This window comes from Perognathus longimembris, chromosome 13 (assembly GCF_023159225.1).
Source record: "Perognathus longimembris pacificus isolate PPM17 chromosome 13, ASM2315922v1, whole genome shotgun sequence".
Taxonomy (NCBI): Eukaryota; Metazoa; Chordata; class Mammalia; order Rodentia; family Heteromyidae; genus Perognathus; species Perognathus longimembris.
This window is the reverse complement of record NC_063173.1, coordinates 59,010,825-59,132,720: the sequence shown is the minus strand read 5'-3', so window position 1 is coordinate 59,132,720 and position 121,896 is coordinate 59,010,825. Positions and strand designations below refer to the sequence as shown.

The 121,896-nt window shown below is 50.0% G+C and overlaps 8 protein-coding genes and 2 long non-coding RNA genes across 18 annotated transcripts in view; 5 read left to right on the top strand and 5 right to left on the bottom strand.

The window, feature by feature from the left end:
* The first annotated feature begins 11,716 nt into the window (after positions 1 to 11,716).
* Positions 11,717 to 13,577, top strand: LOC125361282. Its single transcript, XR_007212928.1, has 2 exons — positions 11,717 to 13,024; positions 13,257 to 13,577. It is a non-coding gene; the product is annotated as an uncharacterized LOC125361282 (long non-coding RNA).
* A 2,821-nt stretch (positions 13,578 to 16,398) lies between these two features.
* LOC125361281 lies at positions 16,399 to 17,180 on the top strand. The gene is made up of 2 exons (XR_007212927.1): positions 16,399 to 16,942; positions 16,986 to 17,180. It is a non-coding gene; the product is annotated as an uncharacterized LOC125361281 (long non-coding RNA).
* Positions 17,181 to 19,361: 2,181 nt separating this feature from the next.
* Positions 19,362 to 45,692, bottom strand: LOC125361275 (RNA-binding protein 14). Of its 7 annotated transcripts, none has more exons than XM_048359631.1 (4): positions 27,584 to 27,895; positions 26,323 to 26,743; positions 21,540 to 22,230; positions 19,362 to 19,789 (listed from the first exon to the last, which is right to left on the bottom strand). In XM_048359631.1, the coding sequence occupies exons 2-3, from the start codon at positions 26,732 to 26,734 to the stop codon at positions 21,548 to 21,550; spliced, it is 1,095 nt and encodes a 364-aa protein (XP_048215588.1). In that variant the 5' UTR covers positions 26,735 to 26,743; positions 27,584 to 27,895; the 3' UTR covers positions 19,362 to 19,789; positions 21,540 to 21,547. The 7 variants fall into 7 exon arrangements, 6 of the variants coding, with proteins under 6 accessions (XP_048215588.1, XP_048215587.1, XP_048215589.1 ...); XM_048359630.1 differs by having other exon boundaries at positions 27,718 to 27,894; XM_048359632.1 differs by lacking the exon at positions 27,584 to 27,895 and adding an exon at positions 27,182 to 27,568.
* Positions 45,693 to 49,081: 3,389 nt separating this feature from the next.
* Positions 49,082 to 60,754, bottom strand: Ccs (copper chaperone for superoxide dismutase). The gene is made up of 8 exons (XM_048359640.1): positions 60,629 to 60,754; positions 60,207 to 60,279; positions 56,845 to 56,982; positions 56,224 to 56,401; positions 55,225 to 55,285; positions 49,661 to 49,738; positions 49,487 to 49,590; positions 49,082 to 49,393 (listed from the first exon to the last, which is right to left on the bottom strand). Exons 1-8 carry the CDS (start codon positions 60,665 to 60,667, stop codon positions 49,240 to 49,242), a joined length of 825 nt encoding a protein of 274 aa, XP_048215597.1. The 5' UTR covers positions 60,668 to 60,754; the 3' UTR covers positions 49,082 to 49,239.
* A 191-nt stretch (positions 60,755 to 60,945) lies between these two features.
* On the top strand, positions 60,946 to 63,564 carry Ccdc87 (coiled-coil domain containing 87). Its single transcript, XM_048361443.1, has one exon. The coding sequence runs from the start codon at positions 60,946 to 60,948 to the stop codon at positions 63,562 to 63,564; it is 2,619 nt and encodes an 872-aa protein (XP_048217400.1).
* A 4,683-nt stretch (positions 63,565 to 68,247) lies between these two features.
* Positions 68,248 to 73,467, top strand: Ctsf (cathepsin F). Its single transcript, XM_048359830.1, has 14 exons — positions 68,248 to 68,483; positions 68,697 to 68,795; positions 69,035 to 69,119; positions 69,212 to 69,273; positions 69,391 to 69,466; positions 70,246 to 70,359; positions 70,465 to 70,610; positions 70,697 to 70,793; positions 70,873 to 70,953; positions 71,978 to 72,097; positions 72,179 to 72,243; positions 72,356 to 72,446; positions 72,789 to 72,847; positions 72,926 to 73,467. Exons 1-14 carry the CDS (start codon positions 68,286 to 68,288, stop codon positions 72,998 to 73,000), a joined length of 1,368 nt encoding a protein of 455 aa, XP_048215787.1. The 5' UTR covers positions 68,248 to 68,285; the 3' UTR covers positions 73,001 to 73,467.
* A 131-nt stretch (positions 73,468 to 73,598) lies between these two features.
* On the bottom strand, positions 73,599 to 88,721 carry Actn3 (actinin alpha 3). Its single transcript, XM_048359829.1, has 21 exons — positions 88,526 to 88,721; positions 85,236 to 85,350; positions 84,974 to 85,093; positions 83,420 to 83,506; positions 83,252 to 83,339; positions 82,712 to 82,790; positions 82,545 to 82,626; positions 81,824 to 81,909; positions 80,752 to 80,844; positions 79,996 to 80,226; positions 79,718 to 79,865; positions 77,971 to 78,121; positions 77,179 to 77,287; positions 76,958 to 77,098; positions 76,540 to 76,722; positions 76,036 to 76,170; positions 75,774 to 75,953; positions 74,598 to 74,744; positions 74,436 to 74,501; positions 73,959 to 74,117; positions 73,599 to 73,878 (listed from the first exon to the last, which is right to left on the bottom strand). The coding sequence occupies exons 1-21, from the start codon at positions 88,667 to 88,669 to the stop codon at positions 73,720 to 73,722; spliced, it is 2,703 nt and encodes a 900-aa protein (XP_048215786.1). The 5' UTR covers positions 88,670 to 88,721; the 3' UTR covers positions 73,599 to 73,719.
* An 800-nt stretch (positions 88,722 to 89,521) lies between these two features.
* On the top strand, positions 89,522 to 93,807 carry Zdhhc24 (zinc finger DHHC-type containing 24). Its single transcript, XM_048359831.1, has 3 exons — positions 89,522 to 89,838; positions 91,099 to 91,376; positions 93,207 to 93,807. The coding sequence occupies exons 1-3, from the start codon at positions 89,558 to 89,560 to the stop codon at positions 93,500 to 93,502; spliced, it is 855 nt and encodes a 284-aa protein (XP_048215788.1). The 5' UTR covers positions 89,522 to 89,557; the 3' UTR covers positions 93,503 to 93,807.
* Positions 93,808 to 97,326: 3,519 nt separating this feature from the next.
* On the bottom strand, positions 97,327 to 113,315 carry Bbs1 (Bardet-Biedl syndrome 1). Its single transcript, XM_048360750.1, has 17 exons — positions 113,258 to 113,315; positions 112,982 to 113,058; positions 112,842 to 112,876; positions 111,903 to 112,175; positions 111,460 to 111,506; positions 111,305 to 111,343; positions 111,119 to 111,191; positions 109,777 to 109,908; positions 107,871 to 107,977; positions 105,508 to 105,628; positions 105,197 to 105,355; positions 102,811 to 102,880; positions 101,987 to 102,145; positions 100,536 to 100,669; positions 99,808 to 99,942; positions 99,201 to 99,287; positions 97,327 to 98,742 (listed from the first exon to the last, which is right to left on the bottom strand). Exons 1-17 carry the CDS (start codon positions 113,302 to 113,304, stop codon positions 98,656 to 98,658), a joined length of 1,782 nt encoding a protein of 593 aa, XP_048216707.1. The 5' UTR covers positions 113,305 to 113,315; the 3' UTR covers positions 97,327 to 98,655.
* Positions 113,316 to 114,182: 867 nt separating this feature from the next.
* Positions 114,183 to 121,896, bottom strand: part of Dpp3 (dipeptidyl peptidase 3) — a 23,344-nt gene continuing 15,630 nt past the window's right edge. For all 3 annotated transcript variants that reach the window (XM_048360369.1, XM_048360371.1, XM_048360370.1), the window contains exons 10-18: positions 121,390 to 121,584; positions 120,784 to 120,896; positions 120,391 to 120,483; positions 119,834 to 119,896; positions 119,630 to 119,754; positions 119,402 to 119,522; positions 118,044 to 118,223; positions 117,156 to 117,318; positions 114,183 to 114,733 (exon numbers count right to left, since the gene is read on the bottom strand). In XM_048360369.1, coding sequence (XP_048216326.1) covers positions 114,564 to 114,733; positions 117,156 to 117,318; positions 118,044 to 118,223; positions 119,402 to 119,522; positions 119,630 to 119,754; positions 119,834 to 119,896; positions 120,391 to 120,483; positions 120,784 to 120,896; positions 121,390 to 121,584 — 1,223 coding nt within the window. In that variant the 3' untranslated portion in view covers positions 114,183 to 114,563. The remainder of the gene's footprint in view (positions 114,734 to 117,155; positions 117,319 to 118,043; positions 118,224 to 119,401; positions 119,523 to 119,629; positions 119,755 to 119,833; positions 119,897 to 120,390; positions 120,484 to 120,783; positions 120,897 to 121,389; positions 121,585 to 121,896) is intronic.

Genomic DNA, 121,896 nt, shown 5'->3' with positions numbered 1-121,896 from the left:
TTAATTATTTTGTCAGTAGTAAGTCATTGAGCAAAAAAGTGGGCTAAGTACTACAAGATAAACTAAATGACAACGGTAGCCTTTGGGCTTTGCTAAATATTCTAGAAGGGATGCAGATGGAAACGGGAAATCACCAGTGGTTGAAAAGCACTGTTCAGGGAGAACGTAGAAAGGGCCAAGGGAGCACTAGGAATTCTCGCCTTAGCATCTGCCTTAGACTGTGCATGGGAAATTAAAACCCCAAGGGAACAAAGATACTCTGGTTCAATTTTAATTTTTTTGTTTAGTTGTTTGCCTTTCCCCCAGGATGGAACAAAAGGCCTTTTACCTGCTAGATAAGACAAGTGAGCAACATTCCTAACCCATTCTGGTTTTCTAAGACAGTTGGGGCCTAGGAAAATGAAGAGGGGATAGGCATTATGTGAAAACTAGAGTTCTAGCTTATAACACATTTTAAAACAGCTCAACGGCTGCGAATATGGCCTAGTGGTAGAGTGCTTGCCTCGTATACATGAAGCCCTGGGTTTGATTCCTCAGCACCACATAAAAGTGGCAGAGTGCTAGCCTTGAGCAAAAAGAAGCCAGAGGCAGTGCTCAGGCCCTGAGTCCACCCCAGGACTCCCCCCACCCAAAAACAAAAACAAAAAACCAGTTCAACTATTTGTGATTCGCCACATGAAGAGCTCTTCCTTATCCTCGTTTTTCATCTGGTTTTGTCTCTTGATCCCTTCCTCCATATGCTGACTAAGGATCACTGCAAAAACAAACAAAAAAAACTCCTATACTTATCTAGAGAGAATTAGATATTGACCAAGTCTAGGGACAGACTCAAGGATCAAGCAGATGCATAGTTTTTGCAAACTGAGGAGGAAGTCTGGGGCTGGCTGGGCTGGAGATACACCCTTGGGAATCCTCAGAATCTAGCTAATACAGAAAAACAAGGGAATTAGCAGGGCACTGGTGGCTCCTGCCTGTAATCCTAGCTACTGGGGAGGCTGAGATCTGAGGATCATGGTTGGAAGCCAGCCCAGCCCAATTAGCTAGCAAAAAGCCAGAAGTGGAGCTGTGGTGCAAGTGGTAGAACACTAGCCTTGAGTAAAAAAAGCTCAGGGACAGTGCCCAGGCAGAGTTCAAGCCCCAGGACTGGCATACATGTGTACACACACACACACACACACACACACACACACACACACACACAATCATTCTGGTTGCTAGTATGAAGTTATGTGATGTCAGAAGCAGAGAAATAAGTTAGCAAAGCACCTTAGAATCCAGAAGAGTGGCCGTGGCTCAGAATGGGATAGCGACAGTGAAGTTGGAACTCTACTTCACCTTAACAGATTTCCTCGTGGATTTAATTGAAAGTCCAATTTTTTGGCCAGAGTAAGTGAAAAAGATGGAATTGCTACCAGTGTTATGTAAAGACAAAAGAAGGCGATACTGCAAAGGGAAGACCAAAAGCTCAGTTTGTGTTTTCGGTACTGGGGTTTGAACTCAGGACCTAACACTTGCTTTGCAGGCACCCTACTACTTGAACTATGCTTTCAGCCCAGAAATTCAGAAAACAACCCTCAAGAAATGTCTAATGGGGGCTGGGGATATAGCCTAGTGGCAAGAGTGCCTGCCTCGGATACATGAGGCCCTAGGTTCGATTCCCCAGCACCACATATACAGAAAACAGCCAGAACGGCGCTGTGGCTCAAGTGGCAGAGTGCTAGCCTTGAGCGGGAAGAAGCCAGGGACAGTGCTCAGGCCCTGAGTCCAAGGCCCAGGACTGGCCAAAAAACAAAACAACAACAACAAAAAAAAAAAAAGAAAGAAATGTCTAATGGGAAAAAAAAAGAAAAGAAAAAGAAATGTCTAATGGGGCTGGGAATGTGGCCTAGTGGTAGAGTGCTTGCCTCGCAAACATTCTGAAGCCCTGGGTTCAATTCCCCAGCACCACATATATAGAAAAAGCCAGAAGTGGCACTGTGGCTCAAGTGGCAGAGTGCTAGCCCTGAGCAAAAAGAAGCCAGGGGCAGCGCTCAGGCAAGTCCAAGGCCCAGGACTGGCAGAAGAAAAAAGAAATGTCTAATGGCTCCTTTCAATGCTTCCTTCCTGTCATTATGTGAGTTGCTCTGCCACTCTGTCCCTATAACTCTGGGAGCATATGGAAAAGCAGAACTACCCAAAGCAGCAATCGGGGATCACATAATGAATCTGAATATTCTTATGCCTCAGGACATCTTATTGGGGAAACTACACCAGCTCCTTAGTACACCATTGCCTGAATTCCAGCCAGTGAATCACAAATGGCTACCCATTTTAATCCCTACATCACCTGCTCTATCACGCAGGAGAGGGGGATGTTTGGCCCAAAGGTGACAAAAGACCCTCAAAAATCACTTTTTAATTCTTGTTTAAGTACAGTACTGTCTCTAAACGTAGTAAGTATAGAAATGTATTAAGAAAAGTAGTTTCTGAGCCCTATTTTTTTAAGAGCTTTGGAAAATTTATTTGCATTTGTTCTTGCCTCAACCTGTAAATAATTGGATCACATCATACATTGGTATTCATGCTTAGCAAATAGCAAGCAAACACTTTAATATATCTTAAATGAAGCAGGAAGATAAAGCTGTTGAAATATATTTCAAAGTTAGATGTAAGAATTATTTGCACCATCACTCTTATAGAAAACAGAACTGATCACACACAAGGACACTTAGCATACTGAATTATAAATACTTTCTTTTAAGAAGAACAAGGACTATCATTAACATTGAGATCTGGAATCTTACTGAGAATGTTTTATATGACATAGAAAACAAAAATATATTCCTCTTTATAAGAAGAATGATTTCCAAGAATGAGTATTAAGGTTTAACCAAACATTGTGTTGGGTACTATAAATATCTAAACACATTTTATAGCTACTTCCATGTTACAATATGTAAATGTACCCACAGCATTCAACAAACTTTAAACTGCACTCTTTATCACTATTAGACTCAACTATATTGTTTTCCTGTATAATTATGTTTCATTGTAATAAATTTTCATCCACTTCTCAAAGACCATTCAACACATTTATACTATTCAGTAATTACCATGTCTGAGCTCTATTCTTGATAAGTTTTTTTGTGTTAAAAAAAAGTAAGAGGGGCTGGGGATATGGCCTAGTGGCAAGAGTGCTTGCCTCCTATACATGAGGCCCTGGGTTCAATTCCCCAGCACCACATATACAGAAAATGGCCAGAAGTGGCGCTGTGGCTCAAGTTGCAGAGTGCTAGCCTTGAGCAAAAAGAAGCCAGGGACAGTGCTCAGGCCCTGAGTCCAAGGCCCAGGACTGGCCAAAAAAAAAAAAAAAAAGTAAGGGCTGGGGATATAGCCTAGTGGCAAGAGTGCCTGCCTCGGATACACGAGGCCCTAGGTTCGATTCCCCAGCACCACATATACAGAAAATGGCCAGAAGTGGCGCTGTGGCTCAAGTGGCAGATTGCTAGCCTTGAGCAAAAAGAAGCCAGGGACAGTGCTCAGGCCCTGAGTCCAAGGCCCAGGACTGGCCAAAAAAAAAAAAAAAAAAGTAAGATATCACAATTAATGTACACACTGCCCTTTTTGCACAACACCTTGTCAAAAAAAACTTTAATTAAGGGCTGTGGATATGGCCTAGTGGCAAGAGTGCTCGCCTCGTATACAGGAGGTCCTAGGTTCAATTCCCCAGCACCACATATACAGAAAATGGCCAGAAGTGGCGCTGTGGCTCAAGTGGTAGAGTGCTAGCCTTGAGCGGGAAGAAGCCAGGGACAGTGCTCAGGCCCTGAGTCCAAAGCCCAGGACTGGCCAAAAAAAAAAACTTTAATTAATAAATTACAAAAAAAAAAAAAGAATTGACACACAGGGACTTTTTTTCTTCTCCTTTTAGGAGTAATATCAGTAAGGTAAAAGAGCAGGTTTCATCTCAGAACATTCTCATGTTCCTGACTACAATCAAAGAACTACATTAAAAATATTGCTGTGTGGAAAAAAAAAAAAAAGCTGATTCTTAGCTGGACACTGGTGGCTCACACCTGTAATCTTAGGAGACTGAGATCTGAAGATTGTGGTTCAAAGCCACAGGGCGGGGAGGCAGGGAGGGGGGAGCAAGAAAGTCCATGAGACTCTCACCTCCAATAAACTATTCAGAAAAGCTGGAAGTGGCACTGTGGCTCAAGTGGCAGAGCACTAGACTTGAGCACAAAGAGGCTCAGGGACAGAGCTCAGGCCCTGAATTCAAAGGAGGGGGAAGGGGGAGGGAAGGAGGGAGGAAGTAGTTCATTCTTAAGTGCCTTTGTAAAAAAAAATCCCAATAATTCTTAAACATTAGAGCATACCATTATTATACATAGTCTAGGCTGTGGTTATACCAAATGCACAAGAAAACATGTTTTCCACATAAAATGTTTGTGACTGGAAGTGGTGCTGTAGCTCAAAGTGGTAGAGCACTACCCTTGAACAAAAGCACTCAGGGACAGTACCAAGGCCAAAGGTTCAAGCCCCATGACTGACAAGAAAAAAAAAAAGATAAAATGTTTGTGACTTTCTTGGACAACTGAGTTTAGATTCCCAACTATCTGAAATGTTAGTTGCTGATTACATTAACTTCCATTAAAGTTAACATGTGAAATTAATCTTCCACACCCTGTGACAAACAAGCACCACTTCATGAAGCTTCATTGTACAGTCTATTTTATTACATGGACTATACATGGTTGCTGACATTTAATGAATGCATTTTCTTTCTTTTTAGTGCCAAAACTGGGGCTTGAACTCAGAATCTGGGCTCTGTCCCCAAGCTCTACCACTTCAATGACAGCACTACTTCTGGCATTTTTGAGTAGTATTTTGGAGATAAGAGCCTCATCATCTTTCCTGCCTGGGATGGCTTTGAACCATGACCCTCAGATCTCAACCTGAGTAGCTAGGATTACAGGTGTGAGCCACTGGCTTCAGGTCTGGTTTGTGTTATTTTTTTTTTTGGGGGGGGGTGATAAATTGGAGATTAGTCTTGTGGTGGGCTGGGAATATGGCCTAGTGGTAGAGCGCTCGCCTCATATACATGAAGCTCTAGGTTCGATTCCTCAGCACCACATGTATAGAAAAAAAAGCCAGAAGTGGCACTGTGACTCAAGTGGCAGAGTGCTAGCCTTGAGCAAAAAGAAGCTAGGGACAGTGCTCAGGCCTTGAGTTCAAGCCTCAGGACTGGCCAAAAAAGTCATGATTTTCCTGCTTACGCTGGCTTCGAACCACAATCCTCTTATCTTAGCCACCTGCAGTAGCTAGAATCCCAGGCCTCAGCTACCAGCACCTGGCTGTTTTTCTTTTTAACTTGGCCTGGTGTATCATTGTAGCATGCAGAGGGTCATGTATGGTTATTTTACATATTAGGATTTTTAGGACATAACAGCAATTTTATGGATTTCAAATCTCAAAGTAGTTGTCTATTCAACCTGTTACCTAACACATTCCAAACCACATGCATAAAATAGAATAAGTGCAGTGTAGCAGATAAATATGCTAACCAAATGAATGGACTAGCCAATGGAAATGGGATTATGAACTCACTGAAGGCCACTAAATTAGAAATGTCCTTGATTTTGCAATTTTAAGTCTTCTGTTCATTTGAGATTAGACTGCAATTCAAAGAACGCCCTGCCACTTTAAGTTATAGGAAAAAATTTATTTTAAACTTCTTAAAATATACAGTTGAGCTGAGTACTGGTGGCTCATGCCTATAATTCTAAGCTATTTAGGAGGCTGAGATCTGAGGATCATATTCAAAGCCAGCCTGTCAGGAAAACTTCAAAGCCAGCCCCTGAGACTCCAATTAACAACCAGAAAACAGGAAGTGGCAGTGTGGCTCAAGTGGTAGAACACTGGCTTTGAGCTGAAGAGTTCTGGGACAGTGCCTAGGCCCAGAGTTCAAGACCCACACCCAACCAAAAAACAAAAGTTTTCACAAGCTTTGGGATTCCATCTCACCCCAGTTAGATTAAGCATTCAACAACAGGGGCTGGGAATGTGGCCTAGTGGTAGAGTGCTTGCCTCTTATATGTGAAGCCCTGGGTTTGCCTCAACACCACATATATAGAAAATGCCAGAAGTGGCGCTGTGGCTCAAGTGGTAGAGTGCTAGCCTTGAGCAAAAAGAAGCCAGGGACAGTGCTTAGGCCCTGAGTTCAAGACCCAGGACTGGCCAAAAAAAAAAAAAAAAAGGGAAAAATGAGCTCCATTGCACTGTTGGTGGGAATGTAACCTAGTACAACCATTCTGGAAGGTGGTTAGGAGGGTCCTCAAAAAAACTAAACAAAGGCCAGGTGCTGGTGGCTCATACCTAGCTATATCTGATTGTGGTTCAAAAGCCAGCCTAGGCAGGAAAGTCCATAGACTCTTATCTTCAATAAAACTACCAAAAAAGCTCTAAGTGAAGTTATGGGTCAAGTGGTAGAACAGCACCAGCCTTAAGCAGAAGCGGCTTAGGGACATTTCCAAAGCCCTAAGTTTAAGCTCCAGACCAGCACTAAAGAAAAAAAAAACCTTAGAAATTCCCTATGACTCAGCTATTCCACTCTTGGGCATCTATCTACCCAGATCATTACAAGTTAGGGTACAGTAAAGTAACTTGTACAACATGTTTACTGCTGTACGACTCACAATAGCCAAGTTATGAAAACAGCCTAGATGCCCTACAAAAGGTAAGTGGATCGGGGCTGGTAATGTGGCTTAATGGTAGAGTGCTTGCCTAGCATGCATAAAGCCGGAAGTGACACTGTAGCTCAAGTAGTAGAGCACTAGCCTGGAGCACAGAGCAGCTCAGGGACAGAGCCCAGGCCCTGAGTTCAAGCCCCAGGACTGGCAAAAAAAAAAAAAAAAAGATAAGTGGACCAATAAAATGTGTACTTACACACAATGAAACTTCACTCATCCATTAGAAAGAATAAGATTATTTCATTTGCAGGGAAATGGATGGACCTACAGCAAATCACTCAGAGACACAGCACCTGTGTTCTTCCACATGTAGAAGCTAGAACTAAAATGGACTATAACTAACAGGACTCTATGCATTCACACACAAACTGAAGGAGGATATCCTTAGGGGAAAAACCCAAAGGTATGACTTCTCTGAACATTTAGAATAATATTTATTGAAACAAATTCCAGGAAATGGAAACATAGGTTATTGGTGGTAGTGGTGCAGTGGTGTTTTGCTTTTGTTTTTTGGGGGTTTTCTTAAAGGGGAAGTGAAAGGGGGGCACAGAAAGGGATGAAGGGTAAACAAATGTGATCATGCTATTCAGTATACAATGTGGAAAATGACTTGTATGCAGGAATGGGAGGGGGAACTGGGGGAAAGCAAAGGAAGAAGTGACATTGTCCCAAAAAATAAATGCTACTCATCCATTTGAAAGAGTATGTCATTTTGCAAGGAAATGGATAGACCTAAAACAAACCATGTTAAGTAAGGTAAGCCAAGCTCAGAGACAAATGGTGCATGTTTTCTCTCACGTGGAAGCTAGACCTAAAATACAACTAGGCATGATAACTTATACAGGCATTCACATACAAACAGACTAAAGGAGGATCTCTTAGGGGAAGAACTCCTCTGAACATTTAAAAATACTATTTATTGAAACAAATTCCAAGAAATGTGAATATGGGTTTTGTTGTTGTTGCTGCTGGTGTCTTTGCTTGTTTCTCTTTTTAGGGGGCAAAGGAGGGGGTACAGAAAAGGGGAGGAAAAGAGTGAACAAATGCAGTCATGGTATTCAGTAGACACTCATGGGCTAGGACAGGAGAGGGAAACTGGGAAAGTGAGGAAAGGAAAGGGTGGCCTTGTCCCCAAAATGAAATGTACTCATTACCTGACTTATGAAATTGTAACTCCTCTGCACCCTTAGTAATAATAATACACATTTTAAATGCATAGTTTTCAAAACGATTTTTGAAAATTATAACATAGAAAATGCTTGGAAGTTCTGCTACAAACAGGAGTGAAACTACTTGGTAAATGCTATTGATCCAATGAAGAGGAAATATGGGTCGCGAACACAAGAAAAAGAACTGCAGGTACAGGAGACTACACAGAAAAAGCTTTAGTAAGAGCTCAGTGAACAAGAGGGAAAAAGGTGTGCACTCAAATGTCAGAAATGACTAGATATGGTTGGTAAGACTCTAATCAAAGGCTGGGAATGTGGCTTAGTACTAGAGTGCTTGCCTAGCATGCATGAAGCCCTGGGTGTTTCGATTCCTTAGCACCACATAACAGAAAAGGCCAGAAGTGGCACTGTGCCTCAAGTAGGGAGCTAGCCTTGAGCAAAAGAAGCTAAGGGACAGTGCCCAGGCAGAGTCCAAGCCCCAGATCATAAAAAAAAAAAAAAAAAACTAAACTAAATTTTAGCTAAGCATAGTGGTTCATACTTGGAATTCCAGCACTTAGGAAGTCTATATAGACAAGAAGATTACCATTTAGAGGCCATCCAAGGTGAAACAGTAAGACTGACCAAAAAAAAAAAAAAAAACTGAAAGAGGGGGGCTGGGGATATGGCCTAGTGGCAAGAGTGCTTGCCTCGTATACTTGAAGCCCTGGGTTCGATTCCCCAGCACCACATATACAGAAAATGGCCAGAAGTGGCGCTGTGACTCAAGTGGCAGAGTGCTGGCCTTGAGCAAAAAGAAGCCAGGGACAGTGCTCAGGCCCTGAGTTCAAGGCCCAGGACTGGCAAAAAAAAAAAAAAAAAAAACTGAAAGAGCCAGGCACCAGTGAGTGGCTCAAGCATGTAGACAGGAGGCAAAGATCTGAGAATCACCATTCAAAACTAGCTGGGCAGGAACAGGAAGGTCTGTGAGATGCTCTTCTCCCCATTAAACACCAAAAAGCTGGAACCCAAGTGGCAGAGCAGTATCCTTGAGCTAAAAAGCAAAAGGACCATGACCAGGCCGTGAGTTCAAGCACTAGAACCAACACTTAAAAAAAAAAAATGCTGGGCAACCTGTGGCTCATGCCTATAAATCAAGAGGCTGAGTTCTCAGGATCAGGGTTCAATAGCCAGCCTAGGCAGCAAAGTCTGTGAGATTCTTACCGCCACTAAACTACCAAAAAGGCCAGAAGCGGAGCTGTGGCTCGAGTGGTACAGCGTGCTAGCCTTGAGCAAGAAGCTCAGGAACAGCATATACAGGCCCTGACTTCAAGCCTCAGGGCTCACGCTCGATCGCACATGCACACACAAATACTGCTATACTCACAACTTTGGGGGTAGTGTTAGGAATAGAATACTAGCCCTACAATTATTTTAAAATTAGCACATACACACACACACACACACACACATAATACAGATTTAACTGACATATCCATAAATGCATATGATACGCACTCTACAATGGTGCTATGATCAAATTCACCGTTACTCCCCTAAAATTTTGTCTTCTCAATAAACTATACAGTAGTTCATATTACACAAGTGGCCCAATGAGGCAAAGGATAAGGGATAATGCTCTGATTGCCCAGAAATCTTAGGATTGAACCAGAACCTGGCGGAGTGGCCAGGCAACATTCCCACACTGAGCTCCATCCCCAGCCCTCAGCTGAGACCAGTCATTGAGATCATTTTTTTCCAATCACATTCAAGTCTTGTGGCACATACAAGGAACAGCTGAAGGACTGGGCTTTACCTGGGACACAGATTTTCCAAGCAGAAGAAATGGAATTGAGGCTGGGTGTCTTGTAAGGAAATTGGTGATATTGGCCCAGGGATGACAAATTTCAAGTTGATTAAAAAAGTGAAAACACAAACAGGGTCAGAAACAATGGAAATTGGCAGGGATCAATGGAGTGGAGGATCCAGAAGTCAAGAGGATTGTTGGAATATTAAAGCATTCTAGAAAAACAGAAAATTAAAGCTTTTTTTTTTTTTGCCAGTCCTGGGCCTTGAACTCAGGGCCTGAGCACTGTCCCTGGCTTCCTTTTGCTCAAGGCTAGCACTCTGCCACTTGAGCCACAGCGCCACTTCTGGCTGTTTTCTGTATATGTGGTGCTGGGGAATTGAACCCAGGGCTTCGTATGTATGAGGCAAGCACTCTTGCCACTAGGCCATGTCCCCAGCCCAAAATTAAAGCATTCTTTAAAAAATTAAAAAAAAAAACAACAACAAGTAACACAAATTCAAGAAACTGAGAAACACCAAAGGAAAAGAAATTAAGAGGCTGGATTTGGGGGAATGGATTAATTCTAGAACAAATATAAAACCCTTTAAGCATAATATATGCTAATATGATTTACTTGTTCATTTTTTCTTTGGGGGAGGGGAAGGAACACTACCAGCCTGATATACCTACCTCCTAGCATAAAACTGGCAAAAAATAATAATAAAGCTCAAAGTAGAAGGCATTCTTCTCTTGCTCAGTTCAGTCTTCTATCAAAAAAGTACCAACTGTACACAAAGATGAGAGGGGAAAACCGGGAGAAAGTGAAGGAAGGAGCAACCCTGCTCAAAAAAGAAACTCACTCATTACCTGACTTATGAAATGGTAACCCCTCTGGACAACCCCTTAATAAAAGCAATAAAATTATATATTTTTTAAAGTACAAAAGCAGGCAAGGAGGTGTCTGTATGTAATCCAACAGCTTGGGAGACTGAGGTAGGAAGATCATGAGTTCAAGACCAGCATGACCTACACAGGAAAAAAGTTCTTTCAAAAAAAGCAAAACTGGACAGGTACCAGTGGTTCACATCTATAATCCTAGCTACGCAGGAGGCTGAGATCTGAGGATCTGGTTCAAAGCCTGCTCAGGCAGCAAAGTGCTTGAGACTCATCCCCAATTTAACCACCAGAAAACTGAAGTGGTGCTGTGACTCAGTCATAGAGTACTAGCCTTGAGCAAAAAAAGCAAAAACAGCTACTGAAGGCACACTTCATATCCAATAAATTTCAAAGGGATCAAAAATGTAGTTAGCCAGGCACCAGGGATGAATGCCTATAATCCTGCTACAGACTGGGATCTGAGGATGGTGGTTCAAAGCCAGCAGGGACAGAAAAGACCCCGTGACACTCATCTCCAATTAACAACTCAAAAACTGGAAGCAGAGCTGTGGCTCAAAGTGGTAGAGAGCTAGCCTTGAACAAAACAGCTCAGGGACAGTGCCCAGACCCTGAGCTCAAGCCCAAAACCATTTTTTTTTAAAAAAAGGAAAACAGTTATAAACAGAAAAAGACAAAAAGGACCAGGTGTGGTTCATAGGCCTGTAAATATTCAAGAATATAAGGCAGGGGCTGGGGATATAGCCTAGTGGCAAGAGTGCCTGCCTCGGATACACGAGGCCCTAGGTTCGATTCCCCAGCACCACATATACAGAAAACGGCCAGAAGCGGCGCTGTGGCTCAAGTGGCAGAGTGCTAGCCTTGAGCAGGAAGAAGCCAGGGACAGTGCTCAGGCCCTGAGTCCAAGCCCCAGGACTGGCCAAAAAAAAAAAAAAAAAAAAAAAGAATATAAGGCAGGATTTTCATTTGGAAGCCATCCTGGCCTACACAGCCAGTCCCCAAAATAGGAAAAGACAAAAAAAAAAAAAAAAAGTGCTTTTAAAACAATGAAGTCAGAGCCTTTGGTTCATGCCTGTAATCCTAGCTACTCCAGAGGCTAAGACCCAGAGGATCACAGTTCAAAGCTAGCCTGGTCAGAATATCTGAAGGATTCCATCCCCAGTTAACAGAAAAACTGGACTAGAGGTGTAACTTTAAATGGTAGAATGCCAGCAATAAGAAAGCTAAGACAGTAAAATGTCCTGAGTTGGAGCCCCAATACACCTACACATGAGAGATGTAACAATCAGCCTCACTCATCAAAACGGATGCTCCTCATAACTACAATTAAGATAGCATAATCCCCAGACATCCCTCTTGCCCTCTGCCATATCCTATGTGGGGAAGAGCTGGGTCGTGTGTTCCACTCCAAAGCCACCCATGCTGATTCCAGACATCAAGCCTTCATCTGCAAGAACCATTCATATTGTCCAGAAGCCACTTCATTTGTGGTACTTTAGTTGTCTCGAGTTTTTAGAATATTTTATACTTCTATTTTTTTCTTCTCCTTTGTTATAGCAGCAGCAGACTGAATAGAAGACAGATGCTGTTTGGGAGCTGTTGTTGAGATGGGGTTTGCTGTTGCTCAAGTTGGTCTTAAACTTCTGAGCACAAATGACCCCTCCTCTCTAATTTCCAAGTGCTAGAAAAACAGGTGAATATAGCCATGCCCAACTCTGGTGCTGGGGACTAAACCCAGGGCCAGTGTAGACTAAGCACAAGCTCTACCACCTAGCTAAAGAAGGTTGCTATTCCTAACATGTCAGGCTAAAACAGATGACAAAAGACATTAGTGAGTATATAAGAGAACATTAGCAGGACAGTCTGACCTGCAGCAAAATGTAAAATGCAATTCCATCTCTAGAAATGACTATACTGACTGGTGTTGATCCCGGGCACTGCCACCCCCGCCAAATGTTTAATGACATGCCAGATTCATGACAAACTGACTTCTCCCACAATGTGACTAATTTGCAGGTACGCTATTTTATATGCTACTAAGACATAATAAAAGTATCAAACTATGATGTCTATGAATACTAGTTTTAGACCCATTAAACAACGTTGTGCCTAAGAACTGAGAGTACTTGCCTAGCATGCACGAAGCCCTGGGTTTGATTCCTCAGTTCCACATACACAGAAAAAGCCTGATGTGGTGCTGTGGCTCAAGTGGTAGAATGTTAGCCTTGAGCAAAAGAAGCCCAAGCCTGAGTTCAAGCCTCAGAGCAAACAAACAAACAAAAATCTGACAAAATATATTCAGTAACTTCATTAATTTCATGCCATAAATCCCTACCTCCCCCTTGGAGAACGGGTTCTTGCTAGGTGCCTTAGGTGAGCGCCATCTTCCCTTTTTACTTGAGCCATTGTACTGACAGTGTGCGGCTCCTTACCCCTGGGCCATCTGTACTTTACGTGCCACAGTCAAATTCTTTTTTTTTTTTTTTTTTTTTTTTTTTGCCAGTCCTGGGGCTTGGACTCAGGGCCTGAGCACTGTCCCTGGCTTCTTTTTACTCAAGGCTAGCACTCTGCCACTTGAGCCACAGCACCACTTCTGGCCATTTTCTGTATATGTGGTGCTGGGGAATCGAACCCAGGGCCTCATGTATATGAGGCAGGCACTCTTGCCACTAGGCCATATCCCCAGCCCCACAGTCAAATTCTTCACCAAAGCATTTATCACATGCATGTTGGTCTCTACACTTGCTTGTCCGGCTTTCAGGGAAAAGCTTTTATTGTTCACAACTAAAAGCCTAATTCCTTTAAACCATTTCAAGTCCATAAATAAAACAGGATATCCTAGTTCAATCCCTGCCAGTAGGTAAAAGGCATTCCCTTTGTCATATCCTGATGGATGGAAAAAATTGAACAGACCTACAATAAGCAAACTTAAAAAAAAAATCTTGGACTAGGGGTGTGGCTTAAATGGTGTAGCACCTTCCTAGGAAGTGAGAGGCCGAATTTTAACCCCAATACCTGCCCACCCCATGAAAAAACCCTACAAAAAAAAAAAAAAAAGAAAGAAAAACAAAAAGCCACTAAGTTTGGTGTCAATGTTCCTTACTTTGTCACACACATGAAGATAGGAATATTTATTTATTTATTTATTTTTGCCAGTCCTGGGCTTTGAACTCAGGGCCTGAGCACTGTCTCTGGCTTGTTTTTGCTCAAGGCTAACACTCTACCACTTGAGCCACAGCGCCACTTCCAGCTTTTTCTGTTTATGTGGTGCTGAGGAATCAAAACCAGGGGCTTCATGCATGCAAGACAAGCATTCTACCACTAAGCCATATTCCCAGCCCCTGTTCATTATGTTTCTGAATAAGATACTTCTAATTTTCCATTTGCCACTTTTACAATTACCCACTTCTTTCATTCTTTTTGTTTTTGCTGATCATGGAGCTTCAACTATGGGACTAGGCGCAGTCCCTGATCTCTTTCACTCACGGCTAGCATCCTATCATTTTGAGCCAGGGATACACTCCAGGCTTTTTCTCTGATTAATTGAAGATAAAAGTCTAATGGACTTTCCTGACCAGGCTGACTTTGAACCGGATCTCAGCATCCTGCGTAGCTAGGATTACAGGTGTGAGCCATCAGTGGTGCCCGGCACCCACCCATTTCTTTAGTCTTAAAATATTGCCTATCTGTATAGACTGTATACACTATTCATCCATATATACCTGCTCAGCAGTTAGATGGCCATTTTTTAAAATGTTCAGTGCTGGGCTAAGCACTAGTAACTCTCGCCTGTAAGCTTAAGCTACTCAGAAGGCTGAGGTCTGAGGATTACAGTTTGAAGCCAGCCTGGGAAGAAATGACTATGAAACTCTTATCCCCAGTTAACCACCAAAAAGCTGGATGTGGAGCTATGGTTCAAATATTGGAGAGCTAGCGTTGAGCAGAAAAAGCTCAGGGTCAGTGGCCAGATCCCGAGTTCAAGCCCCAAGACCAGTACACGCACACACACACACACACACGCATATTACAGTTTAGCACTGCCATCAACAATTGAGGTCTGAATGTTAAAATCTTCATCCCCACTAGGCTTTGGGACTTGAAGCCAGAGCTTTGACTTTCTAGCTTTCAAAATGGGAGTAAATCCTTGTGAAAGTCAAATATTGGTGGCTTACGCCTGTAAGCTTAGCTACTAGAGACAATGAGATCTTAGGATCAAGTTTCAAAGCCAGAAAAGTTGGCAGGACTAATTTTAAGCCAAAATCTGGACTGCAGTTGTGGCTTACATGGTAGACCAGTTGTGACCAAGCAAGTCAAGACAGAACACAAGGTCCTGAGTTCAAGCCCTGGTACCAACATATACAATTCAGTTCATTGTTCATGTTACTTCCGTTGTAGCAGTTCAAACTAAGGCAAGTCTCTTACTGAAACTTTGTTTTTCTAGACAGGGTCTCACGATGTAACCTAGGCTGGCCTAGAATTCATGCTCCTCCTGCCCCAACTCCCAAGTGCTGGGATTATAGCACTTTTTGTTTTCTCTAGCTGATAATTATCAGCTTTATTTTCTCTATACTTAATTCATAATTTAATGATTCTGAACTCTACAAATGAACCCAAAGTCTCAATGTGTTCAAATACATTAAACTTTTTGCCAATGCAAAAAGCTGGTCCTGGGAAAGGACTCTGCCTCAACATGTTTGTTAAGAACTCCCACCACTCGGCAAACTGACTGCAACTTGAGACAGAACATAGCACCTACAGTGTAACTGATGTATACCTGGCACCATTGCACCATTCCATCACTTTAGTGTTGATGACCTTCCTCAATGATGACTCAGGAGCTTGGTTTAATTCAGCACTCACCCACACCAATCCAAATTTTGAGAATGTGTTTAAGTCAAAAAGGTCCAACACACTGGGCACCATGTGGCTCATGTCTGTAGTCCTAGCTTCTCTGGAGATGAGATTCCAGGATGAAGGTTCAAAGCTAACAAGTCTACACACACACACACACACACACACACACACACACACACTCTCTCTCTCTCTCTCTCTCTCTCTCTCTCTCTCTCTCTCTCACACACACAACACCAGGGCTAGAAGTATAGCTCAGTGGTAGAGCCCAAGCTTAGCCTTCATGTCAATCTTCAGTGTGCACACACATGCTCTCACACTCCAAAGAGATGAAACACCACTTTACAACTCCCAGGTAACTATCCTAGGCACTCTGATCTACTCAGAACCAGGAAAGGACACAATATCGCTACATCTGACTTTCAAGGACACAGTCTACACATCCAAGGCTCAGGGAGGAAGAAGCTAACAGAAGTAGGACTAGGCAATATGACTCATTCACTTGAATCTTCACACGAGAACCTACAAACAGAAAGCAGTGTCTATACTGAGTGAAAACAAGGCCACAAATCACATTATTGAACAAAATGAATAGTGTAAGTAGCATCTTAAGGTATTACACCTGAAATACTTTGTCAGGTAAGTGATGCAGCATTGTCTATTTACATGGATTGTGTGGCTTCAACTCAAGATATTCATCTGACTACAAACTTATAACAAAAATAATTTCAAACAACTTTTATGCTGAAAATCTGTGACTTAAAACTCCAGTGTTATAAAATCATCTAATTTTGTTGTTGGAGAAATCTGTGCCCTCATCCAGGTACTGGAGCTTCAAATCCAGGCCTCACACTCTACTTTGGCTTTTTCCACTCATTTTTTGCTCAAGACTGGCACTGTTCCACTTGAGCCACAGCTCCACTTCCAGCTTTTCCTTGGTTAACTAGAGATGAGTGTCTCACAAACTTTCTTGCTTGTGCTGGTTCAATCATGATCTTCAGATCTGTCTCCTGAGTAGCTTGAATTCCAGGCTGAGCTACTGGAACCGGGGCATGTTATTAGGGTATTTTTAAAAAGATAATTCTATGGGAGGTTGAGGCAGGAATATCACCATGTTTTTGAGGCCAGCATTGGGGCTACATGGTAAAGGACCATGTCTCAAAAAAAAAAAAAAATTCCAGCCCTAATATGGAATGTAGCATTTAAGCCAGGGTAGACTATAAGCCCTGAGAAAACTACTGAGGTTGTCTGTTAGCAGGAGACTGTCTTAAGGATGAAAGCAACAAAAATGATCTCCTTTGAGTCAAGGAGTTAAAATTTTTCACCAACTGGCTAGTTTTATAATACAAAATAAAGACCACCCGGGTAGGTGAATAACCCTGTAGCCTTACCTACTCAGGAGCAAGAGGATAATTTGATCTCAGTAGTTCAAGTGTCAGCCAGGCAACATAAAAAGACTCAGTCTCATTACAAAAAAAAAAAGGCCAAGGTCTAATCTACTGTATCACTTTAAAAAAATCCTGTGCAAGGTGCTGGGAATATGGCCTAGTGGTAAACAAAACCAAAAGCAAGTGGTGGCTTACACTTACATTCTTAGCTAACTAGAATTATGGTTCAAGGCCAGTCAGGCAAAAAGTGCTGGAGATCCTATCTCAATCAGTAACTGGGCAAAGTAGTATATGCCTATCATCCCCAATAAACAGTGAGCAGAATTATAGTCCAGATTAGACTAGGCATAAAGACTAGACCCTTACTAAAAATAATAACCTAAGCAGATAACCAAAGCAGAGTTGGGGGTACAATTCAAATGACAAGAGCACATGCCTAGCAAGTGCAAGGTCCCAAGTTAAAAATCCCAGTACCACACACATTCACACACAGAGGCAATTTTCTGACTATCCCTATTTAGGCAGGATTTGCTACTTCACACTTCATCACTCCCACTCCCCAGAATATAAGCTCTAAAACTGTATGTATGCCAAAGAGCACTTAATAAACTACTTGTTAACCCATCAAATACTGTTAGTTTCCATCTTCTGAAACTTGTCAACCCCACTGATCACACCAAGGGGCAGAGGACATAAAAAAAATCAGTGCAAATCAGTGATGGGTCCATCCTTTACAGACCAAAGAGGTATGACTCTTTTTCAAGAAAATGGGTGTTGCAAAGAGAATCAACCAAGCCAGGAAAGAAAATAACTGATAAGAGCTATGTCTAATAGGAGAATTAAATGAGAACACATAAGACACCTAGGCACAGGACCTCATCATAGAAAATATTTAATAAATGTTTTACTTATACAGAGAAACCACCTAAAAACAGCTCCTTCTATCTCTCCACTAACAAACCTTTCCCAAAAACATGTCTATGTACAGTCGTTCTCAATATTAGCTGAATGAATGATCCTGAGATATGGCCCTATACATGTTGAGACTGGGGCAAGAAGGTACATTCAGTAAAAACATGAAGAATTAGGACACCAGAATCTCATGCCTATAATCCTAGCTGCTGAAAAGGCTAAGATCTGATGACTGCAATTCAAAGCCAGCCCATGCAGGAAAGCCCATGAGACTCTTCTCCAATTAACCACCAGAAAGGAAGAAAAATAAATAAATAAATAACCACCACCAGTGGAGCTATGGTTAGTTTTCAGAAAAAAAAAAAAGCTTAAGGACAATAAATAAATAACTAGCACTCCCTGTTTTTGATAGAAACATGGAATTAGCCAGGCAGGCATGGCGGGGCACACTTGTACTTAACAGCACTTAGGAAGGAGGCTGAGGCACGATTATGAGTTAGAGATCAGCTTGCAATACCTAGAAAGTTCCAGGCCAACTCAGGCTACTAAGACCTGTCTCAAAAAGCAAAAACAGAGGAAAAACAAAACAGTGGCAGGAACCATAGTGTATGCCTCAAGCCTCAGCATTCAGGCAATGGGAGGCTGGAAGATCTCAAATTTCAAGCCAGCCTATACTACAAAATGAGACCAACTCAAAAATAAAAAACAAACATGGAGGTAAGGCAGGGCTCTTCCTTGCACTTAACTCCTTATTTACTGTTAAATAAGCTTGCTGAAATGTCTTTTATGCTTATCATCTAAAGGCTCTTAAATATAAACAGAGATGCTTACAGGACCACCCAGGTATTTGGCAGAGCTATATAAATGGTAAAAGGTATCACAAGGTAGTACAGAGCAAATGGAAGTAGCAAAATGTTCTTTGGTGGGTGGGAGTCATAGTTTGTTTTTCCAAAGGTATGGTTGGAATTGTACTTGAAGGGGATTATTTCTTACAGGAAAAGATTTACATCTCTTAACTAATAAGCAGTTGAACCACTATATGAACCACTAGTAGAAGTCTTCACTGGAAAAAGGCCTAAGTATTATTCTGTAATCTCTGTTCCATTAGTACCTGCAAGCTCTATCTACAAAGGAAAGAAAAAGAAAATAGGAAAAATAAAAAGGGGGAAGAGGAGAAAAGGCAAAGCAAGCAAAAGCTCATACTTGAAATCCTAACTGAGAATCATGAAGCTGAGCATGGGAAGACCACTGTTCAAAAAGCCAGCCCAGGCAACATGTTCAAAGACCCTCATCTCTCAATCAATAAGGGGAACGCAAACACCGCACAGGGTGGCATCCATCCACAATCCTAGCTAAGTGGGAAAGGCAAATAGAGAATGGCAAAGGAGGCTAACCTAGGTATAATGCAGACCCTATTCAAAAATTAACTAAAGGAAAAGGGTCAGGAAAAGAGCTCAAATGGCAGAGCAAGGCCTAGCAAGAACAAGCCTTGAGTATGAACCCCAGTACTGCCAAAAAACAAAAAACTTGCAACGTTGTTCACCCAAAATAAGAATCTTAAACTTTACACAATTCCCTTGAGTTCAAGGTAGAAATAAAACACCCAGAAACAAACCCAAGCAAAAACTCTCTCAAAACACACACAACCTAAGTTGAAAAACATTTATTTCACCAGAGAGAAAAAGAGTAACCCAGCTCTACTGGTCTAGCCTTTGGGCCAAAAAGAGATGCTGGAGCAGTGACTCTCTCACAGGGTCCATTCCCAAACCCAACACCCACAGGGGGCAGGAGGCAGGGAGGAGCACAGCACAGCTCACACCAGTTTCGGCATACAATGAGGTCTGCTGGGAAAACACAACATGAGTGGAAGCTACAGGTACTGAAAGGCAGAAAGAACAGGAAAATGGGCAGGAGAGAAGAAAAAAAGATGATCTGAACTTAGCAAGGTAAATTAAGGTCCACGGTTCCTGAGGGACTGAATGCACAGAGCCGAGAACGTCCCGGAGCTGGGGTACCACGAAGGGTGTATTCTCATGTACAACTGCAGCTCGGAATTTCAGCCCACACACATCCCACCTGAAAGAGAGCACAATACAGGGGCTTTACAGCAAAGCTCACAAGGGCTTTCCCACTTAAACTTCAAAGAACATCTTTACAAAGTCTGACAATTTGACAACCCTTTATCCTTCCCCCTAGTAGTATCATGACCTCTAAAAATAGTACGAGTATCAAGGCCAGACAATCAAGAAAACAAAACAATCTCAGATAAAGGCCTTTCTCCCTTCTTTCAGGAGAGTAGGCAAAATCATTCCATTGTTCTTGATGTTAACAAATGCATTCCCCATACATAGTAATTCCATATCCCAAACTGTCATCAGAGAACAGGGGAAAGGAAAAGGTTCTGGATGTGCTCTCTAGAGTAAAAAGTTACCAGCATGTTCAATCTGGGAGTAACTGCCAAGGTTCAAGTTAAAAACCATTCATGATCTAGACAAAAAGAACATCAATTGAACAAGGATGTTCTAAGACCTGACAACATCTCTGCCTAGGGAAGAAGCTAATTTTTAAAAGAAAGCACTGGAGGATTATCTCACGTTACAAGAAATCACTCAAGTTTCTTTTCCAGCCCAATCAGTGACTTCCCAGAAAATGAACTCTATCCGGTATTTCTTATTCAATGGTCCCAACTGAAGAGATGACAAAGTAACACTCACAGTTACTACAGGATTAAGGACCAATAGTAATGTCTGGGATATTCTGGAGTAGCTACTCAAAACTAAGGATGTTGTCACTTACCCCTAAATACAATAATCTCAAAAACCTAGAGTCCAAAGTTGGCAAGCTTCAAAAGAGAATATATTCAAGTAGAACCAATGAATCATGAGGCTTAAAATGTGTGGCTGAGTTTCAGCCCAAGGACTCAAGGTAGAGCTGGTTGGCTCAAGAGTATAAAATGTTCAAACTAGTGGGAAGATAAAGGGAGAGAGAAATCTGCTTATGGCAAAGCTCCCAGCCCTGGTTTCAACAGTACCAAAGAATAAAATAGGTGTGAGTGTACACTTGAATTGTCGTATGGAGAAAGTGTAGGATGTCAAACCCAACACTATAGGGACAAAAAATAACCCAAAAAACGAAAGAGGCTGTTCCAAGACAGAATCAAAGCTATAATGAGCACTCTTTTCAGGAAATTTTATGAAAGCCCAGACTTCCCTGAACTATGTAAGATATGTTTTACACTCCTCTCTGCCTTATCATCAAGTAAGTTTTATATAACACATAAGGGTTGAATGCCAAAAATAGCTCAAGATTAGGATGATGGCATTTTGGTAGTCTCCACAGTAACTAGGACCAGAGCAGTGATGAGCAAGTTAACTGGAGGTATGGATTTTTTTTTAAACATTAGTTATCCTATCAGACCTTTCACAAAGCATACAGGAAATCTTCAGACTTGTAAAATCACACACTTGTTAAAGTCTACAAACACTGAGAAACAGTACACCTGGCTCTGACTGTCTGGGTCCCAGGATCAGTTCAATTATTGCACAAAGGTGTGATCCAGACATCAACAGCACACTATTCTTTATTATTCCAGGAAAAAAAAAATAGAACCAGAATTGACTCCACTAAGAGTGCTGGGAAAACAACCATGAGAGCCAAGGACATTTATTTACTTTGAAGTTAAACATTCAGGACATATCTCTAAACTCTCTCAACTGTGCTGGGAACCTCATCTTAACCCCGCAAAAGCAAACAAGCAGAGCAGCCTAACAGCTAGGCTGCAGGAGGGATGGCAAAACCAGAACAGAGGACACCCCATAGCTCTCACCTCCAGCTTTAAAAGGCTGAGTACCGGGCCCGATCTGCATACTGCTCTCGCTCATACCGGGTCATGTTGTACAGGGAATTCCGCGCGGCAGCTGAAGCTTGGGACAACTCACTGTCATGCCCGTAACCGTAGCCCTCTCCAACAGAAGGGACTGGGGCTGAGGCGCGACGCAGGGGGCTCCGATCCCGCCCGTAATATGAAGTAGAAGCTGCATTAACAGCAGCAGCAGCTGCTGCTGCGGCAGCTGTGGCAGCAGCAGCTCCTGAAGTCGGCAACAGATGTCTATCGTAAGGATTGAGCGAGGTGGAGGTGAGGTGACTGGCCATGGCTGTGTTCTGGACTTGTGGCAGCTGGGACAGGGTCTGCTCTGTGTAATTATATGCAGAGGCAGCTGCAGCTGCCACTGCCTCATAGGACTGGGCAGCACGGCAGCGCTTGTAGTAGGCATCGAGCGCTCCGTACGCGTTGTTGTAATACAATGAATCCCCATAGCTCATGGTGTAAGGCGTACGCACTGCTCCATATTGCTCATTATACTGCTCGGTCAAGTCTGCCACGCGGCCCAAACGATCTATCGGACACTCTTTGGACCAGTGCCCCTCTTTCCCGCACCGATAGCAGCCGCTCTGGTCTCCCATCCCGGGCGCAGTCCTAAGCCGGCTGGTGGACAACTGCACGTGCATTCGTTTGCCTTGAAGAAACAGACGCAAGAAGGGTTGCTATCACTCTCGGTCATAGCCCAGGCCCCTACCCAAACACTGGTCCTAACAAATGGCTTTCCCTAGACCACTCTCAATAAATGACTCATCCCTGTCAAAAAGTTTTTGGGATTTTTTGTGTTTTGCCTGTCCCGGGGCTTGACTCAGGGCCTGAGCACTGTCCCTGGCTTCCTTTTTGCAAGGCTAGCACTCTACCACTTGAGCCACATTGTCACTTCTGTTTATGTGGTACTGAGGAATTGAACCCAGGGCTTCATGCATGCTAGGCGAGCACTCTACCACTAAGCCACATTCCTAGCCCCAGAAAGTTCTTTTTTTTTAAAGTCCCAACGTATAAATTCATTAATGATGGCCTGATTCCAGGCAGTGATCAAGTAGTTTACGAAATAAATGTTGCATCTCTAACACTAGCTTCCTGTTCAAGAAACTACTATTAGCTTAAATAAGATCTCACCTACTGCCAAGAACCTGGGCAAAAATCTCCCCCAAAAGGCCCAACACCACAGGAACAGAGGGGCTCCCCAAGTATAACATCTTTAATTTTCCCTATCAAAACTGATTCCATTATCCAGGAGAAGGTAAAGGACAGTTTACATGCTACCCCCAAAACCAAAGAGAATAGAGTGAGATTCTAAAGTTACCACCATTTAAGATTGATCAGGATTTATTTGATCCAGGGTTGAACTAAGTTTCAAGTCATGAATTAGGGAAGCTAGAGAACACAAGTTTTTTTGTTTTTGGCCAGTCCGGGGCCTTGAACTCAGGGCCTGAGCACTGTCCCTGGCTTCCGTTTGCTCAAGGCTAGCACTCTGCCACTTGAGCCACAGCGCCACTTCTGGCCATTTTCTGTATATATGGTGCTGGGGAATTGAACCCAGGGCCTCATGTATAGGAGGCAAGCTCTCTTGCCACTAGGCCATATCCCCAGCCCCTAGAGAACATAAGTTGAAGGAAGGTCTTTCCCTTTAAATCACTATTTCCAATAATCATCCTGAGGATTCTAAACCATTTGAGTGACTCGGTCATAGGATTAAAGGAAACTAGGACACACACAAAAAAAATCACAAAATGCTTCAATTTTTAGATAGATCATGAACTGTAGAAGAAAAGAAAAATGCAAAAGATCCAAAGTGGAGAATATTAGTAATATTAGTAAGTGGATCAAACTGCTTAGTTTAGCAGGGTTACAATATTTTTTTCCTTTAAAATAAGAATGTGACAGCCATAATGCCTTATGCCTATAACCTCGGCTCCCAAGAGGCTGAGGTAGGAGGATGGTTAAGTGAGACCAATATGGGCTGAGTAGCCAGATCCTCTTTCGAACTTAAACAAAAACAATCAAGAATGTGAGATTCTAAGAACAATGTGTTTATTTTTCTTTGAAAATTCTCAATTTGCATTTTGAAAGTGAACATACTTCTACGGGGGTAGGAAGGGGGAAGCAGAAATTTTAGGGAAAATAAATTTTAAATTGCTTCCTATGAGCAATTTACAAAAACAGAATCTTCCAGTTTCTGATCAAAATTCAGTGGCTGGGGATATGGTTTAGTGGTAAAGTGCTCGCCTCATATACATGAAGCCCTAAGTTCGATTCCTCAGCACCACATATATAGAAAAAGCCAGAAGTGGCACGGTGGCTCAAGTGGTAGAGGGCTAGCCTTGAGCAAAAAGAAGCCAGGGACAGTGCTCAGGCCCTGAGTTCAAGCCCCAGGACTGGCAAAACAAAACAAAATTCAGAATGTTCAAATTCATCAGTCTTTCCAGTTTAACTATAATATGCCCTGACAGTGCCCCAAAAGAGAACCTTAGGCGCTGGGAATATGGCCTAGAGTAGAGTGCTTGCCCAGCATGCATGAAGCCCTGGGTTCGATTCCTCGGTACCACATAAACAAAAAGGCCAGAAGTGGCTCTGTGGCTTAGTGGTGGAGTGCTTGCCAAGCATGCATGAAGCCCTCAGTTCAATTCCAGATTCCAAAAAGCCAGAAGTAGCGCTGTGGCTCAAGTGGTAGAGTGCTAGCCTTGAGCAAAAGAAGCCCAGGGACAGTTCCCAGGCTCTGAATTCAAGCCCCAGGGCTGCCCCCCCCCCCGCAAAAATCTTTGATTTAAATATTATATCCTGTAAGTTTAGGTTGCAGGCCACTAAAAGAACTAAAATAAATAAGCATTCATTTAAATGCCTTAAAATATTAGCTTATTATGTCTGGCATTTGCCCATAAAGCCAGTGTGGCACCTAAGAAAATAAGTGCAACAAAGAAAGCAACAGAACAAACTGGATACACAGAAGCAATGAATATCCTCCATGTAAGGATCTATTTTAATGCCAGAGAGGCTAAATCACTAAAAACATTGAGAATAGATAAGCAAACAATGAAGAGAATATATATAACACTAAGAAACCAGTAAAAAAGACCAATCTAGTAAATATTATTATTACTAATATTACTATTCAACATGTATATAAAACTTCACTAGAAAACAGGATGATGAAGTCAAAGGGTCATGCTGGGCACAAGGGCACTTATCTTTAATCACAGGTACTTGGGAGACTGAAGCGCAGGATGCAGAGTCTAGGAGTATGAGGCCAGTTTAAACAACACTGTGGAGAAAAATCCCTTTCCCCTTCCCCTAAAAAGGAAGAAGGAAAAGGCCTAAGGGAATGAATGCCGAAGTCCCACTAGCACACCTGGGGCACTGGATTCCATCTCAATGTATTGAGAGGGAGGGAATACCAAAGGCCAATAGTTTAAAAATAACAAAAATAACAACCTGATTAGCACTGGAGCTAACGGTAGTTAAAATTTTAAGCAGCGTATTCTGCTCTCAATCAGAACACTGTTCTCCTGTTACACATGTAAATTGCTACTAGAACACACTACTTCTGTGACTAGGTTAAAAGGTTCTAAGTATCCACAGATTAAGTATCATACTTGCATTCTTTGCCCCAATTAAATTGTTGACAAAATAATTCTCAATTCACCAATTAAAAAAGGAAAGCAAACTAGACCTGGGAGAGCTGTAACACTTTATTTTAATGTGCAAAACAATGCCCATAGAAAAGGCACTCATCCACAGGAGGAATGAGACCTCCAGCTCCAAAACAATCCAATTTAAGGGAAACAAAGATGGCAGTAAAACACTATTAACCAAGGAAGTACTCAGGAAAGAAACTACCTTACTCATATTAATACTGTCAGAACATAGGTCTGAAATACAGCCAGTCTGAAAGTTAATTACACCAAAGGGAAAAGCTCTGACACTAGGGACCCAAAGCAATAGAAGAGTCAAGATTTCAGTTGGCTACTCACCATGGTTACTATTCCTAAACACCATTCTGGACAAGGGAGTTTAGGTCTTAAAGCAAAAAAAGATAACACCTTCCAAATAAGGTGACAATCCACATCACCCACCCACACTGCTTTCCAGGCACAAAAACCCAACTAATCAAAGCTCTGAGGTAATCTCCAACAAACTATCCACCAAATGAGTGGTAGTACCCAAATCAATGTTAAGACTTGCCTTTATTACCTCAAATCACAATGCCTCCACCTCACACTCTTGAAACCAGGATTTCCAACCCCCCAGTACAGATATGATGAAAAGACTAACCTTTTAAAGACTAGCTGCCTCTAATGAAAAGATGAGGGGCATCAGGGGAGCTTAATGGAAAGTTTAATCCTAAAGTGTTGTCTTAACTAGTTATTCATTTATCAAATGAAGCACAATGAAAGTACAGTGCAGAGGCAATAAATTCAGTGAACCCACTGCAATGTACTCTACTAACAAAAAAGACAATAGTTGGAAATCTTCAGCAAAATGAAACTAGGTGTAAAGGGAGAAGCATAAAAGCCTTAGAGGCTCCAATAAAAAAATCAAGTGATTGTTTCTCCAGGAGATATGGTTAGCCTAAAGCTTCAAACCCAAGCATTCTCCATATGAAATCCATCACCCATCTTTACCAGCAGCCAGTCAACAACTCTATCTCAACCCCAACCCATCCCTTACTTATCCAACTTCCTTCTGCAAATAACCTGTGTTCATCAGTTCTCTACCCTCAGTGGTTCACCTTGAAACTCTGTATTATCAAGGCTTCTGATGGCCTCCACAGCATCCTCGGCCCGCTCCATGTGGACAAAAGCATAATCTTTCACGATGTCACACTCGATGACTGGACCATACTCCTCAAACTTGGCCCGAAGCTCCTTGTTAGTACAAGTGGGGCTGATGTTGCCCACGTGTAACTTGGTTGAAGCTTTGCTCTTATTCTTGCTGGCTTCCACATTGATGTTCACCCCATGAAGCTTGTAGTGGTGCAGGTTGCGGATGGCATCCTCGGCTGCCGTCCTGTCCTCTATGTGCACAAAGCCGTAATTCTTAATGATGTCACATTCCAGCACCTTCCCATACTGCTCGAAGAGTGAGCGGATCTCCTGCTCTGTGGCCTCCCGGGGCAGGTTTCCGATGAACAATTTTACCATCTCGACACCCTGAGAAAGAAAAAAGATTTTTAACACAAGATCTTAGGCCCACATCGGTTTAAAAAAATGAACATTTATTTTCACTTTAGCACACAACTTCAAGCTATTTTCTTTCTTACACATGCCCACATTCACACATCCACACAATAAGCCCCAAAGGGAAATAGGAGGTAAGAAAGACTACAGGAGGGCCAAAGAGTAGGAGGTTTGTAACAGGGTAGACCTTAGCAGACAAAGGGAGCTTTGTTTTTGTGGTGGTGGGGATGATACCCAAGGCAGTGGACAGATTAGGCAATCGCTCTGCCAACGAGCTCTATTCCCCATTCCTAGACAAAGGGTTTAGGAGTTGGGCACCTTCAAAAAGAAACGTGATTGAGTCGTGAACACAAATGAGGAGATGGCGACACTGTGGTTATTTTGTCCACTATAAGGACAACCAAAAATTACCAACTATCTGGATAGGCCTCTCTTCCACCATTTCCGGCCTAGCCCTGTCTGGAATTTTCTTAGACCTACAGAGTACCCCCAGGGAAGTGTTGGGAGTGGGAGCGCCGGTGTCGGAGTACGGCCTTACTAACAAACGAATGGAGAAACGTCTAGCAGGAGAAGAGCGCTTCAGGGCCACGAACCAGGCAACTAAGTCCCAGGGCCTGAGAAATTCTCCTGAGGGCGTGGCAAGAACAGAGCAAGGGCTTCCCGGTGGAAACGTGGAAGGAAGCCGAGCGCGGTGGGGTAGAGGCCCGGTGGGGAAGAAGCTGGGAGCTCACGGGGCTGGGGGTTGGGGGGGTCACAGGGGAGGCACCGTGGGGGAGGGGAGGGTGGGGGAGGGGAGGGCTTCTCCAGGCTTACCGCGCGACGCCGAGTACCGAGGCCAGCTCTCGGTGGCGGGTGCGCAGGCCGACCCCACTAGGACACCCCCGACGCCCAAGGAAGTGGTAAGGTTTCACAGAGCAAGACAGACAGGAGGACTCCGAGTCTCTCACCGCACGGAAATCCGCAGGGCCTCCTCCTCGCGGCGCGGGCGGCTCTGACAAAACGCTAAAATGGCGGCGACCGTGGCAGTAACTCTGGATGGAAAAGGGAGAACCTACCGCCGGATTGGCCGTCCAACAAAGTAAAAGGCGGGCATTCCCGGAGGTCCTCTTCCTGATTGCTTACCACGAACGCCAATTACCTGAGGCCGGGAAGAGGTGGAAACGTCAGTACGCGGAGCTTTTATCTGAAAGCCAATGAGCAGCAACCTAGAGAAGCCGTAGCCCCTGATTGGACAAGACGTCAGCGTGGGGGAGGACCTACAAACGTGGGCTCCGCCGCGCCGCGGCGCCGCCCGCCCCCAGGCGGAGCCAGGAGGGCCCCGCGTCTGGATGGCTGGCTCGCTGCAGCTTCTCAACGCCAACTTTTCTAGGCTTCTACTTTTCGCCTGTTCCACGTGCCCCCAGTGACGGCATTCCGTGCTCCACGGGATCCTCTACCACGAATCGCCCCCAAGTGCCAGCCCGGTCACCACCCCGCGAACCCGGATGCTGCGGACAATACGCTGAGGCAGACGCCAGGTCACAAGAGTAGCGACGCCCCCGCCCGCGCTCGGAGGAAAACCCTTCGGGGGCCAGCAGTTCGCCCCGTAGCCCTCAAAGCCCCACAAAGCCCCTCGAAAGTGGCCAGTAGGTCCGGCTGGCCACCGTGTTGACTGGAAGTGGGCCGGAAGAGGCGGCACTACGCGGGAGGCACGGAGGTTAAGCTCCCCGAGGAATCGGCCTCCCGGAACCCACGACAGGATTCCAGTGTGACCACGAAGACTGCAAACAGACCCCGCCACCATCACACGCTCACGCCACACACGCACACACCCCGCCCTGAGAAAAAACGGGAGCAGCAACATTTTTCGTTTCATTTTATTGGGCTCCATCAACCACAGCTGTAGGTTTTAAACTGCCTACAACAGACCTCAAAAGGAAAGAGCTTCGTCACAATCGGCTCCAAGCAAATACAATCAAAACAACATTCTTCACAGGGTCCAGCTCCCGCGTCACATTTTTTTCTCACCCTGCGGGCTCCTTCATATAATCCATATGCATTGAGCAACTTTCGTAACCATCCTTTGCAAAGCAGCTGTTGAAAGGGGCGTTAAGGGGAAATGAGGGGAGGCGCTGGATGGAAGAACTGAAAACACGAATAAAACAAGCTAAAAGCAGTGGAGTGTTTATGAGGAGTAGAAATGACACGGGAACGTCCACCACCCAAAGCCACAAAAGAAAAGAACAGGAGTAAAGTAAAAAGTACAAGTTAGAATACTGGGGAAGTATGTTGGTTTAAAAAAAAAATTCAACCTGATAAAGAGTCCAATGGTAGAAAACTGGCCAATAACCTACATAAGTAGAAAAGGGTAAAAGTCCTAAAAAAAAAAAAAAAACTTAAATATGACATTTAAAGAGTGCTATCTTGGTCCATTTCATTGTGTTATTTTGATGCACCAGAGACTAAAAGTCACAGAACCAGTAATGTAATTGTTAATTTGCTGCACAAGCCCTTTCCAAACAAGCCAACTAGGAAAACTACAGCTCAAATCTGTGCCAGGAACCATCATAAAAATTCTCATTTCCTTTCAGCTTGAGCTTCCTTTTTTTTTTTTTTTTTTTTTTGGTCCCAACATCCCTGGAGATAAACCTTTCTTCTAAAACACCTACAGGCCCAAAGAGAGGGACTAGGAATATAAATCTTCTAAGGATCACAATCCATGCCAGGGTGTAGCTCCATCCCTGAAAATCGTAATTGCTCCATTTGCCTTCTGAAAGCCTATTAAATCTGGTGTGGGGAGGAGGAGGGGGAGGGGGAGGGGGAGAGGGAGAGGGAGACTCTACAAGATATCCAAATGAATCACATGAAATCATCCCCATGGTTTGTGCCCTCCTAGGCTTGAACACAGCAACTAGGCACTGTCCCAGCGATTTTTTGCTCAAAGGCTAGCACTCTACCACTTGAGCCACAGAGCTCCACTTCTGAATTTTGATGGTTAATTGAAGAGTCTTACAGACTTGCCTGCCTAGGCTAGTTTTGAACTGCGATCCTCAGATCCTCCTGAGTAGCAGGATTACAGGTGCCTGGCTATTCCCCTAGCTATTAAAACTCCATTAGAGTTGGGAGGGGGAAAAAATAAAACTCCCTCCTCTATCCAATCTGATTCTTCCTGGAATCTCCCAATCTGTCTAAATAAATGCATGAAGCGGCTAGCTTGGGGGGAGGGAGCCCTTAAACTTAGGGACTAAGCACTGCCCTTGAGATTTTCCTCAATGATAGCACTGTACCATGGAAGCAAAGCACTAATGTCAAGGTTTGTTTTGTTTTTTGGCCAGTCCCGGGGCTTGGACTCAGGGCCTGAGCACTGTCCCTGGCTTCTTTTTGCTCAAGGCTAGCACTCTGCAACTTGAGCCACAGCTGGCCGTTTTCTGCATATGTGGTGCTGGGGAATTGAACCCAGGGCTTCATATATACAAGGCAAGCACTCTTGCCACTAGGCCATATCCCCAGCCCTAATGCCAGGTTTCTGTTTTTGTTTTTTGGTTAATTGGAGATTAAGTCTCATGGATTTTCCTGCCAGAGCTGGCTTTGAACTGCAGGTGCTCAGATCTCAGCCTCTTGAATGGCTAGGATTACAGGCATGAGCCACTGTGCCCAGTGAAGTTTCTAGGTAACCAAAATAAGGAACTAACTGGATTTTCACTATCAGGTTTAGAACTTGAGCACAGGACTGGGGAAGTGGCATATCACTTGCCTAGAATGTGTGAGGCCCCAAACTCAATACCCTGCTTTGCAGGAAGAAGAAAAAAACATGGACACTTTATCAGTTCTGCAAGCATGTACTTTAAGCTCTATCACCTAGTATATCTTTTCAGTCTCCCTCTAGCATAAAAGCAGGTGCCCAAAAACTAGAAGTTAGTCAGTATTAAGCTTTTGATCACCACTTTGATAAATGCAGTGAAATGACGCTTTAGGTAATGTGTTCATATTGATGTTCATTTACCACTACACAGAACTGAAGGAACTTAACGATTGCCCCTTAAGAAAAGTAAGATATAACACAAATCCTCTACTTACACATCACTTATCACCCAGAGCTGATGCTGAATGGAATGTCTATGAAGAACCTATTCTGGGAAATGGTTTGGTTCAAATTGTAGAGCACTAGCCTTGAGCAAAAAAGCCAAGCGCAAGGCCTTGAGCTCAAGCCTCAGTACAAAAACAAACAAAAATAAATAAATATAGACCTCTCTCTGCTTATCTGGGCTGGGGGTATAGCTCAATGACAGAGTACTCCTAAGGCCCTGTATTTAGTCCCTAGCACACAAAGACAAAGGAAAAAATTATAAACATGTCATCAGAAACATTGAAGATGCCATTTGGTGATTTTTTTTTTCCTTCTTGAGATTTGAGTGGGGGTAAGAGAAGGGGATTATCACAGTGTAACCCAGGCTGGAGTGGTTCTTCCACCACAACCTCTAAGTGATGGAATGGATACAGGCATCTGCCAGGGCCCAACCACTTTAGGGACTAATTTGCTAACTAGCAGGCCACCCAGCTCCTAAGAGACACAGTGACTTATCCAATGTCTTCCAAAAAGCTGATGTTTTATTAGCACCAAACAGATATTCTGGCTGCAAATCTTCAGCAAAGGACAGTGTTATCATGCTCATAACTGGGAGATGAGATAGCCTATGGGGCAAATCCAAACTAGAGGAAAATACTCGCATCAGTGAAAACTACACAGACATGAGTAATCTATAAACTAATAATAGTTTCACACTTAAGAATAAATATACTTAAAAGTTTTAATAAATACCTCTGGCTTGCTCTAGCAATTAGTTACAATTCTGACAAGGGCTCAAATTAAAAGTATTCTCTAGGGGGTTAAATGGAGCCAAGGTCAACCAAGTGTCCCAGGGGTCTTCAATCCCACTGCCAGCTATACCCCTAAGCCTTCTGTAGTCCCTTCCTTTCCATACCCAGAGTATGTTCCCAGGAAACCAGGTAGTGTTGCCAGAGACTATAAAAGTGGCTAAAAACTGTGAAGTCTCACAATCAAATTCACTTATGTGCCACTCAATGCAAAAAGTATTGCCCTCACTGGAACTCTAAATGTGCTGTACTCAAACCTGTAAAGGTCTCTGCCATTGCTTTGCTCCGCCATCCCCATTTCCCCCAAATATTGTTAACTCCTCAGTTCTATGAGATGCTAGCACTCAATGAGAAGCAACCACAAGGCTTTGTACTTGTCACATTTCTCATCTGACTCTTCCCACATTATCACAATCTATAAGCAAAGCTCTGGGTAGTTCAGCCACCACTGTTAGCCATATGATCTTTTCTTCAAGGTAGTGCTGGGTATTAAACCCACATGCAATTGATCTCAAGAATTACTTAGGGGGCTGGGGATATGGCCTAGTGGCAAGAGTGCTTGCCCTGTATACATGAGGCCCTGGGTTCGATTCCCCAGCACCACGTATATAGAAAATGGCCAGAAGTGGCGCTGTGACTCAAGTGGCAGAGTGCTAGCCTTGAGCAAAAAGAAGCCAGGGACAGTGCTCAGGCCCTGAATTCAAGCCCCAGGACTGGCCAAAAAAAAAAAAAAAGAATTACTTAGGTAGACTATGGCTTCAATTTCTCCACTTACAACAGATTTTATAAATATCTAAGGCATTTGGGTGACCCATAAAGAAAGATGAAAAAGCACTTTTTTTTTGTGGCCAGTCCTGGGGCTTGAACTCAGGGCCTGAGCACTGTCCCTGAGCTTCTTTTGCTCAAGGCTAGCACTCTACCACCTGAGCTACAGCCCCACTTCCAACTTTTTCTGTTTATGTGGCGCTGAGGACTCAAACCCGGGGCTTCATGCATGCTAGGCAAGCACTCTACCACTAAGCCACATTTCCAGCCCGAAAAAGCATTAAAAAAAAAACAACACCAAAAACCAAAAATACAGTATTTGACACTACAATAAATGTTGAATGACCAAATTCAAGCAGATGATCCTGGCATTTCCAATGTGACAGCTAAGAAGCAGATTCAAACTCATGAAACAAACAGTAATTGATCATTTTTCAAATCTAATCCCATTGTCTTAACTACTGGTCTGACATATTGTCTCCTTAACCTACCACTTCCTAGCCTTGTTTACTTACTATAACAAGTTCACTAAGGTAGGTCCTCCTTACAAATTGGAAGCTCAGCCTTGACTCAGCCACCTGAGCACTGCATTTCAAATATCGATACATATTTCTAACAGTTAACAGGTACACTAAGCCCTAGGTTTGATTCCTCATTACCACATAAACAGAAAAGGCTGGAAGTGGCACTGTGGGCTCAAGTGATAAGAGTGCTAGCCTTGAGCAAAAGAAGCTAAGGGACAGTGCCTAGGACCAAAGTTCAAGCCCCAAGACTGGCAAAAAAAAAAAAAACTAGGGCTTGAACTCAGGAACAGGCACTCTTAGCTTTTTTGGCTCAGCTCAACATTGCTGAGCCATACTTCCAACTTGTAAGTTTTTACTTGTTATCCGGAGATAAAAGAATCTCATGGACTTTCCTGCCTGGGCTGGCTTTGAACCTCGATCCTCAGATTTTCAGTCTCCTGAGTAGTTAGGATTACGGGCATAAGCTACCAACACCCAGCTCTAGATTCTTGAATTTTTTATATTATTTTTATTTATTTATTTATTGATGCTGGTCCTGGGGTTTGAACTGAGAGCTTGGGCACTGTCCATGAGCTCTTTCTCTTAAGGCTAGTTAGTAGTGCTCTACCACTTGAGCCACAGCTCTACTTCTAAACTTTTTTGTTGGTTAACTGGAGATGAGTCTCATTGACTTTTCTGCTGGGAACCCCAGATCTCAGGCTCCTGAGTAACTAGGATTACAGGAATGAGGTATGACTTTGTCATTCTTACCTTTTTAAGGATAGCAATAAAATTTAGGTAAATAAAACATTAACATGCTGTCTATCCTTACCATCTCTTATCCAAACTGCTATTACATGTGCAGCACCGCAGTCCATAAATCTATTGTCTATTTTCTTCCTCACTTCACCAATCTGTGACAACAGTCCACTGATTGTACCAAGAATGTGCAAGGGCTTTGTCACACCTTAACTACGCATTCTAAGTAGAAAAGTAGCATACCTGTAGATTTTGGCCCTCAATAAGTGCCCCCATTACCTGCACTATAAGAGATGAGGCTCCATGTCTACCCTACAAAATTCAAAATAAGATCCAAACCTCAGAAGCAGGCAAGCTGACAAAGCTGGAAGTCTCAATGTGGTCTTATTCCAGGAATAAACCAACACTTCTCCATTGATCAGATTGCCAGGTGTAAGGGTTGAGAGGTACAAAACTTGAATGATCTGAAGGTACACGGAGAACTCATTTTCCCCCAAATACATTGTCCTCCCATTCACTAAACCAACTTTGCCTAGGTAAAGGACCTTGAAAATCCAGTCTACAAAAAAGCAAAGTATGAGTGGGTCATAGGATTAACACAGATAGCATAATTTACAGAAATACGTTTTAAAACAATCTAGAAAGGAAGGAAAAGTGACAAACGATTTAGCTTTGTAGCTTCTTCTAGCCTGGAGAAGCCTGAAGATTGAGACAGCAATGTCATCAAGACACAAAGATGGCAGATAATAGTAATCTAATAGGTCAGGTCACCCAGAAGAGTTTGGGATTACAATAAAGAACACTTGCTCCAAGAGCACATTAAGTTGTTTTTTGTATGAACCATGGAACTGGGACAGTAGCAGAATCCTCATGGGAAAGGAAAATGACAGAAAGTCACATTGACAAAGAAATATTGCGGATAGAGGCCACAACCACAGCCCTCTAATCACCCCTCAATTTTCCAGGGCAATAATCAAGTCTCAGCTTTTTAGTCTTCAAATCAATCCACCATCATACAAAAAAATAACAATAAACTGATAAAACTCTTCTTCCCGTTCTTCCCTAGTCCTGCAAAAAAAAAGGAAAGAAGCCGCAAAGCATCTTGAAGGCAAGGCAATGAGCAGAAAAAGCAAAGCAATGGCCCCAGTACTCCCTGAGATTACCCCACTTAGCATTCACAAATAAGAGCTCATGGTTTGAAGGCCATGCTTTTACATGAGGGGCAGAGGGAAAAGGAAGGGCATCCGGGTCAAACTACTCTGTCATGGGTTAAGTTCACAGGACATCAATGAAAGCAGAGACAACCCACTTGGACTCTTGACTAAAATACCCACACATCCCCCAAGTCACCTTGTCTCACTAAGTTCCCAAACCAAATCTCTAAGAAACTCTCCCTAAAGCAGCATCAGTAGATGTTCCTGATATCCACTCAACCAGTCTTTACCCATCAAGTGCAAGCCTTCATCTTATTCTTGGCAGAACTGCCCTAGTTCTTGCCCAGATCATCACTCCCCCTAGCTCTAGAATATATATACAGAAAGAATTACTTCCTCACCCAATGCCAGCATCCCTACATGATTATGTTTGTACTCCACCCTTTTCCCATAGTCTTTCATAACAACTTTGAATACAAACCCAACCAAGAAAACATCTGAAAATCATACAGATGGGGACAAAGGAATCTCATCAGGTGCTGTATGGCAGGACACAGGAAGGACGCTCCATGGTGAAGTTTGGAGGAGGTGAAATACCAGAATGCCCCATACCTAATTCCGATTTTCTTTGTCTTTCCCTTCCCCAACCACAGGCAGGGCAATATTGGTGACATCACTCCCACCCCGCTATGGCTCTCTTTGGGGTCCCAGCCCCAGAAGACATTTGAACCCACTTTCTGAAAAATCCACTAGTGTACACACAATAATAGTCCATTCCCCATTCTTAAAAGCCAAACCCCAGCCCGAACCACCTTGCTGGAGCGTTGCATATTTTCGTAAACTGGAGAAGTGAGGGAAAATAGTCAAACACAAGTGAAAGAAAGCAGGTAATATTTACTGCATTTTGGTGTGACCAATTCAAGTCCAACCATTCATTTAGTCCAGTCTCTAATTCAATCCTAAAGATGGCATGCTAATAGGCAACCAATGAGCTAAATCCCACTGGACAGCAAGCGGGGAAATCATTCTAATTCCCATATTCAGATCCCTTTCCACACCCGCCCTGGGTTCTCAGGCCCACTTCCTTTTAAGCTGTCATGTCTTCCTGGATGTCAAACTGGCTCCTCTGACACTGAGTGCAATCAAGACAATGACAACCAGGTTTCCAAACTGCAAATCGCCCCAAGTTTTATTTGTAGTCCATACAAAAGAGAAAAAAAAATTAAGGTTTTCTAACACCACCTACTTGGGGAGATGGGGAATTGGGACTGTGCCACGCACCACAAGCTAGAACATCAGTGGTGAGCAGAAATTTGAACACATGCCAACTGACTGTCCCAATAGAATCTCAGTCTCAACAGCCTACAGAGGGGCACAGGAGCAGTCAAGGTCCCCAGACTGCTGGCACAGCTTGGCGCGTAGGAAATGGTTGGACTAACCCTCTCTTGGCCTCCCTCATATCTAGAAGAGAAAGGCGTCGCCAACCTCAGCTGCAGGTTGCTTCCCCATCCAGAAGACCTTAAATACCGCGCATAAAAATAAAAGGGAGCCAGGAAAAAAACAAAAACATGAGACAGACTCCCATTCCCGGGAGATGGGATGCAGGGTAGAGGGGAACCGCAGGTCTATAGCCAGTAGCAAGATGTGCTGCTGAGGCGAAGGAACAAAGTAGATTACTGCCAGATATGTAAAAGGATCATCTCCTGGGGAAGGTCCACGTAGTAGAGGGGATAAAAAAATTGCAACCAGGAGAGGTATGGGCCAGAGTGGTTAGAACCTGGGTCTGCACCCTACCTATCTCTCCTCTCCCTCCCTCCCCATGGGGTCCCACCCCAGGATGGCCCTACATGCGGCGCTGGTAGCCAGAGTGCATCTGAGCTGCCCGCAGGTAATCATTATAGGAGCCCGAATAGCGTGCGTAATCGGAATGGGCATCGGGCAGGCGACGGTAATCCAGCGAGGACTTTGTCGGCGAGCGGCGGAACGAAAGCTGCGACTCTGATAAACGGCGGTAATCAGAGAGCTCGGCTAAACGCCGGTCGGAACCATACCTAGTCGAGAGAAGAAGACAGTTGGTGAATGAGACAGTCGAGGGGAGGGCTCCAGGCATGGGGGAGATGCCAACCAATGGGGACAGGGAGGGTGTGATCAGATTGGTCTCCAACAGTTTTGTTTCCTTTTGTCAGAAGGCTCATCATCCTACCCAGGCCACCAAAATCAAGCCTGGATTCGAGTCAGTGGGAAACCAAGCCCTCCACTGAAGCCCTCCCCTTCCAAACTGGCCATGGTACATTTTTGGCCTCCATTCCCAAACCACCAACTACCCCACCCCTGGGCTCTAACAGAAAGGTCTTGATTGTTTCTCAACAGAACGGCGAACAAAAGCAAGGTCTCCAAATTCTCAGAGAGGACGCATCTCATGAACTTGCCTTCAGCCAGTGAGTTCCAAAAGGGACTATTCCTTCACACCCAGCCCACCAATGCCAGGACAATCAGGCAAAAGGCTTAAGGATCCTTCAGACAGTAGGAAAGGCTACGGGCCACAATCTTTCCAGTGGCTCCAATGGCACTTGAGCTAGTCTAGACTGGTGACACCTTTCTTGAAAGGCCTGACTAGCTTAGCTGGTACCACCCCAGGCTGAGCACTATGCTCCAACCTGAACCCCAGTGGCCAGGAAAGTTCACAGACACCAAACCCCTCGGCTTCTGGACAGCCCACAGGATAAAGACCACCAACGGAGGGGCCAATGGCTCCAGTTTCCCTCCCATGCCAACCTCAGCCCCTTGCCCGAAGCCCCAGCTGGGGGCAGAGGCGGGGGGGCATACAGTACCTTTTCGACATGGCGACAGCCTTTTTGTAGGGATCGTCGTAGCTGGCCCGGGGTGGGGAGAGGCGGGTACGCTCATAGGGCGGCGGGGTGCTGTTGGCGTTGGCAACGGCCCCCTGGGACATGGACAGGTAGGCTGCAGACGGCTGACCTGCCCCATCGTAGGCACTGCCAGGCTGGCCACGGTAGGAGGCGGCAGCCTGAGGATGCTGCTGGGCAGCATAGGAAGCAGCCAGTGAGGCTGACGACTGAGTGCGGTAAGGAGCCGCCAAGGTGGCAGAAGGCTGAGCCCCATAGGCAGCTGCGGCGCCATAGGAGCCAGTGGCTGCAGCAGCCGACTGAGCCCCATAGGAGCCTGACAGGCCCATAGATGCTTGAGCCCCGTAACTATTCAGCTGGGTCTGAACCACCGGCTGGGCCCCATAAGAGCCAGCCATTGGGGTAGTCGCTTGTGCAGCATAGGCGGCTGGCTGGCTGGCATAGGCTGCTGCAGTGGCTGGCTGTGCCACATAAGCAGCGGGCTGAGAAGAGTAGGACGCAGCCTGCTGTGCAGCATATGGGGCAGACTGGGCATTGTACGAGGCCGAGGGCTGGGCATTGTAAGACGCTGCCTGGGCTCCATAAGCTAGTGAGGAGGCTGCAGACTGGGCCCCATAGGAGGCTGCCTGAGCCCCGTAGGAGCCGAGGGAGGAAGCTGCTCCCTGGGTGCTGTAGGAAGAAGCAGCCGCACGGACCCCATAGGAAGAGGCAGCCTGGGCGCCATAAGAGGATGGCTGGTTACCATAGGAGGCAAGGGAGGAGCCCTGAGCCCCATAGGAGTTGAGTGAAGAAGCTGCAGCCGCCTGACCCCCATAGGACGAAAGGGCCGAGGCAGAGGGCTGGGCTCCACCATATGGGCCAAGCGAGGAAGCTGCAGCAGACTGGGAGCTGGGGCTAGCCAGCTGGCCCCGGTATGGGGCCCCGAGGGAGACAGAGGGCTGAGCGCGGTAAGAGGCTGCCTGGGCTGTCATGGGCTGAGTCCGATAACCAACACCCAAAGAGGCAGAAGGCTGGGCCCTATAGGCAGCTCCCAGCGACACTGAGGGTTGGGCCCGGTAGGTGGCTGGCTGGGCGGTCAGAGGAGCCACATAAGAGGCTCGGGGAGGTGAACGGCGCAGGGGGCTGCGGTCGCGACCAAAGAAGGGTGGTGTGGGCTGACGGGCTTGCCCATCAAATCCACCCGTGCTGTTGCCAAAAGCCTGCTGGTAGTCGAAGGTGGCAGAGAAGCCACCAGTTCCAGGGAATGCCGTATCCCCAGCCCCTGGTTTCTTGGTCTTGTCCCCAGTCTGGACAGCCAGGCCAGGCCCCTTCTTCTGACCCTTGGTTGAGAGTTCCACGTTGATGCGCTTGCCCTTCACTTCTTTGCCGTTGAGCTGCGCGATGGCGGCTTTGGCATCTGCTTCCTTCTCCATGTGAACAAACGCGTAGTCTGATAAAGCAGCAGACAGAGGGTTAGCAATTAGGGGGGCAGGGCATGCTACCTAATGGGCCCCAAAATGGACTCACAACAGCACCCAGCTGTTGCCAGCTACTTCCAGCCTCCAAGCCCTCCTCTCCAGGAGTAAGTTATAAAATGTGGCTCCCACAAAACACAGCTACTGAGTGTCCCAAATGGTCACCTTTGACTATGGCCTTTCCCCATTCTCCCCTTTCCCCTACCACCTCATCCAACATCCTTGTGAGAGAAGAGCAAAGATGAACTTGCAACATAGCATAGAAACCTTCACAGCTCCTGTAAGCATAAACCAGCAGGCCATATGCAGAAAGGGTTCCAGAACCACTCAATTATTCAGTATACACAACTCAAGCTCCCCAAATAACTGCTCATCTTGAGACTTAAACACTAGAAAGGATCGATCACATTCAAACACTGAAAATGACCATTCACAATGATCTACCTCTCAGCCTAGGCAAGAGAGCCACTCTGTAACAAGCAATTCCTCCAATGTGATCTTCCCCTTTCGTATTACTTGCCATTTTTTCAAAGTACTTCCATGAACAGAACCTCTTTTGGACCTTACAATAATCCTGTGAGGTAGCAGGACAAAGGATTATCAACCTCACTCTACAGGTTGGCAAACACACTTAAGAGTTTTTATGCAGCTTTGCTCCAAAACTCACTATATTAATGTAGGAACCAGAGGACCTAGTCTACGTCCCTTTGCTTCACCAGTCTATGAGACGCCCATGTATAAGGCAAGACTGTGTAGTATGACTAAAATCCGCAAGCTTAGGTACGTGCGATGCCAATGAGATACAGGAATGGAAAACAAACCCTGTGCCTCAAGCCACATTATATCTTCATCTTCGAGAAAAGCATACCTTACTCTTAAGTTTCTGTTCATTAAGCAGACTGTTTACAAATAAAACTTGGTTTCTCAGCTACAATGCAGCAAGCTGGAACAGCAGTTAGCATGCTAACTTACTCAAGACCTGAATGAGTCATGTGGGGAGATGGTCTTAGGGTGTCAAAGCTCTACCTATCTACCACATAGGAGAAAATTTTGCAAACCAAAATTGTATAAGCAGAATCTGAAGAACCATGACAGAAACCTACCCTTGAAAAGTAAGGCTTTGCTAAAATGGAATACAGGTGCCAAGATGCAAGCTCTCTGTTACATCAATTTAAGAAATGAAAAGATGCCAGCAACTGGTGGCTCATGTCTGTAATCCTAGCTACTGAGGAGGCTGAGGCTCAATCAGTCTGAGGCCAACTATGACAGATAAGTTTAAGAGATTCTTATCTCCAATTAAACGGAAACAGAGGTATTGTAGACCAGTAGCCTTGGGGGGGGGGGGAAGCTAAACAAGTACATTAAGCCTTTAGTTCAGGCCCTAGTACCAACACAAAGACACATAGACATAGACACACACACACACACACACACACACACACACACACACACAATTGGGGAAAGATAGCAAAGAAAGAAAAGCCACCTAAACAAAATTACTGAAGTCCCATCCCCCCAAAAAAGTCCTTTAACGATCTCCAAATTCTAAGTGACCCATTTTTGGAATTTTTGCCCTCTTTAGCTGTCCCTATAGAACAGCTCTGGATTTGAAGACAATGCCACCAACCTCATAGTAATAAATAATTGGCAAAAGTCAAGAGTAGTTAGTATAGCATAAAGGATACTGGGCTAGGAATTAAAAGGCCTCGGGGTTCTAGATCCAGATATAACTAATTTAAGATCTTAAGGAACTTACAATTTATTTCCCTATCTGATAAGTCTATTCAACCAATTCTCAAAGTTAGAACATTCAAGAGAGAAGATGAAAGTCCTTTATGAAGCATACATAAGAATAAGGAATTATGATGATTCTTCAACCATACAAAATAGGGTTGAAGTATATTTTTATCTCTAATAAAACATGCCAGCTGTGTGTATAAACTTCAAAGCTGCAAGATGACACAAGAACAAAACTACCACCCCCACTGCCAGAGCCTGATTATTTACCAACTGTAAAAGCTAAGTGTTCCTTTCCATCTGACCATACATAGGCACTAGAATGGTCATATGATCTCTCATCTCCACTTTGGGTAGTTACCTAAAAATAGTATCTGGTGGTCTAATATCTCTTTAAAAGCAGAAGCTGAACGGACCCTAAGGAATGACAAAACTAAGTATACAAAGGCAAACGTGCCCACTCCAAGGAAAGTAAAATGGAGAAAGATTTGCTGAGCTTGTGGAGCTCTCTAGACACTACCGATACATTCCTGATCATTCTGTGTCCAGTTTCTAAGACCAGACTGAGCTTATAAAAACATCCAAGAAAAATTTTAAGACTTATTAAAACAACTGGATAGCCCATTATCTACTTCCTACTTTTTTTTTTTTTAATCAAGAAACCGAATGGTGCTGGACATGGTAGTATATAGAGCAGTCTCCTCAACACCTGGGAGTCAGAAGCAGGAAGATGGAAGTCTGAGGCAAGCCTGGGCTAGACACCAAGATCATCTCCAAAAGGGGAAAAAAGTGATAAAATTTAAAAATTGAGATTTCAAAACAAGGATGAGCATGCACAAAGCCCTTGGCTCAGCACTACTGGGAAAAAAAAAATCAAGATTATAGATAAAGGATTCAACTAACTGCCCAGATGAGCTATAAAACTTGATGGGGCCAGATGCTGGTGGCTCACACCTACAATTCTAGCTACTCGGGAGGCTGAGATCTGAGGATTGTGATTCAAAGCCAGCCCAGGCAGGGAAGTCTCTGAGTCACCTCCAATTAACCACCAGAAAACCGGAAGTGGTGCTGTGGCTCAAGTGGTAGAGCGCTAGCCTTGAGCTGAAGAGCCCTGGGACAGTGTCCAGGCCCAGAGTTCAAGCCCCACGACCAACAGGAAAAAAAAAAAATCCTGATGGGGAGAGCTGATGATATGCTGTTATATTACATCTGGAAGTTTCTAACCTGACATTGGAAATGTAAAAAGGCGGTCTAACTAATAACTCAATTGCATCAAGTCTAACTCAGCCTCATCACAGTGAGCCATCAAGCCCACACTTAGCCTTATCAAAGATGCCCAGAAAAGCAATTAGTCCTAAAATAATGAAGACCAGATCTGAAGAAGTATGCAGGGATCCACTTGACCACAGACCTAATTCAAGGAAACTTCTACAGGGATTCACTACATTAAGATTAGCAAGCAACGTTTTGTAGAGACCACCTAATGATCTGATAGGACTCTAGAAAACAAGTTTTCCCACATAAGGCTAAAAACCTTTCATTTGAAACTATAGAGCTCTAAAGAATGTCTACCCAGGGGCTGGGGATATGGCCTAGTGGCAAGAGTGCTTGCCTCGTATGCATGAGGCCCTGGGTTCGATTCCCCAGCACCACATATACAGAAAATGGCCAGAAGTGGCGCTGTGGCTCAAATGGCAGAGTGCTAGCCTTGAGCAAGAAGAAGCCAGGGACAGTGCTCAGGCCCTGAGTCCAAGCCCCAGAACTGGCCAAAAAAAAAAAAAAAAAAAAAAATGTCTACCCACAAAGAAAATATTTTTTTCTGTTGGCTTTCAGATCTTCCTTGAAGTGTGGAAGTGGTCCCTGACACTGTGTCTTTGAATAGCCAATAGGATGTAGTTAGAGAGTGGTTATGGGGCCAGGAATGTGGCCTAATGGTAGAGAGTACTTGCCTAGCACGCATGAAGCCCAGAGTTCAATTCCTCAGTACCACATACACAGAAAAGCCACAAGTGGCCCTGTGGCTCAAGTGGTAGAGTGCTAGCCTTGAACAAAAGAAAGCTCAGTGACAGTGCCCAGGCCCTAAGTTCAAGCCCAGGACAGGCAAAAAAACAGAGAGCGGTTATGACAGACTCTTGCTCTACAAATCATACCTAAGCTCCTGGAATACCCAACCAACTGTGTGCTTTTACCCCTGTGAAATAACAGAGCTGATTGTCTTGTGCAATACAAAGCTTATAATGCTTCTAAAGACATCATGGCCAGCATTAGGAGACTCAAAAACACATAAACTATTTTATAGAGCCAGAGTAAGTCTTTTCCAAAAACTACACGACCAACTTTGAGACCTCATTTTCTTTTACCTCAGAAAGAGAAAGGCATCAGTGGAAGATGATGCTCAGTGGCTATGACGCTCAAAAGTCTTCCTTCCCCAGAGTCTCTCACATTAAAGTATATCAGCAACTGTTACACATCAGCCTAATAAAAGGTTAGCATCCTTCCTTGAGTTAATCAACCCATTTCTACTAATAAATGTTTGGTTACAAAAGGAAAAAATGCAAAACTTTTCCCCTCTAACTTCCTGAGACACAGCCAGTTGTTCTAAAATCATGTGAAGTTATCACACACTTCACCCCCCCACACTGCCATTTGATGTCACTCTCAAGCAAATTTAGGCAAACTTTTTGCTTTCTCTACCACCTGAGAGCAAGCCTATTAGCCATTTGAGTTCTATGGAGATACTGGAATTTAACTCCCAATCTAGAAGCCATAAAAGAAACAACACAAAATTCACATAAAGATTCATCCACCCCATCCACTGCTGGCCAAGCATCCAATCTGAAACCCTTTTAATTCTTTGCTCTAAAAGCAAAAATCCATACAGCCTGCCTCAGAGCACCCAGCAGGAAAGCCTGATTCCGGATAGTCGTGGACTTGCATAACCTGAGTTGAGGAAAATAGAATGCAATATTAATGCAGAACAAAGACTTGTTCCTGATAATGGACACTATAACCCTTTACACTTCCCCCCACATATAAGGAACAAGGAATGGCCCCAAAGATGTGCCTCTCTAGACCGCGAAGTGCAATATGAACAAGCACCTCTGCACCCACGTTTATATCCTAGCTTCACACCTTCCCAGAGTATGAGCAAGTATGATGTCCTATACACGGGGTATAGCACCAGATACTCTCCACTTGAATTTGTTTTGAAAACATGTGACATGGCAAAGTTAACTGATCACAGGAGGAAGAGAGTCTGGGATGTCCCATCAAAGAGATCTGAGTATGAGCTTAGGTTTAAGAACCCAGACCATGGGGAGGGGGGGACCAACTGGGTCCCAAAAGTCAAGCCTAAATTATGGTGACACATTTTTCTCAAAGACAATCTGACTAATACTCAAGTAATGGTGATTTCTGAGCAAATGGTGTTTAGTCTCCTAATCTAGAAGCCACCAAAACTTAAAAGGGGGGGGGGGCGGGAAACAGTTTAAAAGAAAACCTCTCCCAAGGTCCCCCTGAGCCAGAATATGTGCTTTGCAAAGTCACCATGCTTAGAAAAGACTGACACAGCCCGGGACACCAGCTTGGCAAATAAATATTACACACGGAGGGGGGGCCTTCATAAAACAAGTTTCCAACAACATGCAAAAAAAGACTGAAGTTTCAAATTGATGGGGGGAAAAATTAGGCCCAAAGGGAAAAAAATCCCAGGCATAAGTGGGGTGGAAAACACAGAGCTGCCACGTCTGAACCCATCAAATACTGGGGGCCAAAGAGGTTTGGAAGGGGCCCCTCCTGCACCCAGGAGCAAATCTATGTCAGACAGTAGTAAAAGATCCCAGCCCAAGAAACGTCCAAGGGCCCCGTTACCTTCCGCTTGGGAGTATTCATCGGGAGGGAACGCGAGGGAGGCTTTAGGGCGTCTGCCCCCACCTTTTCCCTCTTCCCTTGCTCTGACCGACGTCTGGAGAGGAAGTGGGGAAGTGGCGAGATCTTCCCCGCTCCATGATCCGGCTCGTGCCCGTCACTTCCCAATTTCGGTTCGGTGCCAGGCCCAGGAGACCAGCAGAAGGCACGCCCCCGGTACACGCAAGTCTCCGGCGCGTCCCCGGCCCCGAGGCTCAGCTCTCAAGTGGTCGCCGCACCCACCCAGATCCGCCTTCTCCCACTTGAGGAATGGTGCCTGGACCGCAGGGGAAGAGGGTGGCTCTCCCCAACGCGCCCCCCAGCACCTCCGGCATCGCTCCCGCGCACTTCCCCGCCCTTCCCAACCGCGCAGTGACCGACCCCGGCTAAGGGGCGTGGCTAACAGGCTGAGTGCCCCCCCCAAGCGCGCCCCCGCCCCCGAGCGCGCCTCCGCGTTACCTTTCACCACGTCACACTCGATGACGCGTCCGCGGCGCTCGAAAAGACTGCGCAATTCTTGGCTCGTACATGCAGCCGACACATTGCCCACGAAAATCTTCCAAGTGTTCAGGGGCCTCGGGCGCGACATCTCCACCACGAGTGCGCGCCCCGGCCGCAGCTCGTGACCGTGCAAGGCCTCGATGGCGCGCAGCGCGCCTGCGTTCTCGCGCATGTGCACGAAGGCGAACTGTTTCATGACGGCGCAGCTCATAACCGTGCCGTAGGGCGCGAAGAGGGCTGCCAGCTCCTCCGGCGTGGTATCCGCTCCATCCACGTTACCCACGAATATCTTCATTTTGCCGCCGCGGCCGCCTTCCCGGAGAGCCGGGATCTCTCCTCCAGCGACGAGCGAAAACGACCGACCGACCGGCAGTCCTCCCCAGGAATGGCTGGCGACCGAGAACCCCGCCGCGCAGGCGCTCTGATGTAGCCAATCGGAGCTCGGCTCCCGCGCGCGCGAGCCAACCAATCAGAGGAGCCGAGAGAAGACGCACTCGGGACCAGCCAATCCCAAAGGACCTGGGGCCCGCTCGTTAGCGGAGAGGGTGGGAGAGAGGCGAGCGCGCGCGGCCAACCGCCGCTGTCGGGGGGGGGGGGGGAGGGAGGAGCGGGGAGGGAGCGGGAGGGGGTGGGGTGGCGTGGGGGAGCGCGCGGGCGTCGCCGGCGGCCGAGGCCTAGTCTGCGGAGCGGCCTCTGGCCGGGGTGGGGCGGGGAACCGACGGCCCCTAAGGAAAAGTTTGTTCACTCGGAAGTCAGGGCTCCTCCGTTCGGGCAGCCTAGGTTACGGCAGCCGGGCTCCGCAGCGCGGGTGGGTGTCCGCGGCTAAGGCCGGCCGGCCGGGCGGGAGAGACCTGCCCGGGCGCTCGCCATCTGCTAGGGGGGAAACGAACTAATTCCCGGGGGTCGTAAGGCCCCGGCAGACCCTGCGGGGGCGAGTGGAAAATGAAAGAGCGGCTCTACCTGACGGAACTCCCGGGCAGGGGACAAGGGGAGGGCCGCCGTCGCCAAGTTTCCCACAAGAGAAAGTTTATCACCAAAACTAAAAGGATCTTTGGGGCGGAACGTTGAGGCTTTAACACACACACACACACACACACACACACACACACACACGAGCCCCCCCCCCCCCCCCGCATCCCTGCGCGCGCGCGCGCACACACACACACGAGCCTCCCGGCATCCCTGCACACACACACACACACACACACACACACACACACACACACACACACACACGAGACTCATCTCCAATTAACCACCAAAAGCCAGAAGTGGAGCTGTGGCCCCAGGGTCGGAACTGTAGCCTTAAGGAGAAAAGGCTCGGGGACAGCACCCAGGCCCCGATTTAAAGTCCAGGAGTGGCACCAAAAAAAAAAAAAAAAAGCCCCAAAACTCAAGGGCTAGAGATGCAGCGCAGGATTAGAGCAATTGTCAAGCATACACAAGGCCCTTGCAGTTTGGGGTGGGTGGGTTGGGGGAGTAGGGAGGGTGTTGCTTTGGCCCTGGGGGGAGGTGTAAGCTGTCATCAAAGAATCAAAAAGCACCAGGCCTGGATGCCCGAGCCACCACAGAGAAAATTTGTATAGAAACCGTGCCTAGCGTGCATGTCTCGGGTTCGATTCCGCAGCACCACATAAACAGAAAAGGCCAGAAGTGGCGCTGTGGCTCAGGTGGTAGAGTGCTAGCCTGGAGCTAAAGAAGCTCAAGGACAGTGCTCAGGCCCAAAGTTCAAGCCCCGGGACTGGCCAAAAAGAAAGTTTACTTTCTACACTTTACAGTGAGAACCAATTTGAACTGATAGAAACATAGACGTAGGACCCTACTACCTGGGCCTGAATCTAGACTCTGCCACATTCCTTGCTGTGTAGCCTTGCACAAGTTACATAGCCATTCTGTGCTTGTTTCCCTCATTTGTTACATGGAAATGATAGGTTTAAGGTCCACCCAGGAGGACTCCCCTGCAAATGCCCCCCTCCTGGTTGTCTCCACCCAGTTACCTGGGTAATCCGCATACCTGGAGGCAGTTACTTCCCCCTTCCCTGAGGTCAAGTCCTAATTCACCAGGCCACACCTCCCTGCCCTGCCCTAGATAAGGCTGGACTGGACTGGGGTGCCCCTTCTCAAGGGCCTGCAGTTTGGGAATAAACTTTTCTCCTGCCTGAATACCATGTGGCGTTCTCCTTTATCGGCTACCTACTTTAATAAACCTCACAATAAGCATATGAATGATATTCTGGGCCCCAAGTTTAAACAGAGACCTTGGGGAGCTGGGGATCAACAGAGCAGGGCAGGGTCCAAGGGCAGGCACCAGAGGCAAGGCAAGCAGGATTAGAGGGCAACCTGCAGGGCTTGGGTAATGGAAACAGAGCCAGGGGCCTGGGAGCCAGGACCAAGTGAAAAACCACTGCCTGGTTTGAAGCAGCTGGCACAGAGGTCAAGTTTGTAGTGTGAGTTCACCTTGTCCTAAAAGAGGTTTTGTTAAGAATAAGTAAGCCTCATGTGGCCCAGTACAGAAGTTCAGAAGACAAGAATCCAAAGCTTGCGCTTCCTGGCTAGCAGCTGTAGGTACAAGGATCTTTTCCAGGGTTGCCTCTGGACTCCATGTGGCCTTAGAATCACTGCCCTGCATACTTAATTTACGTGTGCCAGGTTCTGTGCCACGTGCATATGAAGAGCTACTTAGGCTAATTAGAAGGTTTCCACTTGTGAGTAAAAGAAATCAACTCAAGCCAGGTACCAGTGGCTCACTCCTGTAATCCTAGCTACTCAGGAGGCTGCGATCTGAGGACTCTTTATCTCCAGTAACCACCAGAAAACCAGAAGTGGTGCTATGGCTCAAGTGGCAGAGCCCTGAGCTGAAGAGCTCAGGGACAACACGCAGGCCCAGAGTTCAAACCCCTTGATGGGGGGATTAACTTTTTTTGAGATAAGATCTCACTATGTAGCCTAGGCTGGCCTTAAACTTACCATCCTCTTTTCTGTCTCTCAAACACTTAGATTATGCACGTGCACAAGGACACCTAGAATTTCCCCTTCCTTTCTCCCTTCTTCCCTAGTTCCTTCCTTTTTGCTTGGAAGGATGGAACTCAGGGCCTTTTGCATACTAGACAAGTGTTATTATCTCTTAAAACATCCTACCCCCAGATTTTTTTTTTGTGCCTGTCCTGGGGCTTGAACTCAGGCCCTGGGTATTGTCCCTGAACCACAGCTCCACTTTTAACTTTTTTGTTGGTTCATTGCAAATAAAGAGCCTCAAGGACTTCCTTGCCTGGGCTGGCTTAGAACTGTGATCTTCGGATCTCAGCCTCCTGAGTAGCTAGGATTACAGACATGAGCCATCAGCATTTTTTTTGAAATTTATTTTGCCAGTCCTGGGGCTTGGACTCAGGGCCTGAGCACTGTCCCTGGCTTCTTTTTGCTCAAGGCTAGCACTCTGCCACTTGAGCCACAGCACCACTTCTGGCCATTTTCTGTATATGTGGTGCTGGGGAATTGAACCCAGGGCTTCATGTATAGGAGGCAAGCACTCTTGCCACTAGGCCATATTCCCAGCCCCCATCAGCATTTCTTAAGGGATCTGCACAGCATGGGCCAAGTGTCTATTTGGCTCTGATTAACCATCCTGTCAGGAAGAAGGAAGCCACCCAAGAAAGATGACCAAGGTGGCTCTGCGTTACCCAGCACAGGAAGAACCCTCAGGACGTGTGTGGACTTGACTCTCATTGAAGGAAGGGGAGGCCCTGGATATGGAGGACAGATGCAGAGGCTACACTTACCAATCCCTTCAAAGGACACAGGCAAAACAAAGTTGTGTGAAAATAAAAGTTTAATTGGCCAGAGGTGCATCAAAGTACCCTCTTACATCCCCAGAACCTAGTGCTCCAGGGCCTGCACAAGCAAGGCCCCCTTTGCTACCGCTGCAGGTGGAAGGTGCCCAGTGGGGAGGACAGAATGGACCCCAAGCCCTACTCAGAGGTGGGCAGAAGGCTGGGCTGAGTCCTTCCGGCCCTCGCCAGCAATGGGCCGGCCTCGCTCCTCCCAGATAGTGAGGCCATCACAGGAGCAGATTTGCTTGGGGTTCTGGAACAGGCCAGCAGAGCGTGCAATGATACCACAGGCCAACCTGCGGAAGGATGTGTGGTGAGCAGGGACACGCCAGGGCCCCCGGGGCACCAATGGCAGGCCTCTGCCTCCTTGTGGGCATGGCAAAACTCACCTCTCCCCAGAGTTCCCTGTGACCTTGGATAAGGGATGGCCACCTTGGCCCAGGTCATCTTCTCCCTCATCGACTACCAGGCTGCGGCCAATCACATCCCACACCTTTGAAGGGAGACACCACCTCAGCCTCCCCGTCCTGTTAGGAAGAGGCCCCACCATCTTCCCACCTCACCTTCAGCTGCTCGTCCTCTAGCCGGAAGACGGCTTGGCCATCACCATCAGCGTGGATGTTGCCCAGGTCCCCACGATGCTACAATGAGACCCAGTGGGAAAGAAGGGTTGGGGTGGGGGCATAGCTGCCATTTCTGCCTCCTGATTCCTCCTCCCATTTTTTTTAACTTAATTTTCTTGTACAGAGGGGTACAGTTACATACATAAGGTAGTGAGTATATTTCTTGTCATCTTTGTTACACCTTCATTTCCTATTTCTCTAAAAACAACAACAACAACAACAACAAACTAGCCATTTCCTTGCATGGGGGTAGGATCAAGGACAGCCCAGGACTCCAAGAAGACAACTGGACATTGATCTCTTGGAACTGAAATATAGGCAGAATACAAGCGCACTGAAAAAAGTCAGCATCCCGCCTCCATGTAGTCAGCCATGTTGGACTAGACAGTTTGTCCTAGGAGGCTGCTGTCTGATCCTGCTCCTAACTCCAGTTGGCAAGTCCCTGCTTCTTTCCGAGCCTGGCTTTCTAGCCTTCTGTTGAGTCTGGAGCCCTTGGAAGTCGTCCATTCTCCCGAGGTGTAAGTTGGCCAGCACCGTCCCTGACTCACAGCCTTGAGAAACACAGGAAAGACCCGACAGGGCAAAGGGCCACCTTGCCTGCCTTCTCCCTTGAAGGCAATCTAAAAACGTTGCAACATATCTAATGAGCACTCCCAGATACTCTGCCAGGCACTGGGGGAGCACATACAGTCCCCACCCTTAAGGGCATCAGATATGGAACAGAACTGATCTGTCACAGTATTAGCCCAACAGCTGGTGAGTTTTCTAGTGAAAGGAATTTACTGGTGAGCCACGAAACCCTACATCTGACCAGGCACTGGTAACTCATGCCTGCAGTCCTAGCCACTCAGGAGGCTGAGATTTGAGGATCGAAGTTTGAAGCCAGCCTGGAAAAAATAATTTTTGTGAGACTCTTATCTCCGATGAATCTGTAAAAATCCAAAAGTGGAGGGGCTGGGGATATAGCCTAGTGGCAAGAGTGCCTGCCTCGGATACACGAGGCCCTAGGTTCGATTCCCCAGCACCACATATACAGAAAACGGCCAGAAGCCGCGCTGTGGCTCAAGTGGCAGAGTGCTAGCCTTGAGCGGGAAGAAGCCAGGGACAGTGCTCAGGCCCTGAGTCCAAGGCCCAGGACTGGCCAAAAAAAAAAACAAAAAAACAAAAAAAGTGGAGGTGTAGCTCAAGTGGTAGAGCACCAACTTGAGCAAAAAAAGCCAAGGAAACGCACCAAGTCCCTGAGATCAAGCCCCACTACCAACACACACTCTCTCTCCCCCCCCACCTGTGTAAATAAACTGTCCCCAATCTGACACATGAGCCAGCAGCAGGTGCCTGAGCCAGTGAGGTTCACATGACCTTGCTTGCTCAATAACAAAGCTTATCTGTGTGCAAGAGACTTGAATACAGTTCACCTTGTTGCCCAGATAAATACCTCCTGCTGGCATCTGGCACGTTTAAATTTAATTGTTTTTGTGGCATTACTGAAGTTGGAACTCAGAGCCTCGTGCTTGCTTGCTCGTCGCATGCTCTGCCATGTCTCCGGTCACCTGGCACTTTCTGTTATTTTTGTCCTGTGTTAGGGACTATAATGATAGGTCAAAGCCGGGGAGGTGACAGCCCTGAAGAGTGTTTCTGGGGCTCAGCAGCATGGATCCTCCATTCTTGCTTATTTCTTCCTCCTATATGAAAGGCTCGGGTGCAATGCAGCTATCAGCTCCGGCTCATTTTATTTCCTTTGGCACTCGAGACTGAACCTGACAGCCTTATGCATGCTAACTGTGTGCTCTGTTGCTGAGCCTTTGTTTTGTTTGCTCTTCTGGGGCCTGAACTCAGGACCTGAGCACTCTCCCTTCACTTTTTCCACTCAAGACTGGTGTCCTACCACTTGTACCCCAGCTTCATTTCTGGCTTTTTGGTGATTGATTGGAGATAAATGTCTCACAGATTTTCCTGCACAGGCTGGCTTCCTATTCTGATCCCGAGATCTCAGCCTCCTGAGTAACTAGGATTACAGGTATAAGCCACCAGTGCCCTGGCTCTTGTTTGCCTTTTCTAATTTCCTGCCTCCGGTGGGGCCCCGAGCAATAACACAGGTGACCCACAGGTGACCCACAGGTGACCACAGGTGAGCCACGGTAGCCTCTTCCCCTTGTGTCCCACCCTCTCCACCTGCCCAGCCCCCGCCCCCTCCCTCATCTGTCAGGACTGACAGGCAAAGAACCTGTGAATGGCCCTTCCTGTGATTTACCCCCTTAGGGGTAGACTAGACTGTCATCTCCTAAGTTAGGTTGCATCAAGAACATGCTTCAAAGTGACGCTGTGGCTCAAGTGGCAGAGGGCTAGCCTTGAGCTGAAGAGCTCAGGGATAGGACCCAGGGCCAGAGTTCAAGCCCCACAAAAAAAAAAAAAAAAAAAGAAAGAATGTGTTTCAGTCTTAGATACCCTGTCCTCTCGCTCACTCACGTGTGCTCTGAAAGAAGACAGTTGCTCTGAAAGACAGTTGCCCTGATGGGAGCTGCCCATGTGACAAAAATGACAATTTCTGGCCAAAAGGCAGGAAGACCTGGAGCCTGCCAAGAGCAACAGGAGCAAGCTGGAAGCAGATCCTCTCTGTGTGCAGCCCTAAAATGACTGCAGCCTTTGAGACCCTGAGCCAGAGGCACTCAGGGTCCTGCCTATGAGATAATAAATGTTTTACACCCATATTTGGTTTGAGGCAACAGATCAATAATGTACCGAACGAAAGCACGGCTTTATGCAACAGGCCAGACAGAAACTCCTTTCCAACTTTCAAGGGTAGGGAGAAAGAACTCTTCTGTTTGTTTTGTTCTGTGACAAAGTCACAGCCCAGGCTGGGGATATGGCCTAGTGGCAAGAGTGCTTGCCTCGTATACATGAGGCCCTGGGTTCCATTCCTCAGCACCACATATACAGAAAATGGCCAGAAGTGGCGCTGTGGCTCAAGTGGCAGAGTGCTAGCCTTGAGCGGGAAGAAGCCAGGGACAGGGCTCAGGCCCTGAGTTCATGGCCTAGGACTGGCCAAAAAAAAAAAAAACAAAGTCACAGCCCAGGCTGGCCTCAAAATCACCATCTTCCTGCTTCCATCTCCCCAGTGCTGAGATTACAGGCGTTGACACCCATACCTGGCTAGGAAAAAGAACTCTTGGACATGGAACAGAGCTGCCAAAAATCTAAAAAGAAAAAACCACTAGATGCTGGTGGCTCATGCCTGTAACCTCAGCTACCCAGGAGGATTGCAGTTCAAAGCCAAGCCAGGCAGAAGTCCCTGAAAGAGACTCATCTCCAATTAACCACTCAAAAACTGGAAGGGGCCCTGTACCTCAGATGCTAGGTAAGCACAAAGAGGTTCAGGGACAGCGCCCAGGCCCTGCGTTCACACACCACAACTGACAAAAAAAAGTCCCAAAAGTCCATTCCATGAATCAAGACACACATTCAGGTATAATACTTGGACCACAGAGTTGGATATCAGCATTTCGGTGGGGGTGGGGGGCTATGGAATATTTACAAAACCTTACCAATTAATCTCCTTAATCTGAAAATACCCAGAACTGGCAAAAAAAAGAAAAAAGAAAAAGAAAAAAGACTTCATTTTGTATAGTGAGGATAGACTTGTTTATTTGTTGAGATAGAGTCTTACTCAGTTGCCTAGGCTAGTTTGAAACTTCTAGGCTCAAGTGATTCTCCTGCTTTAGTTTCCCAAATAAGCTGGTGTTACAGGCATGCACTATGCTTCCTGGTAGAGCTAGGTTTATTTTTATTTTATTATTTGTATTTTTTGTGCCAGTTACTGGTGCTTGAACTCAGGGCCTATGCTCTCCTGGCTGGTGCTCTACCCTTTGAGCTATTTATTTTGTATTAGAAACTTTTATATTACTACAACGAATAAAAAAAATCAGTATATCTAGCCATAAGAAGAGTATTATAGAAATAAATCAGTGTCAGGACCCAGTTGACAATTTGAAATCTTCTGGCACAAAGTCAATGAAACCACGGTACAAGTTGACCATCTGTAATCTGAAAATCCAAAATCTAAATGTTCCAGAATCTTGCTGGGCATTGGTGGCTCAGGCCTTTAATTCTAGGTATTCAAGTGGCTTAGATCTGATGATTTCAGTTCAAAGCTGGCCACAAAGAAAAAAAAAAAAAAGCCAGAAATAGAACTATGGCTCAAGGGGTAGAATGCCAGCCTTGAGTGGAAAAAGCTAAGGGATAACACCCAGGTCCTGAGTTCAAGCCTGTTTCAGTCCCAAGAGAATTTGTATTTTCAGATTAAGGAGAACCCAGGGCTTCATGCATGCTGGGCAAGCACTCTACTCTAGGCCATATTCCCAGCCCCTAAGGTTCTCTTTTGGGGCACTGTCAGGGCATATTATAGTTAAACTGGAAAGACTGATGAATTTGAACACTCTGAATTTTGTTTTGTTTTGCCAGTCCTGGGGCTTCAACTCAGGGCCTGAGCACTGTCCCTGGCTTCGTTTTGTTCAAGGCTAGCACTCTGCCAACTTGAGCCACAGCGCCACTTCTGGCTTTTTCTACATATGTGGTGCTGAGGAATCGAATCTAGGGCTTCATGTATATGATAGAGGCGAGCACTCTTGCCACTAGGCCATATTCCCAGCCCCTATGAAATGAAGTCTTGATTTGCTTCAAAATAACAATGTAGAAGCAAAGCTGGCCATGAGTTAGTAAGTTGAAGCTACATAAGATCGCAGCAGTTCATGGCACTTACTCACCTACTTGAGTTAGATTTGAAACCTGTGATAGATTTTAAATCATTTATTTATTTGTTGGTTTGATGGTACTTGAGCTTCTCAGGAGGCTGAGATCCAGGATCTCAGAAGCTAACCTGAGCAGAAAAGTCCTCTAGACCCTATCTCCTAAACAATCACAAAAAGCCAGGCTGGAGGTGTGGCTTAAGTGGTAGAGTGCCAGTTAAGCAAGCAAGTTGAGTGAGAGCAAGGCTCTGAATTCAAATCCCAGAAAAAATTAAAAATTAAATTAAATGTAAATCAAGTAAGTGAGTGATTAACGATTTGAACTACAATTAACTAAGGTAAGAATCATTAAAGGGGGTAGGTAGGGGGCCCAAGCCCTCCGCATGATGGGGAAAAATGGAATTCCAGGGCCTGGTAATAGAGTCAGAATGGCCTTTGTAGAGAAACCTTCAGCTCCCACGTCCGCCCTCTGCCTCTGCCCTGAGGTTGGACAGTGTTCACTCTGGGCTCCCAGGACTCCTGCTGGGTTCCCATGCTCTCTCTCAATGGACTCTGAGCACGTGGGGGCCAGGCACGGAGCTGTACTGCACCATATCCCCACAGCCTTGATCACACAAAGCATCTGTCAACGTTCCTAAGCCAGGACAATCAAGTGAGAGGAAAAGACCACCAAAAGAGCACCCACCACAAGGCAGCCAAGGCCCAGGGAGCTCCCGCCTGCTCCTCAGATCAAGCCCGAGCCCAGCCTGAGCTGACACTTACCCGGTCAGAGTCCTGGGGACCCCCATGAGATGTTCCATCAGGATTATAGTGCTCCCCACAGCTAAGGAGGAAAGGTGAGAATGTGCAGTCAAACAACGGCTCACAGGCCAGGAAGTCCACCCTCTTCCTCCATGTACATTCGTTTCAGTCTTTCATTTCCTTAGTCATGTTTTCATTTATTCACCAATCAGGCCTACTACTCTGGGTCAGGCTTTGGGAAGAGGGCACCAATTAGAATCACATGTGGCTTCTGCCCTCAAGCGATTACTTATTATCCAGAACAAAGACGAGTAAATAATTATATCAAAGTAAAAGAACAGTATGACATAGAGGCTTTTCCCTTCCTGGCTCCACCTCAGATCTTTTCTTTGTGTATGCTGGTACTTGGGCTTGAACTCATGGCCTAGGCATTTACCCTTAGCTTTTTCACTCAAGGATGGTACTCTACCACTTTTTTTTTTTTTTTTGGCCAGTCCTGGGCCTTGGACTCAGGGCCTGAGCACTGTCCCTGGCTTCTTCCCGCTCAAGGCTAGCACTCTGCCACCTGAGCCACAGCGCCCCTTCTGGCCATTTTCTGTATACGTGGTGCTGGGGAATCGAATGGAGAGCTTCATGTGTAGGAGGCAAGCACTCTTGCCACTAGGCCATACTCCCAGCCCCACTCTACCACTTTTTGACGATTAATTGGAGGCAAGAGTCTCAGGGACTTTCCTGCCTGAACTAGCTTCTAACCATGATCCTCAGAGCTCAGACTCCTGAGTAGCTCAGGTTACAGACGTGAGCCACTGGCGCTCAGCTTCTACCTCAGATCTTGAGTCAAATCCTAGCTCTATCTTTTACATCCTCTGTAGCCTTTTGTAAGTCACTGACCTCTCTGAGCCTGAGTTTCCTCATCTGTAGGCTGGGCAGGTATAGAGATCCCCCCAGGGGAATTTGTAAGGACAAAGCATGAACATGTGTAGGCTGAGGGCGACGTGAGAGATGTTCCGGACGGCCTACCTGCTGCAGCCCTTTGTGAGGTCCCCATATTGATGGACATGGAGTCCATGTAGCCCAGGCTCCAGGCCGCCGATAGTTCCCTCGATGAGGCAGCGCTCAGGGGTCAGCTGGAGGAAACGTACCACCCCCTGCACAGAGCCAGATCCCCCCAGGATGGCCACCGCTGCCCCCAGATTCTCTGTAAGGTATGAGATACTCGGTTGCTTGCTGTCTTCCCGAGCCCCATCCCTTCAGCTAAGGAAGGACACAGGGATAGTCTTTCCCACCTTCCCCCAAAGCCATCCAACCCAGAGCCCAAGAATCATATGGTTATATTTGTACTAGTTGTAGGCTACCGTGTGTGTGTGTGTGTGTGTGTACACGTGAGCACACGCGCGCGTGTATACACATGCATTGGCTCCGTCCCTGCTCAAGGCTGGCACTCTGCCACTTGAGTCACAACTCTACTTCTGCCTTTTTTGCTGGTTAATTGGAGCTGAGAGTCTCCTGGACTTTACCAGGCCTGGCTTTGAACCTCAATCCTCAGAGGTCAGTAGCTAGGATTACACGTGTCAGCCACTGGCACCCGCTTAGGCTACCTTCTTTCAGAGGGACCAAGAACAAGGCTGTGTGATTACTCACGTAGGTGACTGCTGCCCATGCCCTTGAGAACCGCCTGCCGCCCCGTCGCTTCCAGGAGTGCCTGCACCTCCTGGCTGGTGAGAGTGGTCTGCACCAAGACCATCTGGTTCTCCAACTGCACCTCCACACTCTGGACACCTAGCAAGCAAGAGAGAGAGAGAGAGAGAGAGAGAGAAGAGGCAGCAGCAAGACAGACAGACAGACAGCAATTCCCAGACCCATCTCTATCTACCAAGCCTCCTGTGATCTGTGACCCTGAGTCCTTATTACATACCAGGTATTGTTTATGACTTTTTAAATTTTTTTTGCGCTAGTACGAGGGCTTGAACTCAAGGCCTGGGCACTGACTCAGCTTTTTCACTCAAGGCTGACACTCTACTACCAGAGCCACCGGTGGCTCCACATCCAGCTTTTTTGTTGTTAGTAGTTAACTGAAAGTAAAGAGTCTCAAGGAATTGTCTGCCCAAGCTGGCTTTGAAACATGATCCTCTGACCTCAGCTTTCCAAGTAGCTAGGATTATAGGTATGAGCCACCAGTGCTGACCATTATAAAGTGGGGAGGGGGTAGCTAGGTGCCAGTAGCTCACACTTGTAATCCTACTCAGGAGGCTGAGATCTGAGGATTGTGGTTCAAAGCCAGCCTGGACAGGAAAGTCTGAGACTCTTATCTCTAATCAACTACTCAGAAAAAGCCAGAAGTGGTGCTGTGGCTCAGGTAGTAGAGTACTACCCTTGAAAAAGAAGCTCTGGGACAGCATCCCGGCCGAGTTCAAGCCCCAGGACCGGGAAAAATTAAAAATAAATAGGGGGGTGGGGGACACAACCATCCTGAGCATATGCTGTGGGCCAGTTCCTCCTTGACGTATTTTATCTGTATTGCATCATTTGATACTAATAGTAACCTTGACAGTTTGATGATATTATCACTACTTTATAAATGAGATTACTGGGGCACACAGTGGTTAAGAAATTTGTTCAAAGTCACATTGTGGAGTGGTGCTAGTAGCTCTCATGCCTGTAATCCTAGCTACTCGAAGAGAGTAATATCTGAGGATTGAAGTTCAAAGCCAGCCCAGGAAGAAAAGTCTGAGAGACACTTATCTCCAACTAACCAGCCACAAGCCAGAAATGGAGGTGTAGCTCAAGTGATAGAGCATCAGCCTTAAATGAAACCAACAGATGGGGAGAGGGAAAGACCCTGCGTTCAAGCCCCAGTACTGGCACCAAAAAGTCCCCACAAAAACAAATTTAAAAAATCCCATTGTATGAAGTTGTGGAGCTAGAAGTCCAAGTGGCCTAGCTCCAAAGTACAAAAATTTAACCCATATACTCTGCTTTCTACACAAAGAGCTAAGTGACTTGGTCATTGCCCTCCCTACTTGGCCCATATCTTGTCCCATAACATCTCACACTTCACCTGACCACATATTTTAATCCACTGCTTCACTCTGCAGGCTGCCAGCTCTGTCACTACACCTCTTGAGTGGTCCCCAAAGGTCAAGTTCAAGGTCATGTTCAAAGTTGAAGTGATGAAAGACAAGTTTATGAGTCCCTATTGGCCTTGAAACTCTGCAGTCACCACTATACAGAAGGCCTATGGGATGATTCTCATACCCTTGAAAAAAAGTGTCACATAACTTTCATGGTTCATTATCTGAATTATGACTTTAAAAAACCCACTATGGCAGGGCTGGGGATATGGACTAGTGGCAAGAGTGCTTGCCTGGTATACAAGAAGCCCAGGGTTCGATTCCCCAGCACCACATATATAGAAAACGGCCAGAAGTGGCGCTGTGGCTCAAGTGGCAGAGTGCCAGCCTTGAGCAAAAAGAAGCCAGGGACAGTGCTCAGGCCCTGAGTTCAAGGCCCAGGACTGGAAAAACAAAGCAAAACAAAACAAAACCCACTATGGCTTCTATGTGAAAAAGCTATCAAAAGGGCACCAGAACAGGGAGCTTAGAGATGGAGCCTTTATACAAGGTAGAGAAAAGAAAGGTGCAAAATTAGTGTAGAGACCTGATAGCTTAGCGTTGGCCTAGGTGGGTTTGCAGATCCTGAGGTCTCCCAAAAGGATCTAATTGTCTGCTCCAGAAGTAGGTAGGCCTGGGGTAGGAATTTCCTTGTCACCATGTCCCTTCTGAACTCCTAACCTGAGCTGGAACCAGAAGGCTGGTTCTCTACTAAGGCAGCAATTCTATTTGGCTGGTGAACCCTGGAATGTAGCTTTGGTTAGCTCAGATCCCAGTGAAGAGAAGAGAGGGGAGGCCACAGAAACTACAGGGAGGGTGGTAAGGGATCAAAGGGGCAAGCCTTGGTATGGGAGCTCTTCCCACTTAGCCCTAGAAGAGCAAAGTCATTTTTCCCAAGGATCCAAGCAACTCTCTGTCTCTAGATTCTGAAAACATCAGCTTCCCTGCCTGGCCATGAGAAAGACAAGCTGGTTCCAGTTACCCAGACCAGAATATCAGTCACCAGAAGTCTTTTGCCTAAGAAACTTGCTAAGGGCTGAAAATGATCCTGTGTCCCACAAAAACAGTCCACTGTCTACTCTCCCAGAAGAATGCTTTTTAGACAAGAGGGCCTTTTATTGGGGGGACTCTTTGGTCAGAATATCCACTCTTAGCTAGGTGCCAGTGGCTCACACACTTGTATTCCTAGCTACTCAGAAGGCTGAAATCTGAGGATCATGTTTGCTCCAAAGAAAGCCTGGGCAGGAAAGTCCATGAGACTCTTATCTCCAATGAACCAACAGAAAACCAGAAGTGGCTAGAGCACTAGCCTTGAGCTGAAGAGCTCAGGGACAGTGCCCAGGCCTGCCCAAGCCCCACGACCAGGAAAAAGAAAAAAAAAAAGCTCAAGGATAGGACCTAGGCCCTAAGTTCAACCCCCCAGGGTAAGCAAGAGAGTAAGAGAGAAGATTATAAAAAAAAAAAAAAAAAACAATAGAGAGGGGCTGGGGATATGGCCTAGTGGCAAGAGTGCTTGCCTCATATACATGAGGCCCTGGGTTCAATTCCCCAGCACCACATATACAGAAAATGGCCAGAAGTGGCGCTGCGGCTCAAGTGGCAGAGTGCTAGCCTTGAGCAAAAAGAAGCCAGGGACAGTGCTCAGGTCCTGAGTTCAAGCACCAAGACTGGCCAAAAAAAAAAAAAATCAGTAGAGAGTTCTGACAAGGCAAGCTTGAGACCTGTACTCTACAACTTTCCCTCCAAGTCTTTGTGTAACTCTAGAAACATTGCTTTCACTCTCTGCTATTAGTCTCTGCGCCTGTAAAATGGGCCTCGAACTGTCCTGAGAGTGGTCTGATCCTTCCCAGAAACCTCCAGATTACCAGAAAAACACGTAGTCCTGGGTCTTACCTTCCACCCCTTTCAGGGACTTTTGCACCGCGTCCACGCAGCTCTGACAGGTCATCTGCACGGCGAACTCCAGCTGCAAGGGCGGCAGGGGGCCGCAGGTGAGGGTTGGGGCCGTTTCCCGGTGGTGACCCTGTTTCACCACCTTCCGTAGGTATACGTCGAACTCCGGGCATGGGTGCCGCACCCGGTCCCCAGTCAAACCCTGCCCGTATCTTCGGTACCAGGCAGGCCCGCGGTCTCTCCCCACCCCCACCCCCACGCCCGGAGCCCGGAGCCCGGAGCCCGGAGCCCGGCCGCCGAGCGCCAATTTCGACCCTGGGTCGCAGGCTCCGCCCCAGGAGTCTGCTCCTTCCCACGATACCGATCGTCCAGGGGCTGAGGCTGTGCCCCTCGGGGCTCCGGCTCGAAGCCTCCACTCTCACCGTGCATTGGGACCCGCGGTCCCCGGAGTCCGAAGCCATGCCGGACCGGTTCACCCGCTCGCCGAGTGCAACAGCGCGGAGTCCGGCCGCCAACCCCGCGCGGTGCCGCCGCGGGGGGGCGGAGCCTCTGAGGGGCGGGGCCGCGGCACCACCCTCCGCCCCGCCTCCTAGCGCATGCGTACATCTGGCCCCGGCCGGCCGTCTTCCGGGAGGCAAGCACAGGTCGCGCAGGCGCACTCGGGCCGGCGGGCCTGGTTGCCTTAGTAACTGTTTGGCGTCCTCCTCCGGGTGCTGGCGCAGGCCTCGCCTTGGCCAAGATGGAGCCTCAGGAGCCAGAGCCTGAGTTCCAGGAGTTTTACCACCAATTACTGAATCCGCTGTCGATCGTCCCCCGCAGAGCGGAGTCCCCGAAGCCTCAGCGGCGCCGCCCGGAGGAGGCAGAGCAGGCTTTTCCGCTCGCCAAGGTGCAAGCGGCCCACCTTTGCAGCCAGGTGTCCAAACTGCTGGCGGGCAGCGGGCTGGCGGCGCGGGTGTCTCCCAGCTACCGACTCCGCCTGGCCGAGGTGATCGTGGGCGAGCTCCGATGCAGCTGGCGGGAGCCTCCCGCCGAGCCGAAGCTCAGCTACCGGAATTACGTGAAGCTGCAGCGCCGGCTGGAGTCCTACGTCCTGCTCTGCAGCGAGCAACTCTTCCTACGCTATCTGCACCTGCTGGTGACCATGCCCAACTCCAAAGGGATCTTCACCGAGTCAGCCATCCTCTCCCGGCTAGTTGCCAACCTGGCCAGGGACTGCACGGTCTTCCTCACCAGTCCCGCCGTCTACCGGTGCTTGCTCAAGGATTTCTTGGCCCTGCTAAACCTACAGCCGACCCCAGCAGTCTTGGCCAAGCTGCGCCCCGTCTGCCCCTCCGGGTCTTTCAAGCTCTGCCCCATCCCCTGGCCTCACAGTACCGGCTTCGCCCAAGTGCCATGCTCTCGTCTCAACCTGAACTACCTCGTCCAACTCAGCCGCCCGCCAGAGTTTCTCAGTGAACCCCCACCCGATCCCGTGAATGAGTTGAAGGCTCTCATCAGATTGAAGTGGAGAAAGCCTCTTCGCTGGCTGTCCATTGTAAAATACAGGAAAGCAACCGCAACCGACTCCCAGCCCTCCAAAACGATGCCATCGCTTACCGATTCCGGGACTCTCATCAGTGCCGCTCCCCGTCTCTACTCCCAGCCTCGGAGAAGCCGGTCCATGCCCTCTCTTCGTGAGGGTTGGAAGCTGGAAGATGAGTTGGGCCTTCCTCCACCCCCCACCCGCCCCTTAACCCCACTGATCTTGGCTGCAAAAAGCAAACAAGAGCTGGCTGCAGACATTGCGGCTAAGGATCTGAGGCAGAAAGTAAAGAAGATGACCTTGGAGTGGCCTCACCGCCCACCTCCTGATTCTGGCCTGCCTCCACTCTTGGGAGTGGTGACTCGCAGACAAGCTGCAAGCCAGCACCTGGAGGAGCTGCAGAGAACATTGAAGAGCCTCCAAGAGGAAGAAGCCTCTGGGCAGTGGTACTTCCAGATCCCTAAACGCCCTCCACTTCAACCACAGCCAGTGACCATTGCTTTGAAGCTAAGAAATCAGATGGTGGTCCAAACAGCTACTGTGAGGGTCTCTGAAAGATACTTTCTGGACACTTTTCATGTCCAGGGGGCTGGGGTCCTGTACAATCACCTGGCTGGTGAACTGGACTCTAAAGTCATCGAAGAAATGGATGTTGATCGCTTTGTCGGTGGTAGCACCAAGGAGGTCTACGAAGAATTAATGAGCCGCGTTTCTACTGACCACTTCCGTTTTGACCAAGGACCCCTGGTTGAGCCTGCTGCTGATAAAGACTGGTCAAGCTTGCTCTCCTCAGCTACTTTACACAAAGAAAAACAATTTCGAATCATCAACCCTAATTTGGCTGGGTTTTACTCTCGGAAAACCAGATCTCAACACTCCAGTCTTGAGGCAACATCTTCTCTCACACTAGCCTATACAGGCAAAAACTTGGATGCCACCAAGTCCTCCTTTCTAAACTTATTGAGAAACTTTGTATCTGTAAGTGACTACTTCAAGTACCTTAGGAACCAGGAATCAGATTACCTCCACACCATTTTCCAAATGTATGAAGAAGATGTACCTGTGGTGGTACAGGTCCCTGTCAAAGAGTCCGTCGAGATTCCCCATCCTCCTCCCTTGCTAGAAGATGAAGAACCAGACTTCGTGCCAGGAGAGTGGGATTGGCACACAGTGCTGGAGCATAGTCAAGAAATCAGGAAAGTCTCTATCGTGAGCCTGCAGAAGCGTCTGGAACAACTGTGGTCCTTATATGAGGTCCCTGAAAAGGCCCAGCTGGACATGATCATCAAGTACAGCTCCAATGCCCGTCTGCAGCAGCTGCCAGTTTTGCTGAAGGCCTGGGAGCAGGCCCTGAAGCCCATTCAGGCCCGGGAGCTATTGCTGGGGAAACTGGAGTGGTTTGAGCGGCAAGCCTCGGACCCAAACCGCTTCTTCCGAAAGACTGGCTTGGATATTGGTCGCCTCCTAGAGGAGAATGAACTGCGCAGCTATCTCCACAGAAAGCTCAATTTAATAGAGGCTCCTTTGGTTTCCCTCCTGCAGGAGATTGAGGCAATCTTTGGAGAGCCTTTGACTTTCAGGGGGCGTCGCTACCTGGATAAGATGAGGCAGGACAAAGTGGAAATGCTTTACTGGCTCCAGCAGCAGCGTCGGATCCGCCGCCTGATCCAGACCCAGAAGACTGCTCAGCACTCATCCCTGTTCAATAAGCACAGCAGCCTGCCTTTAATAACTCCCGGGAATACTCCCCTACCCACTACCCTGCCCACTACCAGGCCAAACACCTCCACTTCCTTCCCCAGCCCCAAACACTCAACAGCTTCTCAAGATTCCTGATGGTTTCAGAAGAAGCATGGTGAGATCTGTCTGCAAGTGCACAGCCTAGGCATATTGGTGCCTCCAACTACAAGGGGTTGAGATTAAGTCTTTGTTTTGACAATAAAGTTCTCCTAAAAGAATCCCCAAACCCAATGTCTCTATTTATGTCAACAATCTTGTATAATACAACCCAACAGTCCTTTCAGACAAATGGTGCTTATTGTAATGTAGAAGGTCAGATAGAAGTAAACTGTGATCTTTGGGGCAAGTCAGTTTAGCAAGGTTTGAACCTTGCCTTACACTTGATAGACAATCATTCTATCTCTTGAGCCATACCCCTAGCCCTCTGGCTTTAGTTTCTTTCTAAATTAATTTTTTTTTAATTGTGCTGGTCCTGGGGCCTCAGAGCCTGAGGACTGGCCTTTAACTTGTTTCACTGAAAGTGCTCTACCGCTTGAGCCCCAGCTCCACTTCTAGCTTTTTGGTGGTTAATTGGAGATAGGAATCTCATGAACTTTCCCGCCTGTGCTGGCTTTGAGCCTCAATCCTCACATCTCAGCTTCTTGAGCTACCGGCGCGGGGTGACCCTTCAGATCTGTCCATAAACCAGCCGTCTGGGGAAAGGGCATGTCTCTACAACAAACAAAATGCCCTAACTCAAACCCACGGGCAGTGCTCAGAGTAGATAGACATTCCTGAACCCACACTTGGTCTATTGATGATTAAAGAGGCGTGCGTGCCTAGGAGGACAGAAGCAGAGAGGGCACAGAGATCCTGCCCAAGGCTCCTGACGCTGTGGAAGAACCAGGACCCAATCTCAACAGCGCCACCATGTGTCAGTAGGAAGACATAACAGTAGTGAACTCTCACCCGGGGCCTGGGGGAGGGGAGGTCAAATGAAATAAATCAGCCTCATACTTTTGCTTAGATCTTTCCATTCAAGGAAAAAGCATTCATTCTTGGCTCCTCTCTCCTCCAACCCCCAGTTTTTGTGTCTTATTTGTTTGCCTGGGGCGGCTTCAAAACAACCCTCAGATCTCAGCTTCCTCAATAGCTACAATTACAGGCATGAGTCACTGGTGCCTGGCTACCTATGTGTTGAAGAACTAAAATTCATGTGCATGTGCACTTAATTGTAAAAATCAATGAAAAATTTCCTGGGTTCAAACCCTAGTACCACTTCCTACTAAAAAAAAAGGGAAAAACAAAATGGAAGTAATTTATTCTAAATAAATCAACATTTCTGCATACATGCATACTCAGCATCACACTAGGAGATAAGGAAGGAATCAACATGAGCCAGAACTTCTCTACATACAGCCAGATAGACACACTCTGCCTCCAGGGACTCAGCGTTTTGGTTTTTTTGTTTGTTTGTTTTTTTTGCCAGTCCTAGACCTTGGACTCAGGGCCTGAGCACTGTCACTGGCTTCTTTTTGCTCAAGGCTAGCACTCTGCCACTTGAGCCGCAGCGCCACTTCTGGCCATTTTCTGTATATGTGGTACTGGGGAATTGAACCCAGGGCTTCATGTATGGGAGGCAAGCACTTTTGCCACTAGGCCATATCCCCAGCCTGGACTCAGCGTTTTGAAATGGTAAACAACCCTTCATGAATGATCTAATCTGGTGCAAGGAAAATTCTTCCTTGATACACAAGTTAGTGACATTCCTGGAAAATACAGTCTATGTTAAAATTGTGCCCATAATATTATATGTTTACAGATATAACAGTTCAGGTTCTCAGCTCAGATAATTATAAACAGGGCTTCCACTGACATAAATACCCAGCAAAACATTAGAAAGTTATGAATGACATGGAACATTTCTTTGTTATGGAGGAATTTCAAGCATAGAAGGCGCTCTAATGTCCTTAGCCTCAACTACTAACAATCAGAACTGTCAGTTAAGGTGATAATAAAAAAAAAAGTACCCAAGCTGAGTGCCATAGGTTCACATCTGTAACCCTAGCTACTCAGGAGGCTGAGATCTGAGGATTGAAATTCAAAGCCAGTCCAGGCAGGAAAGTCTGTGAGACTCATCACCAATTAACCACCAAAAAGGTGGAAATGGAGAAGTGGCTCAAATGGTAGACTATTAGACTTAAACAAAAAAGCTAAGGGATAGTGCTTAGCCCCTGAGTTCAAGATCCAGTACCAGCACACAGATGCACACATGCACGCAGGCACAGACACACAGACACAAAACACACACACCCGTGACCATGCACCACAAAACAAAACAATGGCCCAGAATAACTTGAAGTGGCAGAACCAGAATCTCAGTCCAGTAGGTCACTGTGACTCCAGAGTCTATAAGAATCCTTTCTCACTGCTATGAATGTCCCATTTAAAAACCCAAGGTAGGGGCTGGGGATATGGCCTAGTGGCAAGAGTGCTTGCTTCCTATACATGAAGCCCTGGTTCAATTCCCCAGCACCACATATACAGAAAATGGCCAGAAGTGGCACTGCTCAAGTGGCAGAGTGCTAGCCTTGAGCAAAAAGAAGCCAGGGACAGTGCTCAGGCCCTGAGTCCAAGGTCTAGGACTGGCAAAAAAAAAAAAAAAAAAAAAAACCACAAAAAACCCGAGGTAACTCACAGAGTATACTTTCTGTAAATTGTCAACCATTCTCAAAAGGCAGGAAGTGGCTGGGCACTGGTGGCTTGCACCTGTAATCCTAACTACTCAGGAAGCTGAGATCTAAACATTGTGGCCAGGGCGGACCCAAATAACCAGCAAAATGCTGGGAGTTGAGGTGTGGATGACATGGTAGAGTACCAGCTATGAGCAAAAAGCCAAGTGAGAGAATGAGAACCTGCATTCAAGGCCCAGTACTAGAACATACACAGAAAAAAGGCATGCAGCAGGCAGTCTGGAATGAATTGAAGCCATAACTCACATAATTCAGGTAATAATCCCCCTTTTCATTCTAGAAAAGTCAGGATGGGGGAGTAATGGACTGTCTTCTAGCTGTTTTCATACCTGACAGCACTTGCCTCTGTGTAAAGTGTACAGATCTTCTTAAAACCTGGTGAAAAGGAGGCAGGAATTTGTTCTAGTGGTAGAGTGTTTGCCTCACATACGTGAAGCCCTGGGTTCGATTTCTCAGCACCACATATATAGAAAAAGCCAGAAGTGGTGCTGTGGCTCAAGTGGCAGAGTGCCAGCCTTGAACACAAAGAAGCCAGGGACAGTGCTCAGGCCCTGAGTCCAAGGCCCAGGACTGGCAAAAAAAAAAAAAGTTAGGTTTTCACCAGGTGATCTTCAATATCTGTTCTCCCCTCTTTCTAAGCCCAGACCAATTCCCTTAAGCCATCTCTTCTCTGTTTGCTCTCTCCCAGCTGGGAATAACTATGAGAATGTCCTTTCACGTCTCTCCACTAAACCATGAGTTGTGAAAACACAGCAGTATGCCTAATGCAACTGCGCATGCCTATGAAAACTGCTGACACTAAGATGGAGTCTTATCAGACCCAGCCAAAATTCAAAGCCAGGAAAGAATGGGGGTGGGGGTGGGGTGGGGGGAGGGTTTACAGGGAAGAGCTTGGGCTTTGCCTGTTTCCTAAGGACAGTTTGAAGGATTTTCAGAAATAAACCCTTCTGAAATCTCATGCTTTGCATGCTTCACACATACCTCAAGATTTCTATAACAAAGCTTATCTTTTACATCTTTAACTGGAATAGACAAGAGACTCCCAGCAACAGCACATCCACCAATGAGCTGAAGCCAGCTCCTGACTCCAGTCTCAAAGACCCATGGGTTTATGTATCTAAGCAGCTCATGTCAGCTTCCCCTATGAAAAATAAAAACCTCCCTTTCACCTCCCTCTTGAGTTGGCCCAGTGACCTTCTGTACTGTAGCTGATATTGCCCTTTTAATCCTTTTGCTCATTCCTCAGTGGATTATTTACTCTTGGAGGTGTTTTTTTTTCCCTGCTTCTTTTCAGGGGGAGTGTCGTGATAGCTCTGGATAGAATATTGCAGTCGAGTGTCTTGAGGGGAAGGTCCCACGGTGTACACATTGCTTTGGTGGTTACCAAACGCTTGCGCGACTGGGTTTCAACACACAACCAGAACCTGGATCATGCCCGGCCATTTCGTAGATGTAAAGAGGTTGGGTTTTTGTTGTTGCTGTTGTTTGCTTTTTGGGGTTCGGTACTGGGGCTTGAACTCAGGGCCTGGGAATGCTGTCCCTTGGCTTTTCCGCTCCAGGCTGGTGCTTTGCCACTTGAGTCACAGCGTCACTTCTGGGTTTTTGCTGGCTAGTGGGAGGTGTCTCAGGGATCTGTCTGCCCAGGCTGACTTCGCACCACCACGATGCTCATAGTCTCCGCCTCTTGAGTAGCTCATCAGGTGTGAGTCGCGGGGGCCCAGCTTTAAGTTCAGTTCTATCAGGTTTGTTTTTTCTTCCCCAAATCTCTGCACCCTTCTAATCCTTCGCTTGTAAGACGGAGACCGCGTCCACTTCACAGGATCGCCATGACTGAAGGGCGACGGGGAGCGACTTTCGCCATTTAATCTGCGCGCCACAGACGTCAAGGAAGCGCTAGTTTATCATCCGGCCAGCCATTCCCCAGCCCCACGCGCACCACGTGCTGCGCGTAAACAAGCGGGTGCGCATGCGCCCGGGGCGGGCTCCCATTGGCCGCCCCGCTGCCAGGGCGAGGGCGGGGCGGGGACCGCGCCGGGACGCCGGGCTCGCGGTCAGTGCGTGCGGCCCTCCGCGTCGGGCCTCGCCATGGCCCCCTGCATGCGGCTGCTGTGGCTGCTGGCGCTGCTCCCGGGCGCGACGCTGCGCCCGGCCAGACCCGGGGGCGCCGACATGCCGGCCCGGGAGCTGCGGGAGCCCGCCCGCTTCGCGCTGAGGATGTACAACCGCGGCCGGACTCCGGAGACGCGGGCCGTGCTGGGGGCCGTGCGCGGGCGCGTCCGCCGGGTGAGGACGGGCGCGGGCGCGGGCCCGGGCCGGGGGATGGAGGGAACCCGGCCTGCGCTTGAGGGAGGGGCCTGGAGGGTGTGGGGAGCCACCCCTGGAAACCCGGGCCGGGCCGAGCCGGGCCGCGCCGGGCCGCACGGATGGACGGTGGGTCCGAAGTGGGGTGGCGGGGAAGCGGGTGGCTGCACCCGGCTCACGCGCTCCTCCCTCCAGGCGGGCGAGGGCTCGCTGTACTCCCTGGAGGCCACCCTGGAGGAGGCGCTTTGCCACAACCCCGCCGCGTGCCAGCTCCCCGAGCCCAAGAGAACCCTGGTAAGTGGTGGGAGTACCTGTGTTGCTCTGTCTCCAGGCAGTCGGGGTGATGGGTGAGGTCAAGAGGCCGGGATCCCCGGCGCCACTTGCTCCACCCTGAGTCACTTCGCAGCCCTCCCCCGTCCTGACCAAGATGCTGAGAAAGGATTGGGGTGGAGGTGCTGGCTGTGATCTCTCCATGGTGCTTGCCTTGGGGAGGGATGACCCCAGCCCCCCAGACTGCCCTCTCCTCCCTCCAGCTCTGCAGTTTCGAAGTCCTGGATGAGCAAGGAAAACAATTGCTGCTGAGTCTACACTGTGGCCCAGTGGATACCAAGCTTAGAGGTGCTGGGATAGCCCAGGGAGGCTGGGATAGCCCAGATCAGATTTCACTCAGAGTTCAGCCTTGATGTCTTCTCTGTTCCAATCTTATCCAGACAATGAGAATGGGACTCTTGATCCATTCCTCTCGATGTTGAAAGCAGGTCGTCCACCCCAGGTGAGGAGCCCTTACCTGGGGAGCCATCTGCTGCTTGTCTCCCTTCTCCTCTCACCCTGTGGAGTAGGGCTTTTAGGTCAGGGAGAACTCCTTGTAAAGACCCTTTTGCCTTTCCAGGGCCTGTCTTTGGAGATGTCTACCCTCTTCAAGGACTTTGTTGTCACCTATAACAAAACCTACAAGTCAAGGGAAGGTGAGCATCCAGACTTAGCTGTACCAGTCCCAATCAGATCAGGACCTTTTCTCAACTCAGAGCCATGGTGTTGGGGGAAGGGAAGGACATAAGAAGCAGTACTTCTTTGAGATTTTGTCCAGCCTTCCAGGCCTGGGAAACCGCCCAAGGACTTGTCTCCTCTTACCTGGTTTTCCTTGTTAGAAACTATGGGCAGATGATTGTAAGGCACCTCTACTGGGTGGTGCCCCCTTTTTTTTTCCCGCGGGGCTTGGGATTGAACTCAGGGCCTTGTGTATGCTAGGCAAGTGCTCTCCTACTGAGCTACGTTCTATAGCCCGTAGGTAATGCTTTTTAGACCCCATTTTACATCTAGGGAGTCATTATCTGGTTTGACTGCTACTTCATCATTTGTAGGTCTGCTCTCCTTCTTTAGCCCTACTTCTGCCCTAGGGTTCTGTCCTTTAAAAAGAGGCAATTCAGGCTGGGAATGTGGCTTAGTGGTAGAGTGCTTGCCTAGCATGCATGAAGCCCTGGGTTGGATTTCTCAGAATCACATAAGCAGAAAAAGCCAGAAGTGGTGCTGTGTCTCAAGGGGTAGAGTGCTAGCCTTGAGCAAAAAGAAGCTCAGGTTTAGTGTCCAGGCTCTGAGTTCAAGACCCAGGACAGGCAAAAAAAATAAAAGGCAATTCAGAGTACATCTACTCTCAGGGAAACCCCTGCTCATTAGCTCTCCTCACCCCTCCTTTAATGATCTGCCTGGAGTCCCAGCTCCTCCTCTCCTGCTCCTTGGTCCTCAGAACTCGAGCTGCGCATGTCCATCTTTTCCCAAAACATGATACAAGCACAGAAGATCCAGGCCCTGGACCGTGGCACGGCCGAGTATGGGATCACCAAGTTCAGTGACCTCACAGGTAGGGGTGGGCACTGGAGCTTGGGAGAGACAGGACCTTCTCCTGGGCCCCTCATCAGAGCTTAGCAGACTTGTTCCTCTGTGTTCTGCCCCCCTTTGCCCACAGAAGAGGAGTTTCGTACCATCTATCTGAATCCCCTCCTACACAAGCAGTCTGGCATGAAGATGAACCCAGCCAAGCCCGTGGATGAACCTGCACCACCTGAATTTGACTGGAGGAGCAAGGGGGCTGTCACCAAAGTCAAGAACCAGGTTGGAGCCCTAGAAGTGAGGGTGGGACATGGGCTTTGCATGGAGCTGGGGAAGGGCTCCAGTCCTGACCTCCCTGTCCTTCGCAGGGCATGTGCGGCTCCTGCTGGGCCTTCTCTGTCACAGGCAATGTGGAGGGCCAGTGGTTCCTGAAGCAGGACACTCTGCTGTCCCTCTCAGAGCAGGGTGAGCCTTCTCCACCCTTCTGTCCCCAGCCCACCAGCCCCTCTGGAGGGCTCCTTGGGACCAGCCTTGTGTCTCTTAGAGCTCGTGGACTGTGACAAGATGGACAAGGCCTGCCTGGGAGGCTTGCCCTCTAACGCCTACACAGCCATAAAGGATTTGGGTATGTATCAGTGGGGTCAGGAGGAGTAGCAGGTGCCACTCTCCTTGTGCAAGGGGGAGAGACATGAGCTGAGGGGGGCACTTGTCACACAAAACTGGGTTCCAGTCTTAAAGCTGATCCTATTGGTTAAAGATCTTAGATAAGTCAGATCTGTCAGCCTCTATTGGTCCACATGTCAAATGAACTCTTGAATTGTGAAGTGGGACACTCCATGCCCACGTTATAGGATTGCCTTGAATTTCCAGAGAGAAAATAACTGTAAAGTCCTGGTTTATAACAGGAACTTAGTGGGGAGAGGAGAGGTGTGGAGATCTGTGCTCTTCTTGCTGCTTTGAGGTCTGTGGGTTTTTTGTTTTTTTGTTTGTGCTGGTCCTGGGGTTTGAACTTGGCCTGGGCGCTGTCCCTAAACTTCTTTTGTCTCAAGGCTAGCGTTGTATTACTTGAGTGGCTTTTCTCATAGTTTAGTGAAGATTCGTGTTTCAAGAACTTTCCTGCCCAGGCTGATTTCTAACCTGGATCCTTGGATCTCAGCCTCCTGAGTAGCTAGGATTGCAGGCGTGAGCCACCCGCACCCCGCAGGTCTGTGCTTTTGTAGTACTGCTAAACCACACAGCAACACACCTAATCCTTAATTAAGGTGTGTTGGCAGCTCAGTTTGGTGGTGGGTTGTAGTGGCAGGGTAAAGGGCCCAAGGGACCAATGTGCATGGATAGAGATTGTTTGGAGGCTTGCAGGGGTCTGAGGTACGTTATGAGTAGACTGCTGGAGCAGGCCAAGCAGGCCAAGGTCAAGAGTCCCAGATAGGCTGATGTGAGCCCTCTGCTGAGAGGCTGAGCTGAGAGTGGAGTCCATGTCTGCTGGGTACTGTTACTCCCGCCTCCTCCGGTTCCGGCAGTGTCATCCCTTGGACTGAGGAGATTGCTCAGGGAGGAGGGTCTGTATTCTCGGGGTGGGGGATGGGCGGCGGGGGCCAGGAGCCCCGCGTGCAATTGCTCAGCACACTTCTCACCCCACTGGCCCTCAGGAGGGCTGGAGACAGAGGATGACTACAAGTACCAAGGTCACCGGCAGGCCTGCAACTTCACTGCGAAGAAGGCCAAGGTCTACATCAATGACTCTGTGGAGCTGAGCCAGGATGAGCAGAGTAAGTGGGTTGGGGTGGGGTGAGGCTGGTGGATCGGGGCCCGCGTGCCAGTGACGCTGCCCTCCCCTCCTTCCCTGGCAGAGCTGGCAGCCTGGCTGGCTAAGAACGGGCCGATCTCGGTCGCCATCAATGCTTTTGGCATGCAGGTAAGACCCTAGCCCCACCCAACGCTCTTGCTCCAACTCCTGCCTGCCCCTCCCCTGCTTCTCCTCAGCGCTGGCTCTGCTCCTTACTCTCCTCCTTCTCTCCCCTCACCAGTTCTATCGCCATGGGATCGCCCACCCATTCCACCCCCTCTGCAGCCCTTGGTTCATTGATCATGCTGTGCTGATTGTGGGCTATGGCAACCGTGAGTCCCGCTGATTGCTTGTCCATCCCCTGGACTACAGGCAGGAGCTGGAAATGGGGAAATGACTAGAACCCCTGTCCTTAGCCTGGCATCCCCTCTGTGGATGGGAAAGCTAGTGTTGGGGGAAGTTGAACAGTTAAGCTGGAGGTAAGTGGGCAGGTGCCCACCCAGTGCCCCAGGTCCCCCGTGAGGGTGGCAGTTGGGCCTCCCTGTTTTCTGCTCTTTCCCTAGTACCTGCCACACAGTAGGGCCCACTGCAGGTATCTGAAGGGTGCAAGTACATGGGGCTCTGACTAGAGAATTAGGGGCTTCTGACCCTTTGCGCTCCACACTGCTCACCAGGCTCTGAGACGCCCTTCTGGGCCATCAAGAACAGCTGGGGTGCTGACTGGGGTGAGAAGGTGAGTCTTGGCCTGCTTGGCTCCCAGCCCTTCAGCCCTGTCCTGCCTGAGCATCTAACCGGCTCTTTCTCCTCTCAGGGTTACTACTACTTGCATCGTGGGTCTGGGGCCTGTGGCGTGAACGTCATGGCTAGCTCGGCAGTGGTGATCTGAGGAAGTGATTGGTGAAGGACCTGCTGAACAGAGAGCCCCTTCCCCGGCCCTCATGTCCAGGCCCCTTCCCGGGAGGCACAGCTGGCTGAGAAACGGGCACTGGGTAGTTGAAGAGGGTGAGCAGCGTGCACTGGGCCCCTTACTTCCTCCACCCTTCTCCCACCCTGCAGTTCTTGGCTGAACCACTGGTGAATGAATTGTGGTCGCTCGGGGGATCCTGGGGTAAGGGGAGCTTTTGTGGCAGCTGAAGTAGGGGCAGAAACCCTGGGCTAAGGATATTAAGGAGCACAGAATGAAATGATTCCAGGCTTCAACCCAGTTGTGTCTTCAGCAGGCCCTGGCTTTCCTGCCTTGGCTTTCCTCTGTCCGATGCTGTATTTTCTGGTCCCCTGGATTTTGGGACAGAGTCCTACACCTAGGAAACTTGTAATCACCCTTCACTAACAGCAATAAAGATGTGTCCTGGTTCCTAGTGTGGTGTGAATGTCAGGGAGCAGGGAGGGGCAGTGAGGGTCCCTGGCAGGCCAAGTGGGGTAGCTTGTCCTTCCCAGGAGCTCTAGGGTACTAGTTTCTTCTTCAGGAAACAAAAGAAGATGGGGAGAGGCCCACAGGTGGATCTTTATTCAGAAACACATGGCTGGCCAATCTCTGAGGCCCTGGCCTTAGATCAGCCTTAGCAAACACTTTCCTTTTTCCACCAAGAGTGACAGTGGTCAAAATCAGAGATCACTCTCCCCATAGAGGGCACTGGAGAAGGCCACGTAGTCCAGGGCTCCAGCAGGAGCCCCAGAGCCCTTGTAGGGCGCCATCCGGCGGATGCAGTACTCGGCCTGCTCGGCTGGCAGTTCCCGCCGCAGCTCTTCGGCAGTGATGTAGTTCTGAAAAAGAGGAGGCTTTGAGGGATGATGTCCCGTGTCCTGCCTCCGCCCACCCAGCCGCTCCACTGCCCAAGTCTCACCTTGTCTCCTGCCAGGATCTTGAAGGAAGCCACAACTTGCTCAGCTGTGTCGGTCTCAGCTGTCTCTCGGGTCATAAAGTCAATAAAGGCCTGGAAGGTCACGACCCCTGCTGCATTGGGGTCCACCATGGTCATGATGCGAGCAAACTCCACTTCTCCCTGCAAAGATAGAGGGCAGACACTGGGCCAGCGATTGCCAAAGGCAGGAGGCTCCCAGGAAGAAGTTAAACCAGCTTTCAGGAATCTTTCCTGCTAGGCTGAAACCTGCCTCCTGCCCGTGGCAATGTTCCTGCCGCTCACTGAGATAAAATGGAGATAAAATGGTACACACAGATCTAGAACCAAGTTACTTTACCTCTCTGCATCTTTTCTGGCCCCCATGAGTGAGTGAGCGAGTAGTGATTATGGATGTAAAGGGGGAGGTGATCAGTGTGAAGGAGAGGGGTACCATGGGCATTCAGGGTGGGGGGCACTCACCAGGTCGTAGCCCATGGAGATCAAGCAAGCTCGGAAATCATCCGGTTCCATCATCCCATTCCGCTTCTACGAGGGAAGGAGGGAGGGAGGGATGTCAGGCTTGGTCCCCAAGTCCCACCAGCCCCCAAGTCTTTTATCTCTCAGGGCTGGGCCCTCACTCACCCTGTCAAAGTGGTTGAAAGATGCCCGGAACTCGTTGAGCTGCTCCTGGCTCAGCCCCTTAGCATCTCGGGTCAGTACCTGGTTCTCTACCTCGTTGATGGTGCGTGCGATGGAGGTGAGCAGCTGCTCCCAGCCCACTCGAATGTGCTAGAGAGCAGAAGATGGGCCAATTAGTGGGTGGCCTATGCCTGACTCCTAGCTCTGCTCCCAACCAGCTGGGATCCTGGGAAAGTCCTCGCCCTCACTGGTCCTCTGTCTCCATCTGGGTATTCTACTAGGTGACTGTAAGGTCCGGTCCTCAGGAGGGTTCCATGCAGATGCTCCCTGCCTGTTTAAGTCTGCGCCCAGTACCCGAGTTACCTAGGTAACTAGCACACCTGGAGGCAGTTACCTCCTCGTCTGAAGTCGCATCCAATCCACTTGGCCATATCTCCCACCTTTTCCTATATAATCCGGCTCAACACGGTCCCCACTCTTTTCTTTTCTCTCTTACTCTCTCTTGCTCTTTTTCTCTTTTTCCCTTCTTCCTTCCCCTCTGTCTCTCCACACCTCCATCTTGTGTGGGCTGGCAGTTTGCTTTCCCCCCAATAAACTCCTTTCCACCTGAACCATGTGGCAGGTTTCCTTTCTGGCAAACCTTACAGTGACCACCTACAGTCCTGCTGCCTTCAGCTTGATGATTTATCATATATCAAAGGGTGTGTGTGCGTGTGCATGTGCACACCCCGGAAGGGGCTTGAATTCAGGGCTTCACGCTCTTAGCTTGGCTTTTTGGCTCAAGGCTGGCCCTCTACCGCTTGAGCCATACCTCCACTTCTGGCTTTTTGCTGGCTAATTGGATAGAGTCTTGGGTTTGTCTGTACAGGCTGGCTTTGAACTGTGATCCTCAGATATCAGCTTGCTGAGTAGCCAGGATTAGAGGCGTGAGCTGTGCCCCTCTCTGTATTAGGCATTGGCCATCTATCCATGGCCAGTCCTAGTCTAGCTTTAGTCTGCTTTGTGATGCTGAACAGGTTGCTTACTTTCCATCACTGGGGCTCTATCCCTGTGGATAGAGCCTTGGGGGGCCTTGCCAAACTGAACTTGGGGACTCTCCTGGGCAGACAGGCTCTGTGATCCATCCCCTTCCACTTCCCCAGCCTATGCTGCCTTCTCCCCAGAGGAGGGGACCCCCACCTCCATGCTGTAGACGGTGTGCTTGTTGTCAAAGACCAGGCTCTCCTGCAGCAGCTGGTGGTCTCCCTCCAGCCGGTCGATGTTGCTCTTGTAGTTGATAATGTTCTGCTCCTGCTGCCGCAGCCCTGCCATCTGCTCCTCCAGAGAGCCAGCCAGCCCGGCTGCCAGCCGTCCCACCTCCTACAGGGGTTACCCAGATGGGGTCAGGGCCTCCCAGATCACTGTGATCCAGCTCTGGGTGTACTCCCTCAGGAGTCCTTACCTCCACCTTCGCCTGGATCCAGGGCCCTACAGCATTGGCCTGGGCAGCAAACTGTCTCCGGAGTCTCTCGTTCACCTGCTGCCGTGCCAGCTCCTCTTGTAGGGTCTGATCACGGCTGGGTACAAGCTTTCGGACCTGAGAAAGAGAGTGGTATGCTAGGGCCAGGAGATGGCTCGGAACAAGTTGAAATGGGCTATATGGACAATCTGTGGGGCAAATCAACCTTTGTAGGCTCTAGGCCCCATGTCTGTAAACTAAGCCAAGCTACATCATTTATAACACAGAGCGTGGAAGATGTCCACATAATATCTCATTCTGCATTTGAGTCCTGATAGGAGGAGAATGCAGCTGTGGTAGCCATTATATAGATGAGGCCACAACAGGCGAGGTGGCTCACCAGCGCCACCTGGAGGCTGAACCCCAAGATCTAGAGGTAGACTTCATTTCCCCTCTCAGAGGGCACCTGGGAGCTCAGCCTGGCTCAAGTGCGCCAGTGGCACTGACCGTATCCCACTTGTTGTTAATGTCCTGTGAGGTGAGGGTGATGTAGGGATTGGTGGACTTCAGTCCCAGCCCATATGTTTGACAGATCTTCTGGATCTCGGCCTGGATGCCCAGGATGGCGCCTCGTTCTCGGTCTGCCTCGGGTAACGTTGCCTTGAACTGCTCATGGGCTGTCAGGAGGCTCTGGGGATGAAGGCGGAGGGCCAGTCAGTGCTCCTCGCCAGGCAATGGAAAAGGCAGCACTGAGCGCCAGGCCAGGGCTGCTCCTCCAAGAACCGGGGCCTCCTGCTTCCCGGCCCGGCACCCCAGAACCAGGTTTGTCCTCCTATGTCCATTCCCCAGGATACCAAAGGAGTAGCTGACACGTGGGGCCGGCTTCTCTGCCGTCCACTCAGCGATCTCCCATGCCTGCACTCACTTGGGTCTCCTCCACCGAGTGCACCAGCCACACGTCCTGCAGGTCCTCCACTGCCCCGTCCAGCCAGTTGTTAAAGGGCGCAGCTCGACGCGCAAACTCCAGCTGCAGCTGGTCGATGGTTTCCAGGAGCTTCTCCATGCGCTAGAGGGGGAGGGGGATAGCGGGTGAGCTCCTCCCCCACAGCCTCGCCACCTCACCCCGGCTCCCTGCCCCGCGCCTACCTCCAGCGCATCCCGCCTCTTCTGGGTCAGCGTGCCCAAGTTGTCCCACTGGTCACAGATGGCCTGGCAGCGGCTGTTCACCGAGGCCGCATCGTGGTAATCCAGCTCGCTGGGGGGGTGAGGGGGGAAGGCAAGTGGAGGGCCGGACCCTAGGCTGGTTTCCCCCTGCCTGCCTGCCTGCCTTGCCGGGATGGAACCCGCGCCCTGGGGGATGGCGAAGGCAGCTAGGACGGGTGAGGAATGGAGCGGGGACTTTTCTAGATGGGTCCCAGTGCATTCCTGCGGGAAGGTGGGGGGGGCCCCCCGATCCTCAAACTCCAACCGGATGGCAGAGCCAGGGTTTGGGGAGCGGGGTTATGTGAGGAGCGGCTCTATGGGAAGCCGTAGGTACCCCAGGTGCTGCTGCGTTAAAGACACCAGAGAACCAAGAGACACGACGAGGAGCCCCGCAAAACTCACCCGAGGGGGCGTGGTCAGGTGGATGACGCCGCGGAGGTCCAGGGCCCCGCCCACTCGAACTCCCGGGGTCCCGCCCACTCCAGCCTCTGGGCCCGCCCACTCGACTCCTGAGAGCCCTCTACTCGAGCCCCTGGGGCTCCGCCCACTCGGACTCCCGGGGTCCCGCCCACTCCAGCCTCTGGGCCCACCCACTCCAGCCTCTGGGCCCGCCCACTCGACTCCTGAGAGCCCTCTACTCGAGCCCCTGGGGCCCCGCCCACTCCAGCCAGCCCCGGGGCCCCGCCCACTCCAGCCCCGGGGCCCCGCCCACCCCAGCCCCGGGGCCCCGCCTACTTGAGCTCCTGGGCCAGCGCGGCGATGTGCTCCACGCGGTCCTGGTGCGCGGCCAGGTCGCTCTCGAAGGCCTCGTGGCGCCGCAGCAAGGCCCGCACCTCCTGAAGCGAAGCCGAATCGTAGTCGCGCTGGTTCAGCATCTCCTCCTTCCCTGAGTGGAGAGAGGCTCGGTTCCGGTCACCGGGCGGTGGCCCGGGCTGGGCCCGGGCAGGCAGAGGCTAGAGGGTGGCACCGGCCCGCCCTACACCCGGCGTCTGCGGCACGGCCCGGCCCGCAGATCACGCCGGCGTCCCCTGACCCCAACACTGGCCTGCTTGGTCCTTGCTACAGTTCTGAAGTTCTTTGGTAAGGGCTTCTCTATGCCTCTGTGAGCACCACAAGCCCTCTGACCCGGTTCCCTTTGTTCACTGCTGCTTACCAGTGCCTGGCAAAGTGCTTGACTTAGTATTTGCCAGATGAATGAATGATAAATGTAAGAGTGCTTGGAGGTGATAATTACCATAATTTTGCAAATAAATCCCAACCTACCCAATAGCAGTAAGGACCCTTTGAGGAAATTTAGGGGTACAAAGGCTACTCACGGGTCAGGGCCACAGTCACTAGCTATAAATTTTAAAAATTCTTTGTTGATGTTTTGAGGCTGGTTCTCATTTTGTAGCCCAGGATAGGCTACCATGTCTGGCCCACATTTAAGGAACTCTAATGCCATATTATTATCTGTTATATCCATAGTCCATTAGTAATACTTGCTCATTGAATTTAGGCAGGATTCATTCTTTGTTGTTGTTGATCAAGGGGCTTGAACTCAAGGCCTGGGCACTGCCCCTGAGCTTTTATGCTCAAGGCTAGCACACTACCACTTGGAGGCACAGGGCCACTTCTGGTTTTCTGGTGGTTAATTGGAAATGAGAGTCTCACAGACTTTCTTGCCTGTGCTGGCATCAAACTGCAATTCTCAGATCTTAGCCTCCTAAATAGCTAGGATTACAGGTGTGAACAACTGTTCCCTGACTGATTCATTCTTTTTTTTTTTTTTTTTTTTTTTGCCAGTCCTGGGACTTGGACTCAGGGCCTGAGCACTGTCCCTGGCTTCTTTTTGCTCAAGGCTAGCACTCTGCCACTTGAGTCACAGCGCCACTTCTGGCCATTTTCTATATATGTGGTGCTGGGGAATTGAACCCAGGGCCTCATGTATACGGGGCAAGCACTCTTGCCACTAAGCCATATCTCCAGCCCTCATTTTTTTTTTTTTTAGGATTAAAAGCTCTGACTGAATGCGGACTGAATGATGTTAAGCAGAGTGATATTTTTGATTTGTGTGATATTTTTCATTAATATACTCTGAGTATAATATAAGAGATATTGGGCTTAAGAACAGATTCACCTTTGAACACTTGCTACATTTGCAAACACAGTAGTATTAAATGACAAATTCAGTTGACAGATAAAGAAATTGTAGCTCATAGAGGAAAGAATGCAGGGAATGGGGGGGTGAATTTGATTGGAATAGAGTGTCAACATTTCTGGAGATGTAACAGCAAAATACTCCTCTCCTCTAAGATAACTGATAAACCAACGAAAAAGAAAAACTCTGTAGCTTCAAGACAGGCTGATTTGTATACCTCAGCAAGTCAGGGTGGGACTAGAAGTCTGTTCTCCATCTTCTCTGCAGAGCGTCTACCTTTGTCTTGTGCATCATTTTGTCAGGATTTGTCCCCAGGGGAGCGTAGCTTCATGGAGCACTTACCTCGGGTCCAGGTTTCATGCAGAGAGGCCTTCTGCTGGAATTTCTCTGCCAGATGCTGGAGTCGCTGCAGACGCCGAATCTCTGACAGCAGCCAGTCCTCGTAGCCCTTTTCCACCTGCTCCAGCCCCCGCCATGCATTGGCGATGTCCTGTGAGGGGGTAGGCAGAAGTGCCCTCCATCATGATGTACCCATTGTACAGACGGGGACACAGAGCTCAAGGTCACCAGGGCATGCGGACAGAGTGGGGTCACCGCCCTCCATGCCCACCCTGGCTCACCGAAACCAGCTTGCCCTCAGATGGCATGAAGGCGGGCCGGTGGCTCAGCCGAAGCTTGGTCTGCAGTGTGTTGAAATTGATCTCCAGCTGGCACTTCTCCTGAACTCGGGGTGGCTTGTGCAGGCGCCGGTAGTCCCGGAAGTCCTCCAGTTTGCGCTGCATAGCACTCATGCTGGGCTCGCCCACCCGGTTCTCTAGCCATGGGACCGTGCGGCGGATCCATTCCAGCAGCTGCCAGGGCCGGGCAGGGGCAGAGCAGGGAGCCCTGAGCCGAGCCGCCCGCTTCATCCACCCTTGCCCACCCACACCCAGACCATGGCCAGAGGGCAGGGCCTCAAGTACATGGGGGTGACTTTGACAGCCATGGGGTCATCTATTCTCAAGAATAGGATGGTTAATTTTTGTGTTAATTTGTGTGTGTCCTTTTTTCTTTCTGTGGTGCTGGGAATCAAACCCAGCATCCCACACATGCCTAAGCAAGCATTCTTTGATGGAATTCCAGTTCCAGTTCCAGCACAGCTCATTTCTGTGTCTAGGGGCTTGTATAGGTAGGCACAGACCAAGGGAGTGGACCCACCAGTGAGCAGTGAATGAATGATGATGGAATCAGTGAATGACCAGAAGCCTGGAAAAGCTGAAGCGGGGGGCAGGTGATGGTGGAGGAACAAGAGTAGGTAGGGGGGAGTCCAGAGCCTCTAAGAACAGAGAGGCTCTGTGGGCCCATGCAGGGGGCAGGGGGAGAGGCCTTAGCCTTACCTCACTGGCTAGTTTCTCATACTCCTCCATCAGCTTCTCATTTTCCTGGTTCACAGCCAACACCTTGCAGATCCTGTTGGCGGCTGTCTCTGCCTGTGGTGAGAGTGGGTTGGAGGGGTGGCATGAAGGCCAGTTTCCTCAGACACCTTGACCTAGAACCCCGGAAAGCCCTTACAAAGGCAGCTTACATCGGTAGTTTTAACGCAGAGGCTAAAATTGGGACAACTATAGTTGGAGGCCAACTTGAGCCAAAAGTTCACAAGACTCCATCTCAACAAAAAAAGCTGGGCTCAGTAATTATGCCAACCATGCAAAGTGCATTAATAGGTGGGTCATGGTCTAGGCCAGCCTGGGCATAAATATAAAATCCTATTTGAAAAAATAATAAAATCAAAAGGGCCTGGGGTGTAGCTCAAGCAGTAGAACACCTGCCTGAGTTTAAACCTCAATACCACCAACACAACAACAACGACAACAAATCCAAAAGACAAAGCCAGGCACTGTGGCTCAAGTCTCTCAAGTGTGTAATCCTAGCTACCTGGAAGACAGAGAGCGGGGGACTGTGATTCAAGGTCACCTCAGATAAAAAAGTTCACGGAACTCCACTTCAGCTAATGAGTTGGTGTGGTAGCTCACACCTGTCACCCTGGCCACATGGGAAACACAATGGCTGAGCCCAGTGGAACACCTGTCATCCCCAGCTTGGGAAACATGAGTAGGAGAACCACAGCCCAGGGTGGGCCAGGCATAAATCAAGACCCCATAATAAACAAAGCAAGGAGGAGCTGTAGGCTTGATTGAAGTGGTAACGTGCCCAGCAAGTGCAGGGCCCTGAGTTCAACCTCCAGTACAGGGGGAGGGGGGATCCTTGGCTCATGCAAAAAAGGCGGGGGGTGGGGTGGGGGACAAATAGGATCGCCTCTCTTAGTTGAGGAAGGGCTTTCCTGAGGCTTGCAATGGAGAAGGTAACAGTGCACTCCCTCCCTACCCGGCCCATCTACAAGTGTTGGGTCCCTAGGCACTGCCTGGGCAGCAGGGGGTCCAGGAGGGCCGCGGCCAGGCCCCCGCTTACCTGCTCAGCCCCGGCGAATGCATGGTAGAAGCAGGAAACATAGGTCATGATGGCTTTCTCATCTGGCTTTGGGGTGTTCACAATGTCTGGGAACCAGGGTAGAGAATGGGATCAAGGCCCCTCCAACGCTCTCAGGATGGTCAGGATGGAGACACCTTGTCCCCCAGCTACCTCAAACCCAGCATCTGCCTCCTCCCAGCAGAGGCCAGTCCACACTTCCTATCGCCCCATACCATCCTGTAACTCCCTTTGTCTGTCTGTCTGTCTGTCTTTCCCCATGTGAACAACTCAGGGCCCAGAACTAGTTCTCCTCCTCCATACCCACACAACCAAAGCACTCTGCAGCAGAAATGCAGGAGATGTTTGCTGCTTTGTTGACTAAATGCCTTGCTTGGGCACAGGGATCAGAGACAGGACAGGCCCCAGCCAGGTTGGGGGTGCGTGTGTGTGATGGACTAGTTTGGGGAACCAGCAAGTAACCCAGGAGACTGGCTACGAGGCAGAAGGCAGCGCTATCCTGTATTGATGCTGTTCTATAGCGGGGCAGGAGGGGGTTGCAGGGGGCTATGATGGAGGGCTCCTGAAGAAGGGAGGGGGGGATAGCGACTGAGAATTGGGGGAGCAGAGTATCACGGGAAAGGAGGCAGGACCGTGGTGTGGAGGTCAGACCACCCCCCAAGTGAACAAGTGCTAACTTCGCTCAGGCAAGGGTCACTCTCACCTTCTGCGTCCAACATCTTCGGGATGTCCAGGTATTTCTCTGCCACCTCAAAGGCAGTGTTCAGGTTGCCAATGGGGTCATCCTAGATGGTGGAAGAAGGCACAAGGAAAGGTCAGCTGAGGTCAGAGGTCGAGGAGTCAGGGCTGGGGCAGGAAGCAAAGGCCCACCTTGCGGAGCTTGGCGTAGTCAATGAGGTCAGGTCGGTGGCGGTGGATGAGAGCACAGAGGGCCAGCCCATCCTTCCAGCTGGATGGAGAAGAGGGCGATCATGCCAGGGGTCAGGCGGGGGCCAGGCCTCACCCTTAGCAGGGGAGCACCCCGGGTTCTCTTGATTTTTTTTTTTTTTTTTTTTTTTGCCAGTCCTGGGGCTTGGACTCAGGGCCTGAGCACTGTCCCTGGCTTCTTTTTGCTCAAAGCTAGCACTCTACCACTTGAGCCACAGCGCCACTTCTGGCCATTTTGTATATATGTGGTGCTTGGGAATCGAACCCAGGGCTTCATGTATAGGAGGCAAGCACTCTTGCCACTAGGCCATATTCCCAGCCCCGGGTTCTCTTGATTTTGTTTGGTTTATATTCCCTTCTTTTTGGCCACTTGGAGAACGTGTGCTCCTGAGCTCCCCTTGGATTGGGAGGAGGGCTAGCTCTGCACCCTCCCTCATCAGGTGGCTCCCCCTCCTGCCCACCCACCACCCGCCCAGCGCCGACCTGGTGTGAAAGTTCTGCACGTTGACATTGCGGTATGGTGCCGTCTTCCGCTGACACCACAGGAGCAAGCCTTCCTTGGCCGAGGTTTCTGGGCGGTGACGTGGGGGTGCATTAGTTGGGAAAGCGTCTGGGTCAGCCCTCCCCTCCTCTGTCCTCCCCGCCACTCACCCTCCACGGAGATGTCCTGGATGGCGAAGCGGAGGATGATGGTCCAGATCATGCCCAGGGTCATCTTCAAGTTCCCATCAACAATCTCTGCAGGGGGGGTGGGGGTGGGGGGGAGACAGACTGTGGCCGGCTCTGAAGGGCTCAGCTCATGCTTCTCCTACTCAGCCCTCGGCTTCGTGCTCCCTAGCTCAGGGTCAGCACCTAGTAGGTATGCAACCCTAGCTGCTCCATAACCCTCCATTATTATTATTATTTCTATTTTGTCAGTCCTGGGGCTTGAACTCTGGGCCTGGGCATTGTCTCTGAGCTCTTCAGCTCAAGGCTAGTGCTCGACCACTTGGAGCCACAGCACCACTTCCAGTTTTCTGGTGGTTCATTGGAGATAAGAGTCTCACAGACTTTCCTGCCCAGGCTGGCTTTGAACGGTGATCCTCAGATCTCAGCCTCCTGAGTAGCTAGGTTTACAGGTGTGAGCCATCAACGCCTGCCTCCATTATTATTTTTAACATTTTTTTATTGTTATTGATGTACAGAGAGGTGACAGTTACATAAGTCAGGTAATGAGTACGTTTCTTTTTGGACAGTGTCACCACTTCCCTCCTCTCCCGGTTTTCCCCCCCTACTCTCACCCACAAGTTGTACAGTTCATTTTCAACATAGGGTCCGGTGAGTACCATTGCTGAATTTATTTACCTTTGTCCCTCCATTTCTGTGTCTCCCCTTATACTAAGAAGTCACATAGCATGGTTTCTTTTTGTTCTGGTAATGGGATTTGAACTCAGGGCCTAGGCACCTTCCTTGAGCTTTTGTGCTCAAGGCTAGCACTCTGCTACTTTAGCTGTAGTTCCACTTTCCCATTATTATTATTTTTTTTGCCAGTCCTGGGGCTTGAACTCAGGGCCTGAGCACTGTTCCTGGCTTATTTATCCTCAAGGCTAGCACTCTACCACTTGAGCCATTGCGCCACTTCTGGCCATTTTCTATGTATATGGTGCTGGGGAATTGAACCCAGGGCTTCATGTATACGAGGCAAGCACTCTACCACTAGGCCACATTCCCAGCCCTCCTCCCCCATTATTATTTTTAAATGATTCACTGAGCTGGCACAGGTGGCTCATACCTGTAATTCTAGCTAATCAGGAAGCTGAGATCTAAGGATCACAGCTTAAAGCCAGTAAGGGCAGAAAAGTCTGTAAAACTCTTATTTCCAACTAACCAGAAAAAGGCCAGGAGTGGAACTGTGACTCAAAGGGAAGAGTGCAAGTCTTGAGCAAAAAAGCTCAGGGATAGCATCCAGGTGCTGAGTTGAAGTCCCAGGACAGGCATAAACACACACACACACACACACACACACACACACACACACACACACACACACACCAGGATTCACTGAATACCTACTAAGTACTAGGTACTATGCTGGCTCCTTAGTCTTTCCTGCAAGGCAGGAGTGATTAGTCCCACTGTTGAGATGAGAAAACTGAGGCTCACAGAGGTGACAAGGAAGAGAGTCCCCCGTTCACCTTCCTGCCCTGTCCCCTCCTTCCCCCTCACCTTCAGCACCGATGGACACCAACTTAACCCCTTTGCTGGCGATGAAGTCCAAGGCCTTGTTGACATTGGCGATTTTGTGGAAGCGCATTTTGCCTTTGTCTGGCCTGGGTAGCCTCTCTCCTGAGTAGGAGGAAAGGGGTCGAGGGTCAAAGGTCACAAGGCAACTGAAGACATGGTTCCCCATCTCTCTGCTTCCAGCCCTCGGTGGCCACTACTCCCCCAAGTCCCCAGGTTTCCCCCGAGCACAGATGTGCACCCCCACCTGAAATGACCTCCAGGAGCAGCATGAGCTTGAGGCCATTGCGGAAGTCCTCCTCGATGTTCTCGATCTGCGTGCCCGCCTTGCGCAGGTGTGAGTTGCACCAGGCAGTGAAGGTCTAGGAGCAGAGGACGGTGCTCGGACCCTCGGACTGGCTATGGGGATGTGGGGTATTGTCCTGGCTCCCCAGTCATGGAAGATCTCAGAGCCCAACACCCCGGCTGCAAGTCTCCTGGCTGTGAATCCTGGACCAGGCTCTTTCCCTCTCAGAGCTTAAGCTCTCTGGAGAGAGGAGAAATGAAATGTGGGATCCATACAAGCTATAGCCTTCCTTACGTGGTCTTCAGCAACAGAGGGGGGATTAGAGAATGAACAGAGTCCCGCAGGGCCAGCCCAGAGATATGGTCTCTGTAAACTCTGTGCAATTCAAGAATGGAAGCCTATCAGGCTGTGGAGGGAGGGTCCGCCGGCACAAACCAGCACAGACTTGATCAGGCCCGACTCGATCACATTTCCAGAGCTCAGTGCAGCCTCTTCCTCAGCCCCAGCCTCCCTCCTAGATGGGAGAGGTGTTAGATGGCTGTGGCTTTAGGGGATGGGAGTGTCCTGAGGCTGTGCCCACGTCTGCCCGCTTACCCAGCCCTCAGACCCTGAATGCTGACACTAGCTGTAGAGTCCTTGGTGAGGCACCAAACCCAGCCCAGCTACTCCTGCCTGCGATCTGGGCCAAGCCCTTGCCCTGTCAGGAGATTGACCCTTCTGCATTGTACTGCTAAAGGGTCAGATGTCAGAGCCAGGCACTGGTAGCTCACATTTGTAATCCTAGCTATTTGGGAAGCTGAGATCTGAGGTCACAGATTAAAGCCAACTCTGGCAGGAAAATCTGAGAGACTCCTATCTACAATTAAACCAGCAAAATGCTGTGACTCAAGTGGTAGAGCGCCAGCCTTAAACTGGGGTCCTCCCCTTTTCTACTCCAAACAGGACTCTTAATGGGGTGTGGTTCCTGCCCTAAAGTCACACTAGTCAGACAAGGGCTGGGAGAGCATATGGAGGAATTAGAGAAGGGATTGTCCACATCAGATAAGAAACGCTCACATTTGATCAGAGCTGTGATGGAAGAGCCGAGTTATACAGACTGGAAAGGGCAGGGCAAGGGCATTCTAGGCATGGGCAGCCATGCAGGCAAATGTGCAGAGAGAAACAGTTACGGTGTCTGTGAGACGGTGCTCCGGGCAGTGCTGGAACGAAGCTGGGGGAGTTGGTAAGAGATGCAAACCGGAGGGACAGCAGGGGCCAGGTCATGCCCAGCCTTAGGTGTTAAGTCTGGACAGTTTGACCTTGATTGCGGGAGCCACAGGGAGTCGGCAAGGCGTCAGGCGGAGGGAGGTGGGCAGCAGTGTGTGTTAGAAAGCTCACTGTGGTGGTGAGAGGAGATAATGGCTTGGCAGAACAGAAGGGAGCAGTGAGGAGGTGGAGAGAGAAGTCAGGATCGGGGGAGTTGAAATAAAGCCACAAACTCTTGCCTCTTGCTAAGTCCAGGCCCCTAACACAGCACCCGCCCACAAGTTGTTACCTCCCGAAGAACCATTTATTGAACAGTGTTTCTGGGTGCGGTTGACTGAAGAGAACTCAGCGTGAGATAAGAGAACACAGAGTGTTCCTAGACTGGGAGTCTCCAGAGGGGGAGTCACTTGGGTGGCAGGGGCATGCAGGAGTGTATTTATGACAACTTCGTAAAAAGCAACACTGGATAAGAAAGAAATGACCCACATGTCTAACTCCAGGGCATGTGGATGGATTTTTAGAGCATCGACCCTGTGCAGCTGTTGGATGAATGCTGAGATGGATGGCTGTTTATATCAAGGATGCTCTCGAGATTTTAAGGGATTCAAAGGCAAGAGAGAGCCTGGCATGTGTCACAGGAGGGGGCATGTGGATCTGGATTTGGGAGAGGGCTGAGTGGCTAGGGGTGGGGACAAGAGTTATTGCAGAGCAAGTGGCAGCTGGAGCCAGAGGCAAGGATGACATCACCGGATGATTGCCGAACCCAGGGACCACAGCCATGTTTAGAGACAGGTGCAAAGGAGGTGGGGGGGAGTAGGGGGAGAGGTGAATCAGCCAGGGGCTCCCCAGCGGAGTCAGCTCAGTCTCCCAGCCCCCGGGGAGTCGTCTCCTCGGAAGTGCTCTGATGATTCTGGATTCTGAGCTTTTCCAGTGTGGCCAGCCCCACAGGGCATCCGTGCCTTGCCCTTTTCCCGATGGCTGGCACTGTGGGCACACAGTTGGCAGGCCCAGTGGCCTCAGGGCGCCCTCTCTTCCCCAGGCCTGTCACTCCTTAATGTTTTTCCCCCCACTGAAACTGGGATCATCTTCTCTTTAGGGAACCCAGGTGTCCTGCCCTCCCCACTGGGGAAAGTCTGGGGTGAAAATAGTTCAGGGAGGGAGGGGCCCCAGTGCCCTACAAGGCTGGGCTTGGGCAGCAGTTGCCCACATGCCCTGGTTGAGCTTTCTCAACGAGCTGCCTCAGCATAAAGTGCCCATCTGTCCAGAGAATCAGGTTACTACGAAAGGGGACCCGGGGCTCCCCTCCTCCCTGACCTGTGGCCTTTTCAGCAGACTCAGGGCCCCCAAGGCAGGGATGCCTATCTTGAGAGTGAGTGGAATGGGGTAAGATCTTCAGCTTGGGAGAGGATCCTGTTATCTGATGGCATATTATTTGGGACCTACCTAATTCTGCCCCCTGACTGGGCCTCAGTTTCCTCAACTGTCAAATGACACAGAAAGACTGTGAATTCCACCCTGGAATTGGGTAGGATCTAGACTCCCTCCCTCCCCTCCCCTCCAAATCCAAGCTCACTAGTTGTGAACCACCGATCATGTTCCTTCCAGACTGGGTCTGGCAATATTTGTCTAGAGTAGGGTGGGCATGGGGAGAAAGATTATTCTTCCCGAAACACTCCCTATCCCCGCCCCCCACCCAACCCGGTACCTCACTTGGATGTCCTGAGTGGGCTTTGCGCAACCAACCAGTTCTCACCAGCAGACATGGGGCAGTGGGCCCAGGGAAGCAACAGGGATTGGGGATACCAAGAATGTTCCTTGATACCTTTCAGGTCTCATCCACCCCCTCTCGTCCGGCCCTAAAGGATGGCAGAAGACTGGGGGGGCAGAGTGGAGGGCTGGCGAAGTGGCTGTGGAGAAAGTCAGGCTGACCTGGCTAGGGCTCCCCAGGACAAACGGGCTGGCCTCGGGGCCTCAGTTTGTCGGTGAGGAAATGGGCGAGCACTCACTTTCCGCTGCTGCTTCTCCCAGGCCGGGTCCAGCAGCAGGTCGCGGTCCCAGTCTTCCTCCTGCTCCATGTACTCGCCGCCCCCGGTGCCCGCGAAGGGCCCCTCCCCGGCCCCCAGGCCCTCGGGCTGCATGACCATCATCATCTTGCTCGGGCTCCGGACTCCGCTGGGCTGGGCGCGCTCGCGGACACCCCGGCCCCGTTAAGTAGGGCCCGGCCCAGCCTCGGGATCGGATTCGCTCTAAATATGGGGGCGGAGGGTGGGGCCAGATGGAGCCCGGGCGCTCGGGCCGGGACCAGATAAGAGGGCGCCGGGAGCCCGGGAACGCAGCACTGGGGGTGCGCGGGGGAGTGACCCAGGCTCGGGCCCCGGCGGCTGCCGTGGGGGCTGCGCCCCGGGCCCTCTGCCCCCTCCACACAGTGTACCTAAGGACCCCAGTGACGGCGGCCGCCCGGCTCGGCCCGCGCCCCGCGCCCCGCGCCCCGCGCCCCGCGCCCCGCGGGAGGACAGCGGCGCCCCGTGCCCATTTCACAGTCAGAAGCGCCGAGGCGCCGGGCTGTTTTGAACGTTTTCTGGAGTGATGGAGACACCTGAGCGCAGTGAGGGGCTCCCGGCCAGCTGGACAGGCCCAGGCGGGGGTATTAATATCGGGGCGGCCGGGGGAGGGTGTGTGGTGGGGAGAATGTGCTGAGCCGGGAGCCCCGACGCCACCGAGCTGCAACCCAATCTCCGCCGCGCGGCAGGCAGCCAGCCCGGGCGCCGGCGGGCGGGGCGGGGCTTTCCCTGGGAGGGCGGGGCCTCCGGTGGGCGGGGCGACGGCGGGGCGGCGTCACCCGGACGGTAGCGCCAACCGGGTTTCAAGCCTCTGCGGCTCGCGCGGCCGGCCAATCCGCTCCGCGCCTCTAGAGTCCAGCGCGCGACGCTCCCTTTGCGAGCTCCCATTGGCCATCGCAGACGCCCGTCGGCCGCTATCCCCGCCCCAATGCGGAAGCGGAGAGGTCCTCGGGACCCGACCGTGGATGGGTCCGGACTATGGGGCAGCCCTGGGCGGCTGGGAGAGCCGAGGGGGCGCCCGCGCGGCTGCCGCTCGTGCTCACCGGGCTGTGGGCCGCCGCCGTGGGCCTGGAGCTGGCCTACGTGCTGGTGTTAGGCCCTGGGCCGCCCCCGCTGGGACCCCTGGCGCGGGCCTTGCAGCTCGCTTTGGCGGCTTTCCAGCTGCTTAACCTTGTGGGCAACGTGGGGCTCTTCCTGCGCTCGGACCCCAGCATCCGGGGCGTGATGCTGGCCGGCCGCGGCCTGGGCCAGGGCTGGGCGTGAGTGGGGCGCGCCTCGGGCGGGGGAGGGGCGCGGGACCCGAGGCGTTCGAACCGGGTTGCGTTAGCATCCGGGTTCTTAGAGCCAGAGGACGCCTTGAGAACCCGGCGTGGGAGATGGCCGGGGGGCGGGGGGGGGGGAGCTGGGGTACAACGAAGTAGATGCGGTGAGGGGCAGGGACGGACGACACACTCCCACCACACTAAGTGAGCAAGTGATAGAAAGTAGTCAGGCGGGGTGGTGTGCAAACAAATACTAGGATAGGCTGAAAGAAGGGTGCTAGTTTCAACTTAAAATAGATGGTTGGTTCTCGCCACCAGAAGTATTTGAGGTGGAAGATTTAATAAGCTTGGTTTAATTGTTCTGCTTCCTGCTCGAAGTCAGAACCACACTTTGTACTCAGCAGATAGATACAACTACAACTTACGGTCAACTTATGATTAAGAACTTAAGTATAGGAAGCCAGGCACTGGTGGTGCACAGGTGTCATTTTAGCTACTTAAGGAGGCTGAGAAATGAGGATTGCGGTTGGAAGCGACCCCAAGCAGGAAAGTCCATGAGACTCATCTCCAGTTAACCAGCAAAAAGCTGGAAGTGGAGCTGTGGCGCAGTAGTAGAATACTGGCCTTGAGCCAAGGAAGCTCAGGAACAGCGTCCATGACCTGAGTTCTGTCCCAGGACTGGCACACACACAGTGAAACAGAGATAGTGAAATTGAGTGCAGATTGTTCTAGGCAGGAGGAACAAACTATGCAAAGGCTTTGAGGCAGCGGTGCGCCCACCATCTCTGGCAAGGCCAAAGAGAGACCACTGGCATACGGTGGGGGGAGGGGGGCGGGGTAGGGATGGGGGAAGAGTAAGGACACAGGTCTGTAGGGGACTAGAAGCTTTGCTTTGTCCTTGAAATGGAGTCACTGGAGATTATTGAGCCGAGAAAAGACATGACTTGGGCTTGAAAAGAATCCTTGTGGCTACGACTGCTAGCATGAAACCAGTGAAGAGGCCGCTGCAGTAATGCTAAGGGCAGTTCGTGGTAACTTGGATCAAGGTGCAGCAAGTAAAAAGCTTGCTGCTGGGGGCTAAGAGGGCAGAGCAAGAGCTTATTAAGACTTGCAGCTGGAAGCCACCGAGGCATTGGGGAATCTGTAGGCTTGGCGAAGGCAGGCAGTTCTTTCGGCTTCCTCAGGAGAGGCTCCGGGCACGATGTGGCCTACTCAGAGCTGCGGAGAGTCCTGACCTGTGGTGTTCTTTTCTTGCAGTTACTGCTACCAGTGCCAAAGCCAGGTGCCGCCACGCAGTGGGCACTGCTCTACCTGTCGCGTTTGCATCCTACGTCGGGACCATCACTGCCGCCTGCTGGGCCGCTGTGTGGGCTTCCGGAACTACCGGCCCTTCCTGTGCCTGCTGCTCCACGCGGGAGGCGTCCTGCTGCACGTCTCGGTGCTGCTGGGTCCCGCCCTGTCAGCCCTGCTGCAGGCCCGCTCAGCCCTCCACACCGCCGCCCTCCTGCTGCTGCCCTGGCTCATGTTGCTCACAGGTGCCGAGGCAGGGAGGCAAAGGCCCCTAGGGGAGTCAAGCCCCATGCAGTGGGAGGGGGGATTTCCTGCGGGTTCTGGAAGTACCCTGGGGACCAAGTCCCAGTGTCACTGATGGAGGACGAGGGCAGCCTGGCACTCAGCTGAGCATGTGGTACTATATACCTCACACCAGACAGGGGCTAAATCCTGGCTTTGAGAATCAGGGTAAGATTCTGGATTTCTTTTAGAGGAAGAAAGACCAGTGGGAGCCCAAGAGGTTGGTAGGATGCTGGGAGAGCATTTCAGAGAAAAAGGGCCCACGAGGTGGGGGCAGGTGCCTGAACATAGGTCCCAAAAGCAGAAGGCTGTTGTGACTCTGACATGGTAATGGGGAGCCAGTGGAAGTTCTAAGCAGAAGAAGGCCCTAAGCCATTGGGGCTTGGAGCCAGACATAAAGCAGGAGGCCGATTGCAGTGCCACGTCTGGATGCTGCTGCTATTCCTTTTTCCTCTGACACCATCCAAGATAAAAGAGCCAAGTCCTCTGGCTTCTGTATAGTGCTGGGTTTTGAACTCAGGGCCTCATCCTCGCCAGGCAGCCCTTCTCCCTCTGCTTCACAGCTGCCTCCAAGTGCTTCTTGGAGACTTTTCCTGACTTCAGCGTATCTCTTCACTCCCTTGCCCTTCCATCTCCTCTAGACCTTTCCAGAAGATCTGCACAGGCTCACAGCTGCTTTCCCTTACTTCCTGCTTATTCCTCCCGTGCTTCCACCAGGCTGCTCCCTCCTGTCAGAAGCCAGGATCTGTTTCCACTAAATCCACAGGGCCTCTCCTAGTCTCTCTCTCCCGCTCTTTTTAATCACGTGATTGTACTAAGATTTGAACTCGGGACCTAGCACTTGCTGGGTAGACATAGTAACCACTTGAACCATTGAAACCATTATCATTGTCTTAATTCCAGAACAGAAACCCTGTATGCAGCAAACAGCCCCTCTCCGATCCTCTCTAATCCTCCCAGAGCTGGCAGCTACTAATCTGCTTTTCTAGCTAAGTGTGTGCATACTTAGGACATCTCATAGAAGTGGCCTTTCATGTCCAGCCTCTCCCACTTAGCAAAATCCCATGTTCCATGGCTTTTTGCCATTGGTTTATTGACTGATTGTGTGTTTGTGTGTGTGTGTGTGTGTGCGTGCGTGTGCATTCCCGTGTGTCCATACTGGGGCTTGAACTCATGTCCTGGAGCTCTCACTTGGCTTTTTTTTCACTCAGGGCTAGTGCTCTACCATTTGAGCCATAACTCTACTTCTTCTGGCTTTTTGATGGTTAATTGAAGATAAAAGTCTCAAAAGAGAGAGAGAGAGAGAGAGAGAAGTCTTACAGACTTTTGTCCTGGCTTCAAACCAGGATCTTTAGATCTCAGCTTTTGGAGTAGCTAGGAGTACAGGCATGAGCCACCAGCGCTTGACTTGTAGTTGATTATTTAATAGGTAGTTGTTGCTTGGTGTAGCCTAGATGGTACAAGATAGCTACTTTTCCACTGTGATACACATTACTGGTATAACTGAGTGACTGAGAATGGCCAGGTTAATGTCTGAGAGTTCCTGGAAGGTAGAGAACCTTATTCCATCTCCTTGGTCACGGGTCCAGTGCTCAGGCCCTCACCACGTTTGTGATGCACAGATGCAAGAGGCCCCCTAGGTAGGGGCTGTCAGCTTCAGCATAGGGCTGGCCACAGGGCGGTAAGTCAGTGTTTACGGACGGGAGGAGTCAGCTCTGCTCCATGACAGGGAGTAGCGACAGGAGCTGGGCTCCGACAGCTGCCCCCTGACCTTCTGTGCTCTCTCCCTGCAGGCAGAGTCACCCTGGCTCAGTTTGCCCTGGCCTTCGTGGTGGACACGTGCGTGGCAGGTGCGCTGCTGTGTGGGGCTGGGTTGCTCTTCCACGGAATGCTGCTGCTTCGGGGTCAGACCACGTGGGAGTGGGCTCGGGGCCAGCACTCCTATGACCTGGGCTTCAGCCACAACCTGCGGGCAGCCCTGGGGCCCCGCTGGGTCCTCATTTGGCTCTGGCCCTTCCTGGCCTCCCCCTTGCCTGGGGATGGGATCACCTTCCAGACCACAGCTGACATGAGACTCGTGGCTTCCTGACTCCAAGAGGAGCCCAAACTGCAGAAAGCAGAGGAGAGTGGAGGAGGGGGCTGAGAACTCATTTCCCGCCCCACCTAGCTGCAGGGGGGAAGCCAGCGTGGCCTTGAACACTTGCAGTGGGCAGCTCCAAGTCCTTCCTTGGCCTTGGCCCTGCCCCTGCCCAGCTTGGATGCTTCTGTGTCCAGGGCTCTGGCCTTTGGCGTGGCCCTTTGAGAAGAGGAGGGTCTGGCATGGGGGCTGCTCAGCAGGCCTGGCTGCCCCTCTGCCGGGCTAATACAGCACCAACCCGGTTCTTGGCCTCCTTCCATCTCTGCTGGGTTTTTGGTTTGTTGTCCTGGATGCTGTTTTTTGGTGCCTGTGGCTGTCGGAGATGCCTGAGGGGCCGGGGCCTTGCCTCCTCCGACGCCTGCTTTACTGGACCAGCACTGGATAGGAACTGCTCTGTCGCCTGAGCCTCATGGGCTCTTTTAGCCATCCCTAGGAGGCAGGAATTGAACCTAGGTCTTTGTGCTTTGTACAAAGGTGAGCAGGAGAAAGACAAAGCACAGTGGGCCAGAGCTGAAGGTGGTGCCGAGGGGAGTGGTCGGGTGAGGCCCGCATCCTGGCTCTTTCGGAGCTGTTTACTCTGTTTTATGGAAATATATAAACAGCTAAATGTGGCGGGCTTCATTCAGCACAGGAGTTTCTCTCTGCTCTTAGATGGATTAAAGTGGTAGAGATGTTAAAAAAAATAATAAAGGGAAAGAAAATAGGAGATAGCAGCAACCCAGAGACCCTGACCACTCACCATTTGTGCAGCGCTTAGCAGAGAATCAGAAGTCAATTTTATGTATCTCCAAAGGGAGAAACCCCAAAACATGGCAGCCTGCCCCCCAGAGCCCAGGAGGGGCTCAAGCTTCCCACCAGTACCTCACCAACCTTGGGATGCATGGAAAATGGATACGGTGTGTGCTATGCGCTCCCCTCCTGCAGACACCGCCTGGAGTGAGATGGGACAGAGGGTTATTTGAAGGAGAAACTGGACCATTAACGCTCTGGGAATGAGGAGGCTGGACCAAAAATGGAGATGAAAAGTCCACAGTGAAATGGAAATCCGTAATGTTGTATGGTTGCCCCATGAAATGGCAGCCTTGTCCCCTCCCACCTCCCAGGCGAGCCCGCCTTTCTCACAGACTCGTCCACACTCTCAGAGCTCGTTGGTGTGTTCTGTTCTTTTGTTTTTGTCTTATAGTTGGTATGCTCTATCGCACAGGAACTTGGTGTGCCTGGCACTGTGTACTGTGTATAAACACTGCCGGGTCCATCCCGTTTCCCCCTCTGCATCACCTCACCTTCTAGAAAATGTTTCCATGATTTTTCACTTAATCATAAGGAGATGTAAGAGAATATTTGTGGGCTTGGCAGCAGTGGCTCATGCCTGTAATCCTAGTTATTCAAGAGGCTGAGTTCTGAGGATCGAGGTTCAAAGCCAGATGGGGCAGAAAAATACAGGAGACTCATCTTCAACTAGGCAGCAGAAAGCTGGAAATGGAGCTGTGGTTCAAGTGGTAGAAGGCCAGCCTAAACTAAGCAAAGAAGCCAAGCAAGAGCACAGCCCTGATACTGTCACATAAAGGGAGGGGGAGGAGGGAGTATTCATAAAACTGCCCTACTTGTTGGAGGAAATTACCATTTTCTTGAAGAGGCTGTTGTATCCTTCACTGCCCTGTCTTATTTTCTCGGTTCTGTTTTATGTTTGTGCTTGTTTTAAGTGTCTGAATTTTCTATAAATGCAATCATAGTTTATTCCACTGTAAATGACTTGCTTTTTCACTCAATAATTATGTGAGATGTCACCAAATGATAGCATGTAGTGGTGGGGCATTTCCTTTCCCTGCTGTGCGATGATCACTTGTATGAAAATACAACTTTTTCTGGCCTTTTTAATCTACAACCTGTCTGTCGGGGTAAGAGCCTTGCGCTTCCACATCAGTTTCAAGATCAGCTTGTCAAATTCACTAGTGAAACCCCACTGATAATACATCAGTTTGGAAATGAGCATGTCCATCATTGAATTTTCCAGTTCATGAACATGGTGTATCTATCTCTTCATTGATTGTTTCCAATAAAGCGGGACTTTTCTCGTAGTGATGCCTTTTGATTAGGTTTATTCTTCAGTATTTAGTATTTCAATGCTGTTATATATGATTTAGGAAACACCCAACATACCTGAAACTCAAGAGGTAGCTTCTTGTAGATTCTTCTGAGTTTTCTATATCTACAATCCTATTACCTTCAATTAAATTGTTTTCCTCTTTTTTTTTTTTTTTTTTTTTTGGCCAGTCCCGGGGCTTGGACTCAGGGCCTGAGCACTGTCCCTGGCTTCTTTTTGCTCAAGGCTAGCACTCTGCCACTTGAGCCACAGCGCCCCCTCTGGCCGTTTCTGTATATGTGGTGCTGGGGAATCGAACCCAGGGCTTCATGTATACGAGGCGAGAACTCTTGCCACTAGGCCATATCCCCAGCCCTGTTTTCCATTTTTTTTGTTCCTCAACCTTTTCTGCCTGGGACTTCTCTGAACCACAATCCTCAGATCTCAGCTTCCTGAGCAGCTAGGATTACAGGTTTGAGCCACTGGTGCCTGGCAAAGAGAATATTCTTATAAGCAAATAGTCCTCAGGGAAGCAGAGGATGAATGAAAGAAAAAAGAGAAACCATCTAATTGGGTGTAGGAAATCTGTTAGCAACTGCTGTGTTATAAAATTAGGCAAATAAATTCAAGGCAGTTATTAACTGGAAAGATTTGAAAATTCAGAAAATGCAATTTATTTATAACTCAGTTTCTGGCTTTGCTGTGAATAACTTTCCATAGCAATATAAATAGTAACCTTTTAGATTATAGTATTCACAGATGATATTGATTCATCTAAAAGAGAAGAGGGGTTATGTTTTAAGGCTAAGGCCTCATCTAATACAGGGGGGTCAGCTGATAATGTCTAAGACTGACAACAAGCAAGAATACACACATTTAAAAAACCAAGTGCTAAAAGAACTAGAAGTGACTGGTGCAGGGACAGCCCTAGAAAATAAGACTGCTTTCTTGTTATACACAAATATATTACCCAGTATATGACAACTCCTCCTTACCCTTAGTGTATGCGATTTCCTGGAGCTTTGCTGTTGTTAGTGGGTACCCTGCACGGTTTCTTACTTCCTGTTCCTCTGTCCTCATCAGAAGATGTAGTTTTTATGTTTCTTACTAAGAGCCACATAATGTCACATTATATAAATCACTATTAGGGGCTGGCATTGACATCCCCTTTCACCATCGTGAATAGAACACAGGTCAGACATTTTTGTTCTGAGTTCACACAGTGTACAGTGCAGCTCGTGGTCTGAGAGGGGAAAGGGACTGGAAAGTCAGCGGCCGACACTTGGCCCTTCCTGTGACAGCCTTGTTGGACTGCACAGCTCCAGCGACGGGCTCGTCACCTTTCCAGGAAGGCCCTTGGACCTGGGCTGTCTTGCGGCTGAGGGCTCTGAGCAGCACTCCCTCTGCCCCACAGCCTCGTTTCCAGTCCGCATCTTCTGCTGTTGTGCCAGCTGTGCCTCTGCTGGCCTGCTGTAGCAACCCTGCACTGGCTCCCATCTGTGAAGGGTGGGGGGGAAGGGCTTTCTTTCTTTTTTTTTTTTTTTGCCAGTCCTGGGGCTTGGACTCAGGGCCTGAGCACTGTCCCTGGCTTCTTTTTGCTCAAGGCTAGCACTCTGCCACTTGAGCCACAGCACCACTTCTGGACGTTTTCTATATACGTGGTGCTGAGGAATCGAACCCAGGGCTTCATGTATGCAAGGCAAGCACTTGCCACTAGGCCATATTCCCAGCCCAGGGATGGGCTTTTGCTTCTATCCAGACCCCTTGTTTCTCTTAACCTGGCCAGGGATACCCTTCTTGGAAGCGGTGGGGTGCCCCGTTTCCCTTGTTGTTGCATTTGGGGCATAGAGGCTGTTACTGGGCACGGGTGGCCATCTTGGGGCGCTTGGGGTTTGAGGGCAGAAGCTGGGCAGTTACTGCTGTCAGTCATCTTTCTCTGCCCGGCTTGGAGGGTGTGAGAGCTGAAAGCAGCTCAGCAACAATCTGGAGACTGAAGCCTAGTGGGATTCCCTTTCTTCCTGAAAGCTGTGTGCCAGGACAACACAGTCAGGAGGGGCTGGGGGGGGTAGGGAGCAGTGATCCTGACTCCCCAAGTGGCTTCAGGCAGCCTGTGAGGAGGCCCGGGGTCTTTGGCCTTTGGGATTTAAACACATACCTTGAGTCCTCAGCTTCACTCCACACTTCTGGTGGGTGCTTTTCTAGTATATTCTGTCCCACTCCGGCCATCGCCTTGTAAACTATCCACTGGGCTGACTTGGCTCTCAGGTGTAGACTAGCATCCTGATGGGCACTTCTGGGCATCTGTACACTGGGCTACCTCCCCTAGCCCCACAAATGCCTGTTCTGGTACCACCAGCCCACCCGTGCTGTGTAGCATGGCCTTCCTTTCCAGGGATGTTATCTTTGGGCATCCAGGTCAGAAGCAGCTGCTGTGTGTTCTCCAGGAGGGAGCTCTGGGGAGGGGTGGGGTCTCTAACTCCCTCCACGGACCCCCCCTCTGCCCTCTAGAATCACCTTTTAAATTGGAAAACTTCTGGGCCTCAGAGGCTCGAGGGAGCGGCTGAGTTCAGGACTTGGGAAGGCGGCATTTCCTCGGGCCGCAGCGAAGCAGCGCCTCTGGCTTGCCCAGGAGGAAGCGGGATGCTTCCTGCTTCACCTGGCCTCTGAACCCCAGGGGTGAAGGGGCCTGCGGTGGACAGCCACGCGGCCGTGTGCCTCAGGGGGATGGAGAAGGGCGGAGCCTCTCTTCTCGGCTTGACTGAGAGCCTCGCAGCTTTCCGGGGCCTGGTGAAGGTTCTGGGAGGCGCTGGGAAGGGTGCTGGGCAGCAGGGCGGTGGGCAGTGCCTGGGGTCCCGAGGGAGGGGCAGGGGCCGCCTGGGAGAGAGGCGCTAGCCCCGCCCCCTCGCAGCGGCGTGGGTGGTGCCCGGCTGGGCAGCAGAGGGCGTGGCCTGACGCCGCTGGACCCACCCGGCGCCGGAAGTGCCTGGCTCCAGCCCACGGGGGCGTGGCCGCTGGCCGAGCCTCAGGCGGCCGCCAGCCCCTCGCTCACCGGCATGTTGATGTGGGCGCTCAGCAGGGGGGCGCTGCGGCCTTCGCGGAGCACCAACACCTAGGGAAGAGGAGCCATGACATGGGGACGCAAATCTCTTTTTTGGCCGGTCCTGGGGCTTGAACTCAGGGCCTGAGCACTGTCTCTGGCTTCTTTTTGCTCAAGGCTAGCTCTCTGCCACTTGAGCCACAGCGCCACTGCTGGCCATTTTCTATATGTGGTGCTGAGGAATCGAACCCAAGGCTTCATGTATGCCAAGCAAGCGCTGTACCACTAGGCCATATCCCCAGCCCTGGGACCTAAATCTTGACCCCCCTCTGCTCCCTGCCAAGGCCGAGCCCCTGGTTTGTGCTGACCCTCACTGCAGGCCCCCAGGTCAAGTCCAGAGGGATGAAGAGGGGCTGGGAAGCTATACCTGGATGACCCCTACCCAAGCCTAGGGGCGCATTACCCACCCCACCCCTGACGTCCTCCCTGGAGCCCTGCCTGGCCTCTAGGAAGCAGGGCGGGTGACCTACCTTGATCATGTCTGAGATGCCCTTGCTGCTGAGGCTCTCCACAAAGGTCTCCAGGGGGTAGCTGAGCCCTGGCACCAGCAAGGGGACCTGGTGGGAGGACAAAGAGGAAGGAAAGTCAGGCATCACGCCTTTGGATAGTGTGAGACTCCACAGCGGCACCTGTGCCCACGGTCTCTGCTGTGTCTCGAGTCCCTCTGGGGGCTGTGGATGATGGTGGGATCTTAGGAACTTGGCAGGGTGGGGAGGGGAGCCCGGGTAAACCTAGACCCCTACACTATGCAGGGTGGAGGCTGCCGTCTGCCCCGGGCAGAGTGGGGCTCCCTTCCTGTAGCAGACACAGTTGGGAAGCACGGTGGGCTCCTGAGTACCCCAGTCCTCAATGGCTCTACTGTTTTCCAGAACTTTCTGTGTGGCTCCCTGGGGCCTCTCAGATTGGGAGAAAGGTAACAGACCCTTGCAGACACCCTTGCCAGGCCAAGCCTGGTCTTGAGCTGGAGTCAGACATTGCCCACTTTCCTACTCAACCTGGCGGGGACCTGGGGGCATCTAGCCATACTTGGCCCACCCCAGCCGCCACCTCCCGTGCCTGGGTGACAGGGTCTTGTACCTTGAAGAAGGCCCGGGGCAAGGCATAGAGAGCCTCGTTGTACAGGAAGCAGACCAGCAGCCCCAGCAGAGGCCGGGCTGTCGAAGTGTTCTGCAGGTGAAGTGTGAGCCTAAAGGTGGGGCCCAGGCCCTGAACCTATGGAGGGAGTGGGTGGAGAGGGCCCTCAGGACTTCGGTCGGTCCTGCCAGCCTGCTTCCTCATCAGGACACCCCTCCCCCCAGTTTCTTCCATCCGCATCCCAACATGCGCGGAACCCCAGGAAGCGCACCGGGGTCAGCTGCAGCACCGGAGGCCAAGCCGGCTGGGCTGGGCCCTGACTCGCTGCTGCCCAGCAGCAGTTCTCTGTCATTTGTGTCTTCACCCTGCGTCGGTGTCTGGGGACACCTGGAGCCTGGGTCATGGTGGCCTTCCCCGTCCCAGTCAGTCCTAACACCCTGGGCTGTGTGGCTACCGAAGCAATCAGCTTTCTTTCCTGTGCCATGGCCAGAACCCTTCCAGGCTTCAGAAATGCCCTGCAGTCACTCCTTTACCCCAAATCTGGGGGCTTGTCTGAGGCAGTAGGCAACAGGGGAGCTGGGCAGGGTGACCTCTGTGGCCAGCAGGTGAAAGGTGCTCTCCCGGAGAGCATGGGGCTTAGCTTGCCTCGACACTGGAGGCTGAACGTGTGTGTGGCACGGGGGCCACACCTGATCCTGCCCTCTGGCCTGACACCACACATGCGCACTCACCACTGCGTGGATCTTGAGCGGCTCCCGGTCCGTGGCTGACATGGGGCTCAGGCTGGACTCGAGGGCCTGCACGTAGGTGCGGGCAGCTCGGAGGCGCAGAAGGTAGAGGTCTGCCTGGAAGGTCCGGTGCATGACTGTGGAGGGGAACAGGACAGAGGCTGGAGCCGGGCAGGGCTCTCCTGCTTGGGCTGCTGCGGGAAGGGTCTTCAGAGGCTGGGAACACAGGGACAGGAAGGGCCAAGGTGCCATGGTCCAGCCCTAGGCCACGCTGGACATGGCAGCCTGTGTTCTCCTTCCTGGTTCTCTCACGTGGCTGCCTGGCTCCTTCTCTTCCATCTCATGGCTTGTGCGTCCCTGGCCTTGACCTTGGTTCTCTCCCCACCCTCCCTCTTGATCCCCACGCCATCTAGGACCCGCCAAAGAGCAACACTTGCCAGCTCCTGGCGGTGTGTCCACACTGGACACTGTGTGCCGTGTCCCCCGCGACGTGTGGGTGCCCGGGCTGCCTCCTGATTGAATGGCCGCCTCGTCCTCTGCAGCTGGCCGTCCCGTCCACAGCAAGCTCAACACTCACTACCTCTGTGTCCAGACTCAGTCGCCGCTGCCTCACAACAATGCACTCCCTCCCCATCCCTAACCACGGCTCACATCGCCTCCGGGGTCCAGACTGCCCTCCCCCTGCCCCCCCCCCAGACCCCATGGTCTTCTTTGATTTGTGGGAGAGGAGCCCTTGCCATTCAGAATGTGTTATCTACCCACTAGTTTTTTCTTCTACCCCTACTACTGTTTAGTAGTGGAGATTTAGTCTGCTTCTGTGTAACTTCACTTTACAGACTGATTCTGAAAGAACCAGCATTATTATATTAGGTCTACCCTTAGGCTTAGGAAGTCTCTACAGAAACATTCAGGTGGTTTTCAATGTTCTTGAAGGTAGTTTTATAATCTTAGTTTTTGAACCCAGGGCCTGGTGGACTTTCTCTTCTAGTGTAAAGTCAATGTCGTCTTTGGGTAAAATCCCTTCCTCCTGGAGTGTGCTCCAGTAGCCCATGGCAGAAACCTTTCCACTCCGGGCCCACACATGTAGCCGGCCAGGTGGACTGGGCTCCTAAGGCAGGGACCAGCCTAATTCAAGGCGTCTGGCATAATCATAAGGAATGAATACACGAAGAGCAGAAAAAAACGAACAAGAGGCAGAATCCTGGCCAATTCTATATTCCCCCTGGAGAATTCCTGCATCTGGAACTAAGGGCTGCCTGTCTGGACTCTGGGGGCTCCGTGCTCACCCACGGCACCCTCTCGCTCCAGGAGTAATTATTTGGAGGCAGGTGAACCTCCAAGGTGGTCCCTTGGGTTTCAAGGAGCCCAAGAGCTGCCGAGTGGCCGAAGTCTCCAATGTTCAGGGCCAGTTCTCCCCAGCTCTCCCGGGTTCAGAGTTCGGGCCTGAGTCTTACCAGTACCAGCTTCCCGCTCTCGCAGGGTCTGATCCACATAGAGTCGGGTTTTTCGGGGCACATCGAGTTTCGTGGCCTGGGCCAGTGGGGGGCCCACCTCTCCTGTCCCTTCCACAAACACTGCTGTACGCTTCAGGATCTTGATGATCAGGCCACCGCCTGAGAATGAACAGAGGAAAAGAGATTTGTCTTTCTCGGCCCCGTCCCATATTCCCATTCCTTCTTCCCCAAAGAAGCAGTTTCATAAAGAGCAATTTTCTGTGTGTGTCTTCCTCACAAGGTTTGCTCTGGAAGGAGTGAAGCGTGTCTCGATGGTCTTCGACCGTTAGTGATCAATTAGGAGCTATGTTCTAGAACACTGTACTGGTCCTGTGGCAGGTAGGTGCTGTGGATACCGGCATGACCTGGACGCCCGCCGACCCAGGACTCGGCCCTGGACAGCGGGAATTCGCCTGTTCATGAGTTGAGATAGTGGTCCAGCCCCGTGCAAGCCTGGCTTTCTTTTTTTTTTTTTTTTTTTTGGCCAGTCGTGGGCCTTGGACTCAGGGCCTGAGCACTGTCCCTGGCTTCTTCCCGCTCAAGGCTAGCACTCTGCCACTTGAGCCACAGCGCCGCTTCTGGCCGTTTTCTGTATATGTGGTGCTGGGGAATCGAACCTAGGGCCTTGTGTATCCGAGGCAGGCACTCTTGCCACTAGGCTATATCCCCAGCCCCAAGCCTGGCTTTCTACATGTGCGTCCACCTGGGTTTCAATCCCACATCCTTTGTCTCTTTTCCCAGCCTGTCCCCTTCACTCCAGCTCCCGTTCCAGCTCTGTCCCCCACCTTTAGTAGTCATGATGAGGGTGTTGTCCTCCCGCCCGTAGCGGCCGAAGCAAAGGCTAGTCACAGCATCCTACGTGGAAATACTGGAGTTTAGTTAGGAAAGCATCTTGAAGGGGTGAGGGAGGGAAGAAGAATATCAGATCTGGTGAGGAGACGCCTGGGGCAGACCTGGAACCACTTCCTCTATTTGCTGCCTCCCCTTTGACTTCACGGCCACTGCCAGAGTTCTTCTGCCATTCAAAAACCCAAGCCTCCAGCTGGGGGCATAGTTCAAATGATATAGTATCTGCCCAGCAAGCACAAGACCCTGAGAGCAAACCCAGTACCTCCAAAAGGAAAAGAAGAAGATAACCCCTCCCCTCCCATACACAAACCTCTAATGGCCTCTGTCCTCCTGGTCCACAGTTTGCTTGTCACCTCACGTCAGCCCTTCATTATCTGCATTCTCCTCTTTACCTATCCCCACCTCCTGCCAACCCAGCACCCCAAGGCCCAAACCAGCTGCTTTCCCATTTTACATTGAGGCCCAAGACCACATATATACACAAACATGCAAACCATTTTTATATCTGATACTCTCAAATTCCTTAGGGTTTGGTTTGGTGTGGTTTTGTCAGTTATGGAGCTTCGACTTCGGGCCTGGACTGTCTCTGAGCTGTTTTGCACAAGGCTAGTGCTCTACCACTTTGAGCTACAGCTCCACTTCTGGTTTTCAGATGGTCAACTGGATATCAGGGTCTCATAGACTTTCCTGCCCAGGCTGGCTTCAAACCTCAACCCTCACATCTCAGACTCCTGAGTAGCTGGGAATATAGGCATGAGCCAATGGTGCCTGGCTTTCTTAATTTTAAAAATGTTGCTGATTATTCAGTGTGTGTGTGTGTATGTGTGTATGTGTGTGCATGTATACATTGAGTGGGGTCCATAGAGCTTGAACTCAGGACCTGAGCACTGCCTCTGAGGTTCTTTTACTCAAGGCTAGTACTCTTATCGGTTGAACCACAGTGCCACTTTTGGCTTCTTCTGTGATTAATTGGAGATAAAGAGTCTCAAGGACATTCCTGCCCAGGCTGGTTTCAAACTGCGATCCTCAGACCTCAGCCGCCTGAGTAGGTAAGATTACAGTAAGATTACAGGCCTTCAGTGCCTGGCTTTTTAACCATAGTAATTCACATGTGCCTATATTATACTCAAATTAACCTAATCAATTGTTCTATCTTTCCCCGTCTGCTCAGTTGATTTGACTGCCAAGTTAGGAGTTTGAAATCTCTGGTCAAAACCCATCAAAACTACGTGGATATTTTTCCATCAAGAACCTTCAAAGTTGGCACCAGCGGCCCACACCTGTCATCCTAGCTACTCAGGAGGCTGAGATCTGAGGACTGTGGCTCAAGGCCAGCCTGAGAAGAAATGCATATGACAATTTTTTATTTTATTTTTATTATTTTCTTGTCAGTTGTGGAGCTTGAACTCATGGCCTGGGGGTTGTCCCTGAGCTTTTGCAATGAAGGCTAGTACTCTCCCACTTGGAGCCATAGAGGCACTTCCGGTTTTCTGGTGGCTAACTGGAGATAAAGAGTCTGGCAGATTTTCCTGCCTGTGATAGCTTTGAACTGTGATCCTCAGATCTCAGCCTCCTGAGTAGCTAGGATTACAGGTGTGAGCCACTGGTGCCTGGCCTGACACTCTTACAACCAATTAGCCACCAAATGGCCAGAAGTACAGCTGTGGCTCAAGTGGTAGTAGAGCACTAGCCTTGAGCAAAAAAGCTCAGGGACAGCTCCCAGGCACGGAGTTCAAGCCTTAGTACCAGCACACACAGAAAAACAAAATCTTCAAGCTTGACAGTCTTTATTGGCTAGGACGTTCTTCTGCTATCTGATCTGTCCACTTGGTAATCTGATTTGCCAGGTAGATGAACGGTTACTCACTCTGTGATGTCCCATGAATTTCATCCCTGGCCCCCCTCTCCCATCCCTTGGCTCTCGGTGCTTTCCTAATGCCCAATAGTTGCCTTCGATTATACGCTCCCGAAAAACAAGGGCTTCAGCCTCCCCCAATATAGTGATCTGTACTCATGAGGTGCTCACCAAGTGCATCCCGCCCCCTCCCGCCTGTGCACTGCGGGTTGCCAGGGCCTCTGCCTTACTGAGCGACTATTCTTCCTGACTCATGCCCCTCAGCCCAACAAACGCTTGGGTTTGTTTTGCAGTGGGGATCACGCCCAGGGCTTACACGTGCTAAGCAAGCACTCTACGACCCAGCCTCACTGCAGCTCTCAGCAAGCATCTCCCAGATGCCTCAACACGAGGCCTGGAGACTGAGAAAGCTCCAATGGCACTGAGACGAGGAGGAGCCAGAGGCAGGTATCAGAAGGGGGGCTCACCGGGGTGCGGATGACATTGAGCAGGGCCTTGTCACGGTAGATGTGGACCTCGCCATTGGCCAGCCCGGCCATGACGGCCTGCAGGCCCCGGGAGCGCTGCTCTAGGAGGTTCATGGTCAGGATGGCGGCGGGCAGCGGCACTGTCCACAGCTTCTTACCCTGGCGGGGAACAACCCGTGTTGCAGGAGGCTCGGGGCTTCAAGGGGAAAGAAGGGGCATGGGAATCGCAGGGTAGGAGGGGCCAGAAGGTTCTCCAGGCAGCTTCCTGGGCAGACAGGGGTGGGCGGCCGAGTGCTCACTAGCAGCCACACCTTGTGGGTGAAGCCGTGCAGGCTGTCTTGGGTGCTGCCCACCACCAGGACCTTGTGGACCCGGACAAGCCCCACTGGCTGGGCATTCAGCTCGATGATGTACTTGGGGCGTTTGGAGTCTCTGTAGAATAAAAACACAGCAGTTTGCCCCCAGAGACTCCCTTTCTCCACGTCCCAGGGTCCCAGGCTGACCCTCCACCCCCCTCCTCCTAAGCCCCATCAACTAACTGGAGGAGAGGACTTGCCCCAGAGCAGAAGGCCCTGACCTGCTTCCACCTCCACCACTGAGGAGATGTGCCCGCCGGATCACATCAAGTGTGTGTTCTAACCCTGCGCCCTCCCGCCTTCGCTGCTGCGGTCCCGAGAGAGCTTCCCGTGAGCTCACCTTGGCCTCGTGTGGCCAGTGCTAGGGGACCTGCAGCTTATCAGACGGATGAAGAGCCTGCGCTACGTGCATGCATGCGGAGTTGCCAGTCCCCTCGCTTTTTCTTTTTTTTTTTGCCAGTCCTGGGCCTTGAACTCAGGGCCTGAGCACTGTCCCTGGCTTCTTTTTGCTCAAGGCTAGCACTCTGCCACTTGAGCCACAGCGCCACTTCTGCCTTTTTCTATATATGTGGTGCTGAGGAATCGAACCCAGGGCTTTATGTATGCGAGGGAAGCACTCTACCACTAGGCCACATTCCCAGCCCTCCCCTCGCTTCTTCATCTTTGTTCCCACTGTCCAAAACGCAGCGCTTTCAGCCTACAATGACCCCCCCACTCTTCTTTAGGGCAATATCATGGCTCCATTGAGAACTAAGGCCTGCTCCCCACCCCCCCACCGCAAGCCTCCAGTCCCTCTTCCACTCTCCACCCAGAGAGGTATTGTTTTGTTTTGTGTTTTGGGGTTTGTTGTTTTTTTGTCTTTTTTTTTTTTACTTTTTTTTTTTTTTTTTGGCCAGTCCTGGGCCTTGGACTCAGGGCCTAAGCACTGTCCCTGGCTTCTTCCCGCTCAAGGCTAGCACTCGGCCACTTGAGCCACAGCGCCGCTTCTGGCCATTTTCTTTATATGTGGTGCTGGGGAATCGAACCTAGGGCCTCGTGTATCCGAGGCAGGCACTCTTGCCACTAGGCTATATCCCCAGCCCCTTTTTTTGTCTTTTTAAAATAAGGTCTTGCTGGGAATATGGCCTAGTGGTAAAGTGCTCACCTTGTATACATGAAGCCCTGGATTCAATTCCTCAGCACCACATATATAGAAAAAAGCCGAAAGTGGCGCTGTGGCTCAGGTGGCAGAGTGCTAGCCTTGAGCGGGAAGAAGCCAGGGACAGTGCTCAGGCCCTGAGTCCAAGCCCCAGGACTGGCAACAAAAACACAACAAATAAACAGGGTCTTGCTATGCTGTGGAATATTTGTGGGCTTGGGTAATCTTCCTGCTTTAGCCCCCTGACTGCTGGGACTATACAGGCCTGTGCCACCACACCAAAGCAGAGTAATTTAAATATACATATATATGCATATACAATATTAAACTCCATAGTGGCCAGGCACTGGTGGCTCACCCCTGTAATCCTAGCTATTCAGGAGACTGAGAGCTGAGGATTGCAGTTCCAAGCCAGCCCAAGCAGTAAAGTCTATGAGACTCCAATTAGCCACATATACAAAAGCTAGAAGTGGAGCTGTGGCTCAAGTGGTAGAACACTAGCTTTGAGGGAAAAAAAAAAGAAAAAAAAAGCTAAGGGACAGCACCTAGGCCTTGAGTTTAGGCCCCAGTAGTAGCACAAAATAAGTAAATAAGTAAATAATGTGTAGAGTATCAAACTAATGCTGAAGTACTGCATACATTGTAAAGTGATGTGGTAAATACCACCACTTCTGTTCCTTCCACCTTGTGATAGCACACACTGTTCAAGCATTAGCGCCCCCCTGTGGGGCTTTTGCTTTGCTAGCTTCCATCTCAGAAGCTTTCAGGCACTCATCTATATACATGGGCTCAGGCTCCTTGAAAAATTCTCAACTGTAGCCTGGTGCTGGTGGCTCACGCCTGTAATTCTAGTTACTCAGGAGGCTGAGATCTGAGGATGGAAGTTCGAAGCTAGCCTGGGCAGAAAAGTCCCCTTGAGACTCTTATCTCCAATTAACCATCAGAAACTAGAAGTGGAGCTGTGGCTCAACGAGGTAGAGCACTAGCCTTGAGTGAAAGAGATCAGGGATGATGCCTAAGCCTTGAGTTCAAGCCCCATGACTGACCAATAAAATAAAATAAAATTAACATCTCAGCTCTTTTCATCCTCAAATTCCAGCTCCACCAGCTCCTGGCTCATCTTGCAAATTTCAGAAACCACCAGGTTTCCAAGGTGTCCCCACACTCATGACATAGCTACCTTCTCAGGATATAGATGTTTCCATTGCGGCAGGCAGCTGCGAGCCGGAACTCCACATCAAACTGGCCAGAAACCTCCAGGAAGACAGGGACGCTGGGGAGGCTCATCTGTGAAGAAAGGGCTCAAACATCTGGACTTCTCAGAGCCACGGTCCCTCCCTCCCTCATTCCGTGTTGGTCAATGTTCTGCAGGGAAGCTTAGCACTATGTGACAAAACCCTTCAGGAGGGGCTGGGAATGTGGACTAGTGGTAAAGTGTTCACCTTGTATACATGAAGCCCTGGGTTTGATTCCTCAGCACCACATATACAGAAAATGGCCAGAAGTGGTACTGTGGCTCAAGTGGTAGAGTGCTAGCCTTGAGCAAAAAGAAGCCAGGGACAGTGCTCAGGCCCTGAAGTCCACGGCCCAGGACTGACAACAACAACAAAACAAAACAAAAACCCTTCAGGAATCCTAGCTACTCAGGAGACTGAGATCTGAGGATCAAGGTTGGAAGCCAGCCCAAACAGTAAAAGTCCCTGAGAATTTTATCTCCAATTAACCACCAGAAAAACCAGAAGCGGAGCTATGGCTCAAAGTGGTGTTAACCTTGAGCAACCAAGTTCAGAGACAGCGCCAAGCCCCAAGTTCAAGCCCCAGGACCAACAAGCACAGAACAATAATAAAATCCTTTTGTTTATATCATTTGGACAAGTTGCTGCCTAGAGAAGGCATGGTCAGAAGTACTTAAACAAGGGGCTGGGAATATGGCCTAGTGGCAAGAGTGCTTGCCTCACATACATAAAGCCCTGGGTTCGATTCCTCAGCACCACATATATAGAAAACGACCAGAAGTGGCGCTGTGGCTCAAGTGGCAGAGTGCTAGCCTTGAGCAGAAGGAAACCAGGGACAGTGCTCAGGCCCTGAGTCCAAGGCCCAGGACGGGCAAAAGAAAAGAAAAGAAGTATTTAACAAGCACACAAAGAAAGATACTGGGAAAAGAAGATTACTGCAGTAAAATTAACAATAAGGATAAACCTAAAAATAACTGAGTAAGTACATCTATATACAGTGCATCTAAGTAATGGTTAATGCAAGGGCCTTTCGCAGTGATAATGTGGTTTTATAGACATGGAAAGACACTGATAATATACCATGATCAGAGAGGAACAAGTCACATTTTTATACAGGTATTTATATAAAGTTATATTTGTATGAAATCATTAAACTATCCACTCATGAAAATGTCTAGAAGGATAGAACTTTAATAGTAGCCATCCACAGATGATGGGATTTGGGGATATATTTTCTTTTCTTTCCTTTCCTTTTTTGTGTGTGTCTGTGTGCTGGTTACCGGGACTTGAAATCAGGATCTGGGGGGCTGAGGATATGGCCTAGTGGCAAGAGTGCTTGCCTTGTATACTTGAATCCCTGGGTTCGATTCCCCAGCACCACATATATAGAAAACGGCCAGAAGGGGCGCTGTGGCTCAAGTGGCAGAGTGCTAGCCTTGAGCAAAAAGAAGCCAGGGACAGTGCTCAGGCCCTGAGTCCAAGGCCCAGGACTGGCCAAAAAAAAAAGAAATCAGGATCTGGGCACTGTTGCACTGTCTCTTACCAAAAGGTAAGGTCAAGGCTAGAGTAATATTACTTGAGCACCAGCTCCACTTCTGGCTCTTTGGTAGTTAACTGGAAATAAAGAGTCTCAGCGTCTTTCCTGCCTGGGCTGGCTCTGAACCTTAACTCTCAGATCTCAGCCTCCTGAACAGCTAGGATTACAGGTGTCAGCCACTACCGCCTGCTGTATCTTCCTTATGTTTATCTATAGTTTCCAATTTTTCTACAATGAATGCATATTGCTTAGAACTGGAATCACAGGGAGAGAATGTGGTGTAAGACTTGCTCAGGGCCAGACCTGACACTGACCTTGGCCAAAATTGTGAAGGCCTCGGGGTCAAGCACAAGGAGCTCCTTGTTCTCAGTGCCCAGGACCAGGCAGGATATGGCGTCCTCGTCAGCCAGGTTCTTCTTCAGGGTGGTCATGGTGGTGATGACAGTCTGTAGAAGGACTCCACGGGTTACTCAAGGAATACCCATCATCTTCCCAGATACCCCCGGATGCCATAGGAGGGAATAAAGAGGGCAGAGGAGGAGGAGGAAGCATAGAAATGTCACAAAGGATTTATGTGCTAAGGTGTTTACTGCAACAAATGTAACTACCTAACAAATGAACATCATTTAAGGTCATTTATGAGCTCTCCTTCCGGTCAAAAACAATGTCACCTTAAAAAAAAAAAAAAAACCAGGGCTGGGGATATGTCCTAGTGGCAAGAGCGCTTGCCTCGTATACATGAAGCCCTCGGTTCGATTTCCCAGCACCACATATACAGAAAATGACCAGAAGTGGCACTGCGGCTCAAGTGGCAGAGTGTTAGCCTTGAGCAAAAAGAAGCCAGGGACAGTGCTCAGGCCCTGAGTTCAAGGCCCAGGACTGGCAAAAAAACAACAACATAGTTTAAATTAACCCTCAATATCATGGCAAATGCTCCTAATGGACGGGAAAGAATAGGCAAAATGTTAATATAATTCCAGTTTATAAACAACATGAACAGGCCAGGCATTGGTGGCTCACGTCTGTAATCTTAGCTACTTAGGAGGCTGAGATCTAAGGATTTTGGTATAAAGTCAGCCCAGGCAGTAAAGTCCATGACACTCTTATCTCCAATAAACTACTCAGGAAAAGTCAGATGTGGCTCAAGTGGTAGAGTGCTAGCCTTGAGAAAAAGAAGCTCAGGGACAGTGCTCAGGCCCTGAGTCAAGGTCCCAGGACCAGCACAAAAACAACAACAAAAAAGTAAACAAAGGGCTGGGAATGTGGCTTAGTGGCAGAGTTCTTGCCTAGCATGCATGAGACCCTGGGTTCCATTCCTCAGTGCCACATAAACAGAAAAAGCCAGAAGTGGCGCTGTGGCTCAAGTGGCAGAGTGCTAGCCTTGAGCAAAAGGAAGCCAGGGACAATGCCCAAGCTCTGAGTTCAAGCCCCAGGACTGGCTAAAATAAAAAAAAAAGTGTCACAGACTTTCCTTCCCTGGGCTGGCTTTGAACCACAATACAGGGCAGGGCATTTATGTAGGACCTAACAGATCCTCTGGGAAACACTGGCTAGGTCTGGCTACAGAACTTACCACTGACATACACCTGTTGTCTTTAAAAAATAATAATAAAGGTAAATATTTCTTATAAGGCAGTAAAGAGAAGCAGACATTACCTGCCGCTTGATGGGCTTGGACTTATGCTGGTTCACAAATGCCTCCATTTCATTCAGGTCCAGCTGCAGAAACCTGGACGGCACAGAGAAGAGACCTCTGCAAGCATAGCCCACGTGCCCTGGGGCCTGTCTACAGCCACCCCGGTCCCGTTCGTCCCCCAACACACACCTGCACAGGATGCTTACCTGAGGGACTGTACAGACAAAGGCACCTCTGCCTTCTCCCTGCAAGGAGAGTGGCCAGTATGGCAGGTGTAGTGGAGGAAGTAAGCCCTGGGGAGTGAGGGGTGAGGGGAGGGATAAAGCAGTGGAGGAGGGGATGGAGAGGGGTGGACTCTTACCGGATGCTCTCCAGCATCTCCTTCAGGGTTAAGGGGTCCATCTGGTCCTGTAACAGGAAAGAAGGAAGAGCCTGTGAGTCCATGTTGTCGGGGCTCTTTATGCTCCTGGGGGTTCTTTTCCTTTCCGCTTCCCTCAGAACCTTCCTCATCCCTGAGCCCCAAGCCTCTTTATCCATATATTCCCCAGCATCCCCTTGCTTGTACTGCTTCCGGTCCTGTCCGCTAGCGTGGCAGGCTCTTTCCTGCTTCCGTGTCCCTGCCCCCACTGACAGGCAGAGGTGGGGTCCCAAGGGGCCTGGCTCAGGGACTGGGCACAGCACCTTCCGGACAGGGGTCACGGGCCACCTCTCCCTACTGGGAACCCACTCCTCTACTGGGGCCTGGCTGTCCTTACCCAGGTGGCTGCCATCTTTGCCCCCTGGATCCCATCTCTTGTTACTGACCTCCTTGGCCTGATTCCAAAGGTCCTGTTCCACAGGATTGAGAGGCAACTGAGGCAGGCTGAACTTGAAGTAGGGTCTCAGGTTCTTATACACGTAGACACATGGGCCTGACGCAAGGGCTAGTGCTGGAGTGCGGGGCTCATGCTGTTCCATGAGGAAGGTGGCGGCGGCAGCTGGCAGGGAAGGCAGCGGGCTTTCTGTCAGCACCGTGGGTCCTTTGAATACTTTCAGTCGGGGCTGCTGCTCCCCTGGGCCAAGGTCACCCACCACCAGCTGTAGGGAGAAGATCTCTCATTTGGCTTTTTGCTGTGCTTCTTAATTCACCCTCACACCAACGAAGACTCCGCCATCAGCCTTACAAGCCATGTACTCTTGTACATGAAAGTTCAATGAAATCTTTGTGAACTTAGGCTCCTCGCTGGCAAAATGGGGATGCTTTCCTCATGACATACATGGAGAAAAATCAAATGAGATGCCAAATTACAGAATCTGAGAAGGGCATCCATGGGGCTGGGAATATGGCCTAGTGGCAAGAGAGCTTGCCTCGGTTTTCCTTCCTTCACTTTCCCTCCAGCCTCGAATGCCCACCCTCAGCCACAGGATTCAGAGGGTTTAATCCTTTTAGCAAAGAATCAGGTCAAGGCATTTAAAGTAGGAGGCTTTGCATTTGTAGAATTTCCAGCAACGGGTTTTTTGTTGTTGTTGTTTCCTGCAACCTGTATTATGAAATGAAGAGCTTCTCTTCACCTTCTGAGTGCAACAGAATTAAAGATTAAACGTGTGTTGTTTTTTTTTTTTTTTTCAGTACACGTGAATTGAATTCCAGACTAAGCCGGGCTCCCTTGAAGCCGACCAGGCAATCCCCAGCCGCCCCCCCCCCCCCCCAGCGCCCCGCCGTGGCTGCTCCACCACCTGTAGCTGTCTGTGGAGATTGCTTACCTTGTACTCCCCGTCCCCGTGCAAATCCGCTAACGCTGGAAAACACAAAAGAGCCAGACATCGTCTCGGACTCAAGTTTCTCCGCGGGGCTATTTCCCCACACGCTCGTTCTTCTGGAAGCCGGGCTTCCAGACACTCACCCAGGCAGGCGGAGAAGGTGTGGATGTTGGCCAAGGGGTCGTAGTGCGCGTCCAGCCATTTCGAACTGGCCTGGTTACTGGAAGGGGGCGGGGGGGGGCGAGTTGGGGATCCAGTCTCCCGGGGTGGTGGGGGGGGGAGGGAAGGGGTGCAGGGAGCCCCCGGGGTCCAAGTCTGGGGTCCCCCCGTGACACGGCCAAGAGCCCTAAAAGGACCCCTAGCGCTGCCCGAAAACCTTAGGGTCCCCGCGCCCCGACACAAGGCTGCCCAGTCTTCACCTCTGAGCTGGGCCGGGGTCGGAATCCGACGAGGACGGGTCAGCCATCTTCCCGGCCCGTCGCCTTGGCAACCAGCCCCGCCCACGCCGCCGCGCACCAACCGATCTTGCCCCCTCCCCCCCCCCCCCCCCCGGGGTACTGCGAAAGCTCCGGCACAATGGTTCCGGCCACAAAGGTTCCGGAGCTGAGCGTCCCCCGACAGGCTCCACCCCCACGCGGGAGGCCTGGGTGGGCGGCTCCGCTGGGCGCGCCCCGCCCGGGGGCGGTCCCTCACCCCAGCTTGCTTTGATTTACGGTTCCCGGGCGTTACATTCTGGGGGCAGGAGCAGAGCAGACTGACTTCCAGGCACTGAGAGGAGAGCCCTTGCTAGAGTTCAAGAGCACCAAGAGGAAGTTCGGCCTTCTAGCTGCACTACTGCAGAGGGAAGGGGCCACGTGGAGGGCCCAAAGCTGACTGCTTCTAGGTACAAGCTCCTTTAAGTTTTTAATCACGGGAAATGCCACAAAGGAAGGCTGCAAGCATGCTGCGATTGTGCATCCTCCTTTAGAGAGGATGTCAAGATCCTTGGGGACTGGAGGCCAAAGTGGCCTCTACCCCCTCCCCAGGTTTTGATTCCATTGAATTCCCCAGAGTCAAGGACTCAGGAGCTAGTGGCTCACACCTGTAATTCTAGCTATTCCAGAAGCTGAGATCTGAGGATCTCAGCTTCCAAACCAGCCCTGGTAATAAAGTACATAAGACTTTTATCTCTAATTAACCACTAAAAGCCAGCAATGAAGCTGTGTGGCTCAAGTAGCAGAATGCTAACCTTGAGGGGGAAAAAAAAAAGCCAAGGGACAGCGCCCAGTCCTAAAGTTCAAACCCAGTATAAACACAAACATACACGTACCAGAACAACAACAGCAAGAATCACACAATGCAAGGTTGGTGATGGTTTCAGATTATTTTTCTGCTTAGAAAAGTAATACATGAAGAGCGTGGATTTGGTGACAGTGTTTTTAAGCCCTGGCTCTGTCATATACCACCAGTGGGACCTAGACCAGTCACATCTCAGAACTGTCACTTCCTCATCTGAAAAACTGGACTCGGGGCCCTGTTGTGCATACTCCATAGATGGCAGTGCAGTCAAGCATCAGAGGAGAAGCACTTGGTAAACTAGAAAGTGCTGACATATAGGAGGAATTAGTGTCACCTCCCTCTGCTGAGGTAGCACCAAAGTCCCAGCTCCTGCCCCTCCCCTGGCCAGTTACACCTAACAGCACAAGGCGACTTGGTAGGGAAAGGAGCCATACAGATCTCTCAAGCCTAGTAGGCTACTGGGGTCCTGCTGGAGTCCCCCCAGAATTGGGCATCTGCAGCGGCCAGCCGGGTGAGGATCTCCTCCAGCTCAGGTCCATCCTCTGGGAAACGCTCGCAGAAGGAGCGGATGAGGCCTGCAGCTGAGGCCTCATACTCCAGGAGCTGCACTTCCGAACCTGGGTGGACAAGACAGAACTCAGCGTCAGGGAAAGATGTGAACAGAAAGCAAAATCATTACAACAGCCGCAGGAGCAGCAAGTTCTCAGTGAGCTCTCGGGCCCAACACTATTCAGTGCTCAGCTGAATTATCTATTTTAGCCCTTATAAAAATCCGAGGAGGAAAGATTATGTGGAGAGTATTAAATGAATTGCTATCTGCTTTTCCCCCTTCCTTCACTTCAGATTTATATCAACAAGCAGGGTGTGGTGGCTCATGCCTGCAAACCTAGCTACTCAGGAAGCTGAGATCTGAGGATTGAGATTCAAAACCAGGCAGAAAGTCCAGGAGACTCCTCTTTCCAGTTAACCAGTAAAAAGATGGAAGTGGAGCTGTGGCTCAAGTGACAGAGCACTAGCCTTGAGCAAAGAGCTAAGGGGCAGCAGTTAGGCATCGAGTTCAAGTCCCAGTACTAGCACGCACACACATGTACACACATACCAAGATATTTACACCAAGCAAAGTGAGGTTGTTTATGCTTGTAATCCCAGCTACTCTCAAGGTGGGAATGGGGAAGATCAAAGTTCCATGCCAACATGGGCAAAAGGTTAGCAAAAGACCCCATCATAACAAATAAAAAGGGTTGGGACTATGGCTCAAATTGTGCCTGCCTATCAAGTGCTGCCAAGAAATAGATTTTCACCAAAACCAAGCATGATATGATGGTACAGGTGTGGTGTCCCAGCACTTAGGAGGCTAAGGCAGGAGGATCCTGAGTTTAAGGCTAGCCTAAGCTACATAATAAAACTCAGTCTGGGGAAAAAAAAAATCACAACATTCCAGAGCTCAACAGAAAGGTTTACAGGGGCTGGGAATATGCCCTAGTGGTAAAAGTGCTCGCCTCGCATACATGAAGCCCTGGGTTCGATTCCTCAACACCAGATATAAAGAAAAAGCCGGAAGTGGTGCTGTTCCTCAAGTGGTAGAGTGCTAGCCTTGAGCAAAAAGAAGCCGGGGACAGTGCTCAGGCCCTGAGTTCAAGCCCTAGGACTGGCAAAAACAAAACAAAACAAAAACAAACAGAAAGGTTTACACCATGTGCCATGTTCAGTGACGGATACAGCCTTGCCCCCTGGAGGTACAGTCCACTAACTGCTCCGCCTTTGCCTACTCCACAGGCATGTTTCCCAACCCTCTAAACCTGTTTCCTTGTCTGTGAAAAGGGCTCAACACAGAACTACTTCTCCCCAGGAGCTATGGTGATTGCATCTAATAATGCCCATTCACGCCACCAGTGCCAGCCACCCCACTGGCAGCCAATGTATGCCCCTGTGAGCCTGTTCCGAGCCTCCCGAGGGCTCATGGGAGTCTCCTGAGTGCTCGTGGGGTTTCCCTCTAGCACACTTCAGCAGCTCCACCTTGTCATAGCACTCAGTGCACTGAGGCATTTCCAGGGCTACTGGAGCCAAGAGCACAGGCTCAGGCTCACAAGGCCAAGTTCAAGTCCTGCCCTTTGTCCTCTCCCCCCGAGCTAGCTGTGTGACTTCAGGCAAATATTTGGTCTGTTTCAGTTTCCGGCTGAAAGCTGGGGTAACACCCACTGCACACGGGGTTGCTGGGAGGTAATCCATGAGAACATTTTACCCAGTGCCTGGCACATCCTCATCCTCACTATCTTTGTTGTTGTTTGTGTGTGTGCCGGTCCTGGGGCTTGAACTCATGGCCTATGTGCTGACCCTGAGCTTTTGTGCTCAAGGCTGGCACTCTGCCACTTGAGCCACAGCGCTAGTTCTGGCTTTTCTGGTGGTTAACTGGATATTAGTCTCATAGGTTTTCCTGCCCAGGCTGGCTTCAAACCTGGATCGTCAGATCTCCACTTTCTAAGTAGGTAGGGTGCTACCATAGAAAGAGGAGACAGACAAGGCAAGGGCCGAGCAGGACAGCATGCTCAGGGGACCTGAGTGACCGATCTCGGGGAGGAGCGTGCCAGGCAGCGGGAACGGCATGAGCTGGGTGTGCTGGAGACGGGGGAGCACACGGGCGCAGGCGCCAATGCGGACCGGGTCAGGGCTTCTGGACACAGAACTGTCACTTGAGAAGAGAGGAGGGCGGGGGAGCTGAGCTGATCTCCACCCCGCACACCGCACAGTCCAGTCCTCCCTTGGCTTCGACGCGGCCTGCGCAGTCCCAGCTCGTTGCTCGATCTTGACCTGGTGCCAGGGCTCCCCAGTTCCTGCCTGGCTGCCCCACGAGCCCTTGCTCTGGCCCGGTTCTCCTCAGGCCTTGCATTGCTGCCTAAGGTTTTGGCCTGAGGTTTGGTAGGGGAGGGAGCAGGGCAGGGAAGGAGAGGAGGGAGCACTCCCCACGAGCCTTCTCTGAGCTCTGTGCTCCCAAAAGGCCCTGCCTGGCTCCATTGAAGGGGCCCAGAGTCCATTTCTTACCTTCCAGGCGCGTGTTGGGCTGCACGATGAGCTTCCGCGACTCCTTGCGCAGCAGCACTGTATCCCTGAGGGTGAGGAAGCACTCGGGGGGCGAATTGGTGACGGCTGCGTACCCCTCATACAGGGCCCGCCCTGCGACCACATCCCCCGTGGACTTGAGCACCTGGCAGAAGGAAGGGAAGAAGTAATGTCCACTCACCTTCCATCCACAGGCTCTACCAGGGGCCAAGGCCAAGGGCACTCCGCCCTGGTCAGTCTCTTGTTATGGTTTATCTCCTCCAAATTTCCAGTACCAGGGGCTGGGGATGTGGCCTAGTGGCTAGAGTTGCTTGCCTTGTATACATGAAGCCCTGGGTTTGATTCCCCAGCACCACATATACAGAAAACGGTCAGAAGTGGCGCTGTGGCTCAAGTGGCAGAGTGCTAGCCTTGAGCAAAAAAAAAGAAGCCAGGGACAGTGCTCAGGCCCTGAGTCCAAGCTCCAGGACTGGCCAAAAAAAACCCCAAAACTCTCGTGCCAGCCCGATGCTGGTGGTGCACACCTGTAATCCTAGCCACTCAGAAGGATGAGATCTGAGGATCTCAAATCCACCGAGCTCTCTCAGGTATTACCACGGGCGTTGGCACTTGCTCTTTCTCCTCTGTCTCAGATCATCACATAGCTGATCCTTCCTTGGCATTTACAATCCAGCTTAAATATCACCTCCTGCAGGAAGGGCCTTTCTCTTCCTTTTCTATCTCACTCCCCTTAACACCTTGCAGTTTCCTTACCTTTACAAGCTGTCAACTTGTGGAATAAATGAAAGAACTGGGAGGCCACGAGGTGTTGAGAGGGGGGCGGAGTGGAGGTGGGTGGGGTGTGAGTCCAAAGAGAGAGGCCTCAGTTACCTGGAGTCTCCGCAGGAACCGTTCCAAGGCGGGCTTGCCCACAGACCGGATCTTGCTGCGGTCCAGGCGGACCCGGGCATCGGGGCGCCCATCAGAGCCCATGGTGGGAGTGACGGTAACGAGTCCCTGGCCAGCTTCCAGCAAGACTCTCAGGATCACATACCGGGCCTGCATGTGGGCCTGCCAGGGCCAGGGGCAAAGAGATCATTTAGAGCCGGTACCAAGCACTTAGCCCGGGCTTAATGAACATACCGCACCCACTCCTAACTGTTAATTAGTGCTTCACCACGTCACCACCCCCATACAGTGGCTACCCCGAGGGCCACTTGCTGCTAACACCGAGGGGACTTTCTCTTCCTCCATCCGGTTTGGGCTCAAGAATGGAAACAAGGCATCACTGTCCCCATTTAGCAGATGATGAAAGAGAAGCCCAGGAAGTAAAGTGGCTTGCTCAGGTGACATAGATGGTAAAGGAAGGGCTAGGATCAGACCTAGGTGTCCAGATTATAAACTGCATGTTATCCATGTCCTTCCTCCTTCCTGCCTTCCTCCCTCTCTCTTTTCTTTTTTTGGATTGGTTGTGGGGCTTGAACTCCAGGCCTGGGTGGTGTCCGTGAACTTTTGCAATCAAGGCTAGTGCTCTACCACTTTGAGCCCCAGAGCCACTTCCCGTGTTCTGATGGTTAACTGGAGATAAGAGTCTCATGAACTTTTCTGCCTGGGCTGGCTTTGAACTGTGATCCTCAGATCTCAGCCTCCTGAGTAGCTAGGATTCCAGGTATGAGCCACCAGTGCCCGGACCTCCCTTCATTTTCAAAATAGGTCTATGTTGCCCAGGCTGACAAATGGCAAACTTTCTATCTCACTCTCCACACTCAGATTTAAAATGTGTACTTGAACCAGGTGCAGTGGTTCATGTCTATAATCCTAGCTACTCAGGAGGCAGAGGTAGGACTGTGAGCCAGAAAGGCCAGTCAGTTCAAAGAACTAAATGTGTGGCTCAAGTGGCAGAGCACCAACCTAGCAAGTGGAAGGCTCTGAGTTCAATCCCAGTACCACAAAAAAAAGTGTATCTTATTTATGAAATAACATTGCTCCTTAAACCACATACCCATACGAGGCACTGAGCACAGAGTCAGCTCTGCTGGAGTACTAAATGTCTAGCCTGGTCCACCCTGAGAGGTGGCTGGGGAGAGATGTTTGCTCCCATTTCACAGACAGGCACACTGAGGCTCAGAGCAGATTAAACCCAGCTCATCTGCCTTAGGGGGATATCCGACAGGTTTCTGCGCCTGGAATCCTGATCTTAGTTACATAGAAGGCTCCTGCTCAGCATCGGTGGGCTCCACCAGCCCTACCTGTCGCCAGCTGGCGGCCTCCGGGGTGTAGAACTCCAGGGCCAGCAGCCCAGCGCGAAGCATGTTGAGCCAGTTCACATAGATCACATCCTCCGCATCTGTCCCCTCGAAGCCAAAGATCCTGGGGGTCCAGGAGGACAGCGTGGTCAGGGGAGGCCCAGCCCGCCAGCCCCCAGAGCCAGCCCCTGCACCGGACATTCCCACTCCCTTCCGGCCCACAGCTCCTACTCTAGCACTTGAGGGTTGAGGCAGAGGTAGAGGCCCACACTCTCAGCCCGGCACTCTTCATAGCTGGAGGCAATGGTGCTGAACTTGCTATCCCACGTCTCCCCGCTCCGGTACCAGCTTTGAATCTGGGAAGGAGACCCAGGAGTCAGAGCCCGCCCATGCCCACCCTCCCAGTCCCCTGGGCTCCACGGAGGCTGCTCTTACCTGCTCCCCCGTCTCAGGGTTGATCACTGTCTCCTGGTCAAAGTTGAAGGCTCCTTTATCATCCTGCAGGACGGTTATAGGCACAGGGCATGTAAGGGGCAGGTGGCCCAGCCTGGTCCAGGCCTTCATTCTCACAGCCCCTGGGCCCCAACAGTGGCTCGGAAACGTGAGTCGGCGTGGGCACTGGTGGCTCACATCTATAATCCTAGCTACCCAAGAGGCTGAGATCTGAGAATGACAGTTTGATGCCAGCGCAGGCAGGTAAGTTCCTGAAACTCTAACTACCAAAAAGCCAGAAGTGGAGGCATGGTTCAAGTGGCATAGCACTAGCCTTGAACTAAAAAGCTAAGGGACAATGCCCAGGCCTTGAGTTCAAACCCTAGTTCTGGAACGAACACACACACACACACACACACACACACACACACACACACGCACACACACACACACACACACACACGGAGATGAGCAGTTTCCCCGGGGTAGGATGCATGGGGCCACGGGGAGGGAGGCGAAGCCAAGGAGTGGCCACTGGCCCAGGCTGGCCGCCTTCTCACCTGTGCGAAGAGTTTGCCGCTGCCATGGCCCAGTAGCTCGTGCAGCCCCACCTGCACGTCAAAGGAGGGCCCCTTCCAGCGGGTAAACAGATCCTGCAAGACAAGCCCGGACCCCACGTCCACTGTGCTGCCACCTCCACCCAGGCTGGCAGCTGTGTAGGGCACGTGGCTGGTGGAGGCCAGGGATATTCTGCGCCCCTCCCCCCAGGCCCATCTCCTCTTGTAAAGATGGAGGCAGGAAGAGTGAGTGAGAGAGGGCATGGAGGCCCCGCCGGGCCCACGGGCCTGCGGCAGGAATTCCTACGCCAGGATCAAGGCTGTGCTGTGCCTACTCATGGCTCACAGCTCAAGTGGCTGGTCCCCAGCCCCACCCCTCACACTGCTGGCACCCACCTTGTCCTCCTCCTCCAAGAACGTGAGCTTCTCTCGAGGCGTGGAATAGGCCACAGCCAGGACGTTCCCCAGGGACACATTCTTAAAGCCTTCCGTCTGCCTCAGGTCATCATCTGGAAGAAAAGGCCATGAGGGGACCAGAAAGAAAGTCAAAACCAAGGGTCCCGGGAAAGGAACACATGGAAGCCAGGTGCTGGTGGCTCAGAGTAGAATCCTAGCTACTCAGAAGGCTGAGATCAGAAGATCACAGTTTAAAGCCAACCCCAGGCAGAAAAAATCTTTGGGACTCTTATCTCCAATTAACCAGCAAAAAAAAAAAAAAAAAAAAAGTGCAGAAGTGGAGCTGTGGCTCAAGTAGTAGAGCACTAGCCTTGAGCAAACAAGCTAAAAGATAGCAACCTAGGTCCTGAGTTCCCAGCGCCAGGAGCAGGAGGCACGTGCGCACGCACACGCACACACACGCACGTGCACACACACACACCAAAAAGAGGAAGAGATGGAAGGGTGAATTGCACAGGGCAGTCTGCAGCCAGACTGAATGGGTATATGGGGAGGGATTTTCCCGTGGGGCCTTGGGGTTTGGGGGAGGCGGCTCAGGCAACTCACAGTTGGGGATGTTGATGCCGGCAGGGATGCCAGAGCCAGCAAAGGTGAGGACATCCAGGGAGGTGAAGTCCGGGGTGAGGAACTTGTCCTTCTCAAAGGCTGGCGGCCAGGGCAGCTCCTTCAGCAGCTGCTCGGCACTGACCACCAGACGCTTGAATTTGGCACTCATGGCCTTGTTCACCATGGCCACAAAGCCTACAGGGGAGAAAGGGGCTGTGGCTTGCTGGAGTCCTGGCGGACCAGGGTCCTGGGATCCCATCTACCTACCCAACCCCTCCAGCATCGCGTGGGTATAGAATACCACCGTGAGCAGTGGCCCCCTGCTGGCTGCAGAGGACAGCAGACCCGGGGCTGGGCCCTAGCAGATCCAGTCCAGGCAGAAAGCAGAAGGCGTGTGAGCTTGTCTCACGCACAGTGCTTATATCTGAGCCCCCGGTGAGATGCTTGCTGTTCCCCTCCAGGCTAGATGCTCAGCTTTTTTATTCAGGGCTAGGTGGATGAGGGTGT

Excerpts from the sequence above, each read along its gene's own strand:
- LOC125361275 (XM_048359629.1), bottom strand. The coding sequence starts at position 45,565 with ATGAAGATATTCGTGGGTAACGTGGATGGAGCGGATACCACGCCGGAG. Across the intron at positions 39,102-45,228 it reads CGAGTGTGACGTGGTGAAAG|ACTACGCGTTTGTTCACATG; the intron begins GTAACGCGGAGG and ends CTGCTTTATCAG. Across the intron at positions 36,857-37,636 it reads GCTGTCGCCATGTCGAAAAG|GTATGGTTCCGACCGGCGTT; the intron begins GTACTGTATGCC and ends TCTCTCGACTAG.
- Ccs (XM_048359640.1), bottom strand. The coding sequence starts at position 60,667 with ATGGCTTCGGACTCCGGGGACCGCGGGTCCCAATGCACG. Across the intron at positions 56,983-60,206 it reads GTCCCTGAAAGGGGTGGAAG|GTGTCCAGAGTGTGGAGGTG; the intron begins GTAAGACCCAGG and ends CTTGCTTGCTAG. Across the intron at positions 49,394-49,486 it reads ACAGGGAACTCTGGGGAGAG|GTTGGCCTGTGGTATCATTG; the intron begins GTGAGTTTTGCC and ends ATCCTTCCGCAG.
- Ccdc87 (XM_048361443.1), top strand. The coding sequence starts at position 60,946 with ATGGAGCCTCAGGAGCCAGAGCCTGAGTTCCAGGAGTTTTACCACCAA.
- Ctsf (XM_048359830.1), top strand. The coding sequence starts at position 68,286 with ATGGCCCCCTGCATGCGGCTGCTGTGGCTGCTGGCGCTGCTCCCGGGC. Across the intron at positions 68,484-68,696 it reads TGCGCGGGCGCGTCCGCCGG|GCGGGCGAGGGCTCGCTGTA; the intron begins GTGAGGACGGGC and ends TCCTCCCTCCAG. Across the intron at positions 70,794-70,872 it reads GCTGTCCCTCTCAGAGCAGG|AGCTCGTGGACTGTGACAAG; the intron begins GTGAGCCTTCTC and ends TGTGTCTCTTAG.
- Actn3 (XM_048359829.1), bottom strand. The coding sequence starts at position 88,669 with ATGATGATGGTCATGCAGCCCGAGGGCCTGGGGGCCGGGGAGGGGCCC. Across the intron at positions 82,627-82,711 it reads ACTACGCCAAGCTCCGCAAG|GATGACCCCATTGGCAACCT; the intron begins GTGGGCCTTTGC and ends TCCACCATCTAG. Across the intron at positions 74,502-74,597 it reads CTTTCAACCACTTTGACAGG|AAGCGGAATGGGATGATGGA; the intron begins GTGAGTGAGGGC and ends CTTCCCTCGTAG.
- Zdhhc24 (XM_048359831.1), top strand. The coding sequence starts at position 89,558 with ATGGGGCAGCCCTGGGCGGCTGGGAGAGCCGAGGGGGCGCCCGCGCGG. Across the intron at positions 89,839-91,098 it reads GGCCTGGGCCAGGGCTGGGC|TTACTGCTACCAGTGCCAAA; the intron begins GTGAGTGGGGCG and ends CTTTTCTTGCAG. Across the intron at positions 91,377-93,206 it reads CTGGCTCATGTTGCTCACAG|GCAGAGTCACCCTGGCTCAG; the intron begins GTGCCGAGGCAG and ends CTCTCCCTGCAG.
- Bbs1 (XM_048360750.1), bottom strand. The coding sequence starts at position 113,304 with ATGGCTGACCCGTCCTCGTCGGATTCCGACCCCGGCCCAGCTCAGAG. Across the intron at positions 105,356-105,507 it reads TGCACGGCTTCACCCACAAG|GGTAAGAAGCTGTGGACAGT; the intron begins GTGTGGCTGCTA and ends GTTCCCCGCCAG. Across the intron at positions 99,943-100,535 it reads CGCTCAAGATCCACGCAGTG|GTTCAGGGCCTGGGCCCCAC; the intron begins GTGAGTGCGCAT and ends CTCCCTCCATAG.